Source organism: Sminthopsis crassicaudata, chromosome 2 (genome assembly GCF_048593235.1).
Source record: "Sminthopsis crassicaudata isolate SCR6 chromosome 2, ASM4859323v1, whole genome shotgun sequence".
Taxonomy (NCBI): Eukaryota; Metazoa; Chordata; class Mammalia; order Dasyuromorphia; family Dasyuridae; genus Sminthopsis; species Sminthopsis crassicaudata.
In genome coordinates this window covers 356,570,276-356,714,454 of record NC_133618.1, presented here as the reverse complement: position 1 = coordinate 356,714,454, position 144,179 = coordinate 356,570,276, and the positions used below count along the sequence as shown (strand labels likewise).

At 36.1% G+C, this 144,179-nt stretch overlaps 1 protein-coding gene across 3 annotated transcripts; it reads left to right on the top strand.

The window, feature by feature from the left end:
- Positions 1-71,384: 71,384 nt before the first annotated feature.
- Positions 71,385-141,959, top strand: TGFBI (transforming growth factor beta induced). Of its 3 annotated transcripts, XM_074290868.1 has the most exons (17): positions 71,385-71,904; positions 79,244-79,342; positions 102,475-102,539; positions 104,322-104,482; positions 105,023-105,187; positions 106,255-106,401; positions 112,244-112,385; positions 114,823-115,035; positions 115,252-115,389; positions 116,260-116,405; positions 124,324-124,460; positions 125,508-125,638; positions 130,707-130,831; positions 132,932-133,034; positions 137,943-138,016; positions 140,462-140,486; positions 141,357-141,959. In XM_074290868.1, exons 1-17 carry the CDS (start codon positions 71,765-71,767, stop codon positions 141,362-141,364), a joined length of 2,019 nt encoding a protein of 672 aa, XP_074146969.1. In that variant the 5' UTR covers positions 71,385-71,764; the 3' UTR covers positions 141,365-141,959. The 3 variants fall into 3 exon arrangements, with proteins under 3 accessions (XP_074146969.1, XP_074146971.1, XP_074146970.1); XM_074290870.1 differs by lacking the exon at positions 137,943-138,016; XM_074290869.1 differs by lacking the exon at positions 140,462-140,486 and having other exon boundaries at positions 137,943-138,039.
- The last annotated feature ends 2,220 nt before the right edge of the window (positions 141,960-144,179 follow it).

Sequence of the window (144,179 nt, the reverse complement as noted above, 5' to 3'; positions counted from 1 at the left end):
TTTCCTCTATCACCCTTAAGTATATACAATCAACATTTGTAGTGTGCTAGTGCTCACAATAAAAATTTAACAATTCTTTCTCCCTCTCCCTCTCCTCCCTCTCTCCCTTCCTCCCTCTCTCCTTTCCTTTCTTCCTCCCTCCTTATCTCCCTCCCTCCCTTCTTCCCTCTCCCTCTCTCCTTTCTTTTCTCCTTTTCTTCCTCCTTCCTTTCTTCTCTCCCTTCCTCTCTCTCCTTCCCTCCTTTCTTTCTTCTCTCCCTGCTTTTCCTCCATCCTTTTCCTCCCTCCCTCCTCCTCCCTCTCTTCCTTCTTCTTTCCCTCTCCTTTCTTTCCCCCCTCTCTCTCCCTCCTTCCCTCTTACTCTTTTTTCTTTCTGATCTTCACTAAGTGAATATGAAATGCAGAGCTGAAAATGGATAAAAAATGAGGTCATTGATGACCTCGGTTTGAGCTGTTTCATTAAAATGGTGTGAATAAAAGCTAAATTGCAAAGGGCTGTTGTTGTTCTTAAAAAGGACCACCTCTTCAGGCATGATTTTTGCAAGTGAATTAGATTTAAGTGAGGGAAGGCAAAGTCACCAAGCTTACTTTCTCCTTTGGGGCCATCTGAATCCAGTGGACATATAGAAACCAGGACAATGAGAGATGGCCCTGTATGCAGTGGGAGACCTGGGTTTTTTTAAACTAAGGTCTTTAACAAGTTTGACTGAGGTAACACTCAATCAGTGATTAAGACTAGGTAAAAAATGAGGCAGAAAACGGTCTTTTTTATCTAGTCAAAAACAACAACTATTACCAAAAAAAACCCTCTCTTGTCTACATTATTTATCTTGATCCACAGTCAAGACTCTGAGGATCCTTGAAGTTCTTTTTTAAAAAATTTATTTATTTCACTAAATACAAAATAAGAAAAAAAAAAAAAAGAATAGAAAACAAATCCAGAAGAGGAAAGTAAAAAAAAATAAAACAAACAGAACAGTGCTATGTCCCTAGAAGAACATTATGGAGGATTAAAAATATATAAAAATAAATTTCCATTTCAAGAAAGTATATATAGTGATAGAAGACATTATATTCACTAGTGTCCATCTTTGCTTGCTTTAAGTTGTTCTTTTGCTCTATGCTGTGCACTTTTAAATTTTATTCTTTTTTTCCCTTCCATTCCTCTTACCTCCCCCAAGTAGGCTACAGTTAAGCACAGATATATTTATGTAGATATATATATATATATATGTACATACACACATATGTATACACACAGAGACACCCCTACCCCTTTCTATACACACATATACACATATACACACACCTGTATTTATACAATATGTAAACATACATCTAACACAATATTAATATGGGTGACATAGAATGTAGATAAGTTTTTGATAAGTTTGACTTTAAGATCAATGATTACTAGCCCTACTTTTTTTCCTAATAAATTTTACTCCTTATCCTTGTTGTATCAATCGCCTTTCCTAACTCTGCTAACTCTTCTACTTTAATTTTTTTCCTTAACTTGTCTTGCTGTCACAACTTAACCTCCCCCCATCCATGGATCCCTCCCTTGTCTTCTTCCACCCTTTGCTTCCCCCTCTCTCCATCCCTCCCTTTATTTCTTCATAAATTTTGAAGAGTGCTATAATCTTCATGGTATATATATATATATATATATATATATATATATATATATATATATATATATATATATATATATATATATAGTGTTGCCTATTTAACCTTTTCCATATGTAAAAAAGGTTTCAGAATTATGAGCCCTCTTCCCCCCTCCTCTGTACCTTATTTGTATAACATAATTACTATTTTTACCTTTTCCTACACAGTTTTTCTTTTTAGAATCAGATCATGGGAGCAGCTAGGTGGCACAGTGGATAGAGCACCAGCCCTGAATTCAGGAGGACCCAAGTTCAAATCTGGTCTCAGACACTTAACACTTCCTAGCTGTGAGATCCTGGGCAAGTCATTTAACCCCAGCCTCAAAAAAAAAAAAAAAAAAAAAAAAGGATCAGACCATACTTAAACTCTGTCCCAATCTTTTTTTTTTTTTTTTTTTTTTGAGTTATCCAATTACTGATGCCAATCTTAAATAATATGGTATACATTTCCATGTAAAAAAAAAAAATTAACAATTTGTCCATGTGCCTTGAAATTAATCTTTGATATTGGCTTTTATGTGTAACATTTTATATTAAATTCAGTTTGGTTGAGTGTGAAGAACAAGTTAGCACCCTGGATACCTTAGAATCAGCCAGAGTCACGATAAGGAAAAGTCCTTGGTCTTTAAGAGTAGAAGGGAATTGGATGGACACAGAATCTCTACAACCTCCCTTCTCTTTGTCTACTGCCAAAAGTGACTCTGGCTTGTCTTACTCCACCCCCTAGTCCCTCCTACAATTCTCTCTATACACCAAATGATTTAGCCAGCACAGAATAGTGGGAAGGGCCATTTTCCAAGAATATTTTTATAGAGCATTGTCCAATAAGTAATTAGCCTGAAGTTCTCAGTTGTCCAAGTGCACCTACTTAAGAGTTTCAGCCCTTTACATCTCCCACTTTCTTTTCTTTTAGAACACAGGTGGTCACACCATCCCTGACTTCTCAGGAAGAGAGACAAAAAACACCAAAGGGAAGCGGGGAGTCAAGTCAGATATTGTTAGTGGGTTTTAGGCTGAAGGGTTTTAGGAGAAACAGGTACACACAAACCCATTAGCATGGAAGGTTGTAGCGAGCTATCGTCTCCAGAAGCTGCTGGATCGCTCTCTAAGAAGAGATCTGCTGTGTCTACTCAAATCTCTCAGACAGATTCTTCTTCCTGTAACGAACCGTTGTCTCCAGGCAGTTGCTGTTAACTCTTGTCCAAAGAAGTGACTTCCCTTCCTGCAGAGAGCCCCGTCAAGCCTGATGCAATTCAGAGTCTTCTTTTTATCTCTGGGAGTCCTCTCTTTTATTCTCCCAGAGAATGGGTGTGGGATAATGCAAGGGCTTCTGGGAAGAACCACCTCAGCCAATGAGCCTGCTCCTTCCATCAAGTCAACCTGAGTTCTCACCTTGTAATTGTCCAACCTGAATTCTCACCTCGTCACTATCCAGACAACCCGAGTTCTCACTTAGTAATCCTAACATCTCCCCCTTTCTTTTGATTTAGAACATAGGACAGTCATGACCTTGAAACATAAATCCATCAATATGGGAAGTATTACAGATAATTACATAAATGACCTTGAAACATAAATCCATCAATATGGGAAGTATTACAGATAATTACATAAATTACATAAGCACATAGTAACATAGTAACGTAACACATGCTAGAAGTATATAACATAATCATAAGTTGAAAATTTATAAATGTCCATAAGTCCATTGTCCATTAGTCTCATCTTGTGTGAGGAAGTCCAATGATTCCTGCTGGTTTTTAAAGTTCTTTAACAGTCTTCTTATTATCCATGCTCTTTCAGTGTCAGATGTTTCTTAGATCTTCTCCTTTATTTTGAGGTCTTTCTCTTTTTCTGTCTCTCTCTGATGGACAAGGTGAATATGACTCGTTGGCACCCATCTGATTCCTTTTCCTGCTGAAGAAATACAAGCAAACCCTCTCTCCCAGGCAGTTAACCTATCTAATTACCTTCTATTTACCACTTTCTAAATATCTTCTCATCATTTGGCAATTACATTGGAATTGTTTGCACTGGACACAGCCCTGTTGGTTTAAAAGGCCTGTATTCTCCCCAAGTGTAATCCATTTTTGCAATCTGATTGCCTTTTGGCTCACTTATCAGGTAATCCCTTTCTACCATGTGATTACTTTTCTGCTGGTTGATCAAATCAGAGTCCTGACCTTCTAAAGGCTCTTTAGGTGTAACATCAGCTGCCATCATGCCCCAAGTCTTTTTTGCCTGGGACCCTGGATCTGGGCCCCTCATCCTATTTCCCTGAATTAGTTTACACTCTGATGCCCAATGGAGTCCTCTGTTGCATTTTGGACATGGGGTTTTAGGTCTTCTCTCACCCTGTCTTCTCACTGTATCTCCATACCTACACTGAGCTCTTAGATGTCCATTTTTTCCACATTGAAAACATCGCCGAGTTTCTCTAGAAGTCCCTTGCCAGGAGGGACCCTGTCTTTCCACATTCATCATTGTCCGGGTGTAAAAAGCATTTGTTCCCACTGTAGCACAGCGTCTTATGATCTCCTCTAAAGGAGCATCTTTGTCTAATCCCCATATAATTCTTTTGCAAATCTTGTTGGCATTTTCCTTATCCAGATGTCTGGTCATTATTTCTGTAGCTGAATTTTCTCCAATAGTTCTTTTGACAGCAGTTTGCAAACGTCCCACAAAATCTGCAAAAGATTCATTGGGACCTTGCTGTATTTTAGTGAAAGCCTCTCCACGATCTTTCTGTCCAGGAAGGACACCCCAAGCTTTTATTGCAGCCTTAGCAATTTGTTCATATATTGTCATGGTATAATCAGTCTGTTCTGAATTCTCTCCATACCGACCTTCACCAGCCAAGTGCTCAAAAGTGAATTGTGTGTTAACTCCTATTTCCAAATTGCATCTGACTTGAATTTTACATAATTCATGAAATTCCGCAAGCCATAATAAATTTTCTCCAGGTTCCAGACATGTCCTTGCTATGGATTTCCAATCATTCGGGGTTAGGACTTCATAAGACAAACCATCTAGTAACATTTTGACATAAGCTGATGTAGCCCCATAAAGGGTACAACCTTTTTTCAAATCCTTAATTTTATTCAAATCTAAAGGTGCATATCTTCTCCTTTTTTTACCTACAGAGTCAATCTCTTCAATCACAGGATATGCATGTATAAAATCACTTATATCCTGTCCTTCTCTCTTAGCTTTAACCAATGCTTTTTCTAATCTTGTCATAGGCTTAGGCTTCTTCACAGGCAATTCTGTTTGTGTTTCTGCCTCTTCCCCTCTTTCTTCCTCCATCTCTGAAGGTGGGGTTGATGTGGGCCTGTCAATAATCTGTTCTCTAGGCAGGGTTGAAGCTTCTTCAAGAGAATCATACCATAATTCCTCATTTAAATCCTCTTGCTCTAGGGAAAGATCTTGATCTTTCCTTTTTTCCTCACACTTCCTCCTCTGTTCATTTTTAGAACTTTTCCTTCTCCTACAACTTGCTTGATAGTTTAAGGCTAATTGAACTATGTTGTAGATATAAAATACTTCTGCAGAAATTGAACGAGGCCCATTTTTTGCTTGAAATTCTTTCATTTCATATCCCACTACCTTCCATTTATCTACATCTATCTTTTCTTCCTCTAAGAACCAAGGGGATGTGCGTCTTAATGCAGCCAAGAGTTTAGCAATCTGTACCCAGGTTACAAGTAAACTCTGCTCCTCAATTATGTTGATTATACTCTCTATAGTACCACTCCTGAATGGGGGTGGAGCTGAGGTTGCTTCTGGGGCTGGGGATGAGTCGGCTGAGGTCCAGGGATTGAATATAGCTAACATCTGCCCCATTTCAGCTATAAGAGATTCCTGGTTTAGCCCTTAACAAGTTAAGTTCCTTATTTATCTATTAGCACGCTCACTTAATCTTTAACAAAGTTTCCTCGTTACTCACGGTTCTGGGTCAGAGAGACTGAGATCTAGATCGGAAGCTTTTCCTCTGGAATCAGGACCGTGTCTGTCCCTGTTCGGGCGCCAAAATGCAAAGGTCTGGTCTAGCTCTTCTTGTCAGGATAAGCAAATGTCCTTGCCCCACGTGTGGACGCCAATTGTAGCGAGCTATCGTCTCCAGAAGCTGCTGGATCGCTCTCTGGGAAGAGATCTGCTGTGTCTACTCAAATCTCTCAGACAGATTCTTCTTCCTGTAACGAACCGTTGTCTCCAGGCAGTTGCTGTTAACTCTTGTCCAAAGAAGTGACTTCCCTTCCTGCAGAGAGCCCCGTCAAGCCTGATGCAATTCAGAGTCTTCTTTTTATCTCTGGGAGTCCTCTCTTTTATTCTCCCAGAGAATGGGCGTGGGATAATGCAAGGGCTTCTGGGAAGAACCACCTCAGCCAATGAGCCTGCTCCTTCCATCAAGTCAACCTGAGTTCTCACCTTGTAATTGTCCAACCTGAATTCTCACCTCGTCACTATCCAGACAACCCGAGTTCTCACTTAGTAATCCTAACAGAAGGTATTACACAAGCACATAGAAATAACACACAGGCTATTAGTGATGACTTTCCCCACAGCTGGTGCAGGCTCAATGTGGTGTAACAAACATGAATTGTACATGCAAGTAGTGATATAACAGACAATATGAATCAATATGATATTGTAAAAGATTTCCAGAAGTCCTAGAAGGAGGGTATGTAAGTAACAATCACACATATGTCTCCTTCAGCAGACAAAACCAATAGTCCAAAACCAATCTATTGTCCATTACTTCACATGTCAGGGAATCCAATGATCCCCACAAGTTTTTGAAGTCCTGCAACAGTCTTTTTATGTGTTAGGGAATCCAATGATTCTTGCAGATTTAGAAGTCGTGCAACAGTCTCATCATGTCTCAGAGAATCAAATGATTCCTGAGGGTTTTGAAGTCCAACAAATGCCATAACATCCATGCTCTTTCAGTGGTGGGCACAATCAGCAACGGAACCACCCGATGTTTCTTGGGTCTTCTCCTTTGTTTCAAGGGTCTGCTTTGTCTCTCTCCAATGGACAAGACAAATATGGCTCATTGGCACCCATCTGATTCCTTCTCCATCTGTGGAGATAAAAGTAAACTCTCTCCCCCAAGCAGTTAACCTATCTGGTCCCTTCCATTCATCACTTTCTGGATCTCTCCACGTCACCTGGCGATTATCAAAAAACAGTGGAGCATGCTCGCACTGGACGCTATTATAAAACTTGTCTGCCAGAACCAATGCATCTTTGTCAAAAATCAAAAAGTTAATAGTATAAAGAGCTAGATTTAGAAGTTCTCTAAGGTTACCTGTGGCTCCCCCTTTATTTTGCTTTTGGAGGAGGGTGTTGATGTCTCTGTTTCTCCTCCCTACTATTGCCTGTCCTTGAGGAATTGAAAGGTATGGCAGTTATGTATAAAATCTGATACTGTGCACAAAAGTGTGCAAAATGTTTTGAAGTATATGCAGGTCCATTATCTGTTTTTATTTCTTGTGGCACACCCATAATTGCAAATGCTTGGATAAAGAATTCAATGATCACTTAGGCTCTCTCTATTGCTGCTGGTATTGCAAGAGTAAATCCTGAAAAAATATCTACATGACATGGATAAAAGATAGACGACCAAAAGATTTATAATGAGTCACATCCATTTGCCAAACTTCAATGGGTCTCAAACCATGAGGATTCTTCCCTGGAGGGAGCATAGGAGCATGGAAAGGAAGGCAAGCTGTACAAGCTTTTACTATACTCCCAGCTTCCTCTATTGTTATTCCAAATTGTAAACGTAAAGCTCTACCAGCCTGATGATATTTAAAATAAAATTCTTGGGCTTTCTGAAATAAAGGAGTATTGGCCAACATGGTTAGAAGGCTATCTGCCTTTGAATTACCATAAAAAATAGAACCTGGAAGTCCACTATGAGAGTGAACATGCAAAATATAAATCTTACCTGGATGCTTTCTCACTTGCTCCTGAAGTTCCTTAAAGAGTTGATATATATTAGAGGCTACAAATTTTATTTGGGCTGTGACAATTCTTTTACCACACCTACTGAACAGGCCAAATCAGATATTATATTTACATCTCCTGGATAATAAGTAAGAGCTAGAATGATTGAATACAATTCATTCTGCTGAGTGGACTGAAAAGGGGTTCTGTTATATAGTTATATAGTTAAGTCACAAGAGTATATAGTGCAAATATTATATTTGGATGCATCTGTAAAGATAGTTAGTCCTTTAAGAGGAACCTTAGAAACCTTTTCTTCAAGAATCCATCACCAGTTATGTAATAATCTGGTTATATTTAATGGAGATCCATGAATAAAATTTGGAGCCATGGCTAATACAATTTGCCACTCTGGGATGGTTTCACAACATACATTAATTTGTGCATTAGTATAAAAGGTGTATATCTTGTCAGGTCTTATCCCAGATAGTTGTACTGCTCACTTAATGGCCTTTAATAAATTTCTAGCCACAAGCACTGGATAAGGAGTAGGACTTTGTTGTAGTTATGTTGGAAGGTTCACCCACTCTATCACACTGTCTCCTTAATGAAGGACTACTGTGGGTGCCTCTTGGGTAGCAAACACTGATATTTCCAAGGGTGTTTGAGTGACTCTTTCAACCACATTGGATAAAGATTCTTGAGCTTCTTTTGTAAACTGATGTGGTAAGTTTAAAGCACTGTCTCCCCTTAAAATGTTATAAAATTGTTGCAATTGATAAGTAGTTAAGCCTAACACTGGACCCATATATTGGGTAGTTCCTATCAATTTCTGAAAGTCATTTAAGGTGTTTAGCTTCTCTGTTGTTAAGGCCCTGGGTCCTGGGGCTGGGCCCCTCATCCTGTTTCCTTGAATCAGTCTACATTCTGATGCCCAATGGAAGCCTCAGTTGCATTTTGGACATAAGGTACTGGGTCTTGTTCTCCCACCCTGTTTTCTACTCTGTCTCTATGCCAACATTGAGCTTTCAGATTGTGCTTTACCACATTGAAAGCATTGATGAGTCTCTCTGGAAGTCCTTGTCTTCCCATGTTCGGATCTTGGGAAGTCTGCATCATAGCTTGGCTATAAAAGGTATTTGTGTCCACTGTGGCACAGCATGTTATAGTCTCCTCTAAAGGACCTTAGGGTATACTTTATATCCTAAATATTGTCTTTGAATTTTTTCAGGAGCTTTGTGCAATTTGTAATCCTTTAGTATGTTTATGGTCTTTTGTATACATGCTTTTAACATTTGTTCTTCAGGTGCAAATCCCAATATATCATCCATGTTATGCAATAACATTACTTTTGGAAATGTTTTTCTTACTGGAGTAAGAGTAGCAGCAACATGCATTTGACACATTATCGGGCTGTTTTTCATTCCCTGTGGCAAAACTGTCCATTCATATCTTTTATTTTTAATAGTTTTTATTTACTAGATATATGCATAGGTAATTTTACAACATTGACAATTGCCAAAACTTTTGTTCTAATTTTTCCCCTCCTTCCCTGTATTATGATTTTAAAGAAAAGTTCGGATTCGCTCCTATAAATGATGCTCTCAAGCTCAGTTAAAAAGTAAAAGTAAAAAGTTCTAATCAAACAAGACAAGATACAGACAATTTAGATTTACACAACAAAACAAATAGAAATAAGAACAATTAACAACATGACAATTATAGCAGATAGAGGAAGATAATACATCACCAATTCAAGGGAACCTCAAAAACTCAAATGGCTGGGAGCCCCGTTTCAGCCTCAATCAACTTGAATTGTGTAAAGATTTTCCCGGGCGGAGCGTCCTCACCACGGGTGAGATTCAACTATGGCATAGAACATGACCCTTTTATATGTTTTTTTTAGACAAAGAAGACCCTCAGCCAAGAAGTTTGGCATGTATACATGCGCTGAGTATGTGACAATTCTGTATGTTGACTCATTCCATATTGTCTATACCTTGACGTTTTTCCTTATCAATTGTATATGCTCGGGGAGGAAGCCACCCAGCCCTAAGCATAGACATTCCCAGGGATGGCTAGTTCCTGATACCTATTGTCAAGGACATATAGAGTTCATGGAATGGTCAAATTCCCATAATTTAGAAGCTCAGGCCTGTTAGATTTGAGTGAGCTTATAATTCTAATATGAAATTTAAATTTCTAATTCATTCCCCCCCACCCTGAGATGGCAGGTTGACCAATACATGTTAAATATGTTAGAGTATAAATTAAATACAATATATGAATACATGTCCAAACAGTTGTTTGGCTGTACAAAAAAAATCAGACTTTGAAATAGTGTACAATTAGCCTGTGAAGGAAATCCAAAATGCAGGCAGACAAAATTAGAAGGATTGGGAATTCTATATAGTAATTCATAATCATTTCCTAGAGTTCTTTTGCTGAGTGTAGCTGGTTCAGTTAATTACTGCTCTATTGGAACTAATTTGGTTCATCTCATTATTGAAAATGGCCACATCCATCAGAATTGATCATCATATAGTATTGTTGTTGAAGTACATAATGATCTTCTGGTCCTACTCATTTCACTCAGCATCAGTTCATGTAAGTCTCTCCAGGCCTTTCTGAAATCAGCCTGTTGGTCATTTCTTACAGAACAATAATATTCCTTAATATTCATATACCACAATTTATTCAGCCATTCTCCAATTGATGGGCATCCACATAGTTTCCAGTTTCTGGCCACCAAAAAGAGGGCTGCCCCAAACATTCTTGCACATACAGGTCCCTTTCTCTTCTTTAAGATCTCTTTGGGATATAAGCCCAGTAGCAACACTGCTGGGTCAAAGGGTATGCACAGTTTGATAACTTTTTGAGCATAGTTCCAAATTGCTCTCCAGAATGGCTGGATGTATTCACAATTCCACCAACAATGTATCAATGTCCCTGTTTTCCCACATCCCCTCCAACATTCTGCATTACCTTTCCTTGTCATTCTAGCCAATCTGACAGGGGTGTAGTGGTATCTCAAAGTTGTCTTAATTTGCATTTCTCTGATTAATAATGACTTGGAGCATCTTTTCATATGACTAGAAATGGTTTCAATTTCTTCATCTGAGAATTGTCTGTTCATATACTTTGACCATTTATCAATTGGAGATTGTCTTGATTTTTTATAGAGTCAATTCTCTACATATTTTGGAAATGAGGCCTTTATCTGAACCTTTGACTATAAAAATGTTTTCCCAGTTTGTGTTTCCCTTCTAATCTTATCTGAATTAGTTTTGTTTGTATAAAAACTTTTCAATTTGATATAATCAAAGTTTTCTACTTTGTGATCAATAATGATCTCTAGTTCTTCTTTGGAAGTAAATTCTTTCCTCTTCCACAGGTCTGAGAAGTAAACTATCCTATGTTCCTCTAATTTATTTATAATCTTATTCTTTATTCCTAGGTCATGAACCTATTTTGCTCTGACCTTGGTGTACGGTGTTAAGTGTGGGTCAATGCCTAGTTTCTGCCACATTAATTTCCAATTTTCCCAGCAATTTTTGTCAAACATTAAATTCTTATCCCAAAGGCTGGGGTCCTTGGGTTTGTCAAACACTAGGTTATTAGAGTTATTGATTATTTTGTATTTTGGACCTAACCTATTCCACTGATCAACTAGTCTATTTCTTAGCCAATAGCAAATGGTTTTGATAACCACTGCTTTATAATATAATTTTAGTACAGCTGGGCCACCTTCATTTGATTTTTTTTTCATTAATTCCCTTGAAATTTTTGACCTTTTGTTTTTCTCTATGAACTTTGTTGTTATTTTTTCTAGGTCATTAAAATAGTTTTTTGAGAGTCTGATTCATATAGAGCTAAATAAATAGATTAGTTTAGGTAGTATTGTCATCTTTATTATATTTGCTTGCCCTATCCAAGGGTATTTAATATTTTTCCAATTGATTAGATCAGACTTAATTTGTGTGGAAAGTGTTTTATAGCTTTGCTCATGTAGTTTCTGATTTTCCCTTGGCAGATAGATTCCTAAATATTTTATGCTATCAGTATTTACTTTAAATGGAATTTCTCTTTGTAACTCTAACTCTTGGATTTTGTTAGTGATATATAAGAATGCTGATGATTTATGTGAGTTTAATTTGTATCCTGCAACTTTGCTAAAGGAGTAGATTATTTCTAATAGCTTTTTAGTTGAATCTTCGGGGTTCTCTAAGTATACCATCATATTATTAGCAAAGAGTGAGAATTTGGTTTCCTCATTACCTACTCTAATTCCTTTAATCTTTCTCCACTCTTATTGCCAAAGCTAGCATTTCTAATACAATATTCAATAGTAATAGTGATAGTGGACAACCTTGTTTCACCCCTGATCTTAATAGGAATGGTTGCAATCTTTCCCCATTACATATGATACTTATTGATGGTTTAAAATAGATGTTACTGATTATTTTAAGGAAAAGTCCATTTATTCCTATACTCTCAAGTGTTTTTTAATAGAAATGGATGTTGGATTCTATCAAATGCTTTTTCTCTATCTATTGAGATGATCATATGATTTTTGTTAATTTGGTTATTAATATGGCCAATCATAGTGATTCTGATATACTGATATACTGATAGGATATATTGATCCTAATATTGAATCAGCCCTGCATTCCTGGGTAAAATCTACTTGATCATGATGAATATTATCCTGGGGATGATTTTTTTTAGTCTTTTTGCAATATCTTATTTAAGATTTTAGCATCAATATTCATTAGGGAGATTGGTCTATAGTTTTCTTTCTCCATTTTCAACCTACCTGGTTTGGGTATCAGTACCATGTCTATCTCAAAAAAGGAATTTGGTTGGACTCCTTCATTCCCTATTTTTTCAAATAGTTTATATAACATTGGAGCTAAATGTTCTTTGAATGTTTGGTAGAATTCACCTGTAAATCCCTCTGGTCCTGGAGATTTTTTCTTAGGGAGTTGATTAATAGCTTCTTCTATTTCTTTTTCTGAAATGGGATTATTTAAGCAATTTACTTCCTCCTCTGTTAATCTGGGAAGCCTATATTTTTTGGAGGTAGTCATCCATTTCACTTAGGCTATCAAATTTATTGGCATAAAGTTGGGCAAAGTAACTCCTTATCCTTTCTCTCATTTCCTCTTCATTGGTAGAAAGTTCCCCCTTTTCATTTTTTAAGACTAAGAATTTGATTTTCCTTTCTCCTTTTTCTAATCAGATTTACCAAAGGTTTGTCTATTTTATTGGTTTTTTTCACAAAACCAAGTCTTAGTTTTATTTATTAATTCAATAGTAGTTTTACTTTCAATATCATTAATTTCTCTTTTTAATTTTAGAATTTCAAGTTTAGTATTTGATTGGGAGCTTTTAATTTGGTCTTTTTCTGGCTTTTTAAATTGCAAACCCTATTCATTGATCTTCTCTTTCTCTATTTTCTTCAAGTAAGCCTCTAAAGATATAAAATTTTCCCGTATTACCGCTTTAGCTGCATCCCATAAATTTTGGTATGATATCTCATCATTGTCATTATCTTGAGTGAAATTATTAATTGTGTCTATAATTTGCTGTTTCACCCAATCATTCTTTAAGATGAGATTATTTAGTTTCCAATTACTTTTTGATCTATTTACCCCTAACTTTTTGTTGAATGTAGTTTTTATTACATCGTGATATGAAAAGAAAGCTTAATTTACTATTTCTGCCTTCCTGCATTTACTTTTGAGATCTTTATGTCCTAATTTTTGTATAGGTTCTATAACTGCTGAGAAGAAAGTATACGCCTTTCTGTCACCATTCAGTTTTCTCCAAAGAAATATCATACCTAATTTTCCTAATTTCCTAATCTAATGATTTACCTTTTTAATTTCTTTCTTGTTTGTTTTGTGGTTTGATTTGTCTAAATCTGAGAGTGCAAGATTGAGATCTCCCACTATTATAGTTTTGTTGTCTATTTCTTCTTTCAACTCTCTTAACTTCTCCTTTAGGAAGTTTGAAGCTATACCACTTGGTGCATATATTTAGTACTGATCATTGATTGATTATATATTGATTTAGTATTGATGTAGGCTCTTTTTTTCATGATAATTTTCGGGAAGTCCAATAATCCTCAGATTATCTCTCCTAGATCTATTTTTCAGGTCTGTCATTTTGGCAAATAGATAATTGACATTTTTCTCCAGATTTTCATTTTTTTGGTTTTGCTTGACTGATTCTTGGTGTCTCAATGAATCATTCATTTCTATTCAGTTCTGATTTTTAATGAGTTATTTTCTTCATTAGCTTTTTAAAAACTCTTTTTGTATGTGTCCAATTGAGTTTTTAAATGAGCTGTTTTGCTCTATGGAATTTTTTTTTCCATTTCACTAAATTTGTTTTTTAGTGAGTTTTCTTTTTCCAATTCACAAATCCTACTTTCTTGGGAATTCTTTATCTTTTCCAATTCATAGATCCTACTTTCCTGTGATTTCTTTACCTTTTCCAATTCCCTAATTCTGTTTCCCTGCACTTCCTGTGAATTCTTTACCTTTTCCAATTCACATTTCAGGAAGTTGTTTACCTTTTCTAATTCACATTTCACAACATTGTAATTCTCTTGAATAGCTTCTTTTTCCTTTCCCCAATTTTCTTCTAATTCTCTTTTTAGACTTTTAATAGTCTCTCCTAGGAGAGTGTTATTTGTAGTATTATCTGGAGGCTGTCTGCTATTAGCCCCCTCAGGTTTGGAAACCAGCTCTTTTTCTGCATAGAAACTGTCTATTTTTTCTTCATTTTTTTTACTTTTTTTTTTTTTTTTTAAAGCCTTCAGTGCAAGGAAGTTACCAGCTTCCTCTGCAGAGCAAGGATGGGTATATGAACAGTATCTGTCCTCTCAATGGGCTGTAAGGAATGGCCGAGCTGCAGGAGGGCTCTGGGAAGAGCTCCACAGGGTGAGTAGGCCTGGGTATCAGGGGCCAGGCTGTATAAGTGCTCTGCAAAGAGCCCCGCTGTGAAGATTAGTGACTGCCTTGGGGCTAGATGTTAAGGAGCAGAGATATCACTGGCTCTCCACAAATGCCCATTTTGAGTAATAGCAGTTGCTCTATTCCTCACTGCACTGGAAGTGTCTCTGCCTGGGGAGCGCGGCCAAGCTGGGGAAATTCCACTACCCCAGGCCGAGCCCCTCACTGTGCAGATGAGAGGTTGCCCCAGGCTGTGCCCCTGCTGTGTGACTGCCCCCCACCACGAGCCCCTAGCTGTAGAATGCCGGGAAGAGCTGTGTTATGGTCTGTGCTGAGTCACTTCTGGTCCTGGGTGATTGCAGCCAGATCCTCTCAGGCTCTGGCGTCCCTCAGAGTACCCACTACCCCAGGCTCCAACTTCTCTGCTGGTCCACTACTCCACCACCAAGCAAAGCAGTCAGGCTATGGCAAAGAGCTCTATGTAAATCCTCCAACCACAGAGACCGCCCCTGCTCCCGATTCTATCCCTGCTCTGCACTGGTCTACTCCCACTACCTCAGGTCAAACCTTTTCTGGCAATATTCCAGATTCTCTTCTGATGGTAAATTGTTGTACTTCCAAACTTTGTAGGTTTTACCAGTCAAGTACTGTTTTTGAGGCTGAATTAAATAGTTGGTAGAAAGGGAATGAGAGAGAGCTTAAAAAGTTCCATTTGGCTTCTCTGCCATCTTGGCTCCGCCCCATTCATATTTTTTATAAGGCTCAGCTAAGTTAACGCTGGGCACTGAAAATGCCAATCTTTTCATATTCTCATTATCTAGATGGATAGAATCAAAACAATCCTTAATGTCTATAACCCAAAGAGGCCATTCTCTAAGCAACTGAGTAGGAGATGGAAGTACAGGCTGAAGAGTTTCCATAGTTTCCATCTGTTTATTTACCTTTCTTAAATCAGTCAACATCCTCCATTTTCCAGATTTCTTTCTTATAACAAATTCCAAGGACTTAGAGAAGGTTGTAAGTATCCTTGGTCAAGTTGCTCCTGTACTATATTTAATAAGGCCTGAATTTTATCACTACCTAAGGGCCACTGTTCTATCCACACTGGTGTATCAGTTTTCCATTGGATAGGAACAAGTGAAAGTGTTGGCAGGCCTTCAACAGCAGCCCTGCCTAAAAAACCGAAGTACTCATTTTTAACCCTAATTGTTGTAAAATGTCTCTTCCCTACAGATTGATGGGGATTTTTTCAACTACAAATGGAGTAAAAACTACTGTTTCACCTTTAAATATCCATCTCAAAGGGGTAGCACTAACTTCAGCTGCTATTGATCCTCCTATGCCAGACATGTAGGTGTCTGCCTTAATCTTTGGCCAATGACTGGGCCAATTTGCACCTCTAATGACTATACGATCTGCACCTGTGTCTACCAATCTTTCTAATGGTATGTCATTTATATAGATAGTGAGCATAGGTCCATTAGCTGTTACAGCTGCTGTCCAGTATATTCCTGGATTTTGTTGCTTGGAGTCAGAATCTGGGCAACTATCACCAGATTGCTTATTAGGAGTCTGTATCAGTAAACCTGATGCTATTACTTCTCCTGATTAATAAGTCACATATCATCTACCTATATTAATGACTGGGATATTATTTACACATTCCCTATTTTCCCACTTCAGTGTATGAATCAACACTATTTTGTAAGTACTCTCAGTAGGTGAAATGATCAAGCCTACTGTGCCTTGCCTACTGAGGCAAGGGATCCATAGGCTGAAAAGGAACAGATTTCACCTCTCCAGGGGGTATCTCAGTTGTCCCAGCTGCATACAACTCTATCCTCCCCAATTGTAGTCCTTTTCTCCCATCATGTTGCTTCCTGGCTGATTGATTGTGTAATCCCTTTTTCCCATCAGATGGCTTCCTGGATGATTGGTCATGTCTGGATACTGAACTTCTAGACACTCTCTAGGTCAGTGGTCCTCAAACTTTTTAAATAGGGGACCAGTTCACTGTCCCTCAGACTGTTGTAGGGCCAGACTATAGTAAAAACAAAAACTCACACTCTGTCTCCACCCCTCAGCCCATTTGCCATAACCAGTGGGCCGCATAAATGTCCTCAGTGGGCCGCATCTGGCCCACAGGACGTAGTTTGAGAACCTCTGCTCTAAGTGCCATCATGGCATTGGTTGCCATCATGCCCCAAGTATTTTTTGCCTTAGGCCCTGGGGCTGGGCCCCTCATCCCTTTTCCCTGAATCAGTCTACATTCTGATACCCAATGGAAGCCTCGGTTGCATTTTGGACAAGGGATTTTGGGTCTTGTTCTCCCACCATGTTTTCTCACTCTGTCTCTATGCCAACATTGAGCTTTCAGATTGAGCTTTACCATATTGAAAGCATTGATGAGTCTCTCTGGAAGTCCCTTGCCAAAAGGGACCCTGTCTTCCCATGTTCGGATCTTGGGAAGTCTGCATCATAGCCTTGCTGTAAAAGGTATTTGTGCCCACTGTGGCATAGTGTCTTATGATCTCCTCTAAAGGAGCATCCTTGTGTAGTCCTAGTATAATTCTTCTGCAAACCTCATTAACATTTTCCTTATCAAGTTGCCTTATCATAATTTCTGTTACTGCATTTTCACCATTAGTTCATATAACAGCTGTCTGCAAGCATCCCACATAATCAGCAAAGGGTTCATTTGGCCCTTGTGCTATTTTTGTGAAGGCCTCTCCCTTGTTGTTTTTACCAGGGAGAAAAGCCCATGCTTTGATAGCAGCAGCAGCAATTTGCCCATATGCTGCTATGGGGTAACTAATCCATACTGAAATATCTGTATAAGAACCTACACCTGTTAATTGGTGATAGGTGATTGGAGTATTAACTCCACTATGACTATTTTGTTGAGTTTGTATCCTACAGAGCTCACTATATTCAGAAAGCCACAATAAGTTTTGTCCAAGTTCTAAGCATGTCCTTGGTAAAGATTTCCAGTCCTAGGGGTTAAGATTTCATAAACCAAATTCTATAATAACATCTTAATATAAGCTAATGTAGCCCCAAAAAGAGAGCAAGCCTTTTTCAGATCTTTGAGGATTTCTATATCAAAAGGATTGTATCTTCTACTTTCTTGACCTGAAGAGTTAAACTGTTGAATCACAGGATACATTGCTATTTTCAAATAAGCTATATTCTGCCCTTTTTCTGTGGCTTTAAGTAGTGCCTTTTGCAATCTTATGACTATAAGAGGGGGTGATTGTTGGGGAAGAAGTGCTGTTGGTATCACTGCCTCTCCCACTACTCCTCCTCCCTTCATCCCAAAGGTGGAGTTGATGGGGGGGCATGTCAATAATCTGTTCCAGTTTAGGAGGGTTGAAGCTGCCTTGTGAGAGAGAGAATCACCACACCCTTGAACCTCATTTAACTCCTCATGCCCTCTGGTGATATTGCCATTTTAATCTGTTCTTTGTCTTCCTCTTTTTCCTCACACTTCCTCATCTGGCTGTTCTTAAAACTTTTCTTTTTTCTATAACTTGCAGGATTCTTTAAGGCCAATTGTATTATGTTTTATATATATATATATATATATATATATATATATATATATATATATATATATATATATATATATATATATAAATAATGTTTCCTTGGAAATTGAATGAGGATCTTTATCATTATAGTATTCACATAGTTGATTTCCTACAAGTTTCCAATTAATCTGGCCCTACATCTTCTTCCTTTAAGAACCAAGGGGACGTGTGTTCTAATGTACCCAAGAACCTAGTGATCTGCTCCCAAGTTACAAATAAGCCTTGTCCCTTTGTAGCATGCCCTCCTGGCAGTTACTATTACTAGTCTGTCCTAGGCCCAACAGAGTACCTTTCACCACTGACCTTTGCAGTGTTGACTCTATCCGGCTCGCTTCCTCTGAGGCTTCAAAGGTCTTTGGCCATGATTTCTTGAATCTATAGTTTAATAACCGGTAGTGCACTCAAGAACAGCCACATGTAATCTTAAAAGCCTTTATTATACCTACTCACATAATGCCCTGACTTGATGCCCTGACTTGTTAACTTCTTACCTCTCATGGCTCCATCAGCTTGGCTTAACTACCCCAGGTTAGGGAGCCAGGTTAAAGAGCGCCAGGTTAAAAAGAGTGACTGCTATCTGCAGTGGGCTTATATAGGACCTGTGAGGTCACACACACAGCCAATCAGCAAGAGAGTCACCCATTACGAAGCTATCTCAATGTGGCCAGGATCCCACCCACTGGGCAGTCCTAATATCCACAGAGAATACTTCCGGGCCTCAATCTACCGTTGCGCTGTGGCGCCGCCCATTTAAAGGGCCCTTACAATTCCCTTCTCTTGTTTTGCGGGAACCTCATCCTTACATCCCTTGATCCATTTAAGTATGCTTTCTATAGAATCCCATCAGGGTGAGGTTTGGGGTGGAGCTGGAGATGAGGGAGAATCTTTTCCTAATATCTGCTCCATTTCAGCTAGAAAAGGTTACTAGTTTAGCCCTTAACAAAGTAAGTTCCCTGTTTGTCTATTAAAATACTCACCCTACATACCCTTTGATCTAGGAGTGTTACTACTGGGCTTATATTCCAAAGGTATTTTAAAGAAGAGAAAGGGACCTGTATGTGCAAGAATGTTTGTGGCAGCCCTCTTTGTAGTGTCCAGAAACTTGAAAGTGAATAGATGGCCATCAATTGGAGAATGGCTAAATAAATTGTGGTATATGAATATTATGGAATATTATTGTTCTATAAGAAATGACCAGCAGGATGATTTCAGAAAGGCCTGAAGAGACTTACATGAACTGATGCTGAGTGAAATGAGCAGGAGCAGGAGATCATTGTATACATCAACAACAATACTGTATGATGATCAATTCTGATGGACGTGGCCATCTTCAACAACGAGATGAACCAAATAAATTCCAATAAAGTAGTAATGAACTGAACCAGCTACACCCAGCGAAAGAACTCTGAGAAATGACTATGAACCATGACATAGAATTCCCAATCCCTCTATTTTTGCCTGCCTGCATTTTTTATTTCCTTCACAGGTTAATTGTACAATATTTCAAAGTCCAATCCTTTTTGTACAACAAAATAACTATTTGGACATACATATATTGTATTTAACTTATACTTTAACATATTTAACATGTATTGGTCAACCTGCCACCTAGGGGAAGGGATAGAAGGAAGGAGGGGAAAAGTTGGAACAAAAAGTTTTGCAATTGTCAATGCTGAAAAATTTCCCATACATATAACTTGTAAATAAAAAGGTATAATAAAAAAAAACCTCACCCTATTTCCTGGTCATCAGGGACTTCTTAAGTGAAATTAGGGTCCTTGGTCCACATGTTGGACACTAAATGTGAACACTGAGTTAGCATCCTAGATACCTTAGAATCAGTCAGAGTCAGGATAAGCAAAATTCCTTAGTCTTTATTCTTGGTCTTTAGGGGTAGAAGAGAATTGGATGGACGCAGAATCTCCATGACCTTCCTTCTCTTCATCTATCATCACCAAAAGTGACTTTGGCTTGTCTTACTACACCCCCTAGTCCCTCCTATAATTCTCTGGTACACCAAATGATTGAGCCAGCACAGAATAGTGGGAAGGACCATTTTCCAAGCATATTCTAACAGAATATTGTCCAATAAGTAATTATCCTTAAATGCTCGGTTGTCCAAGTGAACCTACTCAGAGTTTCAGCCCTTTACAATTGAGAGAAAGTCCTGAAAATCTACAAGATTATTTAATGTCCATTTTTTTTCACATCATGGATAATTTTGCAAGATATATTTTTGGCTACAGGTTACTTCTTTTGATTACTGGTACATATGATTCCAGGACCTGTGGTCTTTTATTGTGGCTGCTGATAAGTCCTGTACAATTTCATATTTGGATTTTTTTTTTCTTGTTTCTTGCAAAATTTTTTCTTTGATCTGGGCTTTTCAAAATTTGGCAATAATATTCCTATGTGTTTTCCACAAAGAATGTCTTTGACATGATGACTGATTGATTTTTTAATTTATTTCTATTTTCTTCTCTTGTTCTATAACTCCAGAACAATTTTTCTTGGATTATTTCTTATTATCAATGTATTGCCAACCTTTGGTGTTTTTAATAGATGATTTGCCCTTAGACAATGTGGAATTGATTTCAACAGACTCAGTCTTAAGTCTCCTCAAACCATTAAATCATAAGGAATATCTCTGTACCTTTTAAGGAAAAACTATTCTAATCTAAAATTAATGAAAAGAAAAACTAAACTGCTATAATGAAAGATTACAATATTGTTTCTACCATAGAGGTGTTATCATTTGATTCATTTGGTTCAATGTTCTTGGTTTATGGGAAACTAAGGCCCAGGGAAGTCAAGTGATTTACTACCTCTTAAGAAACAAATTAAAAACCTATTTTTTTTTTTTTTTAACTTTAGAGTGCAGAGGATTTCACTGTAAGAGTAGACTTTTGGAGGCTTCAACCTCAGAGAGACTTGAAAGGTCAAGGGACTGTAGGTCGCAGTGTAGATGAAGACTAGAGTTATGTAAGGGAAGGCAGAGGAAGAGGAGAAAAGGCAATAGATTTTGGTCAGAGAAGAGGATTTCATAGTTCTTTTTAGAGTACATTCCTGGGTGATGCTAAGATTAAGAGTATAATCATCTTTGTGTGTAGCTGAGGGTGGAGGAATAGCACATGAGAAATGAGTAAATTGAAGAAGTGAGTGATTGGGGTGTTTGAGGTAGATTCACTATATTATGTTGAAACCTCCTAGTTTGAGGGTAAGAGTTGGGCAGGACAGAAAAATTTCAGTCATTTAGGAAATGGGAGGACATTCTAAGGAGGAAGAACGATGTGAGCTTTGGTTCACTGGGACAGTATGTACTTACTATGAACTATTCTGAGGAAGCTAACTTGAGGAAGTAAAAGATTTGTGCTGGGTGGTGATAGGAATAAAATTTAGTGAATATGTAGGGAACAGATTGATTCAAGTCTGAATGCTAAGCAAGCACAATTCCACCTTGACATGATCTATCTGAAGATCCTATTATACAAAATAGATTGCAGAGATTTGAGGAGAACTAGAAGTTGGACAAAAAAGTCAAATGGGAATTGTAAAATGAAAAGCAAAAAAATTAATAGAGAGAATAGAGAAAAGAGTCAGATGATGAAATTTTTTAAAAATTAGAACTGATATTGCTTAGTGAGTTAATGTGGAAAGTAGAACCATAAATAAAATAGGACAACAGGACTTCAAAATTTTAAATAATTATTTCAAAGTTTGTGAAATTAATTATTTATTACATTTATATTTTCATAGCATTTTCATTCATTCAAGCCGCTTACCAAATTAACAAGATTAATTGGGTAAACAAGGAAGTTACCAGATGGAAAAAGTTTCCAAATATTGATGGCCACTTTATAGATAAGCTTCTTCTTGTCTGATCCTTGCACTGATTCTTCCAACATTAGGATCATACTGTGCAAGTATTTCCAGTCAAAGGTGCTAATACCTGGAGTCACTGTCTTGACATTAGGTTTAGTCTCATACTTTCTACAACCATGTAATCTAGGTCCAGGTTTTCTCTACTCCTCTATAGTAGATTTGAGGATATGTCTAGTATTGTTTTACCTCATTGTTATTTTGTGCTACTTGCCCCCTTGGCAAAATTTGCTAACTATGACTAATAGGAGTTAAGAGAGATGGGAAGAATGCAATGATGATTCAAAGATTATGAGCCTGAATGACTAAGAGGAGCATCCTGTTTCTCAGAAGTTTATTTCAACTGAACAAAATTTGGACAACTCAAATACTTCAAAATTTTGTTAGAAAACAACCTATAGTCACACGCATTTCACATTTGCAAAAATCACATCTGTCTGTGTCAGCTTCTGTAGGTACAAATGTGTATTCAATATAATTGAGAGTGGAATACAAACTTTCCTTTAAAAAAATAAAACATTTAGCATCTGATTTGAGTGACTCATATTTTAAAAATTTAGGACATAGCTTCATTTTGACTATAAATTTTAATCCTGTTCGTTTTCAAGTTTAGACAAGAAGACTAAATCATAAGTAAATAAGTAATGATGACTCCAGGTAGTTAGAGACAATTCTTTTTTCAAGCCCTTGAAGGGTGGATCCTAAACAGTAGTGTAGCATTATTTGCTAGAAGTTTTAGCAAAATGAAGAAAGGAAAAGTTGATGAATCCTGGCTTTATTTTTCTCTCCTAAATTTGTTATTCACTATTCTTTGAAGCTGTCTAGATATATGAATCATTTATTGGAAATTTTGAAGAGCAGCATAGATACTAGTCTGTCTGGATTGATCTTAGACAGCCCTGCCCAAAGGCAGGGAGTATGGAATGGTTGATCTTTAAATACCCCAAGAATTCAAATGTACTATTTTCACTTATGTCAGGGTAGCTATGGTATGCCCCCTCAAATATAATGCACTATCAATGCCTCTTCCACTCTTACTCATATGCAGCTAAAGGGAGCTAGAGGAAATCACATTTTCCTGAACGAATGCACTATAATTTATGTAATCCATTTTCTACTTAACCTTCACCGTAGCAAGGCAAATTTATTCCCTATCCTCCTCTACACAGAAATTATTCCTAATATTCTCATTTCCTAAAGTCACTCATAAGTTCTCCTCTCCACAAACTCTCATTTGTCTTGAATCTTATTTTGCTGAGAAAATTGAAGCCATGTACCAAAACTTCATTCTTTTCATCTCAAATAGAGCCTTATCCTCCCTATTCATGTCTCTTTCCCCCAATCTCTGAAAGTAAGATCTCTTCTCTTTATCAAGGCCAATATACAGCCCATATTGCTTTTGTTCCATTCCTGTCCTCTCAAGCAAATTATCTCCCTATATATTAATCACTTTCTTTCTTTACATGGTAGAAGATGATCAACTGAATGAAGGCAGCTCTAATATTTTTCATATAATTGCTATAATATCTTCCAACCCAGAAATGCACATAAAATAAGCCAGAAGTACACAGGCAATAGGAAAGAAGATTATAAGCAAAGGCAGAACTAACACACAAAAAAATTATTTGCTTCCTAGCATGACCAGAGTTGAGCCAGAGACCAAGACTTCCATAAAGTCTTACACTATATTTGTAGAAATCACCAAAAAAAAGTTGCCCAGAGCTATTAAAACCAAAGGGAAAATGAAGTAGAAAGGGCAAAAAGAAGTAGAAAGAATCTACCAATCATCTCCTGAAAGGAACCCTAGATAGAAAAGTCTGAGGCATGTTATAGCCCAAATCCAGAGCCTCTGCATCAAATAAAAGGCTACTGGCATCTAGAAAAAGAAATTAAAACACACACACACACACACACACACACACACACACACACACACACACACACACACACACAAGATCCAGCAGTTTTTTATTGTAAATGAAGAGCTATCTTATAATAAACTGGTCCAAAAGTAAAAAAATAGAGACTTACATCAAGAGTAATTTTCACTGGAAAATTTAGGAAAATTCCACAAGGATTTAAAAAAAAAAAAAAAAAAAAAAAAAAAAAAAAAAAAAAAAGCAGACCTTTGATGAAATGAGGAATTTTCACTGTTTGTGATGGAATGACCAGAGCTGATTAGATAATATGAAATACAAACACAAGAGTCAAGAGAAACCTAGAAAAGTAAATATATTAGAATGTAACAATATTTGTTTCTATTATATTTTTATTTGTTCTAGTAAATATTTTTCAATTATATTTTTAATCTGGAAAATAGAAAGTATTTCTGCACTTTGTTTCACACTTCTTTATTAGAGTAATGGAAGACTCTATTGTATGAGGATGTAATGTCAACATGTTAATAGGAGAAGAAAGTGTTCTTTCAGAGCTTTGATGGCTTCAAAACTATTGGGATCGTTAAATCAGAAAAAAAGGTGAATTTAAAAAAGGTTAGGTTTTGTACTAAGAATTTGAGGAAGGGAAGGAAGAGTGGGAAAAGGACAAAGACATTAGTGGGAAAAAAAGAGGAAAGGGAATAGAATTTGCTATTTCTCATTATTGGGGTTGTGAGAAGAAGAATATATACAGATGGAAGAAGGAATGGGAACAATAGAAATAAAATGGGCTTTGCTCTTACCTAAAATACATAAAGAAAGGTTGAATACACACACACACACACACACACACACACACACACACACACACATACACACTTTAAATATACATAAATATAAAAACTCAATAGGGATCAACTAGTATAGAATGGGACAGTTGAGGAAGATTAATACCAGGGAGGGAATGCTTGCCAGCAAAATAAATTTCATTATTCTGAAGAAGAGTTTAAAAGGGAGAAAGGAAAGAAAGGAACTAGACTCCAAAGGGCTACCCTCCAGATAAAGAATCAGCTATGATATATGAATACAATCAAATTTTATTAGGCTATAAGAAATGATGAAAAAGGATTTCAGAGATTTTAAGCCTTGTGAATAGCAGCATAACTTGAATAAGTATGAAACAAATGGGACTTGCTATGATTTATTGTTTGATGCACTGATTTTTTTAGAATAAGATTGTTTTGTTTCCAAATATATTTTGGTCTATTTATCCATGGCTCTATATTATACATAATTTTTATTGCCTCATTATCTGAAAAAGATGAATTTACTATTTTGCCTTTCTGCATTTGATTGAAGATTTTATGCCCAAATATATTGTCAATTTTTGTGTAGATGCCTTGTACCACTGAAAAAAAGTTATATCGTTTTTTTATCCCCATTCAATTTTCTCTAAAAGTCAATCATACCTAGCTTTTCTAAAATTCTATTCATCTCCTTAACTTCTTTCTTGTTTATTTTATAGTTAGATTTATTTAGTTCTGATAGAGGGAAGTTGAGATCTCCCATTAGTATAGCTTTGGTGTCTATTTCTTCTTGCAACTCATTTAACTTCTTCTCTAAGAATTTGAATGCTATGCTATTTGGGCCATATATGTTTAGTGTTCATTATTTATGGTATCCTTTAGCAAGATATAGTTTTCTTTCTTATCTTTTTAAATTAGATCTATTTTTGTTTTTGCTTGATCTAAGATCAGAATCATTATCTTTGATTTTTTTTTTTTAACTTCAGCTGAAGCATAATATATTCTACTTCAGATTTCAATCTTTACTTTTATGTATCTTTCTGCTTCAGATGTGTCTCTTGTAAACAATATATTGTAGGATTCTGGCTTTTAATCCACTCTGCTATTCACTTCTGTTTTATGGAAGAGTTCATCCCATTCACATTCACAGTTAAAATTACTAACTCTGTATTTCCTGCTATCCTATTCTTCCCAGATTGTACTTTTCTTTCTCCTTTAACCCTTTTTCTTTCTCAACAGTGTTTAGCTTCAGACTACCATATCCCTCAATTTGCCCTCCTTTTCTTCATGCCCCTTCTTCTTATTCCCTTTATCCTTCTACTTTTTCTCTCCTTCCTATTAGTTTCCATCTTTTCCTTTTCCCTTTCCCCTTCTACTTTCCTACAGACTGAAACAAATTACTCTATCAAATTAAATGGCTCCTTCTTTGAGCCAAATATAATGAGAGTAAGGTTCTAACAATGTTCATTCTCCACCCTTTATTCTCTCAACTGCAATATTCCTGTTTTTTCATGTGAGATAATCTATGCCATTTTACCTCCCCTTTCTTCTCCCAGTATAATCCCTTTTCCATCTCTATTTTCTTTTTGATATCATCACATTAAAGTCAATTTATTTCTATATCCTCTACATAGGCCTTTTAACTGCCTTGACAAAGATATAGTTCTCAAAAGCTACATATATCATCTTAAGTAGCGATATAAATATTTTAACTTTTAAAAAACAGGGTTTTTTCTTCTTCTCTGTTTACCTTTTTATGCTTGAATCCTGTATTTGCAGATCAAATTTTCTGTTCAACTCTGGTCTTTTCATCAGAAATGATTGAAAATCTCCTATTTCATTAAAGGTCCATTATTTCCCCTGAAAACTGCCTGAAAAGCTGAAAATACTCAGCTTAATTTTGTTGAGTAGTTGATTCTTGATTGTAGTCCAAGCTTGCCAAGGCCCTTCACCCAGACATCTACAAACCATTTTAAGATTAGATAAAAGTCTTGGCATGTCCCCCTTTTTTCTGGAATGTCATATTCCAGGCCCTCCAATCTTTTAATTTCTAGGTAATACTGATTGTGGTTCTTCGATATCTGAATTGTTTCTTTCTGATTACTTGCAGTGGTTTCTTCTTGATCTGATAATTTACATACAACATTCTTTGGAGTTTTCATTTTGGAGTCTTTTAAGTGGGTGTTTTCCTTGATGATGAAAGGTGTCCAGACTTTTTTTTTATCATGGCTTCCAGGTAGTCCAATAATTCTTAGATTATCTCTCTTAGACATATTTTGCAAGTTAGTTGTTTTTTTCAGTGAGATATATTAGATTTTCTTCTATTTTTTTACTTTTTAAAATTTTGTTTGACTCATTCTTGGGGTCTCATTGAGTCATTCACTTTCATTTGTCCAATTCTAACTTTTAGTGAATTATTTACTTTGGTTAGCTTTTTTACTTCCTTTTGCATTTGGCCAATTGTACTTTTTTATTTAACTTTTTAGCTTTTTATTTTCAAAATATATGCATAGATAGTTTTCAACATTCATCCTTGCAAAACTTTATGTTCCAAATTTTTTTTTCTCCCTGCCTCCCCCCACTCTCTCCCTTAGACAGCAAGTAATCCAATATATTTTAAACATGTGTAATTCTATGCATATTTTCACAACTATCATGCTGCACAAGAAAAATCAGATCATAAAGGAAAAAATAATAAAGAAAACAAAAAGGAAGTGAACAACACAAAAATGAAAATACTGTATTGATACACATTCCATCCCCACCGTCCTCTTTTTGGATACAGATGGCTCTTTCCATCACAAGTCTCTTGGAATTTAGCCAATTGTACTTTTTAAGGAGTTGTTTTGTTCAGTCAGCTTCTATATTTCTTTTTCCAAGCTGTTGGCTTTTCCCCAAAAAACGTTCTTAATTCTCCTGCATAGCTCTTATTTTTCCCCATTTTTCTTCAGTTTCTCTTTTAAGATTGTTAAGACTGTTCAAAGAGTCTTTTGAGCTAGAGATCAGTTTTTATTTTTTGAAGCTTCACCTATAAGAATTTTGCCTTTTCTATCCTCTTGTAAGTTTGTGTTCTGATCTCCCTGTATCCATTGTAGCTTTCTATAAGCAGAGCTCTTTTTATTTTTGATCATTTTAAAAACTTGAGCTTAAAACACAGGGAGATTGTCCCAAGCTTCTTTTGCAGGGGGCTAAAGGCTTCTCACTGACTGTGCTGGAGTTGATGCTGCTGGTGCTGCAGACTTTTCCACTGTGCTGGACTTTGTGAAATCTTACCTGTTATGTTGAGGTTTGGGGGCTCACAATTTGCCTTCTGTAGTTGCATTGGAGATCTCACAGCTGGTCTGCTGATCCACTGAACTTTTGAACCAGGACAGAGTAGCAAGTGCTGCTGTATTTTGGCTAAGATCCTCCCTCTAGATTCTTCAAGCTGGGTCTCCCCATGTTGCGTCTCCCTATGCTATGTCTTCACTGAATTCTGTTCCCCTCTGAATAATTGAGACACTTTTCCTGAAGTCCTTCCAAGATATCTTAAGCTGGAAAATTATTACAATCTAAATGTTTGTGGGTTAATTCATTCCAAAATCCATTGATCTAGCGTTGATTCCAAGGGAAGCTGGGAAGAGTTCAGTCAATGCCCTATCTTCTTTCTACCATCTTAACTCTGCTCCCCTTCCTTTTGCCCCCCCCCCCCATCCAACACAAATGGAACTTTGACAGATATTGAGAAAGATATATTTAGGAAGGAGATCTGTAATGTTCTTTTTTGGGTTTTCTGGAGATCTTGGGGAACAACCTTCTTTTCAGTCAAGCAATCACCATAAGAATAGCCAGGTGTTAAAATCCAAAAGTTTTTATTGTCTCCTTCACCTAGTTCTCAGCTAGCTTTCTCGTGGTCTTCAGACAGGACTTGGTTTCAGTTGAGAAGCTGAGGCAAGCCTGCCACCACTGTGCTGATGAAGATGGAAATGAATCTCTCCCCTTGGCTCTGAGAGTTTGAGCTTCTACCTCCAGTCCTTTGTCTTCTCTAGCTCTGAATCTAGCTGAGGACCCCAGCTTATACGCTCTACACTGAGTATAAACCAAACATTATATCACTAGGAAACCATTATTTGTTGTAAGTTTAAATCAATTATATTGAACTTGGAGAACTATTAAGCACCATTCTAAACTAGATAACCATTGTCTCATCAATTCCACTGACTTAACATCTTCTAAGAATCCTTGTTTCAGAGTTCTGGCCCATAACAGAGATATTTTCAGGAGCTCTTTCAACACATTATAAATAGTTTCATAAGACTGCCCCCATATTCAGTTTACAGGGGTAGGTAGGAGTTGTTTTTGTTTGTTGAGGTTTGTTCTTGGTTTTTGAAGAGAAGCAATGACAAAACAGGGTGATATCTTGATTTGTTGTATACATTGAATTTTAGTGAGACAGAATTGCAGGAAGTTGTCAGCCTTACTTTTTCTTCCAGTGTCAGGACAATTGGTGATAGCCTGAGATCCAGCAGATGAACTCATTACTTCTATATCTGATCAAGCTGATTAAGATGTTTCTTAAATTCCTTTCATGGCCTTCACAACAAATTGCTGTCATCTACTCATTCTACTGAGGGAAGTATTCACAAGCTTAGGGGTAGACATCCCCCAAATAGCCACTGGGTTTACGACTTGTTAGTTACTCTCAATGTGGTTTAGTACATCTGTGGAGGCAGTTGACTGCAGTGTAACTACTGCACATGCTACAGCTACTTAGAGTCACAGGTGAGTTGATTGCCAGGACACCAAAAGTAGATGATAAATAAAGTAAGTGGTTGGGACTCACTCTCTGATAATGGCATAATAAGGAAAACTAGGAAAAGCTTTAAAGACATACAGAAAAGCAAAAAGGTCATAATCACAGAATTTGAGCATTAGAAAAGATCTTATTTCAGTTGTGTCTAACTCTTTGTGACCCTATTTGGGCTTTTCTTGGCCCAGATACTGAAGCATTTTTGCATTTCCTTCTCCAACACATTTTCGACATAAGGAACTGAGATAAAGAGGTTCAAAAGACTTGTCAAAAGACCTTTTCAAGGTCTAGTGTCTGAGACTGGATTTGAACTCAGCTTTTCTTGAATTTAGGGCCCATATCACTTATTTTTAAAAAGAATCCTGGAGCAATGAGGTGGCACAGTGGATAGAGCACCAGCCTTGAAGTCAGGAGGACCTGAATTCAAATCTGGCCTCAGATACTTCCATTGTTGAGCTGGGTTTGCCTCCTTGTGCCACCAATTTAGCAGATCTCATCATTCAACTTTTCTCAGTCCTCTTAGTGCTTTGCACTGCTGATGTCTGATGTAATCTCACTGCTGCCTACTTGAAACTTTCTCAGTCTCCTTGCTTCATCAAATCATATCAGAAGTAAATATTTAGGGGAATAAATGCTTTTTTTTTTTTGGTCTTTTGGTTGACTGTTATTTTAATATATATATTTTTTTATTATTCACTGAAATTTCTACCATAAGAGTTTACTAAGAGAAAGAAAGATATGGGCTGGAAAAATCAGGTGACTCACTTTATTTACTTCCTGAAGTATTCTAATTCTCTACTTACATAGGGATTAAAATTTATTTGCTCCTCTGAAAGCATTCACTTTCAATCACTTTTTTTTCAGTCTTCCATCTGCCTACACCTTATGTATCTGAGTTGTGTCAACTCATCTAAAGCTAATGGGATCTTTTATTTAAAATGGTCAGTCAACCAGCATTCTCCTGTCTTGTTGAGAATTTGCAATGCTTTCATAAATGTTTAAGTTCTGCTCCACTAGCACCAATAGCTTGAAAAACTGCTTTTTATCCTTCAATTTGAGAAAATTATCCCAAGTCACAAAAATATATTGCATTTATTCACTCATCACATAAAATATGCCTGGTTGGGGAAAAGCACAAAATGGTGTGTAATAAGAGCCTTACAACAAAGCATGAAACAGAGTTGGAAATCTATGCAGGAAAGTTCTTCTAAATTCTGGAATATTTTTAATAGGTTAAAAAGATTTTTTTTCCCAGTTTTTCTATGACTGAAATGTCATGTATATTGAGAGCTACAAAGAAATTTATTTCAATTTCTAAGTGTTCTTGATGAGAACTAGAAAAGGGGTACCTAAATGGAATTAATTGCAGTCTAGTGGCAGGTTCGGGGTACAGGGAGTCAAATAGAGCTCCCCTGCAACTCCTTTGGATTTGGCACAAGGATACAGAGTTAGGATACAGAGTTAAATGAGGTCTAGTAGAGGCATGAGTCCCCTGTAAAGGAATTTAAAGACCCAAAAAAACAGATTGATAAAAGAGACTTATTATGGGGTTTGGAAGTAAAGTTTAGTTAGTAAAGTTGAGGATAGAGATAAGGGGCACTGGAACCACAGTTCTAGTGGGCAGAAATCCTTGATATGACTGGAGTATGGATGCCATGTTTAGGATGTCTGCAAAGAGTGGACTCCAGTTTGGCTCTTTTTATAATAGGGGCTTTGGACAATCTGAAAGGGTTTGTGGGTAGAATCCCAGGTTAGTTCAGTCTTGAGTTTCAGTCAGGGTTAGAATTTGAATAGAATTCAATGGGTTTGGGGATTGAGCCAGATAAGGATGAAACTGTGCTTGGGGTGGAGTCCCTTCCCTGAGGCAGAATCCAAGGAGGTTTTAAGAATTTTGGGGTTTCCTCATCATTCCCCCCTCAAAGCAGTTAACACTTAAATTCATTTAAGAAAAAAAGACTTGGGGCAGTGTCCCTTATTGAGGCAGGGTTGAAGATTTTCTCCATGGATCTTGGAGTAGCAGAGTCCTCTCTTCAGTCCTCCTCAAGCAGTCACTTCCAGATGCATGTGGGAAAAGGGGGCTATGATCTCCTCTTAACTGCTTCGAGCTGACAAGGGTCGTAGAGATTTGGGGTTTCATGCCAGGAGGTGAGGCGTGAGGTGTGGGGGATGGCAGCAGGGCATCTAAGCGGTGTCTCAGTCAGTCGTCCCCAGTCAGTTGTCCCATGTTCTCCAGGCTGAAGGGAAGCTGAAAATCCAAAGTTTGAAGCCTAGAGAAAACAGATCTCAGGAGCAGATTAAAAGTGGAGTGTCATCCAGGGTGGAGATGGTGACATTTGGGAATGGGGAAATGCATCAAGTCCTCTCTTATAGAATGCTGATGGCCCATCTAACTATTAAAGGGGAATAGGAGAAAATGCTGAGAACAAAAGATTATAGTCCATAGTCCAGGAAAGCTAATTTCTCCCTGGGTAGAGATTAAAGGATGTAGACTCAGAAGTCAGGGGAGGCAGCAGGCCTTGATATAGATTTAATAAACTACTGCTCTTTTGTGATGCAGGGTCTGGGGATGGGTATATCCCTGCTTGTGAGATAAGAAATCAGTTTAAGCTCTTGGAAATCTTTTAACTAGGCTGCTTTTCTTTAAAATAATAGGGGGTTGGTTCCTCAGTCTTAGAAGAATAAGCAAAGATTCTAAATCTTCCCTCCTAGTTTCCCCACTCTTTATGGGGAGGGGTGGAAGGAGTCAGAAGCGGTGCACATTATCAGCTCTGTGCACTCATCTTAGCAGCCCCTGAGGTATTCGGACTGTCCTGGGATAAAAAGGGAAACAGGGCCAGCCCTCAAATTCCTACCAGGGAGTAGGATGCCAGGGGGCCAGTGCAGCCCCTGTGGTGTTCACTGTGGTGGTGAGAAAGCAGTTCCTCCTGCTCAAATTCAGGACAGAGACTGGGGTCTCCTCCGACAGTTTCCTACAGGCCTAAGTCTGGGAGAGATTTGTATTAAAAGAAAAGCACAACTGAATGGAAGAAACATTGGGTCCTCTCTTTGCTTTGAAAGAGGCTAGCCTTGCTGGGTGTGTTTCACTAGCCACCTTTTGTCTGAGGGAAGAAGTGTTAAAATACAAAGGTAGCTCCTTTCAAGGTGGGTGGAGGGAGATCAGCTAATCTATTCAATATTCAAATTGTGAGGTGGAGGTGTTTTTTCTAGCTAAGTGTGTCTCTGCATTAAGCTATGGTTAATAGGCCCCAAACACCCCAATTCTATAGCTTTTCGTTCTTTTTGGGCATCCCCAAACTTTAATTTTTGCCAAGTTCACAGGAGTTTTTTCATGACATCTCAATGGAAAAATACTCTGCTAAATTTAGTAGCTTTAAACAGTGTCCAATCAGGTCCCGGGAAATTTGAGATATTCACCTCTCTATAGAAAGCATGGGGTTTTTGAAAAAGAAAAACAAAACTGTTAGGATTACTAAGTGAGAACTGAGGTTGTCTGGATAGTTACAAGGTGAGAACTCAGGTTGACTTGATAGAGGGGGCAAGCTCATTGGCTGGGGTGGTTCTTCCCAGAAGCCCTTGCATTATCCCACGCCCATTCTCTGGGAGAATAAAAGAGAGGACAGCACTGGGCGCAGAGAGCAGATCCACCCATGAAGGGTTAATTGAGGGAGGAGATGGGAGGTGCTCCTGTTGCTCAGAATTGTACTTAACTTCATTGTTATCTGATTCATCCTTTTCACCTAGTTTAGTTGACACCTCCCCATTTTGCTCCTTCATCTCTTCCTTTAGAATAACATTTTTTAAAGCCATTTGGATTAAATTGTAGGTATGAATTGTATCTTTGGAAACTGAGTTTGGTCTGGAACCAAAGGGCAAAATGTCACAAAGGCAATTGTAGTGTTCACCTAATTGCTCTCCTACTAATTTCCACTCATCTGGATCCAATTCTTTTTCCAGAGAAAAAGAAGGACATATAACCTTCACAGTTCTTAAAAGTTCAGTAATCTCCTCTAAAATTATAATCAATCCTTGGCTTTTCATAACCTTGATGATGCTCTCCAAACATTTTCCTTGAACAGAAGGTGTTTGCCCCATTTCACTATAAGAGATTCCTGGTTTAGCCCTTAATAAGTTAAGTTCCTTATTTATCTATTAGTATGCTCACTTAATCTTTAACAAAGTTTCCTCGTTACTCACGGTTCTGGGTCAGAGAGACTGAGATCTAGATCGGAAGCTTTTCCACTGGAATCAGGACCGTGTCTGTCCCTGTTCGGGCACCAAATTGCGAAGGTCTGGTCTAGCTCCTCTTGTCAGGATAAGCAAAAGTCCTTGCCCCACGTGTGGACGCCAATTGTAACGAGCTGTCGTCTCCAGAAGCTGCTGGATCGCTCTCTGGGAAGAGATCTGCTGTGTCTACTCAAATCTCTCAGACAGATTCTTCTTCCTGTAACGAACCGTTGTCTCCAGGCAGTTGCTGTTAACTCTTGTCCAAAGAAGTGACTTCCCTTCCTGCAGAGAGCCCCGTCAAGCCTGATGCAATTCAGAGTCTTTCTTCTTGAATCCTGGCTCTGAATCTCCTCCAGCTCTTATCCTTCTCCAGGCCGATCTGCTCTCTGCGCCCAGTGCTGTCTCTTTTTATCCTCCCAGAGAATGGGCGTGGGATAATGCAAGGGCTTCTGGGAAGAACCACCCCAGCCAATGAGCTTGCCCCCTCTATCAAGTCAACCTGAGTTCTCACCTTGTAACTATCCAGACAACCTCAGTTCTCACTTAGTAATCCTAACACAAAACCTCAGAAAGACTGAAATAGACTGGGGCAGGAGCAGTTAGACTATTGAGAGCTGGAGTGAATCTCCAGAGAGAGATGACATAATTGGGGGAGGTGCTTCAGACTTGGGAGAGGGATCTTGATAAGACAGTATCTGACATTCCGATAGCTTGGGATAGGAGAAGCATTCTGATATTCTAAACATAAGTTCTTTTACACTTATCAAGTATTCTGATAAGGAGGCCAGGGAGATTTTGCAGAACTGAGAAGCAGGGAAACTGAGGCAGGGCTGAGTCAGGATAATTAGGGAAACTGAGCCAGGACAATAAGCTAAATAAACCAGACTAAAACTATAAAAATGCAAAGACTTATGGCAGGGACCAGTTTCTCCCTGATAACCCCAGAGTTATTAGCATCAAACAGCATTCCTCATTTAGGGAGACACACAGGCCTCCCTGTTCAAGTACTCTACAGTTGGGGAGCATCTCAGCCAGATGGACAGTCTGAGGTCTATGGTCATTTGTGCATTAAACTCAGCCTGTAGTGAGTAGCAGTGCTCAAGGCAGTCCTGCTGCCCCAGGAGGGGCACCCCATGTCTGTCAGGGGCTCCAAAAGAGGGAAAAAGTGGGGCCTGGAGTTACCTCCACCTGTCCCCTCTCTCTGGAACAGGAGCTGCTAGTAGGAGACAGATTTCTGAGTAAATTATGCAGTTAAACCAAGACAAGCAATCCCAAACTATCCTGATATCAAAATGCTGAAATAGTGATTAAGGAACTGGAGTAACAAGAGTGGAGAAACAGATCAGAGAGACTGCCAGTCCCAGGACAAGTGTCCGATTTCTGATTGTTTCTAAAGAATAATCCCAAAAACTGAATAAGGATTTCAAAGTTAAAACATAACCCAGCAAATCATAGTCCAGTAAATTTTAAGCAAAGAGTAAAATAATTTCCAATTCAATCTGAACTAATGAAATAGGGGTAGGGGAGAAGTGCCTAAGAAAAATACTTCAATTTCCCATTTTCCTGATCAGTTTCAATTAGTTTCCTTCCTCCCTTTTTTACAGAAAAGAAATTATCATATAAATCAAAATTCATATACATAACAGACTAGTAAATTTCCTAAAATCCCTCAAGCATACAGCAATAGTTAAAATTTCCCCATACAGCAATATTTAAACAGTTTTAACAAATCCCAGTTTTAACAAGTCTTAAAAATAGATCAATTAACTTAAAGGCAGGCCTCTCTCTTGAAGTCTTTGCCAAAACCAAGTCTCTGAGGCTGAAGGCTAGAACCCACTAGTGGGTATGGGGGAATTCCATGTGGCCCCTTTCTCCCCACTCCATTTCCCAAGAGACAGAAGGGAAGGGAAGGCAGCTAACCTTCACCCCAGGCAAACTAGGTGCTAGCAAAGAGCAGTGGGTAAATTGAAGACAAAAGATCCTACCCCACCCAACCTTTAGTGAGTTGGTTGTGGGGGTGTTAGAGCTTTTAGAAAAGTCAGACCCTAATTGGAAATACATGACTCCTGAAAAATTTTTTGGGGGGGGTGCATGGGGAGAGAGAGAGATTGGGATTCTATTCGGAGTTCAGGTGTTGAGATTGACCTATTTTTCTCAAGCCCACTGTTTGTCTCTGCATTAAGAGACAGCTTAAAGGAGAATATATTCATATTCTATAGGCCCTGGGCTCCTTGAGCTGCAATGCCAGAGAAACTGAGGCAAGATAGAGATCAGTTTAGGGAAACTGAGGCAGTAAAAGAGAACTGTGGCACAACAGAGCAAGGGAGAATTTGTCAGGGACCAAGTATAGAACAGAGAACAAGTCTAGAGAGAGCTTGAAAAAGACAATAGGAAAGACAGATTTCTTTCCTAAAGGTGTTCACTGAATTGAAGTTAAGGAGTTTTGAAAATAGGTACCACCTTTCCCAGCTTCTCATTTCCTGCTGCAGTTCAAGGAATGAGAAGAGAAAGAAAGAAGCCATCTTTACTCTCTTAACAATTTAATTTGTCTTGATTCGGAATTTTATTCCCCAGCCATCATTCCAAAGGTCTTTCTTGGAGTTGCAACCTGGCCAGGGTTGGAGCTTAGAAAAGAAATCTTCACTTGTTGGCAAGGGGCATAGAATGGCAGTCCAGAAAAATAGAGAATGTACTAAGAGCAAAAGATTCTGGGAGAGAGACAGCTAGGCTATTTTTCTCTCCAGAAGCAGTTAAAGAAAAGTTTCAGTAAGTGCCCTGAGGCTAGGGAAAAAAGTGAAGCAGTTTGAAATTCCCTGTCTGCGTAGACAGCCTCATGATTTTGATACTGCTACAGTTAAAAGCTGTGACAGGAGGCTCTGTTCTAATGCAGGATGACCAAATCAGGGAAACTGAGTCCCGTTTTAAAATGTATGGGATAAGCTTGCTCTCTGAGAGGGCTGAAAGTTGCGGTAAAAGATCTGGGAGAGGTGTGGCCTGTTTGTCCAGAGTGCGAGCAAAGTACCATTTTAAGAGTTGATGTGAAACTTTTCCAGAGATTTTGAGAGGATTGAGTCCCCAATCTCCCCACTGTACAGTACCCCAAGAAGGGGACAGGATGGGAGCATTTACATGGCAGGTTGCCAAGCCACATGGGAGAGGTCTGGTGTAATGTGTCCCAAAAAGCGAGAGCTTCTCTGTTGATTTCAGGTGGGAACTTGAGGGTAGGATAGCTCCTCCAAGCCCCCAAATCTTGCTAGGAGAGCAAGACCTGAAGAAAAAACCACTTACCCCAGGGAGTAGCAGCTGGGTAGAGACATATCTCCAAGCTCACCCCAATCCTGTGACCTTTCCGCTTGTGGCTACAGCCTGAACATTACAGACTCAAGTGTTTAACAGTGGAGTGGGAGAAGGGCTCAAACACAGATTCTCTTAAGTTTCTCCGGTTATCTCCCCAGAACAGATCAAAAAGAGTGCTGGCCTGGGACCCCCCCCTCCGGGGGGTCCCCAGAATGGCCATGTGTCTCCTTGGTGGGGGGTATGAAAAAGAGACACTTTCTCATGTCTCGAGGTTCCCACAGGAGAGCAGTTTTCTGGTGAGCGAAAAAGGGATTAGAAATACTAATGAAGGTCTTTTATCTTCTGGAGGGAGTTTTTTCAAAGCAGGCATCTGCTAAGAAAGGATTTTTAGAAAGGATTTTAGAGTCAGAAGTGTGTCTAGATTGTGGACAGGTAAAAGCTTTTACTTTTAAAGAAAAAAAGTCTTTTACTTCATTCAGAGTTCCGGATTTCCTGGTCCTGCTATCCCTAAAAATAGAGTGTGACAAAAGGAGTACTTTTTGCCTGAAATGCAAGTAGTCTCCATGGGAGAATATTACCCGCAGCCCAGACCTGGTCTGGGTGCCCACTGTGTTTAGAGATAGAGTGAGATGAAAGAAGGAAAGCAGATATCCTTCCCGGAAGAATACTGCACGAACAGCTCAAAACCCAGATTGGTTCTGAGAGCCCTGAAAAGATTAAGATTCCGTTTGGTAGCCAAATTATGTCTAGTTTTCGAGGATTTTCGTCAGAGAACCAAATGATGAGAACTAGATAAGGGGTACCTAAATGGAATTAGGGTTAATTGAGGTCTAGTGGCAGATTTGGTACAGGGAGTCAAATAGAGCTCCCCTGCAACCCTTTTGGATTTGGTGTGAGGATACAGAGTTAAATGAGGTCTAGTAAAGGAATTTACAGACCCAAAAACTTAGATTGATAAGAGAGATTTATTATGACGTTTGGAAGTAAAGTTTAGTTATTAAAGTTGAGAGTAAAGATAAGGGGCACCAGAACCACAGTTCCAGTGGGCAGAAATCTTTGACATGGCTGGCGTAAAGATGCTATGTTTGGGACCTCTACAAAGAGTGGACTCCAGTTTGGCTCTTTTTATAATAGGGGCTTTGGACAATCTGAAGGGGCTCCTGGGTGAGTCCCAGGTTGGCTTCAGGCTTGAGTTTCAGTCAGGGTTAGAATTTGAATAGAATTCAATGGGTTTTGGGATTGGGTCAGATAAGGATGAAACTGTGCTTGGGATGGAGTCCCTTCCCTGTGGCAGAGTCCAAGGAGGTTTTAAGAGTTTGGGGGTTTCCTCATCATTCTCATTTCAGAAAAATCAGTGTATATTGAAAATGCATATTGCTGACTTTGAAATAACAAAAACATTTAAGGCTATATAACAATAAAATTTGGTAGGGTTAATTGCTTTTGCTATAATTTCAGTAGAGAAAGAAATTAGACGGTCAATTGCTCTTGAACAATAGGAGCCATGGATTTCAAATAGTGTTACTAGGGACAATCTTCCTGTAAGATTTTACCCTAGAATCCTACTGGGATTTCCAATCCTGGTAGAGAAGTTTGAATCCTCAAAAGCAAAACTAGTAGTATGCATGTTGTAGAAGGATCTTTAAAATCTGAAAAAGATTCAAGCAGGGGTCTAGTAATGGACAGTCTGTTATCCAAGAATCTATTTATCCAAGAAGTTCATCACCAGGTTGGACACATAGTGATGACTCCTTTGGCAATCATCAGTTTCCAAAACCTGACACAGTGGAAGAAGAAGATCTGGGTTCAAATTCAAACTCAAATACTTAGCACTATATGAAATTGGGCAAGCCATTTAATTTCCTAGGCATCTAATTTATTCATCTGCAAATAAAGGACAAGAAAACCTCTCAGGTCTTCTAACTCTAGTTCTATGTTCTTATGTTATGCTTTGTCCTTCATTCAGAAAGTGGACCATGACATCAGGGAGATGATGCCATGATTTGCAAGTGAATTGGATTTAACTGAGAACTGGCTATGAAAAGACACCAGCTTCACTTTCTCCTCAATAGCCATCTGAATCCAGTGGCCAGATATAGACCAAAATGGTTAGAGATGTCTTTGGATCCAGTAGGTCTTTTTAAACTAAGGTCTTCAACAGGTTTCAGTGTGACTGATGATGAGTGCACCCATTAAGTAAACATGGATAAGTAAGAAATGACTAAGTGACAGAAGGATATGTTTATTTGGGGTGGAAAGAGTAGCTGCAGCAAAATTATAGACACTTGTAATATTGATGAGTAAAGGTGAATTATTTAATTTGGGATTAATCATTTGATTAATACCAAAAAGCATAGAATGCCTCAGAAGCAAACTTAATAGATAGTATTCCCTGGGGAATTTGAAAGACAAAAAGCCAATGTTCTATAACTTATAAAGTAAGGGATCTCAGAAGTTATATTATTATTATTATTACTAATAAAATTATTGTTATTATGATTATGGTTTCCAAATATACAATGTTTTAAGGTTTACAAAATTTTAAAAATATATATGTTATCTCATTTGATCTTCACAACAAATTTGTGAGGTGGATTATTATTATCCCTAGTTTACAGATCAGAAAACTCAATGATTTATCCAGAGCCACATAGCTACTAACTGGATTTTCGATTCAGGTTTTCTTAATTCCCAATCCAACACTATCCACTGCAAAGCTTAACTGTTCCATCTAATGATGAGATAAATTATTATTTTCTATTATATTAATAACCAATTATTAAATTAAGCCTTTTTTTTTTTTTTTTTGCTGAGGCAGTTGGGGTTAAGTGACTTGCCCAGGGTCACACAGCTAGAAAGTGTTAAGTGTCTGAGGTCACATTTGAATTCAGGATCTCCTGACTTCAGGTCTGGGGCTCTATCCACTGTGTCACCTAGCTGCCCTAAGAACATTTTTGATAGATGAGATTGTCCCAATCCTGTAGGTACGTGTTCTGTAATCTTGAGCAGGACCCCACCCAACAAGAAGACTTTATAATCAAATTCTAATCTAGGTGAATTCTTGCCCTTAAGAAATAAACTCCTATACTTGGAAGCCTCCATTAGAATTTAGAGTCACCAGTTTACGAAGAAGAAAGCCAGTTAGAATAGTTTACGCAGAGATGGATTGTATTGTCCAAATTAATAGAGGCAACTGAGTTTTATGATCAAGTCACAGTTCTCAACAGAAGGAACTGAAGACTTTTAGCCCATCTCTTTGTTAATAGGCCCAATCCCTCAGTAAATGGTTATCAGTCAGGGTTTTTTTTTTTCACCTGTCAGAGGTACTTCCCCTTTTCTAAAAGTATTTAAGTATTCAGGGATCTTCATGATGTTTGTCTTTGATTACCAAGAAAGTTCACTGACAATAAATTTATTAATTATTTACTAGTCAAATTAACAAATTGATTATTCATTATCCAGAAACTCTATCTCTGGGGTTTTTCTCTGACCACATTCCTTCATTTTACAAATAAAAAAATTGAGGTACAGAGAGATCAAATGAATTGTCAAAGGTTATATAGGTCATAAGCATCAAAGTGAGATATGAATCCAATCCAATAACTGTAGAGACAATTTTTTTTTTCGCTGTCCCCAATGACATTAATGATGTCATTAATTTGAGGATAACTGTTGCCAAACCTGAATTAACAAGACTAGCAATTTTGCAAAATATGATCTCTACTGGGGTAAGGAGTTGCAACTGGGGTTCCATATAATAGTAAGTGCTAGGGAAACAAAAAGGGGACTGGACATGGGGTTTTTATAAAGTATTTGGGCAGTAGATCTGCAGGTGCATGAGGGTTGGGACAGTCTATGGTTTCATAAGTCAAGTTATTTTGTATAATTGCTGAAAATACATAGAGAAAACTTGGGAATCTCAAAGGGGAGAGTATAGAATATTTACAAAATAGCCAGATGATGAGAGTGACAATGTCTGACCAGTTTCTGAGTGGCTAAGAATGGGGACCAGGTCACCTTTAGTCAGTTGCATTTGAGACTGTCAATGTGCAGATCTCAAATTTGTTCTAGTAACATTTGACTGACCCACATTATTTATGTTGCAAATTATATAATGAAATTTTAGTGTTGGAGACAAGAAATGAGAGTAATAAATGAAAGTCATAACCAGTTTTCCAGTTTAGCTAGAACTCAGAGTGTGTGAAGAGGAATATTTAATAAACCTGGGAAGGTAGGCTAGAACCATTTGGTGAAAGATTTTAAATGAAAAGTTGAGGAGTTTGCATTTTATCTTATAGGTGATAGGGAGCAATGAAAGATACATGGTCAGACATTCTTTTAATAAAATTTGGCAGTTTTATAGAGGATGGATTTGAGAGCAATGCTTGGAAACTAGGATATCAATTAATATATTTTTGCATTAGATCAGATGAGAAGTGATCATGACTTATACTACACTGATACTTAACATAATCTCATTAAAAATGAACCAACTGAATTACATGGAGCCCAGATAAAGGTCAAGAAAGCAATGATGATAGAGAAAAAGAGAAGGTAAAATTTGAGTCTTTATTTGGTTTTAGATGATAATATCAGGGAGGATTGGGCTACCTAACCTGGATCTCTGACTTGTTTTTTGCAGGAAGGATTTTATAGAGGTTTTGGAGAAAAGGCAAAAACTAAATAGAGTATGGGATTGAAAGAATGGAAAAACTAGTTTCAAATACTTCTTCAGACACTTTGTTAACTCTATTATCCTGGGAAAATTATTCTCAGTTTCAGCTTTTTTCTTCATTTGCAAAATGAGGAAAACAATAGGCCCTAAATCCTAGTACTTATAAGGATCAAACTGAATAATATATATGAAACATTTTGAAAGTCTTAATAACACTATAAATACCAGTTATTATTTTTTACTGGAAATGGTTCTTACATATTTGTTTATTGGAATAAAGATGGTAGTATCAGGCACTGAATACTGGAGTGAAGTCCTGTTCTTTCTTTATAGTCTTTGACCCTCTGGCCCAATACTTGTATTTTGTGAAAATATACTAATAAAGGATTTTCACAATGTGAGGGGGGGAAGGAGAAGAATTCCAAATTCAATTGCTAGTGCAATTCACTCCATTAAAAGCTAATTTATCATCTACTAGAACTGCAGCCAAGGTTTGGATGCTAAATTTCTACTGACTTGTTCAAATCAGTGCAGAGATTGGATTGTGTTTTCTTATCAAACTTAGTGGTCATGTTTCTGATGGTGAAAGTATTGATTCAATTGGATTTTACATTGTTTTTTTGTTTACTCAAAGTTTAAGACTATTGGGGGAGGGAAACACTAGAATTTCTTTATTACCATTTCTGTAACAGCAGGCTGATATAAATTGAGAAGTAAAATACTTTTATTTTAATGATTATCATAGTGCCCACAATGAATTTACTCTTCAGCTCTTTCTCATAGAATCTTTGCCTTTTGTCAAGGTTCAATGCAAGTGTCCCCTCTGACCACTCACCAATTATTGATGCTTTCTCTCCCCTCAAATTGTATTGGATTTATTTATCTGTGTAAATATTTTATCAATCTAGTAGGATGTAAGTAGAACTTGCTAGTAAATGTTTTTAACAGTCTAATGTCTTTTTAAAATAAAGATGTATGCAAGATGCACATTTAAGTGTAATCTGCATTGCTAGCATTTTCTATATCATTTTATTAAGTCTAAATAATCTAAGAAATCAAATACCAATTAGTAGTTTTTGTTGATTTCTAAGGTCTAAATGCACATACCAAAAATTCAACAATCAGCTAACATGAACTTCTCAGAGATGGTTAAAGCACAGTCCAGGCTATAAGTTTGTTGAGGGTGGGGACAGCTTTTTCCCTTCTTTCTGTATCCTCAATACCTGTACTTGTTGGGAAAAAAGGGGATGTTATTTATTGAAGAGATGAATTTCAAGTGCAAGATGAGGGCAGAATGAGTTGGAAATGTTATTTTTTAAAAATTTGGAGCCATATGCCATATAGGCGTTATAAATCTAATTTTTGTCATGGGTCTCTTTGGCAGTCTGGGGAAGCTTATGGATTCCTCAGAATAACATTTTTAAATGTCTAATATAAAATACACAGGATTTTAAAAAAGAAAGCAATTATATTACAATATAGTTATCAAATTATTTTTTTTAAGTTCATGGACTCCAGATTAAGAATCTTAGCATTCAGTCAATTCTTAATCCAATCAATATAGGATGTTTTAAAATTTTTTACCTTGTACATGTATAACCTATATGAGATTGCTTGATGTCTTGGGGAGAGGGAAGATAAGAGAGGGAAAAATATGAAACTCAAAATCTTACAAAAATGAATGTTGAAAACTATCTTGTAATTAGAAAAATAAAATATTATTGAGGAAAAAAATAAAATGTAAAAAAAACTTATCAGTTATGGCTTGGCACAGTGGAGAGTTGGGAGGCAGGAGTGGGTCTTTTCCCATTGTAGGTCTTCAAGGAATGGTTGGATGACCACTTGCTAGTGTTTTGTACAGAGTATTCTTTTTCAGGTATGGATTTGGTTAGATGATCCCTGAAGTTACTTTCAACTCTGAGGTTATGGGATTCTAAGTAAATCTAGCTTCTTTTTCCAGGAAAAAATAGCTCTCTAGACCATCTAGGGAGGGGAAAGAAATCATGTAAATGATGATAGCAAAACTTCAATGACTGTTTTCTAACATATTGATCATATATAATTGCTTGTCAAGTCTTGCTTATTCTACTTCCACAACACTCTTATATCTGTCCTCTTCTCTTCCACTGAATAAAAGTTTTCATCATCTCTTGCCTAAACAATGGCAATAGTTTTTCACTTGGTCTCCATGTGGTCAGTCTCTTTCTTCACCAGTATTTCTTCTATATAGTACCAAATTGGTATTCTAAAACATATTCCTACCATGAAATTCTCCTGGTTTCCAACTCTGTTCAGGATCATTCAAAGCATTGCCCAACTTCCCAAATACCATCCATCTCGGCAGCTCTCCTCATGTAGTATCTACTTAACTGTCCATGTGCACTGGCTGATCAAGATGATAATGGACTGAGTGTATCTGAGCAAGAAGAATTCTTTGTTCACTCAATTTTTCCCATGTAAACAAAGTTAATTAAGCTTCTGTTGAGTGACCATGAATCTAGTTTAGGAGACTGCTATGTTCTTGGGCTTGATGCAATCAGCACAAATGGAAGCATCTGGAAGACTTCACCATATAAGGAAATCAACTTAGTCCCTTTGCTGGACATCCTCCATGTCAGCAGAAAAAAAATTTTGCCTTCTTGCCTTGCCTGATAATAATAATCAGAGAAATAAATGTTTTCATTAGATTGAATTCAAAATCTATGCAACTTCCTCAGCTATTTTTAATATTTATACTTTGCAAGGCACAGAGTAGGAAACAAAAAAAAAATAAAGGCAATATAATGTAGTAATCCATTTTGGCAAAAAATACAGAGTTCATAGAGGCAGGCAGTATAAAATAAAGCTAGAAAGGTGGGATGAAGTGATGTTTTGAAAGCCAGGCAAGAGTTTGCCTTTATCTTATAAGCACAGGAAGCTACAACAAACCTGTTGAGGTGTGGGGAGACATAATACAATCAGATTTGTGAATCAGAGAAAATATTTTGACAAAAACATGAAGGATAAATTGGGAAATTATAAGGCTATTGTCATAGAAAAGAAGATTAAATCAATATGATAGTAATAGAATTTTAATGGAAAGAAGAAATCTAAAAAGCTATCTCAGACATGTTTTTAATATAGCTTTTCTGTGACCTCTGATTCTACATATGTACATTTCAATACTTTGGATGACAAAATTGGGATTCTAAACAAAGATCTTGGTGTTTGGATGGACTAAATTAACAGGATGAAATTCAATAAGGGAAAAAGCAAATATCTATCCTTTGTTAATATATATCCACTAACCACAAAAACAATGCCATACAAGGAACAGATATCAGAGGACTGATCTAACAATAGTAAAATGTGGAAAAAAACTTAAGGGTTTTAGTAAACTAACTGGCACTTCACAGCCTTTTTCTTACCAGGTTTTCTTACTTATCTCCTCAATCCTTTTCAGATTCATCTTGCCCTTAAAGCAAAGTGGATTTAGTGCTGGACCTAGGGTAACTGTTTAGACACTTATTAATTTTTTAACCCTGGGCAAGTCATATAACTGATGTCTTTCTCAGTTTCCTTAACTACAAAATGGGTACTAATAATCTCAATTAAAGGCTTGTTGTGAAGATTTAATCATATTTATGAAGTACTTCTTACAGTGCCTGACATATAGGAGGTGTTTAGAAATAAATTTCCTTTTCTGCCTAAATGTCAACATAACTATATTTAGCCATATTTTCTTTACTTTATCCCCTCTCTTGGTGATTTTATGTATTCTCATGGTTTCAATTATTTCCGTACAAATGACTCCTAACTCCACATATCAAGTCCCCATTATCTCCCATCTTTCCAGCTGTTTTCTGGTCCTATTTGTATTTTTTTTCTACCAGCCCCTTAAACAAAGTCTCAATTAGAATTTATCTTTCCATTCCTCAGTGCTACCCATTTCTGTCCCCTGTGTGGGCTGTAGACAGCAGGAGAATAAAGTACACTGAGAACCATAGTGAAAACAAAAACAAAAACAAAAAAAATAGAATTTATCTTTCCTTCTTAGTCTGACTATTCTGCAAATTCCACTTACTATAGTAATCCTGAGACACACAAATGCAAAAATCTAGTCATTTTTTGACTCTCCCCTTTATCCCATCCCTCAAGTACTTTAGAATCTACCTCTTCAATCTACCAAATTCATTCTCTTCTTTTGAATTTATGTTTCCATTCTTATTTTCCCCTAAGTAAGACCTTGCTAGTTGGTTTTCTTGTCTCCAGTCTCATTCCTTTTCTGGTTCCTTCTTTAAGACCAGCATATAAGCATTTATTAAGTACCTTTTATGGGCCATCCACTGTATTAAATGCTGGGAATAAAAAGGCAAAGAACAGTCCCTTTTCTGAAGGACCTTATGGTCTAATAGAAGAGGCAAAAGGCAAACAAGATAAATACAGATAAAATTGGAGCTAATCAATAGAAAGATGTCATTAAGATTAAGGGAGATTGGGATCAACTTCTTGGAGTAGGTAGGATTTTAACTGAGATTTAAAGGAAGTCAGAAAATCTAGGAGGCTAAGAATTCCAGGCATGGAGGCTTAACAGTGAAAGTGCACAAAGTTGTTCCAGGGACAAGGAAGAGTAAGGGTGGGAGTTAGGATTAAAGTATAAAATATAAGAAGCCTGAGAAGATAAGGAGTCAGATTATGCATGGACTTTAAAAGACCAACAGAAGATTTTATATTTAAATCTTAGGTGGGAAGCTAATAGAATTTATCAAATTTGAGGAATTATGACTTAGTCAGATTTGAGCTTTAGGAAGATCATTTTGACAGCTGAGTGGAGGATGGACTGAAGAGATACTTTCCGAAGAGTAGAGAAGCTATTGCAATAATCCAAGTTGTGAGGTACTAAGGGCCTACACTAGAGTAGTAGCAGTGTTAGCAGAGAAAAGAGGACCTTTATGAAAGAACATTACAAAGGCAGAATCAACAGGATTTGGCAATTGATCAGAAATGGAGGCTGAGAGAAAAGGATTTGAAGATAACATCTAGAATAGATTGTGAGTGAGTAGGGGATTGGATATAGTGACAGGAAAATGAAGAAGAGAGAGGAGAAAGATGTAAGAGATCTATAGAACATCCAGTTTGAAATGTACAATGGGCTGACCAGAGATCAAGAGATAAAGTAGGGCTGCATAAATAGATCTAAGAACCATCTGCATAGAGATGATAAGTGAATCCATGAGAGCTGATGAAATCACCAAGTATATTTGCCAAAAAAAAAAAAAAAAATTTTCCACGTGTTCATATAACTGCCAAAATTGTCTTTCTAATAAACAAATTTTACAATGCCACTCCCTCGTCCCTTGTGCTTATGAGATGAAATACAAACTTTCTTTCCTTGAATTTAAGGACATCTTAAGCCTGGCTTCAAATTATCTTTTCAGATATTTCATTTTATTCTCTATCATTACCATAATTCATATTCATAGAGTACCTTAAGTTTTACAAAGTACTTTAATTTGTTATCTCAAGTACTCTTCATCTCAGCTAAACTGTTCTCTGACCTCATCTTGCATTGTCTTGCCATCATGCAGACAAGTCATTTGCCATGCCTAAAATGCATTCACTCTTTGTCTCTTGACTGTTGGAATGTTTCTTTTCATCTATGGTCCACCTCAGCTGCCATGCCCATGAAAATTTTTCTGAAAGTAATTTCTTTTCTCAATCCCAGAGCCTTTTTTTAGTCTCTTTTTCTGGTTTATGGCAGCCTGCTTTGTATTACACTCATTTTAATATCTGTCTTTCCCTCTAGTAGATCAAAAATACCTTTCAGTGACTCTTGTTTTTCATTTCTATATTCCCAGCATGGGGCTCTGCCTATATATAGTAGAGGTATAAGAAACACACATACACACATTTGTTGAATTGAATTAATGGAATTCTGTAACTGAAATGGACCCATACAAATCACTACATTTGTCTTTCTGGCTTTGGACAGTATTTTCATCAGTTATGTTATACAAATAATTGATCAATCCCTTCAATTTATTTCATAGAATGAGAAAACTGAGACCAAGATAGACCAAGTCACAATTCCTCAAATTTGATAAAAAGGGTAAAATGTAAAGTAACTACTTTTTATAGAGTTTTGCAAGAATCAAATGAAATGTTAAATGGTATATAACTGTTAGCTATAATTATTATAATATGACAAGCCTTTCCAAGGTATACTCCTAACTCCCTAAATTTTCTCTACTTTGTCATAAGAAACCTCTTTAATCAGGAAACTCACTCTACCCCTACATTTCATTCACTGGAATTACCTGCATCCTGGCAGCTTGATTAGCTAGGTTCTCCCTAAGCCTCCACTTTAAGGAGATTGCCCAGGCTAAACATTTCCATTCTTCTCCTGGCTGCACTGCTGACTCCGGATTTTCTCTCTTTTCCAATTAAAATATAATTTTACATTTGACTCCTTGAAGCCAAATACTTTCCTTTTACTTAAAAAAAATTTTTTCAAGCATATAACATGACACACCATAAGTACTTAATAAATACTTGTTGATTAGTCTTGCTGCAGTTCATTCATAATCATCTATTATTTTAATTCTTTGAAAATTGTAGCATTCCCTGAGTTGCAAGTATATAGATCACCATAAGAATATTGATTTTAAAATGATGGATTTTTGTTTCAGGGAGAAACTTGAGGTCATTAAAATTCCTGCACATTTCCCCACAGATAATCTAGCAGTTTCTTCTCCTTCAGTTCATTTTTGAATCTTGTTCATTGTTCATCTTTATTAGAGATGTCAAACATAGTTCACAGACTCAATGTCCCAGAGCACTCCTCGGTGCATTCCAACCAGATTAAACTCTAATTGGGAAATAATTAACAAAATGATTAAATAAATAAATAACAACAAAATAATGATAATATTACATTTTAAAACTAGATTTGCAACCCACATGGATTTTTATATGTAGATTTATGGTCCTATTTTTATACCACTGATTTACAATCTGAATATTTGAGTAACAATAATTTAAAAATGCCTTACAAACCCTAAAATGCTTTGTAAATGCCAGTTGCTATTATAGTTGTTGTTATGTACTGATGGATCAGTTCTGTAGACTGAGAACTGAAGACCATTTTCCATGTGTCTTTGTTTCCTAGGTTAACATTGCCAATTGTCACTCTCTAATGGGCATACTAGTAATAAGTCTTCCATATTTACCTATGTTCATCCTCAAAAAGCAAATAATATCAATTGCTGCTGCTAAAATCTGAAAATATTTTCCTCCAATCTTTCAAAAATCTCTCCTTCTGGGAAGCCTTTAATAAGATATCCTAGCTTCTAATTATTCTACTAATCTGCCTACAATTAGTGCTAATAATACTAAACAACTATTTTTAATTGTATGCTTCTTTGTATATTTATTATTAACTATAATAGCTATTATACTATTATTAACTATATTGTTAATAATTCTTATTAATATATCAACAAATATATTATTAATTGTACTATTATTATACTACTATACTACACTAAAAGCTATTAACTATAATAGCTCATATTTACATAAGTCTTTAAGGTCTTACAAAGCACTTTGTTTCCATTAATCCTGTGAGACAGTGAAAGCAGAATAGAAGCCGTGTGGCAAGATAGAAAACATTCTGACTAGAGTTAAGTGATCTGAGTTCACATCTTACTTCTGATTTTCTTTCTTGTGTGATCTTCAAATTTACTTAACCTTTCTTGGTTCCTCATGTATACATCTATAAAGCAAGATGGTAAAATGAAGGGCTGGAATATATGGCCTCTGAGGTCCCATTTACTTCTAAGATCTTATAAAATCATGTGATTTATCCATAATCATTCAACTAATAGATATTTCCATCTTTGTATGTTGTATCTCCATTTTGTTTTAGTTAATGTCTGATCTGTACTGTTAGGTTCCCTGACAAAAAGAACCAAATATCTTCCCCCTTTTAAGAGTAATTTATTCAACTATAGTCAGCATAATATGATGGAAAGAATCTAAGAATCAGAATCAGAAAACTTGGATTATTGTATCTTGACTGTGAGGCTAACTGTGTGACTATGGTCAATTAACTTTGCTTTTCTAAGACTCCATTTCCTCATCTGACAAATGGAATCATAGCGTCATAGCTTTAGAATTAGAAGAGAATGTAAATTCTAGCTGCTTGCAGGATTTTCTCCTTTGTGTGGTAATTCTGCTTCCCTTTCCTTTCCCCATTTTTCTTCAAACTCCCTTAACTTTTTAATAGTCTCTTCTAGGAGAGAGTTATGTGATGGGGGGCAGGAATTGTTCCCCTTTAGGTTGTTATCTGCTGTCTCTCTGCTGTTAACTTCCTCGGGGTTGGATACCCGCTCTTTCTCTGTGTAGTAGGAATCTATGGTTTCTTTGGCTTTTTTGCTCATATTTAAAAAATCTTTTGGGGTCTGTCCCTGGGGTAGGAAATTATTTATTTACTTCTTTACCAGCTTCCTCCCAGACTGGATGGATGCAGCGGCTCCTGCGCCTGAGCTAAGATAGAGCTCTGGGAGAGAGTTCCCCACCCCCTCCCTGGGAGTGCCTCAGAGGTGACTAGCACTGCTGTGCCCCGAGGGGCACAGTTTTAGTGGCTTCCCTGAGGTTGAGACTGACCAGTAAAGGCAGCACAAAGCCCAGCCTATGCGTCCCGGTGGGGCGTGGATGTCTGCAGCAGGTGACGTGAGAAGCCCCTGTGCTCAAACTGGAAGTGTCTGCCAGAAACCGCGGTCCCTAGTTCAAAGGTTCCGCTTCTCTGGGACTTCCTGGAGCTGAGTTTCACTCCCTCCAGCTAAACTAGGCAGTGTGTGTTGCCTTGGGCCGTATCCGCCCACTTGTCAATCTCTTTAACTATTCTCAGGTGGGAGCTGAGGCCACACCCCCTGGTGCCAAGATCTGCTGAGTCACCTCCAGGATTCCGGGGAAAATCTAATCTGAGTTTTTAAAGTATTTTAGCTTTCTCTTCTGAACTGCTAAATAATTAGCAGAGAAGAGCTAATAGCCTGTGCCAGATTCCTTTATCTCAGTGGCTTCTCTGATCCCAGAGCCCTTCCCAGTGCGATCGGCAGAGTATGCTAGCACCCAGCCGTCTGTGCTGGCCTCTCTTCTTCCTCCCCTGGGGACTGACCTTTTCTGTTGAAACTCCAGATTCTCTTCAGCTGGTAAGTCGTGCTTCCAGTCCTTGTGGTATCTATCAATCCAGGGCTTATTTTGAGGCTTAATTTATCTAATTGGTTGTGAGGGAGTGAGGACGTTCACAGAGTAGTGTGTTTCTTCTCCGCCATCTTGGCTCCGCCCCCGAGAATGTAAATTCAAAATAGCAATACGCTTTATTATCTTTCATAGTCAAATATCGTTGACTTCATCATCATATATTAATGATCAAATCAATTATTATAATTGCTTCTATATGAGCTAGTACTGTAATGCTTAATGAATTGAGTTGAATTTATTTTCTCATAGAGTTTTTTAAAGTACTTCTCACAAAGTTAAAAGTGAGTTTTTATTATTGTTATTCATATAGAAATTTGTCTAGTTGGTGGTATTGGCTTGGCTAAGGAATGAGTTCTTGACCAATGATCAACCATGTGTCATCATTACTTATTAGATTGTTTTAAACCAAAACTCATCTTCATATTTTACATAAAGTATCATCTAAATGAAGAAAGCCCTGTCTCACTGTTTAAGATTATTGCAATAATCAAGAGGAGCAGCAGTTCTCTCTGGGAATATTTTGTACCTAAGTCACTATGTCCTACTATAGCTGCCTTGCTTATTTCTGGTGGGTGAGCACTCAAGAGGAGCACTGGCTTCCTCCCAGGTTACTTGAAGAAAATCCCAATTGTACACAAACAAAAACAGGTTATTCTAATAGAAAACAGTAGCTGACCTCATCCAAGAGGGAGTCACTTGTCATTAAGTCGTGTCAGTAGTTGACACTGCCAATCCAAACATCTGGAATCACTTGCACAGAAAGTCATGAAGTGTGAAACCTTTCGATATGACAATCCTTCTTTCTATTCCTTGATTTATCAATCTATTTGTCCTGCATTGCCAATATTGCTCCCTAGGGTAGGTTGCAAAAACAAATATTAAAAATGAGACATGACTTTATCACAACACAGTAGTAGGTCAAGGTTTTATTAATGGAGCCTGTGATGATTTTTTAAAAATAAACAAGTTTTTGAACCTTCATTTTTAAAACTTTAATCACCAACCAAAAGATTTTTTTTCTTTTCCTTATGTTTTGCTTTTAGTACACACCCATCAATACAGCATATTTTGTCGATAGGATACTGATAGTGTTTTCAATAATTCCATTCATATGCAGAGGCTTAAAGTATGCTTACATAACAAAATACTATAAGCAAAAGAATGCAAACTATTATTTTGGGAGGTAATGGGACAAAATAAAGAAATAAGCCTTAAGTCTGAATTTGGGATGCCTAAGTATGAGGGCTGGCTTGCACATTCTGAACCTCAGTTTCTCCACTAGCCAGGTGAGAATAACAACACTTGCACTACCTGCCATTAGATATTATTGTGAAGATTAAATGAGATAATGGAGATAAAGCATTTTGTTGAAAGTGTAACACGAGTCAGCTGTTAATTTAGTATCATCCTTGTAGTTGTTAAAGAGTGTTTAATCTGGGCAGCTTAATCAATTTGATAAAACCAAAGGGATTAAACTTTAGGGATAAATATCAGTTATTGAATTTGTTGGCCTGCATTGTCACCTTGAAGTATATGCCCCTAGAAGGTGAGCTGCAGATTTTATTTGAATGTTTCAGACATGTAAAGTACAATGATAAAATATTCACCATTTCACAAACAACCTTCTGGGAAAACTGGAAAACAATAAGATACAAACTAAGAATAGAGCAACATCTTACACCATACATCATACTACCATAAGGTCAAAATGGGTGTATGATTTAGACATAAAGGGTAATACTATAAGCAAATGAGAAGAGAAAGAAATAGTCTACCTATCAGATATATGGGAAAGGAAGACCAAACAAGAGATAGAGAACATTATGAAATGTGAAATGCATGATTTTGATTACATTAAATTAAAAAGTTGTTGTACAAACAAGTACAACCAAAATTAGAAGAAAATCAGAAAGTTGGAAATAATCTTTACATCAAGTTTCTCTGATAAAGGCCTCTTTTGTAAAATGTATAGAGAATGGAGTAAAATTATAAGAAGATAATTCATTCTCCAAATGATAAATGGTCAAAGGTTATGAACAGGAAGTATTCAAGCTAAGAAATCAAAGCTATCTATAAATATATGAAAAAGTGCTCTAAATCACTTTTGATTAGAGAAATACAGTTTATAACAACTCTGAAGTACCGCCTCAGATTAGCACTATCAGATTAGCTAATATGACAAAAAAAAAAGAAAAATAATGAATGTTGGCAAGGATGTGGGAAAACTGGGACACTAATGCACTGTTGGTAAAATTGTGAACTGATCCAACCATTCTAGAGAGAACTTCAGAACTGTGCCCAAAGGGCAAGTATGCTGCATACTCTTTGATCCAGTAATACTGTGCGAGGTCTGCATCCCAAAGAAATCACCAAAACTAAAAAAGGACTTACATGTGTGAAAAATATTTAAGGCAGACCTTTTCATGGTAACAAAATATTGGGAATTGAAAGGATAGCCATCAACTGCGGAATGGCTAAAAATATTCTCGTACATTAATGTAATTAATACATTACCATTATGTAATTTAAAAAAATTATAAACAAACAGATTTCAGTAAAACCAGGAAAAACTTATTATGAAATGATGAAAAATGAAATGAACAGAACCAAGGAAACATTATATACAGTATCAGCACCATTGTGTGATAATGAATTAACTATGAATGACAGCTCTTTTCAACAACAAATGATCCAAATACAAAGGACTCAAAAAAGAAAACGTTAACCACTTTCAGATAACTGAGAATCTGAATGCAGATTGAAGTATTTACTTTATTTTTTTTGAATATTTTTCCTTTTGACCTGTTTCTTCTTTTACAGCTCTGACTAATATGGAAATATGTTTCACATGACAACACAGATATATCAAATTGCCTAACAGCTTAGAAAGAGGGAAGGGAAGAAAAAGAAAAATTTGAAACTCAAAATTTTGTAAAAACAAATGTTAAAAATTGCCTTGATGTGTATTTGGGGGGAAAATAAAATACTATTAAAGAATTTGAAAGAAAACTTTAAATAAAAATGTTTTTAAAATTGGAAAAATGTGATTATTCAAATATGAATTATGATAATCTTATTTTTTGTTTGTTTTGTCTTTGAATCCAGCTATTTAACTTGTTGGGTTAGATTAGATTAGATGGATGATTCTGAGGGAGGGAGGAAATCATTGGTTCAGAACGAACCTCAAAACCTAAAAAGGTTTTTAGAAAGAATTTTATTGTCAGTTTGACAGAATAGAGAGTTGGGGCAGGGGGAAGATATGGATCTCTCAGATATGGAGTTCAGTAAGACCATAAGGATAAGTACCCGGGTAGCCAACATGTAAACAGTTAAGCAGTTTCCCAAAAAAAGACAGCTGCAAGATAAGGTTATTAGATAGGTATAAATAGTCAATAGAATGTGGTTGAAGCCAAAAGATAAGCCATTGGGGAACCCCAAAACATGAGCAGACTCAAATATTTGGGTGGATCTAAGTATTTCTTGTAGTGGTATCTGGCTTTCCTGGAATACCTCTATGGTCAGCCTGACTTCTATAGTAAACTTTACATTAGATGATTTCTAATCACAAAAAACTAGATCCAAATAATATTAAAAGCTACCATAAATCATCAGCATCTTTATATATTACCAACAAAGTCCAATAAAAAGAGATACAAAGAGAAATTAAAATAACTGTGGATAATATAAACTATTTGGGAGTCTATCTGTCAAGGCAAAGTCAGAAACTATATGAACACAACTACAAAACACTTTTCACACAAATAAAGTCAGATCTAATCAGTTGGAAAAATATCATGTGCTCATGGGTAGGTGTAATGGGCCAGAACTCTGGAGAAATATACTTGAGACAAGGATTCTTACAAGGTGTTAACTCAATGGAATTTATAAGACAATGGTTATCTTGTTTAATATGGTTATTAATTGTTCTCTAGTTCAGTATGATTGATTTAATCTTACAACAAATAATGGTTCCCTAGTAATATAATAATTAGCTTATATCCAGTATGATGAATTGATTTAATTGTAATAGAGTATATAAGTTGGGAACAAACTCAGTCACAGAAAAAAGACTTGACCAGCCTTGTGGTGGCTCTCCTGCTTTCATCACTTCTCCACTAAGATCAAGGACTCAAACTGGTCCCACGAATCCTCTAAAAAGCTACTCTGGACACTATATTTTAATCCACCCTGGTGTGGGGGCTCTAAAAAACAATGGTACGTTTTGTTACCCCAACTTGGAGGCTCTAGAAAGCAAGACATTACATTGAAATGTGCAAACTGCTGACTGGCTAATTGGCTGAGACTACTGATTCACTCTAACTGTCTGAAGGAGTTAATAAAGACTTTGGACTTTATCCCTGACTATTCTCATGGTGATTATTCTGTTGAAACCAAGGCTGGTCCCGAGACCTCCAGAAAACTAACCAGAACATTAAAGGTAGGCTGAGTGAATATAATAAAAATGACAATACTAACTAAATCAATCTACTTATTTAGTGACATACCAATCAAACTCCCAAGAAATTATTTTACAGATCTAGAAAAAACAATAACAAAGTGCATCTGGAAGAACAAAAGGTCAAAAATTTCAAGGGAATTGATGGAAAAATTGCCAATGAAGGTGGCCTAGTTGTGACAGACCTAAAACTATATTATAAAACACCAGTCATCAAAACCATTTAAGACTGGCTAAGAAATAGAGTAGTTGATCAATGGAAGAGATTAGGTTCACAGGACAAAATAGTCAATGACTATAGCAATCTAGTGTCTGACAAACCCATCTCTTTTGGGATGTCACTATTTGACAAAAACTGCTGGGAAAATTGGAAACCAGTATGACAGAAACTAGGCATTGACTCACAACTAACATCATATAACTAAGATGAGGTTGAAATGGGTTCCTGATTCAGACATAAAGAGTGATATTATAAGTAAATTAGAAGAACATATCTCTCAGATCTATGGAAAGAGGAATTTATGACCAAAGAAGAACTGGAGCTCATTATTGAACACAAAATAAATAATTTTGATTATATTAAGTTAAAAAGGTTTTGTACAAACAAAACAAATGCAGACAAGATTAGAAGGGAAGTAATAAACATTCAAGGGTTCTGATAAAGGTCTCATTTCTAAAATATATAGAGAATTGATTCAAATTTATAAAAATTCAAGCCATTCTCCAATTGATAAATGGTCAAAAGATATGAACAGACAATTTTCAGATGATGAAACTGAAACTATTTCTAGTCATATGAAAAGGTGCTCTAAATAACTTTTGATAAGAGAAATGCAAATTAAAACAACTCTGAGGTAGCATTACACACCTCTCAGATTGGCTAAGATGACAGAAAACGATAATGATGAATGTTGGAGGGGATGTGGGAAAATTGGGACACTGATACATTGCTGGTGGAATTGTGAACAGATCCAACCATTCTGGAGAGCAATTTGGAACTATGCTCAAAGAATTATCAAAGTGTGCATACCTTTTGATCTAGCAATACTTCTCCTAGGCTTATATCCCAAAAAGATCTTAAAGGAGGAAAAGGGACCCACGTATGCAAGAATGTTTGTGGCCTCTCTTTTTGTAGTGGCAAGAAAGTGGAAACTGAGTGGATGCCAGCAGTTGGAGAATGGCTAAATAAGTTATGGTATATGAATGTTATGGAATATTATTGTTCTATAAAAAACGATCAGTAGGATGATTTCAGAGAGACCTGAAGAGACTTACATGAACTAAGTGAAATGAGCAGAACCAGGAGATCATTGTACACAGCACAACAAAACTATATGATGATCAATTCTAATGGACCTGGCTCTTTTCATCTATGGGATGATTGATGCCAATTCCAATAATCTTGTGATGATGAGAGCCATCTACACCCAGAGAGAGGATTATGGGAACTGAGTGTGGTTCACTACATGTCATTTTCACTTCTTTTGTTATTTGCTTGAATTTTATTTTCTTTCTCATTTTTTTTCCTTTTTGATCAGATTTATTTTGTGTAGCAAGATAATTGCATAAATATGTATGCCTATATTCTATTTACATATATTTTTATGATGTTTAACATATATTGGATTACATGCCATCTGGGGAGGAAGTGAGGGGAAGAATGGGAAACACAAGGTTTTGCAAGAGTCAGTGATGAAAAATTATCTTGCATTTGTTTTGAAAATAAAAAGCTTCAATTAAAAATTAAATATATAATGTATACTAAAATAATAGTATGTGAAACTTCATATGTAGTACAGTTCCTAGCAAGGCACTTTCTCACTTTTTAAAAACAAAATTATAAAGTGGTCTACTAAACAGAGTGAATGCTTAGCATAAGCTAACCTATTCTCCAGGGGTAAAGAACTTGGAAAACAGATGATGTGCAGTGCTAGTTTCAGGTTTGGATTGTGGATATAGGTTTCATGCCAGAATCTTTCAATATATCTAGATAATTAAAAATAAATACCTCAGACTTAGTTTCGATGTGCTTCAGCAAAACAAAAACAAAAGAGCAATAACAAGAACCTTCCAAAAATCAAAGGTATTATCTCATTCCTTGAGCAAAGATGACAATGAACTATTTGAAACAGTAGAACAGTAAAAAAAAAGTAGAAATGGTCTCTTGGCAGCTAAGCGTCAATTTCTCTGAACTTTGTTGGAGATAAACTAATGCAAGCTAAACCAATTTAAGACCATCCAAATATTTCATGGATATGCAGAATATTAGCATTAAAAGAAATTGTAGTGCCCGCCTACTTCAATCTATCTTTAGAAAAGAATTGTAATTACAACATATCTTTGGTCATCCAGACTCCAACATGGGGGAAAAAGGTACCTCCCCAATAGCCTATCCCTCTTTTGAAACTTTGTGAAAGAGATAGATAAATGAGCAGTTGAAACCTTTATTGAAAAAGGCTCCATTTGGCTCAAGAAATTTTGGGATTTATCACATCTTTATAGAAATAGTGGCTTACCAAAAAAAGAAAAAAAGGAAGAAGAAGAAAAAGATGTAAATAAAAGAAACTGTGGCTTACATAATGGTCATAGCAATTGTTGAGAATAGTAAAAAATTCTGATTTTATGTATTTGGTTGTAGGTAAAATACCCATAATGAAGAATTCATTCAATTCTATGCAAGATTTAAAATATACACATACAACATGATTTGGGACTAAGTAGTGTCTTGTGTGCTTTTTTATCTGATTTATGAATTCATATTTGGAAAAAATTTTGACAATAAGGCAAGGCAAAAAGCAATCATTTATTAAGTGCTTACTATACACCACACACTGTGAAAGGCTGAGAATAAGAAAAACAGTACCTGTCCTCAAAGAATTTACATTTACATTTTAATGAGAGAAAACCTTATACAAAAGAGAGAACAAAGGGAAAACAGATGAGAGTAAGAAGCAGAGCCAATACAGAAATGAAGTGTGAAGATAGATCCCAAAACGGAGGTCCTTGGAAGAATTCACCAATAGAAGCTATTGATCATTTATATTTTTTCTTTTCTGAGCACCATCTTAGGCCAAGTAAAGTAAATCTTTATGAAAACAAGTTATCTAATACTTTTAACATGTTTAACATGTATGAGACTGTCTGCCATCTAGGGGAGGGGGTAGAGAGAGGAAGGGAAAAGTTGGAACAGAAGTGATTGCAAGGGACAATGTTGAAAAATTACCCATATATATGTTCTCTCAATGAAAAGCTATAATAAAAAAAAATTTAAAAAAGAAAACAAGTTATCTAAAGAAACTACACAAATAGCTTTTCAAAAAAAATTAATATTCTACATCCTTTGATAGATGTGGTAAAGAAAGAAGGAAACAAATCTATATTAAATGCCTACTACTATTTTGTGTGTGACTAAGATGAATAAAAACAGAATGAAAGCATAGAAAGGAAGAACTATATCATTTTTATAAGTGATGACATTCTGTTTTAATTAAAAATTTTGCTGTTTGTTTTATGGCTCTTCAGTCAGTCAATAAACATTCATTAATTACCTATTATATGCCAGGCAAAAAGAAACAAAACATAGGCTCTGCCTTCAAGGAACCTGTTTAATGACCATCATTATCATCCAACCATTGGATCTCCATTGTCTTTTAGAAAAGAGATTTATTGAGAAAGTATCTCCAGAAAAATAATAGATACTAAATAATCCTCAGAATCCTTTCTCCCTAAATACACAGAGTTATAGGATAAAATGGGCTCAAATAATGGTAATAAGATATACGTGGAGAGAATACATGTGGCCAAGAAGTGCTTCCTGATTTCTAATCCCAGAGGTTCTCTTACTTTACAGAGTCCTTGAGAGTTTCTCCTTAGGTATAGCTTTCTGTTAGGTTCAATGGATCAGTATCTTTCTAGAATACATGGTCAATATTTTTCTATGAGATGTCATGAACCCTGAAACTTGGCATCAGGAAGGAAAAGAAGCAAAAAAATATATCTTCTCAGTTCAAGCTCAACAATTCATGACTTATTGGTCCTGCTAGTTCTTTAGCCAACCAAATGGCCTTATGACCCATAAAATACCAATCCCTCAGTCATTGATGACCAGAAGTAAACTCATTATGCATCCTCTTATTGGATTAGAATTAGGCCGACAATATTCACTTATGCTCTAAGTACTGAATCTAGACAGGAAGCTCTGCTTCAAGGACTGCCTTCTCGGGCATTAGGTGGTCTCCCATTATATCTTTATTTTCCACACATTGTCTTCCCCATTAGAACTTAAGACTTTGAAGAAAGGGACTATTTTCATTTTTGAATTGCATCCCAGAATAGATAAGTCTATTGAGTAATTGATTCCTCATTGGCTTATTTTGAAAATATGTATTTGTAGATTTAATATTGTGCTGTGTTTTCCTCCAGTGAGGCATCCTGATGATATGAATCCCAGAAATTTTTACTGAGTAAAATATTGACAAAGGATTTTCTCAAAGGAAAGGAAGGTAAAGACACGCAATTCTCCAATAAGTTCTTGACTAGAAGGCACCACATGTTTTGCATTGATAGTAGGTTGCCAAGGATTGTTAAGTACTTCTACCTGATCTATGAAAAATGGTTCATATGCTATATGCAGAAGAACAAGTGCCAGCTCTCCCATTTTGGGATTCTAAGTATGCAGGAGCTTACCTCTGTGGTTTGAGGAAGAAAACAGACATTTTTTTTTTTTTTCCTCTTGGCATTCATCCCATTCTCTTATTTCTCCAACAGAATTCATAGAAGAGAAGTTTAATGTAACAGAGTGGTGGTGGTGGGGGGGAGGAAAGTCTTTCAAAAATAAAAAGAAAGCATACATTAAATGATGCTTGCTTTGTGCCAGGCACTGGGAATACAAATGCAAACAAAAAGAAAGATTGACCTTGCCTTCAAGGAGCTGACAATCTAACAGGTGGGACAAAATTACGAAAAACCTTGGAATATAACAAGGGAGTTTGGTGACATGTTTTAGGTAAGATTAGATAAGATTAAGCTCTAGGAGGGCTTAAATGTGAGACAGATGGAAGGCAGATTTTATTGCTATTATAATGAGTTAGATATAAGTTGATGAGTGCTTGGACTAAGAAAGTAATGGTGAGAATGGAAAAGAAAATGGAAAAAACTCTATTATTGTAATGCAGGGAAAAACTGAGGCAAGATAGAGATTAGAGAGTTATAATATTTTATTTGAAAGGGAGAAATTTACTAGGACCAAATGGATCCATGGTTTGGTCTCAGGGCTGAATGAGACTCTTCTCTTTTTCTTGTCTCCAAGAATGCAGCAGCCAATGTGAGTTCTCAATGACATATATACATGTGGCTCAGCTACAGGAGTAGGCAGAGGCAAGGGCAGAGCCAGAGTACTGAGAAAGAGAATAGGACTATCATCAATCAGTTCTAACAGGGTCAGGGGAGGCATTCTGATTAGTAGGGAAGGGTTGGGTCATGATGTCTTTGAAAGTCTTTCTCCTTATCTGGATCATCACTATTAAAAGGGAGGGGTGATTTTGCAGGATTTACCAGAACAATTAGGAACTGAGGCAGAACATTTCAGGGAAACCAAAGTAGGACAACTTAGGGAAATTGAATCGGGAGAATTAGGGAAACCAAGTCAGGACAATAAAAGAGAAATGTGGCACTGCACTATTCCACCCAAAATTTAGAGGTTAAATATAATTTCAAACAGTGAACCCAATGGTAAAGTACCTACAAACATAAGTCCTGTGTGTTCTTCTATCAGTATGATTACCTAGGTTAAATCAATGTGAATATTTTTTGTAAAAATCAATTTCCTGGAAAATAAAATTTTTTTCTATTTAATGAACAATCCTTGGCAAGTCCTGAGTGATTAAGCAAGGCAAAATCTTATTTGGAAAAATTTTATTGCACAGTTGTAAAAACAAAATGCCATCCAAAAAGTGAAGAATAGAAAAGCTCCTATTTTTGGAGTGGATTTTGAATTCTAATTGCTAGGATATAGCAACCTATTGTTCAGCCATAGGCTTTTTCTAAATTCCCACTGTCTAGAAGCATACAGATCTTTCTACAGTGCTGAAAAGAAGGAAATGACTCCAAATGAACCCAGTTTCCTTTTATTGTTTTAAAGGTAGACTACAATTATAGATAAATATAACTGGATTAGTCATAACATCCATAAAGGGATAAGTGAAATGATGCAATAAGATAAAAGTTCCTTGGAATCCAAGGGCTATTTCTGGTATCTGCCTTTATTGCCCTAGGGCCTAGCACAATGACTTGCAAATTTGAAGGTGTGTGGAGCAAGGGAAAAGGAACTAAACCTAGGATTCAATAATATAGGGCCCTCCCAATGAGAAAATTCTCTCTACCAATGTAGAGAACCAGAGCCTTGGGCACTGAGAGGATGGCTGATTTTCCTGGGATCACATAGACAAAGTATGTCAGAGGGTAGACTGGAACCTGAGTTTTTGTGACTGTAGTAGTTTCTCTACCGATTATGCCATGATGCTTTTTAATAAATTATTGTAATCTTGTGAGGTAATTGAGTTTAGGTGATTTGTTTAGGGTCACATATCTAGTAAATGTAGGAGGCCATATTTGAACTCAAGTCCTTCTGATTCCAAGGCTTCTGTTCTATCCACTGTGCCACCTAGCTGGCCCCTATAGTGCTCAATAAATTATATTTAAAATGAATGGAACACAGGTATAGTCTGGAAAATAGTTTCAGACAGGTCATTGTGGCATTCAATGAGAGCTAAGACTGATTATCAGTCAAATATTTATAAGGGAACTTTGTTTCAGGACATATATAAATATATATATATATATATATATATATATATATACCAGTAAATAGAATCCTTGTTTCATTGCACTGAGATTATTTGTTATTTAAATTGATTTTTGTAAAATTTAAAATTATACTATAATATTGGCAAGTTGAAGGAGTGGAAAGAGTATTGGTTTTTTGCTTGAATCTGAATTCAAATATTATTCCTGGTAATTATTCTGCCAGAGTTGGATTAAATGATGTCTATGGTCCCTTTCACCTCTACTGAATATTCTTAAATCAGAGTACATGGTAGAATGGATTGGGGGAATGCCTACATATTATTGAAGTAAATTAATTGAATTCACAGATCTATTCAATATGAAAGATTGCCACAGTTTTCTACTATCCTACAGACATGTTTGTACTTTAAAGCCAAATGAACAAAAGGCAGGAAGCCCTCTGGAAATAATTATGATCATGTCAACTGTCTTAACTGATGCTAAGATGTAATTTTGAATTCAAGTGTCTTCCTTTTGCTTGCATATGCTTGATAAAAAGAGTCCTGTCTGGTTGGACTGAAGAAGAGACAAGAAGGCTGGATATTCTCTTGCCTCTTTTCCTATACACATATCTTGGGCAATTTTTTTTTTCTTAGCTAAAATGGGATCAAAATTTATGATTTCCCTTTGATGAAAATTGCATGGAGCAGTTAATGATTCATAGTACCCACTAATCAGGATCCCTTTAATATAGAAATATTTTCCTCAGTCAAACAACTCACAGGAATTGTTCTCTGCACTGTGTGAAAGTCACCTTTTGGTATGAAACTCCTGAAGAAATCTTACATTTAGAGCTTCAAACAATTTTCTCTTTCTTCTCCTTAGCATGAAAGGGGTGGGGGGGGGGGGGAGGAAGCTTTCCAAATAAAAATTCCTTAATGTGAAAAAGTGGCTCAGGGGTCATCTCTGGGGATAGATTAATTCCCTGATCTTCCTGCAGCTATCACTCCTAGCCGTTGTAATTTAGAATGAAAATAACATAAAGAGTCCATTCATAAGAAGAATTATTTATTTTAGAATATTTCTGCAATAGAAGGATTGGAAATTGGGAGTTTGGGGAAGGGAGAGTCATAGTTGGGGGCATTGGTGCATTTCTTCTAAATATGAACCATATAATTTTCCTGTTGAACTAATGGAAAAACTGAAGTCAGAGAGAAGTATCAAGTCACATGGAGACTATTGCAAAGTTGGCATATGTATATGCCAACTTTGCAATAGCTTAAATTTACTATATATATATATAGTGAATTTTGACTCTGAAGACTTGAATTTCAAATCTGACTTTAAAATCAAACATTTTTAGATAATCATTCACATCACTTCTTCCCATATAGCTCCTCCTCCATCATCCTTAGAAATAAATATCATTTTCTTGTCTTCCCTTACCACATGGATCCCAGAGACTGCTTTGGATGGAAATCCTAAAATGGGATCCTCAAGCAAAGGGTAATAACATCTGTAGGAGATGACACTTGAAGAGATATCTATTTTAATTAAAGAGCAACTAGTTATTTAACTTTTCTCTCTCCTTGCACTAAAAAAAGTAGAATAATGGAAACTGTGCTTGATTTAGGGTAAGAAAAAACACAGACTTTCAGATTCTGCCTTTGTCACTCTAGTTTTCTCTCTCAATAAACATGGCAAGTCATTGCACCTCTTTTAGCTATATGATGTCTTTTATACAAAGAGAGAAATAAAACCCATAGTACCTGCTTCAACCAGCATGCCCATGTTTTCTAGACAAGATCAAAAGAACATGAAGAAGCAGGAATCAAGATGGTCGAATAAGTAGTAAAAACCCTGAAAGAAATTCTAGAACAGCATAATCAGCAAAAATGATAGTATGACTCCAAATATAACTAATTCAAATTATACAGCTATTCCTATCTCTTTATGGAACTGGGCTCTTGTTTTCTAGACATTCATGAGTTCTCTTGCCTACATGACCAATCAAAAACCCTACCTTGATAAAAGTAACTGATTCATAGTACTAGGAACCATCATAGATACTTATTAAATGCCCAATGATTGATTGAATAATCATTTTGCCAAATCTTCCCTTCACTTTATAGAGAATTATAGATTAGACCTAACAAAGAAAATATCTTGTTCCATACTTTCATTTTGTTATGCAGAGAAGGTGGAAATCTCCTGGTTCTATATTCCTACCTTTTTTGGTCTTAGGAAAGAAATTTATCTTTTCCCCTTGGAATTCAGATTCCTTATCTATAAAAAGAGGGACTGGATTCGATGATCTCTAAGATCCCTTTCAGCTTTCATCTAAAATCTTATGAAATATAAGCAAAGTAAAATAAAGAATTCAACCTTTACAAAAATAAGAGAAAAACAATAAGGAAAATGATTTTCTAAAATGGTACCTTTTTTTTCCCCTTGAAAGGGAGATCAATCTAAGAGCTCAAAACTGGAAATGTAATCCAATACAAATAGTACACTCCCACAAGAATTAAATTTTGGCAAAAGTCAATTTATGTGTCCCTGGCAGCTGAAGCCAGCTGTGTTAAAAGTAATTGGCACTGCTAACTGAAGAGCTAGAGAAGTCACTTCTGTCCTGTTCACTCACATGACTAGGATGACTTCTTTGTCTTTCATAGCAGCTATCCTGGGTATCAGTAGGACCAACATAACCTTTCAAATTTAATGCTCTCCAGACAAAAAGACTTTGTGCTTGTCTGTCAAGATCTATGCTAGTTTATTTTGAGGAGCACTCCTCACAGAGGATTTTGGGGAAAAGCAGCAGGTTCCTTGCCATGCTGGTGATATGAATTCAAAACCTATTTCTGATATGTATCTGATAATGAGCAAGTCATTTAACCATTCTGAACCTCAGTTTCCTTATCTATAAGATGAGAGGACAGAACTAGTTTTCTTCAAACATAGTCCTGGGATCCTAGGTGAGTGAAGTTTCATAGCTAGCAAATAGTTATTCCTACTTCAGTTTCTATCATGCAATTACAATTGTATTCTGTATAGAGCCAGTGGTGCAGGAAGATTACAATTGAGCCAAAAAAACCATATTCAGGTTAAGAATCTGCCACAGCTGTGACCGACCTCAGACACTTCACTGCACTCCAATGAGTCTCAGTTTCCTTATTCAAGGAAGGATTAGCAAGTGACACTGGGAACAATGCACATGATGGTATACCAAGAGGAGTGTAAATGAGCTATCATCTGTGGTGACTTGCAAGAAATGATATAAAAGACATCATCTGAGAAATATAGGAGACAAAGATAGTACTTGCGATTTTTTTGATATAGGGAACTCTGGAATTTTCTCTACTATGAAGGTGGGCATCTTCTTTGCTTTAATTTAGCCTTAAAAAATTATGTAAAGCACTGAGAAGTTAATGATTTGCCTAGGGTCCCACAGCCAGTAGGTGTCAGCTATTTTCAAGAAATGTATTATTGGTAAGAGGAGTAAGCCTGAGTGCTCAAATATTGCAATGCTGCTTTGTTGACTATTGAAAAGAAAGATATCTCCTATGTTTAGAAGACCCCTTCGGAGATTTTAGAGAAGGAAAAAGACAGGCTTTTCATTACACAGGAGTCATTGCACTGCAATCTGCTACCTGACTAGTTTCAATTAGTTAGAGAATAAGATACCCCTCCCAAGTTAAATTGCATTACCTCAAATCAGTGGAATATCAAATTCTTCTCAATGCTTTCCTTTATAGATGGCAGAAACTGGACTTTTTAAGTCTCACTCCATTCCTCCCATCCTTGCTTGCTTTGGTGCCTCTTGTGAGTTTATGTTCTATCTCTAACCCTCCACCAGATTACAAGCTCCTTGAGAGAAGAGATGGTCTTCTATTTTATTAAAAATATTCCAAGCAATTTACATTGTGCCTGACACATATTAGGCATTTAGTAAACGTTTATTGCATTGGATTGGTTGTGATTTTCACTTTTAAAAGAGAAAAGTCACATTGATAAAATCCATTGAGTCACAACCACTCTAAGCCTATTTCTTTACCAGTAAAAATGATGATCAGAGAAGAGTTGGTAATGTTTAAAAACCTTCTTTGAGTATCTATCTAAAACTATTAGCAAGTAATCCCACCAAAATCAGGGATAAAGTAAGGATACCCATTTTCACTATTATTCAATATTATGCTAGAAATGCTAGGTATAGAAATAAGAAAAGTAAATAGATGGAATTAGATTAGGCAATGAACAAACAAAAGTATTTTTTGCAGATGATATGTTGTTATATGGGGAAAATCCTAGAGAATCAAGTAGGTGAAACAATTTACAATTTCAACAAATTTGAAAAATATAAAATAAACTCATAAATGATGAACATTTCTACATATTATCCAAAAAAAAAAAAAAAAACTTTAACAAGAGTTAAAGAAATTCCATTTAAAATTACTGTAAATAATATAAAATATTTAGGAATATAGTTTGTCTTCCAAGACAAACCCAGGAACTATTTAGGAATGCCATTACATATAACTTCACACAAATAATAAAATAAAAATATATACTTAAATATTATGAGTTTCATAAGTAAATTGGGTCAATATAACAAAAATGAAAATTCTACTAAATTAATTTACTTAATGCCATACCAATCAATCTACCAAAACGTATTTTATAGAGCTGGAAAAAAATAATAACAAAATTCATCTGAAAGAACTAAAGATCAAGAATATTAAGAGAATTAATGAGAAGAAATGTGATTTAGCATGTTTAACCTATGTTGGATTTATTACTGTCTGGGGAAGGAGGACACTGGGAAAGAAGGAAGAAAATTTTGCAACACAAGATTTTGCAATGGTGAATGCTGAAAACTATCTTTGCATGTATTTTGAAAAATAAAAAACTATTATTATTTTTTAAAGCTGGCTAAATTGTACCAAATTTCAAACTGTATTACAAAACAGTATCATTAAAGCAATCTGGCATCAACTAAGAAATAAAGTGGGGGATCAGTGAAATAAATTAGATACATAATGCACAGTAGTAAATGACCAGAGTAATCTAGTGTTTGACAAATCCAAAGATCAAGCTCTTAGGATAAGAACTCACTATCAACAAAAACTGCTAGGAAAAGTAGAAAGAAGTTTGGTAGAAACTAAGTATAGAATAACATTTCATGTCATATACTGAGATAAGGTCCAAATGAATATATGATTTAGATATAAAGGGTCATACTATAAGCAAATTAGGAGAACTTGGAACCATTTATATGTTAGATCTATTGATAACAAAGAATTTATGACCAAAAACAACATTTAAAATGGATAATTTTGATCGCATTAAATTAAAATGCACAAATGAAACCAAAGAAGCCAGGATTGAAGGAAAACAGAAAAATAGTATTGGTGGGGATTTTACAGCAAGTTTCTATGATTATATAGAGAACTATATTAACTAATTAACAATTGTTAATTGGTTAAAGAATATGAACAGGCTGTTTTCAGATAAAGATATCAAAGCTATCAGTAGTTGTTAGGATTCTTACAAGGAAGTCACTGGAATGGATATAATTATCTAATTTAGCAGGGTACTTAACAATTCTCTAGTTCAGAGTTCACACCTTTAAAGGAGTTCACTCATTGGTCCTTTAAGGAGCTCCCACAAGCCCAGGGAGTACCCACAAACCCATTCTCTGGGAGGATATAGAGAGTCAGGATTCAGTGGGGGCAGTCAGTCTGGACTGAGTAAGGAGAGGACTTCCCAGGAGAACTTTGGGGAAGGTTGAGGAGATTCAGAGAGCCAGGATTTCAGTAGGGAGATTCTCAAGTCCAGCAGATTCACCAGTCTAAAGGAAAAGCCTGCTCATGGACTTCCGGGAGATTCACATCTAGGATTGAATTCTGGGAAACCCACAATCCCACTCTCTCAGAGGAGGAGTCTGATTCATTCCCACGTTTACCTTCATACTGGCTGAGGCTTTAGATTCAGAGGGAGCTAGAGACTGAAGCTGGCTGGAGACACTCTGACAAGAGCTCATGGGGGAACCAAGAAGAGAGATAGGCCTCGACTAAAGCCAACCAGGCCCCAGGAAAAGAGACAAGACTTTGAAGGACACAATAGAGGAGCTGGACTTTAACTCCTGGATGCATTTGGGGATTATTGAACTGGAATTAAAGCCAAGGCTGTCTCCAGAAGTTCCCCAAGGGATCTGCTCCCAGAGAACAACTACAATTTAGAGACAACAGAACATAGCAGGTTTCAATCTATGTGGATTAAAGAAATTCAAATTAAAAGAACTCTAATATACCACTATAAATCTATCATATTCACTAACATGACAGAAAAAGGGAAAATAATATTTATTAGAGGAAATTTGGGAAAATTAGCACATTAATATAGAGTTGTGAATTCATTTAACCATTCTGGAGAACAATTTGGAACTATGCTCAAAAGGCTATAGAATTGTTTATCCAGCAATACTACTACTAGATCTGTGTCCCAAAAATATCAAAAACTTGAAAAGGACCTTTATTACAAAAATATTTATAATAGCTCTTTTTGTGGTGGCAAAGAATTGGAAATTTAGAGAATGCTGAACAGTTGAGGAATGGCTGAACAAGTTGTGATACATGATTTGATGAAGTATAACAAGCAGAATGATTTCTAAAAAATCTGGAAAGGCATTTGTAACACAAAGTGAGGTGAGCAGAACCAGAAGAACATTGTACATAATTGACAATATTATGCAATAATTAACTGTGAATGACTATTCTCAGCAATATGATGATCCAAGACAATTCTGAAAGACTCATGATGAAAAGATGCCAGAGAAAGTATTGATAGATTCTGAATACAGATCAAAGCATGCTTCTTTTTAATTTTCTTTATTTTTCTGGGTTTTGGGGTTTTTTTGCTCTGTGTTTTCCTTTACATCATGACTAATATGTATGACTATGTGTTGCATGACTTCACATGTATATAACCTATATCAAATTTCTTGCTGTTTCAGAGAGAGGGGAGGAAGGAGAGAGAGAGGATTGGATCTCAAAATTCTAAAAAAAAAAAAAAAAAAAAAAAGAATATTTAAAAAGTGTCCATGTAATTGGGAAAAAAATAAATTTAAAGTAAAAATAATAACCACAATAAAAAAAAAACAAACAACCTTATTCTGAAAGGTGAGAAATACAGGCGTGACACACTCTGAATTTAATTTGTTTTATTAATATGTTCGCCCTTACTTTTTAAAGTCTAGACAATCAACAAAACAATAAATCAAGTCTTGATGTTTAGCATTTTCAAAATGCTCCAACAAATGCACTCTCAGAGCCAGCTGGAGGAAGCTCCAGCACAGTCCTGATGGGAATAATGACTCTTGCACTACCTATAACACAGAAATTGTAAGGAAATTGCTTTACAAACCTTAAAACAATTATATAAATATGAGCTGATATTATTATTCTCAATTTCAGTATATAGACCTAGAAAATAGAATTTTAGTCATTGGATATTCTATGTTACATCTTTAATATCCCAACCCCATTTATATTCTTTATGTCTTCACTCTTACTCCTAGATTTGTGGCTGAGAAAATTACTATCCAGATAGGGGAAGCAAATAAGTCCAACAACTCAAGAAATAATTGCTTGAACCACAATTATCCTATTCTGCACCTTGACTTAAAGGTGACCAAGATGACAGCACTCTATAAGGAAAAGTATAACAAAGAACTATGAAGCCTGGTATGTTTTAGCTAGACAGAAAAGCTTAGAAAAAGTGCTCATCTGTGCACTGGGTCTGTCATATTGAGGCACAATCTAGCTAAGATTTTTAAGGTTTTTTCATAGGAGAGTTGGTAGTCAAGTGATTTTTTTCATGGCCATAGGAACTCATAAATGAAGGAATTATGATTTGTATCAATGGAAAATATAACCATACTTAAAAATCAAAGTTCTTTTGTTGTGTATAAGGACAGAGCATGGAGGTATGGAATGGGGAATAGATTTGGAGTTAGACCTGGGTTCTAATCCTGACTCTGCCAGGATTAGACTGACTCACCTGAGTGACCTTGGGCTTCTTTGGATCTCAGTTTCATGATGTGTAAAAACTGGGGGGTTGGACTATTTGGCCTAAGCATTGAAGAAAATACAAAAATTCTGGTTGGAGGAAAATGGAACAACCATACTAATTGCCCAATGTAGCCCCAACAGGGCAACTGTTAACACTTCCCCTCAAGGTCATATTAGACTTTTCTTCTCAATCAATCACTATCCATCTGTTGGACTAGGCACTTTGCTAAGTGCTGTTCCAAAACTGTTATCATGACATTCATTTTAAAAGGGTCAAAGAATGTCAGAGAATTCATTGACATCAACTAGTTCAAACTTTTTATTACAATTTTACTATTTTCAGTATATCACTAAGAAAAATCTTTAAATTTTTCCAAATTTTGCCATACTATTCACCCTTATCCACCATGAACTCTTTCTTAATTGCTTCCATGTTAATTGCCCTCCTACTTCCCCCTTGAGAAATACTCAGAATATTTATGTTTTGTGCCCTGTGACTCTAAGAAAGAGCATAGTGTTCTTGACAATTCTTTAAGATTATAAATTGCAGAGAAAATTCCAACCTTTATTGTTAGAGAATTTCCTCATACAAAATCCCCTCTGTGGATCAAACCAGAGAACCAGTCCCCATCTCTTGCCTTCATAGACTGTCATTTAATTATTCCCTGCCTTGTATTGGTCATTAAGGGTTTCCATTCTTTACCAGTTGTAGCTCTCCAGCCAGAAGGCAAGCTCAGAGAGAACACGGACAATATCTTATTTATCTCTATAATCCCCCCCCCCCAAAAAAAAAAAAAGCCTTTCCAAAGTCTGTTTGGTGCTCAACAACTCCTGATAGAGTGCTTGATTTTAATTGGGCGAGATGATTTCAGAGTGCTTCCTAAGCTTACTTAATGGGTGACAAGAATGGGCTGACCTTTTTGGGAAATGTGGGAAAGGTTGTTTGCCACTTTTCACTTTTTTGTTCTTAGATTCCTATAATCTCTAGCTCTATTCAGAATCTATCCTTATTTGTCTCTCAAGATTTTATGATTGAATCAAAACATCTGTATATGGTGGGGAAAGGGAGTTGCCTTAGAAAGGCAAGCAAAGGAAGGGTAAAATAACACTGCAGAAGGCTCAGGGTTATCCCCAAGTGTGTGATAGGGATGGAAGAGGAAGGGGGTGCTGATTCAGTCGCCTCTGGCTGCTCCATACACTCCCCATTGCTTTGCATTTCATTGCTCAGGCGCTGAGGCTTCTCCGCCCCCTTCCAGCCAGCCTCTCCCTCTCCTGCTCCCTTGCTCTTATTTAACCTGGCTCCCTAGTTGGTGGATCTCTCACTTCCACTTAGGAGTCCGACAGTGTGTGTTGTGTGTGTGTGTCTGTGTGTGTGTGTGTGTGTGTGTGTGTGTGTATGTGCATGCTTGTGCGCGCGCGTGTGCGTGTGTGTATGTGTGTGTGAGTACGGAGCTATAGCTCCGCAGCTTCATTCCCTTCCTGTCCCAAGACCATGAAGTCTTTTGTGTGGCGGCTGCCCCTGGCTTTGGGTCTGGCTCTGGCCCTGACCCTGGGAGAAACCCTTGCAGGGCCAGTCAAGTCTCCCTACCAGCTTGTACTCCAACACAGCCGGCTCCGAGGCAGGCAGCACGGGTAAGCCTGGGACAGCAAAAAAAAAAAAAAAAAAAAAAAAAAGAGGGGGCTAGAAAGAGGAGGGAGAGGGGGACCCAGGAGTTTCAGAAAGCAAACTACTGAAAATTTGTATTTTTCAGGCAATTCACTGCCTCCTTGTCTTCTACTTTTTTTTTTCTTCTGATGGACACGTTTTGAGAGATAAATGAAAAATTACTGCAACCAAACTATATCTACCTTTTTTAAATTTCCAGCCTCCCTCCGACTAAAGAAAACAAAGTTTCTGTCTCAGATCATGTGCTCCAGAGCCCTGCCCCCAAAACTGGCTACCCGTTGTTTTTAGGAGTTTGCAGCTTGGGACATTTTCCTGGGATAGTTGGACAGCCTAAAGGGACAAGTATGGAAATTGGTTGGGGCAAAGGCTTGGGGTCAGTTTACAACATTGCCAGAACTTGAGAATGTCAGGCTTAAATAAATGGTCTAATCCTGAGCTTGGTGGCAAGACCAGAGCTCTCTGGGATAAGGATAGTGGGTAATCAATCACTACTTTTCCTCTTTGGTTGCTGGAGGGGGATTGTGCTTAACCTGTAAGTAGGCTTAACCCTTTAGAGCAAGAAAGGAAGTCAATTCAACAAATCCTCAAGTTCAGTTTATGAGCCAAGCTATCTTCCAGACTCTGAAGCCTGGAGGACAAAGTTTGTATTAGGTGAGTTCGAGGCAGCTTGATACAATGAAATAAATATTGATTCTAGAGAGGGGACATGCATTCATAACCTACATCTGATACTTCACTACTTGTTACCTTTAGAAAGTCAGCCATGTTTCAGTTGCTCCATCTGCAAAAACAAGACAGAAGAAAGACAGGATGGCAATGTAGAAAGAGTAGTTAAAAATCAGAAGACTTGGAGTCAAATGTCTCTCTCTCTCTCTACAATCTTGGGGAAATAATTTAATTCTTATAGCAGAGTTTCCTCAACTATAAAATGAAGGGGTTGGACAGATGACTTTTAAGGTCCTTTTCATCTCTAAAATAATGATTCTATATCTCAAACTAAAAACTTAGATAAGATAAGCTCCTTCATGAAGCTTAAATTAAAAGGAGGAATAAGACATAAATGTTGATAATACAATAATGCATGATAAGTACATTAGGGAAATGCAAATCATATTGAAGTGGGAGGTGCCACTAATTCACCAAGTGACCTTTGTCAGTTCTTTTATTTTCTCTGTGAAAGAGTTTCTTATGTGTAAAAAATCAGGGGAGATGACAAGGCTTTTAATGTTTCTTTTGACTCAGCTATTTAGATACTTAGTCCTCAGTCTATCTCCCAACCTCCATTCTTAGCTTCATTTCAGTCTTTCTAGGCAGAAATATAATTTTCCTCCTTGTTAAAATTTTTAGAAGCTTAAGTTTTTATGTTAAAAAATACTTTAGAAAGAATTTCTAGAGGAAAAAGGAGAAACTGAAATGTTGATAAAGTCATAAAGATGATTTAAGAAATTCTAGTAGTGTTTCCTGATAGATGTATCAAGACAGTGAATTCCATATTCTGTAGCAATAATATTCCATAGCAATACCTCAATTTCATTTAGTAGTTTTCCTCTTCCAAATATATAGAATTTCATGCATATATTATCATACCACTCCTCCTGTCATTCTCCCCCCTCCTAAAACAAAGGTAGGAGACCAGCTCTTTTTTTCTCTGTCAAAGATGCAGATGCTAAGAAATTCTGTGGCTTGCTCAAAGCCCACTCAGGAATTGGTAGAGCCAAGATTTGAGCTAAGATTTTCAAGCCCCTGACTCAGTTGGACTTTTGGAGTATTGTCTTTGTGCATAATCATTTAGGGCACTTAAAAAATGATGACCAATTGTCATTCATGACAGAGTAAGAGGTTAGAGTATAGTAAAAGATACTACAGAGATGGGAATTTCACACTTTCTATCACACTTTCCATAAATGAAGAAATACTGGGTAGGCCTGGGTAAGTGATTCCTGGACTTGTCTCTCAAACCAATGAACATCTGTGGCCAGTGTTAAGACATGTAAAAATAACTTTGGTGATAGATGAGATTTAGGCCAGACAGACAGACTTCAAAAAAGATGTAATGGGGAATTCAGATGATGGTTTTTGGCAGTGGGGAAACGTATCTGTAATTTATAAACTCTTAGAGAGACTTTAGATCTCCCACTCCCCTAAAATACTCTCTCCTCTACTTTTCAATTTCACTCCAAAGAGCTTGGGGGTGAAAAGAGCAGACTATAGTAGTAACCCAGTGGATAGAACATCAAACCCCAATTCAGAAAGATCTGAATTCAAATTTGACCTCAGACACTTACTAGCTATGTGATGCTGGACAACTTAAGTGACTTATCTTTGTTTAGCTCTGTTTAACCTTTGTTTATCTCAGATTCTACAACGTAAAATGTAGCACTAGGATTAATGTGAGGATCAAATGAAATAATATTTATATAAAAAGCACTTAGCCCAGTGCCCAACACATAGTAGATACTAATGCTTATTCCCCTCCCAACCCCAATCCTCCAAAGTGATCTTGAGTCAACATTGGGAAGGGAAATGGAGTAGAAGAGAGAGTACTTCTGTACTGGTCACCTCTCCTCCTCAGGGAAGCAGTAAGAAAAGAGCTTTCCTCCCTCATGACTTCAGCATCTTATGTTGTTCTTCCACTGCTTTGGAAGAAGCTCTTTGGTTGACTGGGTCTATGTTTGCACTTGAATGCCATATCCTTGTGACCATCCTTCAGCCTTATGACCAAAGAACTGCCTCTGGCCTGACCAGTGTCATGAGAACACAAATCATAGCTTCAATCTGAGGAGAGAAAGATATCTGAGCTGGTTAAAGAAATGCAGATACCTGTAGCAGTTTCATCTTTCACTAATGACTAAATTAAACATTAATTGAATGAAGGAATGGATGAAGTTATTTTTGAATTTGAGGTAAGGGAGGAAACAGATAAAGTAGGAAATCAGTCAACTTCTTTGTAAGAGAAGCTGAAACCATCATCCAGGAGATCTGCCTAAAAATGAATGGATGAACCATTCTGATGAACCTCCTGTGTTATTAGTACACTTGGAATAGACTAATGTGCTAACTTTTCATGAAAGTTCAGGCTGCTTCTGTTTGCTTGCTGATAAGTTGGAAGGCATATTTTTTCTCCTCTGTCTCTTTGCCTCTGTCTACACTTGTTTGTCTGCCAAATTCCCTTTGTCTTTCTTCTTTTTATATTCCCTCTCCATCTTTTCTGGAATGAGTTGTATGACATTTAAACCATTGGCTTGGAGGCGCTTTTTTCCATCTCAGGACCTTGGTTTTTTTAAGGACCTGATGAACTGAGTTCCCTGGGACTTCATATTGCAATTCCCCCCCACCCCACCTTGCCTTGTTGCCTGATGATAATCTGAAGTGCTGTCTATTGTGCACTACTCCCCTTCCTTCCCAACACACCCAGAGATATATTACACTGATTTAGACACTGGGCTTTTCCAGCTGGCATGGAAATTTAGGAGATAGAACCTTAGAGAAGGGGGATCACTTGCTCTGGAGTCAGAAAATCTGAATTTACATCTCAGCTCTGTCACTTATCTTCTATATACTCGAACTGAGGTCTTAGACTTCAGTCTCTTCAGCTCTATGATTAGTGATTGAGACTAATAGTCTCTGAGGTTCCTTCTATCTCTATATCAGTGAATACAGAGCTGGACATGGAGGACCTGAACTCAAATCTAGCCCCATACACATACTAACTAGTAATATGACCCTGGGCAAATCATTTAACCTTTGTTTCCTCAGCTGTAAAATGGGGATAATAATTGCATCTAATTTTCAAATTGTTATGAAGATCAAATGAGATAATATGTATAAAATGTTTAGCAGTATCTAGCACATAGTTGATTTTATATAAATGCAAACTACTAGGACTATTCACACCACCACTGCCACACTATTACCTCTACTTCTATTGCTACTATAACCTCTAATATCATCAATACTGCCATCCACCCTATTACCACATACTACAACCACAAATACTGTAGCCACCACCACAACCATAATCACTACCTCTACTATTGCCACTACCACCATTACTTACTATACTATTCTATTGCTACTACCACCACTGCTGCACTCCTGCTACTATTACTACTACTAATTTTTTTTTTTTTTACTTTTTTCTAAAATAAAACAAAACAAAAAACTTGCCTTACAGAATTCAGTTTTCCTTCATATTCTCAAGAAGAGGATTTGACAACCTTTTCAACTAGAATAATGTGTTCATTTTGATACAGATGCTATAAAATGTAAATAATCTAGAATTACATGATCCATATTATACCTTTATTAAGAAAGTGGGAATGCCCAGTCGTAATGAAGTGTGGAAGTAGATGGTTTCATTTGCTTGGTTTTTAATCTGGTGCCAAGTTTTTCTGTCAACATTCCTTTTGCTTCCCTCCTCTTTCCCCCTCCATATAAAACAATGCATACACAAATTGAAAGACAAATGGAATATTACAGAATGATTATCATCAAGCTTCTGTCTATATTATTGGTCATGCATCTGAAACAAGTATATAGTGTCTGCCCTTGAACAAGGAGATATAGTGCCTACACTGTTTTAGGGACCAAGTTTGTAACTTTATCAAAGTTCTTAGCTTGTTACATGTGTGACCCTAAGTAAGTCACTTAACTCTCAATCTGGACAGCCCTATAAGTGGTATAAATGAAAGACATGATGCCGACATACTTTGAGAAAAGGAAGTTTTTTTCATTTAGGAGTTCCCTCTGAGCAACTTACCTGCAACTAAGAAGATATGACATTTACATTGATAAATAAATACAATATAATTTGAGGAACAGAACATTAAGAACTGGGGGGATCAGCCCTTGGCTCCTTGGGGAGGTATTGCTTCATTTGCTTCTCTATATGTAGATTAATGATTCCAAGCTTTGAAAGAAGATAAGTACTCTGATGCAGTTCTGGTGAGGGAGGTAGAGGACAGTACAGAGGCAGGAGATAATATATATAGTCTGCATGATGGATCAACTAGGAAGTCAGTTTAGCTAACTTACATCATATGTAATGTAAAATAAGTCAAGGAAGGTAGGTGGGAGCCAAATTTTGGAGGGCTTCCTAATACCAACTGAAAAGTTTTTATTTTATCCTAAAGGATTTAGGAGGCCACTGAAGGTGAAAATAAATTTGCAATATAGCAAGGTGGATAGATTGGTGTTAATAATGATTATTGATTCCTTTGTGGTTAATAGTTTCAAATTCGACCTCTGAAATTCAAGTGTCTTGTTTTTAATTTTGAACTCAGAAAGTCTTCATTTGTTTTTTTCTGCTTTCTTCTAAATTGTGACCCAGTCAAGTTGAACTGCCCACTGAGGTTCAGTCAGAAGTCCTATTGACATGAGTCTGCCTGGTGCTCCAGATGTTCATATGGAAACATTGATATAACTTAGGTCAAGTTCAGAAAAATAGAGGGTTGAGACTTTAAATTCTAAAAAAAGCAAAACAAATAAAAAAAAAAGCAAAAAAAAAAAAAAAAAACCAAGGCTATCCTCCTTTGGAGTTGTGAAAGACTCTTTCTTAAGAAATCTCAGACCACTTTAAGAATAGTTTTCCCATAACTATGAAAAATACAGTGAGTCTAATTTTCTTAACAAATGTCTTGTTATCTGTATGTTGTTGCTCAGCATGTCCTACTCTTCTCCGCTCCATAGACTATAATACACCAATGAAATTTTCCATGAAATTTTCTTGGCAAAGATACTGATGTGGTTTGCCATTTCTTTCATTTGGATGCACTCTCCTTCAAATTCAACAAGAAATATTTCTGTAACAAGTACTACTATATGCTACCCTTACTGTAACATTTATGGCTGAATTCAGAGATCCTCTAGTTCATACTTTCCATCCTTGATTTTACCAGTGAGCAAAGTGAGGCTCAGAAGGAAGTGTTTAACCAAGTATATAATAAAATTACCACAGTTGAGTTGAAATTTAGTTCTAATGCATCTTCCTCTGAATTCACCACTCTTTCTATCATGTCTGGATGCCTCAATGTTGGGCTTTGTGAGGGAACATAAAAGCCAGATGTCTCTTTTGTGCCAGATCACTGGTGAGAAAGTGTAACCTGTAAACATGAAATAGTTTTTCTGTGTGCCTTACATGAAGGTAGAATCCATGATTTTGTCCCCATCAACACCACTCTGAGCTTCCAGGCTAACTATGCTCTCATGTTAGGTATCTTTGGAAGTGGTTTTCACTTCTCTAGGACATTAGAGTGTTTTAACACATTGCTGTTTCAAAGTGATAATAATAATTCACATTTTTCTAATGTGTCATAGATTTTAAAAAAAGTAGAACTTAGAAGCCATTTCTTTTTTATAGAGGAAATACTTGAGACAGAATTCAATGACTTGACCACTCTAAATTAAGCACTCTTTTCCATTGTATCACGCTGTCTCTGGGTTTATTGCTTTCTTTGGGATAGTTAGATGTCAAAGTGGACACTTCTTGGAGTCAGGAGAACCTGAATTCAAATCTCAAAACTTCCAACACTTAACACTTACTAGTTGCGTGACCCTAGTCAAGTCATCTAATCACAATTATCCAGCCAAAAACAATAGTAACCAAGTTATTTTCTCATAGTAACTATATGTACTACATTGTACAAGTGTGATGATTGCCAAAAAAAGGACACATGGTGTGATGGGAAGGGTATTAAAATTGATCTAAGACCTTCTAGTTCTACTTCTGATAATGACTAATAGGGTGACCAAGGGAAAGCCATTTTACAGTCTTAATTTTCTTATCTCTAAAATAAATATAATTTTATCCATTGTACTTTACAGACTAGGGGGGTGGTTTTTTTCTTTTTTTGGGGGGGAGGGTTAAGTCAAAACAAAACTATGTCTGCAACTGACTATTAGAAGTTATTAGCCACTTAGAGACTAATCAATTTGCTATTGGTCCCAAAAATAGGATATAATTCTAAAACTGCTCCTCTATCTCCTGTGCCTCTCCACTGGATTGTTATAAGGATCAAATGATACAATGTACAGTTCTTCATAAGGCATAAACACTATTTAAACATCAGTTATGATTTTATTTAGTGTCTTCCCATTGGTGATCCAGTTAGTAAATATTGAGTCAGAATTTAGATTCTCTGAATTGTCAATGTAAGGCTCAACAATCCACAGCACTTGAATGACCCAGAAATTGTAGAGATGGTGTTCAACTCAGGAGCAGCTCAGACCCCAAAGGATTCTAGCTTAGTTGATGTTAATGGTTCAGCTGCTTAATATCTTTTTGATTGTGTTTGGTTTTCATTTCAGCCCCAATGTCTGTGCTGTGCAGAAGCTCATTGGAACCAACAAGAAGTACTTCACGAATTGTAAACAGTGGTACCAGAGGAAGATCTGTGGAAAATCCACGTAAGTCTTGGAGTGGCACCCCCAAAGAATCACAACTAAGACTGCCTTGCATGTGCGTGTGTGTGTGTGTGTGTGTGTGTGTGTGTGTGTGTACTCTGTGAGTAGAAATGGATTTAGACTCAAGCACTCTGAAATATTCTTATGCAAAAAAAAAAAATAGAAAAGAAAAAAATCTAGAAACGTGTACAAATGTGTTGAGAAGTGTATGCTTTTAGAATGTCACTTTATTAAGTTACAGAACAAATGGGCCATTTTTGATTTACCTTTCATACACACACATACTTTCCGTTTTTACTATCAACAGGAGTATAATAGATTTTTTAGGGCTGATTTAGAGCTTAGGGAAAGACATGAAACCTTTTGTGCGACATTTTCCTAATTCTTAGTCAATGACATATGTGTTTGCTATATATAATGTGATGCTAGATAAAAAGATCAGTTAATAAACACACTTGGAACTTCTCTGAGTGTGGAGCCTTGAAATGGGATTGTGCCAAATGTGAAGCGAATGGATGACATGCTGGAGAACCTGAACAGAGAGTTTTGATTTTTTATGACTTATAATGCTAATTTTGGAGTCAGAGGACCTGGGTTTGAGTCCTGGCTCGGCCACTGACAATGGGTGTATCCCTGGCACATCAGTTAATTTTTCTTGGCTTCAGTTTTCTGTGATATAAAATGGGATAACAACGAGATCAAGGATCTGGTCTTGTGAACTTTTTTAAAAAATATTTTGATGACCTTATCTGAGTATAATTGGTATTTTTGCAATGTTATTTCATTTATTTTATAAAGTTTAAAAACACTCTTCTGAGAAGGGGGGCCATAGGTTTGATCACACTCTTAAACAGGTGACTGAGAAAAAAAAAAGTTTAAGAACCCCTGTATAGTGTCCTTCTGGAGGTCCCTGTTTGGGTACCAAAATGTAGGTGTTGGGATTAGCTTTCTGAGGATCTCAGGACTAGCCTTGATCTCAGTGGAAGAGTGAAGGAGGCATGAGAGCCACCAGGTGGTCAAAGTTGGAGTCTCTCATTTCTAGTCCTCTCAGTTCTTAAATACCTCAGTATGATTACATTATTACAGCACACTAAGTATGTTTGAACTAGAGAACTATTCATTATCTCATCAATAACCCTAAGTTTGTGCTAACTATAAGCATCCTGCTTTAAGTATTCCTTGCTTCAGGTAGAACACAGGTGGTCATACCCTCCCTGACTTCTCAGGAAAGGAGGTCAGAATACCAAAAGGAAATGGGGAGCCAAACCAGATATTGTCAGCAGGCTTTTTCTGGGCTGAAGGATCTTATACTTTACCCAGAGTTTCCCTCTACATCCCTGGAATAGATTATCTTTAATCTTTAAATTCTTCCTAGCTCTAAGTCTAATGTAGGTTATATGAGTTAAGTAGGTTTACAATGAGAGGATATAGAATCATATAGCTACTCAAGATGCATGCTTAATGATTTGGTTAGCATGGGTGTAGGCAGCATCAATCACCACTGCCCAGCGCTGCATGAAAACAGAGTAGCCTGCATGTTGTAACAGAAATGTTCAGAATTCCAGTGAAACAGATCTGTTTGGGAGCCAAAAGTAAAAAGGCATGTTTATCTCTGATCACAGAAACGGACAATCTGGTTTTTAAGCTTGTTTACCTGCCTCATCTGGGCAGAAATAGTGTTCTCTAAATGCCATTACTTTAAGATCTACAAATTGTTTTCCAGATTCTAGAAATTTTCAATTTTATTGCTTTTAACATCATTTTTGTGAAATTTCCTCCAACATAATGGCTAACTGATAGATGACATGTGTTTCCTTTATTCTTAAATTCAAATACTCTCCCATTTGTTATGCTAGTTTTAACTATGCTAAGTGACTTGGGTACTATTAGCCCAGATCAAATCAGAATTCTGAGTTCATAGGATTTAAAACTAAAGGATAAGTTAATAATCATCTAGGCCAATGGTATCAAATTCAAGTAGAAACAGGGACACTAAACCATCCATAAGGATCCCATATTGACTTAGAAAACCACATATATAGTTTTCTACTATATTTGCATTTATTTTGTTAAATATTTCTTAATTATATTTTAATTTAATTTGGGCACTTAAGAATGTTACAGGCTGCACATATTTGACACCACAGATCTAATCTAACCTTCCCCAAAGAGGTTAAGTAATTTGGCTAGGAACACACAAGCACTCTTTCTTTCTTTCTTTTTTTTTTTTTTTAATTTATTTAATTAATTTTTACAAAAATTTTATGCATAGGTAATTTTTCAGCATTGACAATTGCAAAACCTTTTGTTCCAATTTTTCCCCTTCTTCCCCCCATCCTTTTTCCCCGATGGCAGGTTGACCAATACATGTTAAATATGTTAAAGTATAAATTAAATACAATATATGTATACATGTTCAAATAGTTATTTTGCTGTACAAAAAGAATCAGATTTTGAAATAGTGTACAATTAGCCTGTGAAGGAAATCCAAAATGCAAGTGGATAAAAATAGAGGAATTGGGAATTCTGTGTAGTGGTTTGTAGTCAACTCCCAGAGTTCTTTTGCTCTATTGGAATTGATTTGGTTCATCTCATTGTTGGAGAGAGCCCATCCATCAGAATTGATCATCATATAGTATTGTTGTTGAAATGTATAATGATCTCCTGGTCCTGACAAGCACTCTTTGTTAAGGGCATAGGACTATAGATATATTTGTTTGCATGTTCTGTCCCCCATTAGATTATAAACTCCTTGAGGGCAGGGATTGTCTTTTGCTTCTTTTCACTATCTCCAGTGCTTAGCCTGGTCCCTGGCACATAATAGGTATCTATTAAATATTTATTGATTGCTTGATCTAGAATTAGAAGGAATCTTTAAGACTATTGAGTCAACTCATGGCCACAAGTCAACACAACTATTATGTGTCAGGCAATGGGATACATTGCCTGATGTCAGCACTAGGGATACAAAGAAAGGTAAAAACAATTCCTGGAGTTCACAATGGGTTCACAATCTAATGAGAGGTACAATGTGCAAATAGCTATGTACAAATAAGATATGTGAAGAATAGATTGAAGATTATCTCAGATAGAAGACATGATCATTAAGGGGGAATGGTAGCAAGAAGAATGAAGGCAGAGATGAGGAGGGAGATAATATTAGGAATAAAGGACAGTCAATAAAAATACATAAAGTAAGAAAATAGAATGTTGTGTTTGTGGAATAGCAAGAAGGCCAACCTTGTCAAGTTCAACTTCCTCATTTTATAGGTAAGGAAACTGAGGCCAGTAGAGGTAAAGTGATTTGCCTAAAGTCATATAAATATTGAGATTCTCACTTCTTGGAACTCATGTGCTCTGTCTCCACAGTTCATGCTCTCTTCATTATATAATATTAGCTTTGTTGTATCATAAAATTCTTATCTAGTATTAACCCTAAGTCCAATTCAGGGGAATGATTTTAAGGAAAGGACAGCCAGGTAGTGTAGTGGAAAAACACCAGACCTGTAGTCAGGAACACCTGAGATCAAAATCCAGCCTCAGGCTGTAGGAAGTGCTACTGGGCAAGACACTTAACCCTATTTGCTTCCATTTTCTCATCTGTAAAATGAGCTGGAGAAAGAAATGGCAAAACTACTCCATTACCTTTGCCAAGAAAATTTCAAATGGAATCATGAAGAGTCGTACATGACTGAACAGCAACAAGCAACTTTCCAAGTTTCCAACATTTCAAGTGAATAGAATTGGCATTTGGTGTGCTGAGTCAAGGCCTATTCTTGAAACCAAAAGTTAGATGTGCTATGGATACTTAACTTTGTTGCTCTGTTCATGTAAAATAATAATTATTTTACTGGTATGAAAATTAAGATTCTGTAGATTTGATGTTATCCAGACATGAAGTAAGTTGACCAAAAACCAGACCCAAACTCTTGTCACAGGTGCTAGGAACTTTGCTGAGCATGGGGAATACAAAGAAAGTAAAACTAAGAGCATTTCCATTGAACTTGTAGTAGTTCTTTGATTCATTGTATAAATTATTGAGAAAGTTGGAAAAGATCCCCAAAAAAGGAGGAAAGGTTTTTAATGAAAAGAAGGGGTTAATTCAGAAGGAAAGGCCTGGGAAAATAACATTGGTGAGAGCCAACTAAGGAGAAACATTATCCAACCTGTTCTTATTTTGATCTTTGCACTATTCCAGGTGATGTGAGAAAAGACAGGAAAAGAAGAAGACATGAAACATATCCTAAGGGTGATTTTTTTCAGTATTAAATTCAGTAAAATCTAGTGGTGATAGCTGTAATATGTATAAGTGCTTTGGAGGCTTAGGAAGGAGAGAGGTGTTAACTGTAGTTTTCAGGGAAGATTTCATAGAAGAAATAGAATTAGAACTTGGATGGGGAAGAAGGGAAAGAACATTCCAGATCAAAGGAGCAAGGAACCTAGCTTGGCATGTTTGGGATATTAAGGAGACTGTTCTCTAAAGAGGAACATGGAAGACTGGACAACTAAGAGATAGCCAAATTGTGGATAGCTTTGAAGTGAGGGAAAAGTTTTACTTGAGAACCTAAACCAAGAGAAATGAAGAGAAGGAAAACTCAATGCTATCATTGTTGTTATTTGTCAATGTAATTTATGTACATTATAGGTAAAAGGGCAGATGGAAGCATTGGTCAATGGAAATCTTTGGTCTTAATTTATTCTATTTTTCCCTGACTTCCAGGGTCACAAATGAAAAAGGACTGGCTATTCTCAGTATCTGTATCATCCACTGCCTTGCCAAAAGTCTTTTTTTCTTCAGAAGGAACTTTTTTTTCAGTTCCAATAACACAGTCTTTGATGCTCTTTGTCAAATACAACATGTGGATTTTATTATAGCAAATGATTACAAATGATCCTCTATTCAGTGACGTGAGCATATTTTATTACTTTGGAAAATTCACTTCAGATCCCATTTCAGATCTTAAAGACTCAACAGGGGTGACACAGACACTGATCTTACAAAAGGGGAGCTTGGGGGCCATTTTTTCCTGTCATAGAAACATGCAGCCCACGCAGTGCTTTGAGACTCAAATCTGATTAGTAACTCTAACATTTTTGCATTCAGCAACTCAACCAATATTACAGGAAATTGTGGTCAACAGACCTCACCGCCTGTATGACAGGCTGTCTTTGTGCAAGGCTCTCCCTGAAAAAAGGCTTGCTTATTTAGTGTGCAGCTTTGACCCTGACATCATGGAATTGGAATGATTTGTAACCAAGGCACAGACATCATAAATGTAGTATGGTTTAGACCAGTTCAGGTGTTAAGTAAAAAAAAAGAAAAACCATGTCTGTTTCATAAGTCCTAACATTGTTTAATAAGTTGGATATTTATTGAAGGGACAAAAGTCAAAATCTGCCAGAACTGGGAGATAGTACTAAAACTGTCAGACTGTCACCAGAGACTCTAGTAGAAATTAGTACTTTTGCCCAAGGACTATAACATCACCACTTCTAAAGTCCTTAGTCAAAAAATTGGAAATTGACCTCTTACTGATTATAGCTGGTATGAAGCAATCTTTCTAGTCTCAGAATCAGAACTTGCTGGAATGGCAGAACTTTGTCACAGGCACCAGTGGCTTAGAGGAAGGAATGTTCTTCACCTTCACCTCAGCAAAGCACAATCCCTCTCCTGTCGTATCCCTAGGTTGCTATCCTTCTGGATTCTAAGGCTATCACACCCTTTTCTCATTCTATCTTGAAATGCACACATTGTCCCGTGTAGGACAGCTGAGATAAGCTTTGGGATAGCAGCAAAGATAGCATATCCAGTCACTATTCTAGCTTCAGTTGGACAACCAGATCCTGATCCTCCTAGATCCATTCTAATCCTCTAGATCCATTCATTTCATCCTCTTTTCCCACTGTGCCTTCTGAAACTTTTCTTTATTGTCAATGACCTCCTCTTCATCTTACATCTCTTCTAGCATTTGTTTCCTTGTATTGAGGCAGCTGCAAGGCACAATTTTGGAATCTGAGCTAGGGAATTGAGTTTAAATTCTTGCTCAAATATATGACTCTAGGAAAGCCACATAGGGACAAGTAGGTGGTAGTAGATAGAATACCAGACCTGGAGTCAAAAAGACCTGAGTTCAAATCCAGCTATAATCACTTGCTAGCAGTGTAACTTGAGTAAGTCACTTTAACCCCATAGCCTGGGGGGGAAAAATATGCTCCCAGGGTTGTTGTGAGGATCAAATAAGAAGTGCTTTGTCTATTTAAAGCGCTTTGTATACTTTAAAGCACTATTTCTTTTTTGGAATATTTTTTCCCCAATTATATGTAAAAATGATTTTTTAACATTTAAAAAAATTTTAATTCCAAATTTTCTCCTTTTCCCCTCTCTGAGATGATGAGCAATTTGATGTGGGTTAAACATGTGTCATCATGAAAAATATATTTCTATATTAGTCATGTTGTGGAAGAAAACACAGGAAAAAATATTAAAAAGTGAAAAATAGCATGCTTAGATCTAAATTCAGACTCCATTAATTCTTTCTTTGGAGGAGTAATTCTGTCCTCTGGAGAAGGATACCATTTTTAATCCTGATCTTTTGGAATTGTCTTGGATTATTGTAAACACTATCTTTACATGCATTAGTTTTTATTATAAAGTGTTTTACAAATTTTAAAGTACAATTTTTATATATATTAACTATTATTTTGTTCTGATGCTCACTGAAATCCAGCTTTCTCTATAACCATCAGTTATACTGAAGACCTCATATTTCTTGGTATCTTCCTTATTAAGTTTGACTACTTTTTCTCTCAAAGCTCCTGATGAACAAGTATAAGTGTAGGGAGATGAGTGGGAATATTCCTTGCTCTTCACTGTCTCTTTCATAACATGCTTCATAAGGGAGATAACCAATTGTCTTATTCAAGCAGAAGGGCATTCAGTAACATGGGGCATAAGCAAGTCTTCAAATGGCCCAAAGAAATAAATCATATCTTCCAGATGCTGAGAAAAGTCATTCAGAGCATATTAGTTACAGAACCATAGGTCTATACTCGTAGTACCATGTGAAGAATACCCAAATATTACAGAACTCAAATCACTTCCAGAATTCATCTGAATCCATGTGCTTCACTTTATAGTACTGGGCAAATTAATTCTGTGGTTCCAGTCCTTGGTGAAGAGAAAAATTTTTATTAGTGATAAAAGGGTTAAAAATTGTGTTACTTTCCTAAGGCTAGGGACCCTGAAGAATAGCTAAAGATAAAAATAATCAGCAATTTAGAAAAGGAATTGTTTATGTCTAGATAATTAGTCTGGGTTTTCTTTAAGATTCTATTTGGAAATTGTGAAAGAGAATATGTTTGCTCAGATCATTCTCTTTCCCTTTTCCCTTTCCTTCATGGAATTCAGTTTATCTCCAAGCATTGATAGTGATCAATGACTGGCACATGAAATAGTGGTGTTTTTTTTTTTTTTTTTTTTTTTTCTTCTTTTCATTTAACTTTATGGGAACTTAATTTGTGAAAGGAAATATATTTCTTTCTTCATCTGATTAAAGATGTAAAGTGAGATGGGAAGAAAAGTTAAAAACATTCTCTGTTCTTATATTTGTATCTTTTGACCCATCCTAATTATGTATTTAACTTCCCTCTAACATGCAAGTAGCATTTTATCTCTGAGCTAGACTTTTACAATTAGCAATAATAATATTGTAGGACCTAGAAAGGGATGAGGAAGCATAGTAATACTCAAATACATAGCCAAATATGGAGAGCTTTTTATAAGCAAGCTGACCATGTAATGATAGACAAGGCAAATAATTTTTTAAATTTCATTTTTAAAATGAAATTTATTTTTCCAATTACATGTAAAGATGATTTTCAACATTCATTTTTGTAGCTTTTTATTTTTCCAATTTTTTTCAACATTTACCATTGCAAAATCTTGTATTCCAAATTTTTCTCCTTCTCTTCTCTCCATCCTCTTCCTCCCATAGACACCAAGCAATACAATATAGGTTAAGCAAATAATTCTTATAAACATATTTCCATATTGGTCCATATTCCACAAGAAAAATCAAATCAAAGGGGAAAAGGAAAAAACTGATAAAGAAAATAAAAAACAAGCAAACAACAACAAAAAGTTGAAAATACTTTGCAATATTCATTTTTGTAAGATTTTGAGTTGCAAAATTTTCTCCTCCCTCCCTTTACTTCTCCTCTTCCCAAGAGAGCAACCAATCTGATTTGTTATATGTGTACAGTCATTTAAAACATATTTCCATATTAGTCATGTTGTAAAAGAAAAATAAAAAAAAAAAAGGGAAAAAATCATAAGGAAAAAAAGCAAACAAACAAACAAACAAAAGGTAAAAATATTATGCTTCAAGCCACATTTAGTCTTCATAGTTCTTTCTCTGGATCCAGATGGAATTTTCTATCCTAAGTCTTTTGGAATTGCTATGGAATTGAGAAAGTTGGCAGAATCCATTGTCACCAGATTGTTGAGAAGAACAAAGTTCATCAAAATGTAACCTTTCTGTTACTATACAATATTCTTCTGGTTCTGTTCACTTCACTCAATATCACTTCACATGAGTCTTTCCAAGCTTTTTTGAAATCAGTCTGTTCATCATTTCTTATAGAACAATAATATTTCATTACATTCATATAACATAATTTACACAGCCATTCTCCAATTGATGGGCATCCACTCAATTGCCAATTCTTTGCCACCACACAGAAAGAGCTGCTACGAATTTTGCAAATCTAGGTCTTTCCCCCTCTTTTATTATCTCTTTGGGATACATAGACATAGTTACACTACTGGATCAAAAGATATGCACAGTTTTATATAGCCCTTTGGGCATATTTCCAAATTGCTCTCCAGAATGGTTAGATTATTTCACAACTTCATCAACAATACATTAGTGTTCTAGTTTTCCCACATCACTCCAACAATTATCATTTCCTGTCATTTTAGCCATCTGGAAAGTTGTGAAGTCATCTCCAGTCTTATAGAGGAGAAAAATCAGGAGAAAAAACCAGCATTTGGGAAGGGATCAAGGTAGTTCAGAGAGAAAAAATTCTTTTCAATTAATTTTTTCCCTTTTGACCTTTTTTTTCTTTTCCCCACAATTGTGACTAAAGTGGAAATATGTTTTGCATGATAGCATGTGTATAATCTACATCAAATTAATTGCCTACCATTTTTTGGAAGAGGGGAAGGGGGTGGAAGGGCTGTAGAAAAAATTTAAACTGACATAATTAAAGGAAAAGTAAAATGTTATTTAAAAAAAACAAAAACCTGGTGGCTCTCTTCAATATTCAGATGATTCAAACCAGTTCCACTTGTGCAGTGATGAAAAGAGCTATCTACACCCAGAGAGAGAACTGTGGAAACAGAGTGTGGAACACAACATAGCATTCTCACTGTCTCTCTTGTTATTTACTTGCATTGTGTTTTCTTTCTCAGTTTTTCTTTTTTTTTCCTTCTTGATCTGATTTTTGTTCTGTAACAAGATAATTGTATTAATATGTATACATATCCAGCTTTCTGGAGGGCCTTGGGACCAGCCTTGGTCTCAGCAGATTAACCATGAGAATAATCAGGAATAAAGTCCAAAGACCAACTGTCTCCTGAAGTCTCCCAGTCTGAATCAGTCTACTCCACAGTCTCAGTCTGGCTCACAGTCTCCACCAGCAGTCCAATAGTCTGACTATCTGACCCAGTCAGTCTCTTCCAGCAGTCTGCCAGACTCCCACATAGTGCAGGAGGCAGGAGAGCCACTATGAGGATGGTTAAAGATAGAATGTCTATCTTCCAATCCTTCTTAGCCTTTATATACCTTATTGTAATTACATCATTACAGCATACTGATTATGTGTGAACTAGAGAACCATTACATTACCATACTAAGTACTAAGTATATTTGTGAACTTGAGAACCATTATCTCATCAATTCCACTGATTTAACATCTTGTTTCAAGTATACTTCCCCAGAGTTCCAGCCCTCTACATACATATTGGATCTAACATGTATTCCTTTCTTTTCTTTTCTTTTTTTTTTTTAAATAACTTTAAAATAACTTTAAAATAACAGATATTCTGGGGTAATTTTTTACAACATTATCACTTGCACTCACTTCTATTCCGAATTTTCCCTTCCTTCCCTCCACCCCCTCCCCTAGATGGCAAGCAATCTTATACATGTTAATTATGATATAACATGTATTTCAACATATTTAACATGTATTGGATTACCTGACAGCTAGGAGAGGGGGTGGAGGGAAGGAGGGGAAAATTTGCAACAAAAAGTTACGCAAGGGTCAATGTTGGAAAAATTACCCATGCATATGTTTTGGAAACAAAAGGCGTCAATTAAAAAAAAATGTTCTGGTAGATGTTATGATTTTTTTTGGGTATTCTTTATTAGATAATTGGATGACTAACCAATAAGGCATCACTATTACAGCACATCCATCATTCTATCTGCTTCCAACAATACCATTGGACCCATAAGACCTCCTTGGGGAAGAACTCTATAATGATGGCAGCAATGTGGGGAAAGACAATAAGTTTTACATTATAGTAAGCAATGAGCTATAATGGAATTGACTTTTGTGACTGCACATGCCAGTACCTACTCTTCTGTAATTAGAATATTACTGCTGGGAATCAAACTACTGTGTACTTTCTGCTGCCACTGGATCCAGCTACTTGTTGTCATTAGGTACACAAATATAGACTCCAGGTAAAGAACTGAGGATGGGTAGTTGTTAGTTGTTGTCTATTGACATTTTCAAAAAAGCATTCAAAGCCTAATTCACCTAATTGTGATACTTTAAAACCAGGAGAAATCTTTTTTAGGAATCTTCCCCTAGGCAGTAGGGTGATATAGACATTCAATACCAGCAAAGACTGAGTACAACTAGTTCTGAATTTGTTCTTTTCCAAAGAAGGGAAAATCTCTTTCATCATCCTCAAAAAACTGAGTCCCTGAAGGCAAAGTGAGTTCTGAAGAGATCCTCTTTTTGTCTTTCTAATACATCTCTACAGCTGCCAAAGGTTTTCCTAAAGTTATTTCCTAAATAATAATAGCTAGTATTTATATAGCATGCGTATATTATCAATTTTGATCTGATCTAGTATTTATATAGCATGCATATATTATCAAATTTGATCTGATCTTTGTAACGACTCTGCAAATTAGATGTTATTGTTCTTATTTTATGTATGAGGAAATTGAATCCCAGGCTAACATGACTAATACATGTCTGAGACCAATTTCACTAGAGGAATTCCTGACTCCAAGTCAAATACCTTAACCAGCACATTACCGGGGTCATTTCCCTGCTTAAGAATGACATTTCTAGCCTTATTTCATGTAACTTTTCTTCATATATTCCAAGTCCCGCCAAATTAGGCTGCTTGTTGTTTCTTACACTTGGCATTCCTTTGTCCAAGTTATCTTGCATGCCTGGAATATATTTTTTTTAACCTTTTAGCTTCCTTTTTTTAGTATCCTTTGTTTCTGATCAGCATATGTGTGACTTCCTTCAGAGAATCTTTGTTGATTTCCTTAGATATCAACTCATGCATATACTTATTCATTTACACATTGTATTCTTCTAATAGAATATGACCTTGAAAATGGATGCCACTCTTCATTTTGTCTTTGAATTTCAAGTAACTATTATGTTGCCTTTTATATAATGGACAATTAAGAAATGTTTGGTGGATTTGGATTTGGATTTGAAAAATAGAATTAGATTAGTAGCATGGTGTGAACATTGAATTTGATTTAAAACCTTTCAAAGTAGGTCGAGATCTCTTGTTATCTCTTTTAAAAAAAAGTTTTTTTGATATGATTTCTTTTTTTATGTTGTAAATATTTATAGACTATCTCTACTCTGTGAGCCATTTCTTGTAACTATGTAAAACAATTAAGCAAATTAGCAATATAATTACTTCATTTGAAAGTACATATCTGGAGTATTTTCTCATGACTTTGTAGTGTTCTTTTTAATTAATAGAAATATATTTTCTCTTGTATCCCATTTAAACATGAAAAAATTTTCTTGTAATAAGTATGCATAGTCAAGTAAAACAAATTGCTTCAGTGACATGCAAAAATACATATTTCATTTTTCATTCTAAATTGAACAATTCTCTGACAAGAGGTAGATATGTTTCATCATCAGTCCTTTAGAATCAGGGATTTTTATCGTATTGATCATAGTTCTAGAGCTTTCAGAGTTTTTTTTGTCTTTATAATGTTTTTATTATATATTCTCCTTCCTCTACATAATTTGTTCTTCATCAGTTTACAAAAGTCTAATTCAACATGGCTTGTTTTTATATCAATGTTATGCCATAATTTTTTTTTTTTGTTCTGCTAATTCATTCTGTGTCAATCTATATGAGTCTTCTCACATGTTTTTTGAAATTATGTTTCCTCATTTCTTATAGCACAATGTTATCTCATCCCAATTCACATTACACAACTCATTCAGCCATTTTTCAATTGATGGACATTCCTTTAGTTATCAATTTTTTTCACAATTAAAAGAGAACTATAAGTATTTTTGTACATATAGGACTTTTCCCTATTTCTTTACTCATTTTTGGGATATATACATGAAGCAGGGATATAAATGGGTCATTCATTGTTTAGGATTTTTTTTTTTTTTGTATAATTACAAATTGCTTTCCACAAAGGTTATACCCATTTAAAAGTCTATCAAGAGTGTGTCAATATGCCCAATTGCCTTTAGCTTCTGCAAAATTTTCTTTTTTTTTCTTATCTTTCACAATCTGATGAATGTGAGGTAGAATCTCAGAACTGTTTTACTTTGCATTTCTCTAATTCACAGTGATTTAATACATTTTCCCATACAATTAAAGATAGCCGGGGTTGCTTTATGTTTAGTTATTTAGTATTAAATATTAAGATTAGTATTAAGATATTTATCATACATAATTTTACTATGTTTTATTATATATTTAATAATTATTATATAATAGTAATTATATTATATTCTGTTATATATATAATATGTATTATATATATTAATTATATAATAATTTCAACATTCTTTGATATAATACTGTTTTCCCATTCATCCTTACTCTTTTTCAGTAGGTAACAAATAGATTCTGTTAATACCTTGCTTTCTAGTTTTAAAAGACCTAGGAAATTTTCTTTTAAGATTTCTCAAAATATGATGTTTATGTTCTTTGTTTTTCATAGTATACAGATAGGCCAATGGTTCTTAAATTTTTTTTCCTGTATCTGTTTTTCACATTACCTGCCTTTGCAATGAAATGTCTAACACACAAACACATACATACACACACACACACACACACACACACATACGCAATTATTAAAACTTCAGGTTTTTTAAACTTTTTTTTTTTTTAATATTTCTTTTTGCTTTGTGAAGTCATTTGCTTTTCTTTGTTCCACTTTAATTTTCAGGGAATTTGTTAGTTGGGCAAGGCTTTGTGCATTTTGTGTCAAGATAATTCCCTTTCTAATTCTTTCTTTGCATAGTTCTCATTTCTTTTCCATTTTTCTCCTAGCACCCTTCATTTTCCTAATAAAATATTTCAAAATATTTTAAATTTTTAAAATTAATTTTATAGTCATAACTTTTTTTGACAGTACATATGCATAGGTATTTTTTTACATTATCCCTTGCACTCCCTTCTGTTCCAAATTTTCCCCTCCTTCCCTCCACCCCCTCCCCTAGATAGCAGGCATTCCCATACATGTTAAATATGTTATAGGATATCCTAGATACAATATATGTGTGCAGAACAAAATTTTTTTGTTGCATAGGAAGAATTAGACTCAGGAGGTAAAAATAACCTGGGAAGAAAAACAAAAATGCAAACTGTTTACACTCATTTCCCAGTGTTCCTTCTCTGGCTGTAGCTGATTCTGTCCATCATTGATCAATTGGATCTGAATTAGATATTCTCTTTGTTGAAGATATCCACTTCCATCAGAATACATCCTCATACAGTATTGTTGTTGAAGTGTATAGTGATCTTCTGGTTCTGCTCATTTCACTCAGCATCAGTTGATGTAAGTCTCTCCAAGCCTTTCTGTATTCATCCTGATGGTCATTTCTTACAGCACAATAATATTCTATAACATTCATATACCATAATTTACCCAACCATTCTCCAATTGATGGGCATCCATTCATTTTCCAGTTTCCAGCCAGTACAAAAAGGGTTGCTACAAAAATTTTGGCACATACAGGTCCCTTTCCCTTCTTTAGTATTTCCTTGGGATATAAGCCCAGTAGTAGCACTGCTGAATCAAAGGCTATGCACAGCTTGATAACTTTTTGGGCATAATTCCAGATTGTTCTCCAGAATGGTTGGATTCTTTCACAACTCCACCAACAATGCATCAATGTCCCAGTTTTCCCACATCCCCTCCAACATTCATCATTATTTTTTCCTGTCATCTTAGCCAATCTGACAGGTGTGTAGTGGTATCTCAGAGTTGTCTTAATTTGCATTTCTCTGATCAATAGTGATTTGGGTCACTCTTTCATATGAGTGGAAATAGTTTCAATTTCATCATCTGAAAATTGTCTGTTCATATCCTTTGACCATTTATCAATTGGAGAATGGCTTGATTTCTTATGAATAAGTCAATTCTCTGTATATTTTGGAGATGAGGCCTTTATCAGAACCTTTAACTATAAAAATGTTTTCCCAGGTAACTTCCCTTCTAATTTTGTTTGCATTAGTTTTGTTTGTACAAAAGCTTTTTAATTTGATGTAATCAAAATCTTCTATTTAGTGATCAATAATTATCTCTAGTTCTCATTTGCTCACAAATTCCTTCCTCCTCCACATGTCTGAGAAGTAAACTATCCTATGTTCACCTAATTTATTTATGACCTCGTTCTTTAGACCTAAATCATGGACCCATTTTGATCTTATCTTGATATATGGTGAAAAGTGTGGGTCCATGCCTAATTTCTGCATTACTAATTTACCGTTTTCCCAGCAGTTTTTTTCAAATAATGAATTCTTTGGGTTTGTCAAACACTAGATTGCTATAGTTATTCACTATTTTGTCCTGTGAACCTAACCTCTTCCACTGATCAACTAGTCTATTTCTTAGCCAATACCAAATGGTTTTGGTGATTGCTGCTTTATAATATACTTTTAGATCAGGTACAGCTTGGCCATCTTCATTTGATTTTTTTTTTTTTTTTCATTAATTCCCTTGAAATTCTCTACCTTTTGTTCTTCCATATGAATTTTGTTGTTATTTTTTCTAGGTCATTAAAATAGTTTCTTGGGAGTCTGCACTAAATAAATAGATTAGTTTAGGGAGTATTGTCATTTTTATTATATTTGCTTGTCCTATCCAAGAGCACTTATTATTTTTCCAATTATTAAATCTTACTTTATTTTTGTGGCAATGGTTTTGTAATTTTGCTCATATGATTCCTGACTTTCCTTTAGAAGATAGATTCCCAAATATTTTATACTATGGACTGTTACTTTGAATGGAATTTCTCTTTTTATCTCTTGCTGTTGGATTGTGTTGGTAATGTATAAAAATGCTGAGGATTTATGTGGATTTATTTCGTATCCTGCAACTTTGCTAAAGTTATGAATTATTTCTAATAGCTTTTTAGCAGAATCTTTGGAGTTCTCTAAGTATACCATCATATCATCTGCAAAGAGTGACAGTTTGGTTTCCTCATTACCTACTCTAATTCCTTTAATCTCTTTCTGGACTCTTATTGCTGAGGCTAGCGTTTCTAATACAATATTGAATAGTAATGGTGATAGTGGGCAACTTTGTTTCACTCCTGATCTTACTGAGAAAGGTTCCAGTTTATCGCCATTACATATGATGTTTACTGACGGTTTTAAATATATGCTCGTTATTATTTTAAGGAAAAGTCCATTTATTCCTATACTCTCAAGTGTTTTTAGTAGGAATGGATGTTGGATTTTGTCAAATGCTTTTTCTGCATCTATTGAGATGATCATATGGTTTTTGTTAATTTAGTTATTGATATAGTCGATTATGCTAATAGTTTTCCTAATATTGAACCAGCCCGGCATTCTTCTTGGTCATAGTATGTTATCCTGGGGATGATTTTCTGTAGTCTTTTTGCTATTATTTAAGATTTTAGCATCAATATTCATTAGGGAGATTGGTCTATAATTTTCTTTCTCTGTTTTCAACCTACCTGGTTTAGTACCATGTCTGTATTATAAAAGGAATTTGGTAGGAATCCTTCAATCTCTATTTTTTCAAATAGTTTATGTAGCATTGGAGTTAATTGTTCTTTAAAGGTTTGGTAGAATTCACATGTAAATCCATCTGGTCCTGGGGATTTTTTCTTAGGAAAAATTGGTTAATAGCTTGTTCTATTTCTTTTTCTGAAATGGGACTTTTTAGACTATTTACTCCTTCCTCTGTTAATCTGGGCAAGCTATATTTTTGAAGGTATTCTTCCATTTCCCTTAGGTTATCGAATTTATTGGCATAAAGTTGGGGAGTTATTTTAACTCCTAATTATTGTTCTAATTTCCTCTTCATTAGTGGCAAGTTCTCCCTTTTCATTTTTAAGATTAACAATTTGATTTTCCTCTTTCTTTTTTTAAATCAGATTTACTAAGGGTTTGTCTATTTTGTTGTTTTTTTCATAGAACCAACTCTTAGTTTTATTAATTAATTCAATAGTTTTTTTTTTGACTTTCAATTTTATTAATCTCTCCTTTTATTTTTAGAATTTCAAGTTTCGTGTTTGTCTGGGGATTTTTAATTTGTTCCTTTTCTAGCCTTTTTAGTTGTAAGCCCAATTCATTGACATTCTCTTTCTCTATTTTATGCAAATAGGCCTCTAGAGATATAAAATTTCCCCTTATTACTGCTTTGGCTGTATCCCACACATTTTGGTATGATGTCTCATTATTGTCATTTTCTTGGGTGAAGTTATTAATTATGTCTATGATTTTCTTTTTTACTCAATCATGCTTTAGTATGAGATTATTTAGTTTGCAATTATTTTTTGGTCTATTTTCCCTTAGCTTTTTATTGAATGTAATTTTCATTGCATCGTGGTCTGAAAAGGATGCATTTACTATTTCTGCCTTACTGCATTTGATTTTGAGGTTTTTATGTCCCAATATATGGTCAATTTTTGTATAGGTTCCATGAATTGCTGAGAAGAAAGTGTACTCCTTTCTGTCTCCATTTAGTTTTCTCCAAAGATCTATCATATCATCTCTGACTTCTTTCTTATTTATTTTTGTGGTTTGATTTATCTAGTTCTGAGAATGCAAGGCTGAGATCTCCCACTATTAGAGTTTTGCTATCTATTTCTTCTTGCAGCTCTCTTAATTTCTCTTTTAAGAATTTAGATGCTGCACCACTTGATGTGTATATGTTTAATATTGATACAGCTTCATTATCTATGCTACCCTTTAGCAAGATATAGTGTCCTTTCTTATCTCTTTTAATTAGATCATTTTTTGCTTTTGCTTGATCTGAGATGAGGATGGCTACCCCTGCTTTTTTTGGCTTCACCTGAAGCATAGTAGATTCTGCTCCAACCTTTTACCTTTATTCTATATATATCACCCTGTTTCAGGTGTGTTTCCTGTAAACAATATATTGTAGGATTCTGGCTTTTAATCCATTCTGCTAACTGCTTCCTCTTTCTTTATGGGGGAGTTTACCCCATTCACATTTATGGTTCAAATGACCAATTCTGTATTGCTTGCCATCCTGTTAACCCCTGCTTATGCTTTTCTCCTTTCCTTCTCCTTTACCCCCTCCCCAGTATTAAAGTTGTGAGCACCACTTCCTTCTCACAGCCCTCCCTTTTTAGTATCCCTCCCCCACCTTACAATTCCTCCCCCTGTTTTGCCCCTTTTCCTCACAATTTCTGTATTCCCTTCTACTTAGCTTACTCCTTCCCTTTTCACTTTCCCCCTCCCACTTTTCAGTGAAGTAGGAGGAGTTTCACCATAAATCGAATATGTCTATATTTTTCTCTTTAAGCCAATTCTGATGAACAACACTATGTTCATCCCCCTCTATTCTTTCTCTCATATAATAGATTACCTTTGCCTATTTGTGAGATGTAGTACCACCACTTTACCTTTTTTCTGTTACAATTTCCTTTCCACCTCTAGTTTCTAGAACAAAGTATACATATGTTCTTTATATATCTTTATGGCAGAAATATAGTTCTCAAGATTTCTTTTTACTGTTTTAGAAATCTCTTGAGTTCTGTATTTGGAGATCAAACTTTTTGTTTAGATCCGGTTTTTTCATCAAGAATAGATGGATTTCTTTTATTTTGTTGAATGTCCATCTTCTTCCCTGGAAAAAGATGCTCATTTTTGCTGGGTAAGTTATTCTTGGCTGCATACTAAGTTCCTTAGCCATTCAGAATATCATATTCCAGGCCCTTCGATCCTTTAATGTGGATGCTGCTAGATTCTGGGTAATCCTTATTGTGGCTCCTCCATATTTGAATTGATTTTTTTCTAGAAGCTTGCAATGTTTTTTCCTTCGTCTGATAGTTCTTGAACTTGGCCACTATATTTCTTGGTGTTTTGGTTTTAGGGTCCCTTTCAGTAGGTGATTGATGAATTCTTTCAATGTCTATTTTACCCTGTGTTTCTAAAACATTTGGGCAGTTCTCTTTGATAATTTCCTGGAAGATAGTATCCAGGCTCTTCTTTTCATCAAAATTTTCAGGGAGTCCAGTTATTCTCAGATTGTCTCTCCTGGATCTATTTTCTTTTTTTTCTTTCTTTTTTTTTTTTATTAATTTTATAATTATAATTTTTTTGGCAGTATATATGCATGAGTAATTTTTTAAAATAACATTATCCCTTGTATTCATTTTTCCAAATTTTCCCCTCCTTCCCTCTATTCCCTCCCCTAGGTGACAGGCAATCCAATCCCATACATTTTACATGTATTACAGTATAACCTAGATACAATATATGTGTGTAAATCCAATTTTCTTGTTGCACGGTAAGTATTGGATTCTGAAGGTATAAGTAACCTGGGTAGATAGACAGTAGTGCTAACAGTTTACATTCACTTCCCAGTGTTCCTTCTCTGGATGTAGTTGTTTCTGTCCATCATTGATCAACTGGAAGTGAGTTGGATCTTCATTATGTTGAAGATATCCACTTCCATCAGAATATATCTTCATACAGTATTGTTGTTGAAGTATATAGTGATCTTCTGGTTCTGCTCATTTCACTGATGTTCATGTTCATGTAAGTCTCTCCAAACCTTTCTGAATTCATTCTAGGATCTATTTTCCAGGTCTGTTGTCTACCCAAGAAGGTACTTGACGTTTTTTTTTCCATTGTTTCATTTTTTTGGTTTTGATTGACTGATTCTTGGTGTCTCTTTGAGTCATTCACTTTTATTTGTTCGATTCTGATTTTCAATGATGTATTTTCTTCACTCTTTTTAAATATCTTTTTGTAATTGTCCAATTGAGTTTTTAAGTGAGTTGTTTTGGAATTTTTTTCCGTTTCGCCAATTTCATTTATTAGAGAGCTGTTTTCTTTTTCTAACTCACTAATTCTGTTTTCCTTAGAGTTGTTTACCTTTTCCCACTCACTAATTTTTTTTTCAAGTATTTGATTTCTTTATTCACTCTGTCTTTAAATGCGTGGGATGACTTATCTAGACTCTCTTGCCAAGCTTCCCTTTCCTTTTCCCATTTCTCTTCCAGTTCTCTTGTGAGAGCCTTTTTGATTTCTTATATGAGGAGCAGATCATATTCCCCTTTGGGGATTCCTCTGGAAACAGTCTGTTTTTAGTCTCCTCAGGGTTTAAAGTCTGCTCTCTATCCAAAGAGCTATCAGTGGTTAGAGTCCTTTTAAATTTTTTTGTTCATTTTATCAGAGCAGAATCAAAGAAAACAAATTAACAAGAAAAACAAATGCAGTCTGCTTTTTTTTGGGGGGGAGAGCTGGATGGTATTACTGGGCTTCCTCTATAGACTGGGAGACAGCAGCAAGGCACTAGCAATGGCTGCACTGAGTCTGTGCTCTGAGGCTCTAAGAACACACTGAGTCACTCCGGGTGGGGATGGGGGTGGCCAGGTCCCAAGAGACACTAACTTTTCTGGGTTTTAGTCTTTACCTCTTGTGTTTACAGCTTCTCTGCTGATCCTGGCTTGCTCCCAAGACAGAATATCCACACTGTGGTAAAGGTCGCTCTGCAGAAACAGCGGAGATTGTACCCCTCCCCACTCCGGTCTTCCCAGTGTGAGCTATCTGCCTTGCTCTCGCTGCTTGCCCTCAGTCTGCGCCCAATCTGTTTGTCCTGCCCTCTCTTCCCCCTCCCCCAGCAAAAACAGACCTTTTCTGGTGAATTTCAAGGAGGTCTTCTGTTGGTAATTATTTATGGGTTTTTTTTTTTTTTTTTTTTCTGGTCAAGCATTAACTCCGAGGCTTGTCATGAAGTAAATTCTGAGAGAAAACATGGTGCTTAAGCAGCTGTGCCTCCTCTTTGCTATCTTGGCTGGAAGTCTTAAAGTATTTTTAAAGCTTTGCTTTATTTCTTCCAGGAATTTTAATTGAATTTGTGTCTAAGCTATGTTCTTTTTGAGGTCTTATTTATAGATATTTTCAAATTATTTTCTTCCCTCTAGGTTTATGTCTTGAACATTCTTGTCACCATAATAACTTATTATTATGGGATTTTGTTTGTTTGTTTCCTCAATCTTCTAGCCTACTTCTTGTCTTGATGTTATAACTAGATTCTGTGCTTTCTGGAAAAAAAAAAGATTTGAGCTTATCCTGTTGCTATTTTCTTAGAAATATATTGAGTGTTGTATTGTTTCAGGATCTCAAGGACACCTCAGATTGGAAATTTGCAAGTTTCTAGGATTTCCAAAATGATCTGAATGTGAATTTTATAAGTTCTAGGGTTTGGAGTCTGAGCAACAGTAGATAAAAAGCTACTGAAATTGTTGCTGGAATCCACCACTATGAATCAGCTAGAAAGCTGATTCATAATGATAGAACTGCAGGCTCCTTTTTTTTTTTTTTTTTCCCTAGGATTTCTGCCTTTGTTATTCTAGTGTAGGATTCAGATTAGGCTAAAAATTGGAACTGAGAACTATTCTTCCCCCTCCCTCACCTCCTTTACTCTTTTTCCCGACCTGAGCCACATTGCTACTGCTTGCTTTTAAACTTTCTTCTCTCTCAATGTACTTTATAGGGCAAGAAACAGTTTCTTACCCTGATATGCGTGGTACCTGTTTATATCTGCCTTAGTTCCCCAAAATGGATAATATCAAAGTTTTCAGTTGACTCCTGTTTCCACGATGGGGCCTTGGATTGTTCTGAGGGTACCCTGATAGGAGTCTGGGGATATTCCAGTATGAATTTGGGACTTCTTCCTACCCTAGCATATAGTGTCTTCCTATGTTAGCTACCTAGTGGCACACTTCCAGTCAGACTTTGCCTCTAATGTGTGCAGACTTCTTTGCTTCCTTGTGCTGATGTAGGCTAGGAAAAAAAATCACTATGAGTTTTTCTTTATTTCACCATCAGGATTCAGATAGTCCTTTTTTATAAATCTGTCTGGAGAAGTCTTCTGGAAGGAAGCTCTCTGTACTTCTGACTATACCACCATCTTGTCTCTGCACTCCTTTTCTGCCTTATTTTCAATTTTCCCTTCCTGTATGTATTCTTCCATTTCCCAGTATTCTCTTTTTTTTTGACCAAAGAAAGTAACTATTTCATCCTCTGAGAGGAATGGGGCAACTGAGTTATAAATATTCAAGCACTTTCATAGGACAAAGCTAAAAGAAGCTCAGTAGAAAGAAAACTATGAATTGACATGAATGGGTTAACGACACAGTGGTGCATTTGATGCCCATGTATGTGATGAACTCTAACAATTCTGCTCTGCTCAACACTGGTTAAAGATCTCTTCATATATTTTCCAGCCCTGATTTCTTAAAATTTTAACTCTCAAATTTGGCACTTTGGAAAAAAAGACTGATCAATGATTAGGTCAAGATACTTCAACGACTCTCTATTGTCTTTAAAATAAATTCAAACTCCCTAACCTGGCATTTCCGATTCTCTATGATTGGGTCCCAATGCATTGAAAGATCTAGGCTTGAATAACTGACTTTGTAATTTACTAGCTATATGACTTTATGAAATCTCTGGAGAGTTGACTCTTCTATAAAATGAAGTAACTTGGATTAGCATCCTTCTAGCTCAAATTTAAGATCTTCTGATCCTACTCTTTTGGCTTTATCTACCACTATTACCCTTTGTCCCCTCTGCTTCCACCAAACTGGACAATTTATCATATCCTGAATCTCTGGGTCTTGAGTTTTTGTTTGTGCTGTTCTTTATGCTTGGAATAGTTCCCATCTACTTGTCAAAGTGCAATTCATGTTAAATATTATCTGTGCCATAAAGTCTTCCTTGATCTTCATTTCTTTCCCCTAGTTAGACATCTTCTGTATTCACAATGCTCTATATTTTCCTCTGTCTTAAAATATTACATGTTACTTTGTATCACAATTATTTATGTCCATTCCTTATCCACTCTTACCAAAATGTCATCTGTTTGAAGGGCAGGCACCAGGTCTTATCAGGTTTGCTTAAATATCTAGCACATAGAAAAGGAAGCATACTGGACTTATAATCAGGAAGAAACTTATTATTAGCTGTGAGATCAGCAAGTTAATTAACTTATTGGAGCCGTACTTTCCTCATCTTCAATGTGGGATTGACTGTAATCACACTTATTTCACAGGGATGTTGGGGGATTCAAATGAGGTCACATATAAATATAGTGCTATACCCTTGTGAGTTATCATTATAGCATACGTTTTTAAACAAATAATCATTGAACAAATGAGAGAATGAATAGCAAGCATTTGGTAAATATTTATTAAATTGAGTTGAATTAACTTCTGAAGAAATATCAAAACATGTTTTCTTATTTTGTTGATTTTTTTTTTTACCTAAATATGGATGACCTTTGGGGGAATTGTGATAAAAAGTGAGAGCATTTGAAAAGGTTTTTGAAAAATCTAACATAAAGCACTATTTTTCTTTCTCATTTTAGAGTTATCAGCTATGAATGTTGTCCTGGCTATGAGAAGGTCCCTGGAGAAAAAGGCTGCCCTGCTGGTAAACCAGTCCCTAAATTATTAACAAAGCAGGATGGGGAACTAAAAGGGATCAGCATAGAGGAAGATAGTAAAAAGAGAGAAACTATAAAGTTCCATGACACACTCAGATTATGTTGGATGGAATTCTGAAGTATTAATATTTTTCTGACATTTCTAAGAGAGCCACTGGTGGGGTCAGAGTAAAATAGTCTAATAGAATCTAAAACAACCAAATTCTCATCTTTCTTCCAATATTGTTGTTCCTGATATCAGGGAAATGGATTGGCTTTTTCCTTAATAAGTCTAGTGAATAGAGCTCTAATTTTGAAAATGTTCTTGAATAAGTTTAGGTGAGATGAGCACACTGACTCTTCTTGATTGTTGAAAGGGACTGGGAGCAATTCCAAACTATTCATAGCAGTAGTGTCTGCTTAATGGACCATCTCATTTCTGATTTGGATGGGAATACATGGTAGAAAATCCCTTGAAGAAAATAAATGAAATTGAGGGTACCTATAAGGATCCCACTAATGTGCCTTTTTATTTCTACTTTAGAAGGCATAATCAAAGACAGTCTATATCTGCCAAATTATCTTTGTGATGAGAAACATTTCACATTAGAACCACATTAGAAATAGCTTTTGATTTGGAGATCTAGCTTAGAGATAACATAAAAATAACATAAAATAAAAATTACAAGTCCTTTACTTAGTATCTCTTCTATTTAAGCATCTTCCCTGTTCCCACATTAATTATTGTATTAATCTTGAATAAATTTCCTTTCCTTTGAAATATTTTTCACCTTCTCCAGAAATTCTATAAAAATCTGAAATCCTGAAAAACATGCAATAACAATTAGTACCATGACCATAGAAAAGGTGAGCAAATGTGATTCATAAATAGGTCATATTGTTAATAGCTTAGGTGAAAGTAGAAAGTAGGTAAAAGAAAGGGAGCAAGGAGACTAACCTTGAGCAGATCATTTCACCAGAGCTTAGTTTTGCCGTCTATTAAAAATGCACATAGTTTAGCATAGTATCTGATACATGGATCCATGTCCTTTGGAGAGAAAGCCTATCATAATTATGGAATGCAAAAAAAAATTATAGATTGCATCTAAAGAGATAAAATATAATTCAATTCAAATGAGGATTCTGAAGTTAATTTATTCAAATTATTCTCTAGTAGAGACCCTTGATTTAATGGTCACCTCCATAAGAATGATAAGGTTTGTAATTCACACATTGTTTTTGAAGGGTATGTAATAGATGCTTCTAAGTTCATCAAAGTGTTTCCAGCAGTCTTAGCTACATAGTTAATTTGCCATTGGTTATAAAGAAAAGATTTAGATAGCCCTTTTCTAAATTAACACATTCTGAAATAAATAGTTAAGTTCAAATTAGTAAGGCTTTCTTATATTTTATTATCCTCTTCTATCTCAGGATTTTTGGTGAAATAATTGAAATTATTTTAATACACAAAGAACCTCCAAGGAATAAGTTAAGCACTTGTGTTTTGGAGGAAATTTTGCCCACACATCAATTTTAATACATCAAATATTAAATTGCCTTCGTCAGAGAAGACTAATGCTGTTAAATTCAAATAGAAAGGGATTCCTACAGGGAACATATTGACTTTGGAAACCACAAATTAAGATTACTTTATTTGTATTTTTATTTATTTTGTTAAACATTTCCCAGTTACAATTTTATCTGGTTTGTAAGTTTTGTGAGTTAAGTTTTACACCTGTGATGTAGATAACCAATGTCTTTTTTTGAAACACACTCCTTGATTTTTACAGCGCTGCCTCTCTCAAACATTTATGAAACCTTGGGTGTTGTTGGATCGACTACCACTCAACTCTACACTGACAGGACTGAGAAACTGAGACCTGAAATGGAAGGCCCAGGAAGTTTCACAATCTTTGCTCCCAGCAATGAGGCCTGGGCTGCTCTGTCTGCTGTAAGAGAATGATGATTTACTTCTGGAGTATTCTTGCTTCTTTTGTCAGACATGTTTCTGTAAGGGTCAATGTATAATGAATGAGAAGTGAAATTGTGTCACAGATAGATTCCACAGATAAACAAGTTAACACATGCTACATCAGGAAAATTTCTTCTTTTTACTTTATTGAACCCTGCTAAAACACAAGTTTAAATATTTTCTTTTGGAGGGTATGTAATAGATACTTCTTCCTCAGACTAGATCAGGACTTCTTAAGCTTTTTTACTCAATCCCTTTTTACTTGAGAAATTTTATACAAATAAAACAGTTGTTGATAATAAATCATAATTTTTGGACCCCCCCCCCCACATTAAATTACATGACTCCATATGGAGTTGGAACTCAAGTTTAAGAAACTTTGGACTAGATAATCCATTTAGAAATGTAGATTATACCTAAAAATTATGGTCAGTCTCAGCTCATATCAGACTCTAGACAAGGGCTATCTTCACATGGCTACAAACTCTTTTCCTTCTTCCCTTACTTTCTTTATTTCAGGAAGTTCTGGATTCCTTGGTCAGCAATGTCAACATTGAACTACTCAATGCACTTAGATACCACATGGTTGATAGACGAGTCTTGACTGAGGAGCTAAAACATGGGACAACACTCATTTCTATGTACCAGAACTCAGATATCCACATCCATCATTATCCTAATGGGGTAAGTATATTTTTTGGTCAGAATTGTGACTTCATCAGTATGTCAGACTCCCTATATAGCAATTCTTTCCACTGGTATAGATCAAGAACTTGTATGTAGCTTTCAGTCTTAGACATTTTCCTAGGGAATAGAAAAGTTAAATCATTTGCTTATAGTCACACATCTAGTATGTTTTCATAGGCAGATTTTTGAATCCAGGTTTTCCTGACTTTAAGGTTAACTCGTTATTCACCAACTCTTTATCTATTATATCTACTAATTCTATCTTTTGGTTTTCAGAGTAGGAACATTATTTATATGCTATTGCTTTTTATAGTAAAGATCCACTGGCTTCAGTGGGAACTTGTTTGCTGAGTAGTTAAGTCTCCTATATGAGGGGTTGTGTGGTATAGTGGACAGAAACAGCTAGCCTCAGAGCTGGGAAAACCAGGTAAGAAGATAGGATTCAAATCCTATCCCTCATGCATAATGGTTTAGATAACTTTCCAACTCTAAGATGCAGAGAATATGCCAACTCCTCTTAATAGAGGAAGTTGTTTACTAGGAGTTCATTCTATCAAAGAAATCATAGGTCCTGTGTTTATTATTAGCTTTCTCATTAGGAGTACATTATGCCACTCAAATCACAGGTCTAGTCAAAATTTTTAAAATAAATAAATTAATGAATGAACGAATAAATAAATAATTAAATGAATTAGTAGACAGGCAGACAGACAAATAAATAAATTAACCATAGAAAATAATCATCACTGTTTGACCAGGCAAAATTTTTAGAAAATTAGTTGTTTTAGTTTGGGGTTATAGAAGAATTAAAAAAAAAAAAAAAAGATTAAGTATGGTCCACAGAAGTTCTTACCCCACTGAAGTGATCCACAGAATGGAGCATTTGAGTACATTGATAGCATTATGTTCCATCTGGAATTCAGTTGGAAAGATGAAACTCATTAGAAAATCCTACTAATGCAGGATCGTTAGTAGTATGAGAAAATGAAACTCTGGTTTATTTTATGTAAGGCTATTGTTTTCACTCTTTCCCAACTCCTGTTCTCTATTTCTTATTCTTGCAGATTGTTACTGTCAATTGTGCTCGACTGCTGAAAGCAGACCACCATGCTACCAATGGTGTAGTTCATCTCATAGACAAGGTCATTTCTACCACTACCAATAGCATCCAACAGATCATAGAGCTTGAAGATACATTTGAAACCCTTAGGGTGAGTACATTACTTGGAAATATGCTACTTGTTCTCATAGCCTATGGCTAACTTTAAAAATGCAATATTTGAGTGATCAGAAAAAAAATCCTAATTTCCTGAAAGACTTGAAATAAACTTCTTTGAAACATATATTACAAAGATAATTAATTATAATATCATTTGAAGTTTACATATTTTTTAAAAATACCATTTATTTCAATGAGTTCACTCCTAAATCTTTCCTTAGTTGAAGAATTTTCTAATCTTATTGGCTTTACTAGCAGAAATAGAGGGATTTTCTTGGATACTAGAAAATAGCTCACTTGTTATTATTAGTATAAACTAGGTCACATCTGGACTTCTGATTGAAACACGCAACATATGGGGGGGGATCTTGTTCAGTTGTCTAGAGTCTGTCCAGGCCCTTAAAAAATGAAATACTGGACTGACTTTGATTGAAGGAGTTTACATCTTTTTTCTTACTTGTCATTTGGGCATTATAAATATAGTTACATAATTCTACATTGTATAATAATTATAGTAATTCACATTTATATGGTAAGATTTACAAAGCATTTTCTTTCCAATAACACCTTGAGATAAGTAGTTCAAAAATTATTATCCTTATTTTACAAATAAGTGGTGAAGTTCAGGATTTGAACCCAGGATATCTGACATGCTCTTTGTGTTCATTACACCATACTGTCTTTTATTTCACTATTTATTTTTAAATACTAGGCTAACTATTATCCACCACTGTTGAAATACAGGAAAACTTTAGTTCTAGTCAGGAGTTAAGGAGAATTGATTGGGGTTTTGTTCTAGGGTGTTGAAATTTAGAGGGTACTGATTATTCTTGTAGGTCTTCCACCATATGAAAACTACTGAGATTAACACATATTTAGCAAAAAATGATTAGCTAAAATAATTTTCTCCCAAGTAACCATGTTCCAGCTAAGCCTCTTCCCAGTCTTAACACTCCTTACATAAAGCCTCCCCAGTGTCACTTGCCTCATGTGTAAAAACAACTGGTTATATATGTCTTTTGAGATAGAAATCTTTCATAGATACTGGCTTTTTCAGTTCATTGGACCAGAACAAGTGGTATGTCAGGAATTGACTTCTGGAACCTTTGGGTCCAATGCACTGAGCCATGCTCCTTTTTCATCATAATCTATATTACTGGTGATAGCAAAGACTGAGATTTGGCTGTCAGGGATTTAGTTACTAGCTTAGATTCTGTCTCCCTATGTGACTATTGGAAAGCGATTTCCTCACTGGAAAATGTCTTTCTATGTGGGTAGTAATGGTTGTTCTCCAAACCATTTGTGTAAATGAACAAAAAGAAATGAAACTGGGGGCGGAGCCAAGATGGCTGAGAAGATGCACGTGAATTTCTAAATTCCCTCTTACCCTCAATACCAACTATTTAACTCAGCCTCAAAAATAGCACTGAACTGGTAAAACCCACAAAGATTAGAAGCACAACTTACCAACTGAAGAGAATCTGGAATTTCGTCAGAAGACATCGGTCCTGAGGGGTTGAGAAAAAGACTGGCACAGACAGGGTTAGACTTAAGGCTAGCATATTGTGCTAAATGAGCTGGGGAGGCCGCTGGGGTTAGAAAAGCTACTGAGACAGAGGAATCTGGCATAGGCTGATAGCTCTATTTTGCTTGTAAAACAGCAGATCAGCAGAGAAATCAAAACCACTTAAAAAAAAAAAAAAAAAAAAAAACAACACCAGAACCTATAACTACCCCAAACCAGAAGTGACTCAACACAGATCACAGTAGAGCTGTGCAACCGCCTTATGCTGTCCGGGGCTTTTCCTTGGGGCAGTTAAGAAACTGGACAGCTGGGGACACAGCCCAGGGCAGTGTCTTATCCATACAGTGGGGGGCTCGGCCTGAGGCAGTGGAACTTCCACAGCAGCAAAACTCCCGCAGCAGCAATTGTGCTTCCCCAGGAAGAGACACTTCCAGTCTATGTGCTGGGGCTTTTCCCTGGTCATCTGCTAATATCCACAGCCCCATGAGGGGGCTTTGGCTTGGGGTTGTGACACTTTCACTGTTCAGCCTCTAGCCTCAGGGCAGTTGCTAGGCCATACACAGGGGGGTTCTTCACTGGGCACTCCCCGCAGCCCAGCCATGCTAACCACCTCTGAGTCACTTCTGGTGAGGGGGGAAAACTCTCTCCCAGAGCTCCCTCTTACCTTTGCAGCCCATTCACAAGACAGCTGCAATCCATCCTATCCCTGTTCTGTGAGGAAGCTGGTAAATTCCCTACCCTGAAGGCAGACCTCATAGGTTTTTAAAAAGGAGTAAAAAATTGAAGAGAACGATTGACAGCTTCTGTACAGAAAAAGATTGGGTTTCCAACCCTGAGGAGGCTAACAGCAGACAGTCTCCAGATAATACCCTAAAAGGGAATGATAACTGGCCCCCATCACATAACTCTCTCCTAGAAGAGACTATTAAAAAGTTAAGAGAGTTAGAAGAAAAATGGGGAAAGGAAAGAAAAGCTATAATAGAGAGTAACAACCTCCTGAAATTTGAATTGGAAAAGACAAAGAATTCACAGGATATACAGGGGAACAAAATTTGTGAATTGGAAAAGGTTAAAAAATCATAGGAAAGTTATGACCAAAGGAGAACTAGAGATCATTATTGATCACTAAATAGAAGATTTTGATTGCATCAAATTAAAAAGCTTTTGTTCAAACAAAACCAATGCAAACAAGATTAGAAGGGAAGTAATAAATTGGGAAAATATTTTTTTACAGTTAACAGATCTGGTAAAAGCCTAATTTCCAAAATATATAGAGAACTGATTGTAATTTATAAGAAATCAAACCATTCTCCAGTTGATAAATGGTCAAAGGATATGAAGAGACAAATTTTAGATAATGAAATTGAAATTATTTCCACTCATATGAAAGAGTGGAATCACTATTGGAATCACTAGTGGGATCACTAATCACCAAATCACTATTGATCAGAGAAATGCAAATTAAGACAACTCTGAGATACCACTACACACCTGTCAGATTGGCTAAGATGACAGGAAAAAATAATGATGAATGTTGGAGGGGATGTGGGAAAACTGGGACACTGATGCACTGTTGGTGGAGTTGTGAAAGAATCCAACCATTCTGGAGAGCAATCTGGAATTATGCCCAAAAAGTTATCAAACTGTGCATACCCTTTGATCCAGCAGTGTTACTACTGGGCTTATATCCCAAAGAAATACTAAAGAAGGGAAAGGGACCTGTATGTGCCAAAATGTTTGTGGCAGCTTTTTTTGTAGTGGCTAGAAACTGGACAATGAATGGATGTCCATCAATTGGAGAATGGTTGGGTAAATTATGGTATATGAATGTTATGGAATATTATTGTGCTGTAAGAAATGACCATCAGGATGAATACAGAAAGGCTTGGAGAGACTTACATCAACTGATGCTGAGTGAAATGAGCAGAACCAGGAGATCATTATACACTTCAGCAATGATACTGTATGAAGATGTATTCTGATTGAAGTGGATATTTTCAACATAGAGAAGATCTAATTCATATCCAGTTGATCAATGATGGACAGAATCAGCTACACCCAGAGAAGGAACACTGGGAATGGAGTGTAAACTGTTTGCACTATTGTCTTTCTACCCAGGTTATTCTTCGGAATCCAATTTTTATCATGCAACAAGAAATTTTTACACACATATATTGTATCTAGGATATACTGTAACACATTTAACATGTGTGGAATTGCCTGTCATCTAGGGGAGGGAGCAGAAAATTTGGAAAAGAATTGAATACAAGGGATAGTGTTGTAAAAAAGTTACCCATGCATATGTACTATCAAAAAAATTATAATGGGGCAGCTAGGTGGCACAGTGGATAGAGCACCAGCCTGAATTCAAGAGGACCCGAGTTCAAATCTGGTCTCAGACACTTAACACTTCCTAGCTGTGTGACCCTGGGCAAGTCACTTAACCCCAGCCTCAGGGAAAAAAAAAATTAATTATAAAATTAATAAAATAAAAAAAGAAATGAAACTGCTTTGTAAGCAATTTCATAATTCTTTGACAGGAAAACTCCCTAGCCACAATAGCCATGAGATCTCTCTCTTAGGAGATGAGGGAAATTATGGTGTCTGCTTCTCTGGAAACTTCCAAGGGTAAAGTGAAAGAAATTTGGATTTTGGTATGGATATAATAGTTTCATAGACTAGCTGAACTTTGGATAGGATCATGGATTTAAAGTCCAAAAAGATTTTAGGATGCATCTAATATAACCATTGCATGTTATAGATGAGTAACTGGGGCCCAGATAGATTAAGTAATACAAAGTATGGACCTAGCTTGGTCCTCTGAATATAAATCCAAACACCCTTTCCACTATGCCATGCTGAATGCTTCTTTTCACTGTTTAATTCTGTAGTCTTTCTGCCTCTTCATTTCCAAGGGGCTTCTCCTAAGGCATTATTTTACAATAATAGATCATAGGATTTGAGGCTCTTAATTCATTTTCATTTTCACATTTTCTTCCTTCCTCTACTTTTTCCCCCCATTCATTGAGAAAGCAAGAAATATGATACCTTTATACATATAAAGTCATGAAAAACATATTTCTGAATTTGCATTGCTCCAGGTTAAAAAAACAAACAAGAAAAATAAAGGAAATAAATCTGTTTTCATAGTTCAACAAATCAGTTATTAGAAGGGTATATCATTTTTTATCATGAATCCTTTCAATTTGTGGTATATTATTGTATTGATCAGAGTAGGTAAATTTTAAACACTGATTATATTTACAATATTGCTATTACTGTAACCTGGTTCTTCTTATGTCACTTTGCACCCATTCATATGTTTTCCCAGGTATTGTTCTGAAGTCATCTTCTTCATCGTTTCTTTTAACACAATAATATTACATCACAATTATATCTCATAATTTGTTCAGTTGCCCCCAAATAATGAACATCCCTTCAGTTTCTAATTATTTGCCACCATAAAAAGAGCCTTATAAATATTTTTGTGCTTATGGGTCCTATTGCTTGGATTCCTTTGGGGTATAGATATAGTAATGGTATTTCTGGATCAAAGGGTCTTATAGTTTTTTAAAATAGTTTTAACTACTATAAAAACTAATGGTTAGACTAGTTCATAGCTCCAACAGTCTCTCTTATTTTCCTACATCACCTCCAGAATTTGTTATTTTTCTTTTCTGTCATCTTAGACAATTAGATAAATGTGAAGTGATATCTTAGAGTTATTTTGACTTGCTACAACATAGAATTTAGAAATTAAAACTTGGATTATTTAACTTTTATCCAAGGTCAGATTTGCCCAAGAACAAACAAGTATTTAGATGATGGAGCAGGAATTTGAATTCAGACTTTCTGACATCAAATTCTTCCCTACATCACAATGCCTCTAGAAAATTAAAAAAAAAAAAAAAAAAAAAAAACAACCCACAAATACAGAAACACAAAAATGGAATATGTACAGAGACTAGTCTAATTATTTAGTGGTGGGGGTTCCTTTAAGTCTCTTAGTAGGCATAGATAACAGTTTACTTGCCTTTTGATTTGGGGTTTCATTAAAATTTTAAACAGATCAGTCTATGGACAACTGCATATAGTCTTTAATTTTTCTTCCTGAAAAAAGACTCATATAAAACACAGAAGAGCTGTTTTTCCACATAAGATACAGTAGAATACAAGCAACTTAAGGACAAATTCTTTAAGTCTTTATGGTTATAGTGTCTCCTTGATACCTTGTATGTAGGCACATAAAAAATATATTTTTATTTAAATTGAATTCCCTAAATGAGTATCTCATTCTCTTTCTTTTTAGGCTGCTGTGGCTGCATCAGGCCTTAACACTCTGCTAGAAGGTGATACTCAGCTTACTTTCTTAGCTCCAACCAATGAAGCATTTAAGAAGATCCCTCAAGAAACCCTGAACCGTATCCTGGGTGATCCTGAAGCACTGAAAGGTGAGTGGTCCTCTGGCCTGGTGCCAAAATTAGTGGCTGATTCTGAAGATAATATTTCAATAAAGTAGTTATTATTATCATCATCAGTATTATTATTGGTAGTAATAGTAATAATAATAATCTTATATTGAAGGTACTTATTGGTTGATAAAGGTGATACCTGGGCACAAATTCTGGCAAATCCTTTTAAGGTTCAAACTTTTGTTCTAGCACAAATGGAGCAAGCTGTTTCTGCCAACAATAGTCATACAGTTAATAAGCTCAGAAAAGGTTCATTAAAAATTTGCCCCTCTAAGTAATTATAGAGCATAGTACTCTCCACCCTAAGGTGCTCTATATGCTCTATAATTACTTAGGGGGGCAAGAGGGTTTCCCATCTGTGGAAATAATAACCCTTCCCATTAAGAACATGAATCTTCTGAAATTAAAAATGACTCACATTTGTATAGCATTTTATATATTTTATAAACATCTTATGTGATCCCATGTTAATCTTTGAGGGGTGTAGTATAACTAGACTTAAAAATGAATGCATAAAAGTTAGTAAATAAAATTTACTAGACTGAGTTGAAAAAGACTTCATAAACTTTAAAAAACAAGCTTTAAAAGTGAAATAGTAAATATCCAATCTTTAAGAGACAGTATGTGCCTGAAACCACTTGACATACCCCATATAGAGCTTATATCTAGGAATGATTTGCATTGTTGGAATTTGAACTCAGGAGCTGTGCCTCCAAATTCACTATTCTTTACACTTTATTTTACTTCCCTCTCCCTGCTCAAAAAAAGAAATCTATCCTTGAGCCAGAGGAGTTAAAGTATGTAAGTGATTATTTAGGAAGAAAAGTTTCAAATTTTAATGGTTTCAGTACATTTCCCCTAAGTTACCTTGAGCCATAAAATCTGCCAAGATTCAGATGGGTTTCCCCTATGCCCAGGAAGGGCTGAATGTCAGAATTGGCAACAAAGGCAGCAGAGACCTTATTAATTTCATTTCAACTCATTTGTTTCCCTCCTCAATCTTTCACATCCTTGCAAGGAAGGTGAAAGGGAACCCAAAAAACCTGATAATAGCCCCTGGCACCCACACAAACATAGACTATTAGAGCTACTTAGGACTTTAAAAATCATCTTGCATTATCCCCTCCTTTTACAGATGAAACTGTGGTCCAGAGAGGCATGTCATTTACCAATTTGGACAGACAACAAAGTAAATTATAGATTGTTTTATAACTTCAAGTGCAATGCTCTTTCCAATACACTTTAGTGCTTTCAACCCTATTCATATTCGGTGAGGACAAGGACTCAGCTTTAAAGCATTCAGACCTGCCCTGGAGAAAGGCAAATCAGCAACAAAGACATTAGATGCAGAGCCTGGGCAACCATAACCCATCCTGTATTAGGGCTGAGTTCTACTGTTTGCTATCAGATGCTATATTCAACAAATATTTATGTGTTGTATGGTCCCTGAAAATGAAAACACCAAATAGTAGAAAACTCTTCCCCTATTCCACTGAAGCAAGCAGTTTTTTTTTTTTCAAGAATCAAATGACTCCACAATGCATTACAATTTCCCCCGCTGATGACTATCGTGTTTCTATTCCCATATTTTGCTGTAAAAGGAAATTTGCAACTCCCTTAGAACACAAAGTTATGCTTTACATTTTGAAGGAGCCAAAACCAGTCAGGAATAATCAAGAAGCCCCAAAATCATTTGTTAAGCATTCATTATATGCCATATGCTGGGGATACAAAAAAGTAAACTCAGTTGTGACAAGATCTGATTCTACAGCTTCACTATTATTGGATTATCATAATGTAGCATGTTGGGGATAGAGGGGGAAGAGAAGGGGTTAGCATAAAATACTTAAGCAAACCATGACCAACACCTGTGGTTAGTCCTATATATCACAAAGATAGCATAAGGGGAGGAGACCTGGGACCAGACACTTCTGTTCCCTTGTGCCTCATGCTTTCCAACCTCTCTATTCATTTCTCCAATATTCTCATTCTTTTGACCTTTATCAGATGCAATCTCTTTTTACTAGGAAGCCAGCTAGTCTCCTTCCAAAACCAAATTATCCCTACATTGTCTTTTTCTTTCCTGATAGCATAATCATTAACTAGTTCTGATTTGGAAGTCATTTTACTCCCATTGATTTTAGTTTCCACATCTCCAAAATGAGAGGATTAAGAAAAATTCTTTCTTTAGGGTCTAAATCCTGTGAACTTCTGAGTCATAATCAACTCTTTATTTGTCCCTCGCAGTATGGATGTAGCAGTGTCCAATGCAAATTGAATTATCCCTCCACACTAAGGATGATAATTGCCTATGCTTATTCTCCATCTTCCAGCAGGTTGCCACCTAGCTCTCCCATAATATGAATGTGTGGTGATTTAATTTCTTATTTCAAGCTATATCCTGTTTATTCCCCAGACCTCTTAAACAACCATATCCTGAAATCCGCTATGTGTGCTGAAGCCATCATTGCAGGTCTGTCCATGGAGACTCTTGGTGGCAACACCCTCGATGTGGGTTGTAATGGTGACATGCTCACTATTGATGGGAAAGCCATTATTTCAAATAAGGACAACTTGGCAACCAATGGAGTGATCCATTATGTGGATGAACTGCTGATTCCAGACTCAGGTAAAGCTCAGTTATATCCATACACTCTGGAATTACCTTTTCCTAAGACATCATTATCTTAATTCTCTAAACCTTTTCTGTACTAGTAATGTTTATAGAATATTGTTGCTTTCCAATATGATATTTTTAGTAATGTATGACATGCCTTAGAGTGGATGAATGACAAATGAAAGTAGCACTTAAAATTTTCAAACCAACTTTTGTTTTCCTTTCTAGCTAAGACTCTATTTGAATTGGCTGCTGAGTCTGATGTTTCAACATCTGTTGACCTTTATAGACAAGCTGGCCTTGATTCTCATCTCTCTGGGACAGAACGCTTGACTCTTCTTGCCCCTCTGAATTCTGTATTCAAAGGTAAAGTTAACAAACAAAAAAGCATAGAAACTTACCTAAGAGTAAAGATCTTCTCTCCTTCTCATACCTAAACTCTAATTCTCCATTTGAAATAATAGATACAATATATATGAAGTGTTAGTCTCACTAAATGAGATGCATTTTATGCCACAGAAAGGGGGGGGGGCACAAATTCAGGGCAAACAAGATTTTTTGGTGTTTTAACTGGTAAAAAAACAAATGTGTGAGGAAGAAAGTGTGACTGAAGATCTTTTCCTCAAAATATAAAATCTGTGTCTTATAGTCAAGGATTATTTCTTTTATGCTTTTATTTATGAGATCAGTTGACAAATGTAATGGTAAGTTAGGGATGCAGTTACAACAAAGTGGATAGAAGGCTAGCTTTAGAGTAAAAAAGAGGTGGTTTACATCCTGCCTCTGACACATATTGGCATGGCTGACTCCATATAAGTCACTTAATCCCTCAATGTACCGACAACTATCCAAGAATATGCTACAGATGAGTTTCTGATCTACACTGAAGGAAATTTCCATTCGGGTGTTTCCCAAACCAAAAACATAACAGATCTGGACCAAGTCATTGGGAGAAGGAGACAAAGAATTTTCATCTTTAATTACTTTCCAAACTTTCTCTTCAAAACTTAACACCCCAACACCAGCCATTCTCTGGGTATCTTCTGAGAAAAATTCCAGAGTTTAGTGAAAGCTTAAATTTAAAGGGCTGTCTCTCCTGTACTGAAGAGGCAGATACTGTGTACTGAATTTTTAAATTTCAGGAGTTGCAGGTGCTTTTACTAGTTTCACTTTCTAAATCATTTTGTTAATTACAGAAAAATGTCTCACTCAACTTTAATAAATATTCTCTTACAGATGGTGTCCCTTATATAGATGCCAATATGAAGAATTTGCTTCTGAATCACATTGTTAAAGACCAGTTATCTTCTAAGTATCTGTACCATGGACAAACCCTGGACACTCTGGGTGGGAAGAAACTGAGAGTTTTTGTTTATCGTAATGTAAGTTCTGATCTTGTTATATCTATTTGTTGTAATTGTGCTCCTTCTTTGGATGAGTTCCATAGGCTGTCAGAATATCATCATATCTCTATTAGCAGAATGGGGGAAAAGTAGAGGTATTTTATATTTTTTAAAATGTTTCTGAAAGCTAAGTGGAAAAACATTCTTAGAGCAATAGGATCTTATTTTGTAAATATAAGATTATTTCTAGAAATCTTTGAAGACAAATGAGACATATTATCTGCCTAAGAAAAGAGCTAGGCTGCTATAAGGCAAGGAAACAGAACAGACATCCATCCACTGTCAATGAATATTGCATTTACAATTATTTTCTCAAAACCATGTTTTGTTTATTTAGCAATCTTTATTTGGAGTTCAGCACCTTTAATAGAAAACCCCATGGATCTATATTAGGCCCTTGCCTGGTCAATATTGTTGACTTGAATGAAGTTTGTTAAAGTTTTGGATTTCAGGAAGGTGAACAAAATAAGTAACAATGGCAAATGGCAAAAATGGGATCATAAAAGAATCTTCTAACTGCAATAATGAGCTGATCTAATGATTAGAATTAAATAGAGATATATGTGAAGTCCTATACTTAGGCTCAAAAATCAACTGTATGAAGTGAGAGAAGTGTTGTTAGGATTACTAGGTGAGAACTCAGGTTGTCTGGATAGTGACAAGGTGAGAATTCAGGTTGGACAATTACAAGGTGAGAACTCAGGTTGACTTGATAGAAGGAGCAAGCTCATTGGCTGAAGTGGTTCTTCCCAGAAGCCCTTGCATTATCCCACGCCCATTCTCTGGGAGGATAAAAGAGAGGACACCCAGAGACAGAAGAAGACTCTGAATTACATCTTGCTTGACGCAGCTCTCTGCAGGAAGGGAAGTCGGCTCTCTGCAGGAAGGGAAGTCACTTCTCTGGACAAGAGTTAACAGCAACTACCTGGAGACAACGGTTCACTACAGGAAGAAGAATCTGTCTAAGAGATTTGAGAAGACACAGCAGATCTCTTCCCAGAGAGTGATCCGGCAGCTTCTAGAGACGACAGCTCGCTACAATTGGCGTCCACACGTGGGGCAAGGACTTTTGCTTATCCTGACAAGAGGAGCTAGACCAGACCTTCGCAATTTGGTGCCGAACAGGGACAGACATGGTCCTGATTCCAGTGGAAAAGCTTCCAATCTAGATCTCAGTCTCTCTGACCCAGAACCGTGAGTAACGAGGAAACTTTGTTAAAGATTAAGTGAGCGTGCTAATAGATAAATAAGGAACTTAACTTGTTAAGGGCTAAACCAGGAATCTCTTATAGCTGAAATGGGGCAGATGATAGCTATATTCAATCCCTGGACCTCAGCCGACTCAACCCCAGCCCCAGAAGCAACCTCAGCTCCACCCCCATTCAGGAGTGGTACTATAGAGAGTATAATCAAGATAATTGAGGAGCAGAGTTTACTTGTAACCTGGGTACAGATTGCTAAACTCTTGGCTGCATTAAGACGCACATCCCCTTGGTTCTTAGAGGAAGAAAAGATAGATGTAGATAAATGGAAGGTAGTGGGATATGAAATGAAAGAATTTCAAGCAAAAAATGGGCCTCGTTCAATTTCTGCAGAAGTATTTTATATCTACAACATAGTTCAATTAGCCTTAAACTATCAAGCAAGTTGTAGGAGAAGGAAAAGTTCTAAAAATGAACAGAGGAGGAAGTGTGAGGAAAAAAGGAAAGATCAAGATCTTTCCCTAGAGCAAGAGGATTTAAATGAGGAATTATGGTATGATTCTCTTGAAGAAGCTTCAACCCTGCCTAGAGAACAGATTATTGACAGGCCCACATCAACCCCACCTTCAGAGATGGAGGAAGAAAGAGGGGAAGAGGCAGAAACACAAACAGAATTGCCTGTGAAGCAGCCTAAGCCTATGACAAGATTAGAAAAAGCATTGGTTAAAGCTAAGAGAGAAGGACAGGATATAAGTGATTTTATACATGCATATCCTGTGATTGAAGAGATTGACTCTGTAGGTAAAAAAAGGAGAAGATATGCACCTTTAGATTTGAATAAAATTAAGGATTTGAAAAAAGGTTGTACCCTTTATGGGGCTACATCAGCTTATGTCAAAATGTTACTAGATGGTTTGTCTTATGAAGTCCTAACCCCGAATGATTGGAAATCCATAGCAAGGACATGTCTGGAACCTGGAGAAAATTTATTATGGCTTGCGGAATTTCATGAATTATGTAAAATTCAAGTCAGATGCAATTTGGAAATAGGAGTTAACACACAATTCACTTTTGAGCACTTAGCTGATGAAGGTCAGTATGGAAAGAATTCGGAACAGATTAATTATACCATGACAATATATGAACAAATTGCTAAGGCTGCAATAAAAGCTTGGGGTGTCCTTCCTGGACAGAAAGATCGTGGAGAGGCTTTCACTAAAATACAGCAAGGTCCCAATGAACCTTTTGCAGATTTTGTGGGACGTTTGCAAACTGCTGTCAAAAGAACTATTGGAGAAAATGCAGCTACAGAAATAATGACCAGACATCTGGCTAAGGAAAATGCCAACGAGATTTGCAAAAGAATTATATGGGGATTAGACAAAGATGCTCCTTTAGAGGAGATCATAAGATGCTGTGCTACAGTGGGAACAAATGCTTTTTACACCCGGACAATGATGAATGTGGAAAGACAGGGTCCCTCCTGGCAAGGGCCTTCTAGAGAAACTCGGCGATGTTTTCAATGTGGAAAAATTGGACATCTAAGAGCTCAGTGTAGATATGGAGATACAGTGAGAAGACAGGGTGAGAGAAGACCTAAAACTCCATGTCCAAAATGTCACAAGGGCCTCCACTGGGCCTCCGAATGTAGATTGACCCAGGGAAATGACAGGTGGGGCCCAGCTTCAGCCCCCCAAGTGGGGCATGATGGCAGCCGAGGTTACATCCAGAGAATTTTAAGACATGATCAATCAGCCAAAGGCAATCAGATGGAAGAAAGGGATTGAAATTAGGAAAAATAGAGTTGTGTGCAGTAGAGACTACTCCCTGGAGAAGTGAAATCTGTTCCTGTTGAGCCTATGGATCCTTTGCCTCCAGGCACAGTAGGCTTGACCATTTCACCTTCTGAGAGTGCCTACAAAACAGTGTCCATCCATACACTGATGTGGGAGACTGGAGAACGTGTATCTAATATCCCAGTCACTAACACAGGCAGACAACGTGTGATTTATCAACCAGGAGAAGTAGTAGCATCAGGCTTATTGTTACGTACCCCTAATAAGCAACCTCGTGATAGTCGCCTAGATTTTGACTCCAATGAACAAAATCCAGGAATATATTGGACAGCAGCTGTGACAGCTGACCGACCTATGCTTACTATTTATATAAACGGAATACCATTTGAAGGATTGGTAGACATGGACGCAGATCGTACAGTTATTAGAGGTGCCAATTGGCCCGGTCACTGGCCAAAGATTAAAGCAGACACCTATATGTCTGGGGTGGGAGGATCAATAGCAGCAGAAGTTAGTGCTAGGCCTTTGAGATGGGTATTTGAAAGAGAAACAGGAGCTTTTACTCCTTTTGTGGTTGAAAAAATCCCCATCAATCTGTGGGGAAGAGACATTTTACAGCAGATAGGATTACAAATAAGCACTTTGGCTTTTTAGGCAGGGCTGCTGTTGAAGGCCTACCTGCACTTTCACCAGTTCCTATTCAGTGGAAGAGGGATTCACCAGTGTGGGTAGAACAGTGGCCCTTAAGAAGTGATAAAATTCAGGCCTTATTAGACATAGTGCAAGAACAACTTGACCAAGGACACTTGCGGCCTTCTCTAAGTCCTTGGAATTCCCCAGTATTTGTGGTGAAAAAGAAATCTGGAAAATGGAGGATGATAACTGATCTAAGAAGAGTAAATGAATAGATGGAAACTATGGGAACTCTTCAGCCTGGACTTCCATCTCCTACTCAGTTGCCAAGAGAATGGCCTCTATGGGTTATAGACATTAAGGATTGTTTCTATTCTATTCCTCTAGATAAGGAGGATATGAAAAGATTTGCTTTTTCAGTGCCTAGTGTTAATTTGGCCGAGCCTTATCAAAGATGTGAATGGACAGTTTTGCCACAGGGAAATGAAAAACAGCCCTACTATGTGCCAAATGTATGTTGCAGCTGCTCTTGCTCCAGTAAGAAAAGCCTTTCCAAAAGTAATATTGTTACATTATATGGATGATATTTTGGGATGTGCACCTGAGGAACAAATGTTAGAAGCATGTCTACAAAAGACCATGGAAACATTAAAGTACTACAAACTGCATATAGCTACAGAAAAAATTCAAAGACATGCTCCTTGTCAATATTTAGGATATGAAGTATATCCTAAGACACTCACAGTACAAAAGCTTTCTTTAAGAACAGAGAAGTTGAACACCTTAAATGACTTTCAAAAATTAATAGGAGATATCCAATGAATGTGTCCAGTGTTAGGCTTAACTACCAATCAACTACAACCTCTATATGACATTTTAAGGGGAGACAGTGCTTTAAATTCACCACGCAAGCTTACAAAAGAAGCACAAGAGGTTTTGAGAGAAGTTGAACTGGCTTTATCCAATGTGGTTGAAAGAGTCACTCAAAAACCCTTGGAAATATCAGTTTTTGCTACAAAAGAGGCACCCACAGCAGTCCTTCATCAAGGAGACAGAGTGATTGAGTGGGTGAACCTCCCAGCACAACCAGAACAAAGCCTTACACCTTACCCAGTACTTGTGGCTAGGATTTTATTAAAGGCTATTAAGAGAGTAACACAATTATCTGGAATAAGTCCTGAAAAAATATACACATTCTATACTAACGCACAAATTAATGTATGCTGTGAGACCATCCCAGAATGGCAAATTTTATTGGCCACTGCTCCAAATTTTGCACATGGATCTCCATTAAAGATTACCCGGCTACTACATAATTGGCGATGGATTTTTGAAGAAAAGGTTTCTAAGGTTCCTCTTAAAGGACCAACAATCTTTACAGACGCCTCCAAAGAAAATATTTGTGCTGTATACTCTCATGATTTAACCATAAAGAGAGTAGTCAGGACTCCTTTTCAGTCCACTCAACAGAATGAATTATTTGCTATCATGCTAGCTCTTACTTATTACCCAGGAGACGTAAATATAATTACTGATTCAGCCTATTCAGTAGGTGTAGTACAAAGAATTGCCACAGCCCAAATAAAATTTGCAGCCTCCAATATTTATCAGCTCTTTAAGGAACTTCAAGAGCAAGTGAGAAAACATCCAGGCAAGATTTATATCTTGCATGTCCACTCACATAGTGGACTTCCAGGTCCCATTTTTGATGGAAATTCAAAGGCAGATAGCCTTCTAACCATGTTAGCCAGTAGTCCTTTATTTCAGGAAGCACAAGAATCTCATTCTAAATATCATCAGGCTGCTCGAGCTTTACGTTTACAATTTGGAATCACAAGAGAGGAAGCTAGGAGCATAGTAAAAAGCTGTACAGCTTGTCTTCCTTTCCATGCTCCTACACTCCCTCCAGGGAAGAATCCTCGTGGTTTGAGACCCAATGAAATCTGGCAAATGGATGTGACCCATTATAAATCTTTTGGTCGTCTATCTTTTATTCATGTCGTGGTAGACACCTTTTCAGGATTCACATTTGCAATGGCAGCAGCAAAAGAGACAGCCCGAGTGGTCACTGAATTCCTTATACAAGCTTTTGCAATTATGGGTGTGCCACAAGCAATAAAAACAGACAATGGACCTGCATATACGTCCAAACATTTTACAAGTGTCAAGTCAGATTTTCATGGATTGTAGATTCCATATGAGTCAATAGCATGACATGGCATCCAAAAAAGATAACCTCAACTTGTTTTGATCTGCACCGATGATTTTAATGGTGGTGTGAATTTGAGTTGTGAAAAATCCTTCCATGGGTGTAGCTCAGCAAGTTATTAGTAACATATAGTCTTAGAGAATTACTTAAGAAACTGAAAAGTTAAATCACTGGCCCATGGTCACAGAAGCAGTATACGACAGAAGCAATATTTGAAGCCAGATTTTCCTGATTCCAAGGCTAGCTCTCTTATAAACTACAGCATACAACTGTACATTATAATCTTAGACTGGATTAATTGAAGCATTATATAAGAACAAGGGAGTTGGTAGCTCTGCTGTATTCTGTCCTTATTAGATCTCCATCATCATCACATCATAGGAAGAAGCCTGACAAACTAGAGTGTGATCAGAAGAACAAAAATGATGCCGTATAACGATCATTTGAAGGAATTGTAGACAGCATTTGGGTGGAGTGAGAGTGGGAATGGCACTAGAAAAATAAAAGTTTTATGAGTTAGATTAGATGATTGATGAAGTCCATTTTAACTTTCAAATTCTTTGATTCTGTAATTCTGTGAAGTATGGGAAAGTTTATGGAAGGTCAATGGAAGAATAATTGATACCAGAGGGAAGAACAAGTAATAGTGGTGAAAGAGACATACATTGATTTCTACTCCATAGAAGAAAAGCTTATAATACATAAAATTGTTCCAAAGTAAAATGGGCTATTTTGGAAGGCAATAATTTTCCCATACATAGTGAGACTCTAAGTAGAGATTGAGTGAACATTTATAGACTATTTTATAGAAAAAAAGCCTGTTTAGACACAGGTTGGACAAAATATCTGAGGTTCTAGTTAACTTTGAGATTCGATTATCCCATATATCACATATCTATTTTCTTGTATATTTTATTACTATATATGATCAAGGCTAATTTTGAGAAACCAAGCACATTATCAGGCAACTCATAAAAAGAACATTTGCTTCAATAAATATAATTTTGATGTGCAATAAATATAATTTTCATGTGCTAACTATTTCTAAGGAATATAAATGGAGTCAGAAAGACAAGTTTGAAGCTTGCCTCAGAAATTTACTATCTGTACAGTGGACAATCTCTCTGTGCCCCAGTTTCCTTCCTTTATATAAATAAAAGTATGCACATCACAGAACCATTGTTAAGATTTAATTAGTTACCTATCTTTAAAAATATATAAAAATATAAAATATATTTTGGAAACCTTGAAGTTATCACATAAATATAGCTATTATTTAAAAGTGGGTTATAGTCAAACTAGTAGATTGAGAACAAAAATGTCCTAAGTGAGTTCAGTATATAAATCTGATAGCTAATGGACATTAGATACTTCTGGTATCTCTTCTTTTTTAATGTTATTTATTCTAGACTGTTCAAATTTTTTTCATAGTTTCTTTGACTTCAACAACAATTTAATAAATATATATTAAAAACTGTCCTATGTACCAAGGTTACTGATCAATGATCACAATATGGTATATACAAATTAAAGGTTAGAACATTAGAAGAGCAAAAGGGAGCCCCAAGAGAAGTTCTATAAGAAATTTTAAGGAAGAAATTTCACTACCAGTGAAGAAGGTGAGGAAGAAAAACTAAGTAAAGCTTCATAATTAGGATGAGATCACGGAGTGGGAATAGTTTAATTTGTCAAATGTGTGAAGAGGAGGAATATGAAATAAAAGTAAAGCTAGGTGGGAATTAAATTGCTGCAGACCTCAAATGCCAAGCTAATAAGTTTATATTACATTTATATTTATATGTTTATATAAATATATAACATATTTATATTATATATTATATTTATATCATATTATATTTGTATTATATCCTATATGAAACACATTAAAGTTATTTAAACAGAAGATTTAGATACTTATTTTTTATAATTTTTCCTTACAAGTGTTTGTTTCCTCCCCATTGTGTTTCAATTTGATGTTACAGATGAAAGTTAAAGATTCCTAGAAGGATGAGATAAATAGCTTTCCTCCTTCCTTCTCTTCATTATTACTTTCACAGAGCCTCTGTATTGAGAACAGCTGCATTGCAGCTCATGACAAGAGGGGAAGATTTGGCACTTTGTTTACTGTGGACCAGATGTTGACACCACCAATAGGGACCATCATGGATGCTCTTAAAGTTGACAATCGTTTCAGGTAACAGCCATGCTACTTTTTTTCTTCCCAGAGATGTCTTTTGCAATTAGCATCATAAATTACAATTGTCTTCAGTTTTCTTGGTCTCAATTTCCCTTCTTCTCTTCTTCCTTTCCTTCTTCCATCCCTTCATCATAAGTGTTTCTGTCAAGTGTAGCCTATTGTGAACTTTCCTAAGGGGAATGTGGAAAAGGATGGATTAAATGAATTAAATTGAGATATCTAAAAATATCTTTCTAAGTCTAAAAAAAAGCCTAAAAATTCTTTCTAAAAATAATCCCTGAATGCCTAGGAAAAAAAAAAAAACAACTTCATTTGCAATGATAAAATGCAAAGAAAATGCTACTCTTTACTGTTTAATATCTAGTAAAGTGGAGATGTCTATTTTTTTCAATATTTTGCTCTTTCTTCTTCTTCTCCCTTTCTACCTTGAAGTAGACCTAGAAATCTAATGCAAATAAAGTTCCTTCCTATTCCTTTCTTTGAAGGTCCCATCATTTCCATCTAATTATCTTTCTACATTTGTTTTTATTTCTAACTTTCCTGTTACTTCATTATTTGATGCATTTGCTTCCCCTCACTTGTGTTCCCCATGACTAAATACAGCTGCCTGCAAGATTAAGTCAAACCTAATAAAATTCTGAGCATAGCAGAAACTCTGCACATACTAAATGCTCCAATTCCTGAGCTGCTTCCTTAGCGTGCCTCTTCCTTTTCCACCTCCTCACTGTCAACCTCTTAGGGTTCAGTTGTTTGATTGATTCGTGGCATTGGAGGCAAGATGATTCACTGGAAAGAAAAGAGGCCAAGGAGAGAGAGAGAAGGCCACAGGAGGGAAAAAACCAAATTCAAACCAGATTTTGCTGTTCTTTTTGAGCCCTCACAAAAATCTTAGCAGGGAGGATTTAACATTAAGGGTTAAACTGAGGATTATGAATCTCAGTCACCCATATTCCATTTCTCTCCCCCATTCTCAGTGGAAAATTGAGAACTGATGTTCCCCCCTCCAATTCACCAACAATAGGTATTGTCTTTGTCTTTCCCCAGCACACTGGTGGCTGCCATTCAAACTGCAGGTCTGACAGAAACTCTCAACAGAGAAGGTACCTACACCATTTTTGCCCCAACAAATGAAGCTTTCCAGGCTCTACCACCAGAGGAACTGAATAAATTCATGGGTATGTGCTTTACATTGCCACACATGCAATAAGGAGGTCTGAGGAGATGTTTAATAAATATTTGTTTCTTTCCTCAACTGTGGATACCATGAGAACAACAACAACAATAACAAAAACTTAAAAGACCTTCACAACCAAAAAAAAACATCAAATTATGTTCATTTAGCAGTTAGATTAAGTGAGGTCTTCATTAGAAGATGAGTGGGAGGGGAGGCTAGGTGGCGCAGTGGATAGAGCACAAGCCCTGAAGTCAGGAGGACCTGAGTTCAAATGTGGCCTCAGACACTAACTCTTCCTAGCTGTGTGAGCCTGGGCAAGTCACTTAGTTCCAATTGCCTCAGCAAAAAAAAAAAAAAAAAAAAAAATGATGAGTGGGAGAGCCACTCTATGATTTTTATTTAGATTCTTTCCCTTCTTTGTTGTTTTGCTTTGACATGATTTCTCTCTGGTGAACTTATGGGGAACTCTCAGTATGGAAACTTCCTCTACAATACAAGTCAACCACTCTTCAGTATAAGCCTGAGGCATTGAGAAGATAAGGGCTGAGCTTTGGTCTTGAAGCTGGTATGTGTCAAAGATGCTGCCTGAACCCAGCTCTTCTTTATTCCCAACTCATTCTACATCCACTGAACCATGAATATCTCTCTCTCTCTCTCTCTCTCTCTCTCTCTCTCTCTCTCTCTCTCTCTCTCTCTCTCTCTCTCTCTCTCCTGTCTCTCTCTCTCTCTCTCTCTCTCTCTCTCTCTCTCTCTCTCTCACTCTCTCTTTTTTTTTTTTTTTAAGTTTTGGGAGGTAGGTTGGAGAGCGACAACAGTTTGGCCTAGTTTGGAGATTTCACAGGTGATAGGGAGATTTTTTGTATCTGAGATATTGATAAGTAATTTATTCATAGGGCAGACTTAAAGTTCTCTCTACCTTATTCTGAAGTCTATGATATCCACTACATCATACTACCTTGGCCCACTTCTTAGTTATTAATTAATACTTATAAATTTAGAATCAAAGATCTTTTTCCAGGCATTTCTACCACAACTCATCCCAGGTTTGTGAGAATTACTCTCTTTTTCTTAATAGCATGAATGTTTAGAAATTATATCCTACAAACTCTGGAATTCACCCTCTATAATTATTTATTTGACCATTTTATGAAAAGGAAAGCAGAAAATTTAGTTTGTTGTCCCTTAAGTGGCTGAACTTGAATTTCTCTCTAACTTCGTTCTCCCCCCTCTCCAAACCAACAGACAGATGTCTTCATGGATAAATTAATCATTCTCCAGTAAGCCTCCTAATTTCATATTCCTAAAGAAGAATACCCTCTAAAGAAGAAACACCAGCTGTTTCCAACTTCACAAAGAAATAGATATTTCTTAGTGTAGATAGGGGTTTGGGGATGTCTATTCATGATAGTATATATCAGGGAAGAGGAAAAGAAAATGAATCTACTTTTTTTTCTTATATTGTAAAAGCTGTGTAATATATTCCCAATCCATTCACAAAGCTAAACCTAAATCAGTCATAATACTCCTACATCTCCAAGAAAAACCTATCTTATTTTTATAATTGTCTATGCTATTTTAATGTCTATGTAGAATATCATTATATTTTCCATTAAAAAGAAGGGACCTCAGAGATCAAGTAACCCAAATCTTTCATTCTACTGATGAGAAAACTAAGGTATAGAAAAGCTTTCCCTAAATCTTCCTATGTTTATACTTCCCTAAGATCACACAGGTAATATATAGAAAAGCTAGGATTTGAACCCAGAAGGCAACACTGTCAGAGAACCCCCTCTAAAATATCACTTAATGGGGCAGCTAGATGATGTAGTGGATAGAGCCCTGGCACTGGAATCAGGAGGACTTGAGTTCAAATCCCACTGCAGATAATTAGCTAGCTGTGTGACCCTGGGCAAGTTATTTAGCCCCAATTGCCTTAGGGGAAAAAACAATGAAAAAATAATTACATCTGTGTACCCTTGTGTAAATCATTAGAACTAAGTTCCCTTAGCCTGAAAGACTAGAACTAAAGGGGCAGTTGAAATCTTTCCTGGCTCTGAATCTATAAACCTATATTATAAGTGGGTATTAATTCTATTTGAAACATTTAAACCCCTCAATCCAATGTTCTTGCTACTTTCTTCCACTGCCCCCAGTGAGTTCCTGGGTATATGGTCAGGGAAAATACACAAATACCCAATATGAAGCTCTGTCATGTGACAACCACGTTAGCACCCTGGATACCTTAGAATCAGCCAGAGTCAGGATAAGCAAAAGCCTTTATTCTTGGTCTTTAGCGGTAGCAGTGAAGGGGATGGACATATAGGATCTCCGAGACCTCACCTCGTCTCCCCCTCAGAGTCAGTTTGGCTAGTCTCACTGCACCTCCTAATCCCTCCACAATTTTCTGTATACACCAAATGATTGGACCAACACAGGATAGTGGGAAGGGCCATTTTCCAAGCATATTCTTATAGAGCATTGTCCAATCAGTAATTAGCCTCAAGTGCTTGATTGTCCTACCTCAGTGCATTGGCCCAAGAGTTTCCGTCCTTTACATTGTCCAAAGATTTTAAACTCTTCAGTTTTTCTTGTATCTGTCTTTGGCCATCTACAGTTATGTTATTTCCTTAGGGGAACCCCAATCCATTCATTTGTGTATGCAGTATATTGCCCATTGGTCCTTAAAGATTCTAATGCTTAAAAGTAATATAGATTTTCCAGAAACTGAATGAATTCCTCACAAATGCTAAAGGAAAGAAAAATTAATTTCTCTGATAAAAGGTATCATAAAAGTTCAAATGAGGTATAAATAACCATTGGAGAAATGCAACCATTTGGTTGATAATATATCAGACTCATTTGAGATTAGGAGGTATGTAGTAACAAAATAAATAAATAAATAACTTGATTTGGGGAGCATCTGTACAGCCTTATTTATATAAGCTGAAACAATGGTATGCTTAACTAGCTGGTCAAAACACTGATGTAGTTCAAAAGGAATTCTGGATTGTAATAAATAGGAGGCACAATAGGGGATAATACCCAACTCCCCACAAACCCTATCATAGCCCCACAGTCTTCCTAGATAATAGCTATTTATTCTTTTAAATTCATCCATCAAGAAACCAGAATGATGGAGAGAAAATGCTTTTGAGTATAGAAAGTATAAATATATCACTACTGTGTATATCTAGTGGTAGACACTTTTTTGATGAAGCATCCCAGATGAGGAAGCTGGAAAAGTCCCTGACTTTTGAAGCAAATATTTAGTTCCCAGAAATATGAGTCATATTTGTGGAGTGTGTATGATTTAACTCATTCCCTGCTCCTGAAAAGTAGTGAGCTTTAGGACTAAGTTAGAGCATGGTTTAGGCTCAACTTAGAGCCCAGTTTCACACATTTCATATATACTTATCCCCAATTTGTCATCAGACAAATCCATCTGTTTGTCATCCTAAGACAATATAGTATTTTTAGGAAAAATATGAGATAGTTAATCTTAAGTTCAAGTACTAAGAGACACACTACTTTGTTATATCCATAATATTAAGCACTAAGCTAGACACTAGTGCTTTTAGGATCAAGTAAAATAAGAAAAATGAACCACTTTGTGGTTATAAAGCACAGTACAAATGTTTCCTACTGCTATCATTATTAAGAGAGGCAAGAAGGTATAGTGGAGAGAATGGTAGATTTGGAGTCAAAAATTGGGTCATTGACAGTGAATTAGATCATTAGTTTTCTGACAGTGTACAAGATATTTAATCTCTTTGCACTTTAGTTTCCTCATCTCGAAAATGGGAGTAATAATATTGAAAGTACCTACCTTATAAAATGGTTGTTTGTGAAGTATAAAAGAGATAATGCATATAAAATGCTTTTGCAAAGTTGGAGGCACTGTCAATATCAAGAATTATTATTATAAATAACAATTATTCCATTCTCCAAATGTAAAACTGAGATACAGAAGTAAAACAAGTTCTCTAACTTTATATTATAACTAAGTTATAGACTTAGAAATAGCATGAAAGCCTATAACTGAGGTAGGTAACTCTTGCCAATTTGGATTTATGATGGAAGAGAAGTTTTATCATGAACCCTTTCTAGGGTACTTGGTAAGATTGGCATTTTAGGGAAATTCACCCTGTTTCATCTGGGATGCCAACTGATCTCTCTTTTGCTCTAATTTCTCTTATGCATTAATCTTCCTTGACTTTGTAGACATGAAGATAGTTAAATATGAGAGGCTATAAGAAATAGTGTATAGAAAGTAAGGGCAGCTAGATGGCACAGAAGTGAGGAAGACACATCTTCCTGAGTTCAACTCTGACCTCAGACAATTACTATCTTTGTGACCCTAAGCAAATCACACTGGGCAAGACCCTGTTTGCCTTAGTTTTGTCATCTACGACATGAGCTAGAGATGAAAATGGCAAACCACTTCAGAATCTTTGCCAAGAAAACCTAAAATGGCATATTGAATTAGTTGGACAAGACTGAAACAACTGAACAACAGACAATAATTTGGAGGGGGAAAAATTAGATTTAAAATCTTGCCTTTGAAATTTGCTAGTTGTATTACTTCAGGTAATTTCCTAGTACTTTCTATTAAATTGGAGATGGGTTAAAATTTATATTGGTGTTAGATGAATAAAAGGTAGAGCTCCCCAAATTTATAGATATAGATATCTATATAGACATAGATAGAGAAATTTTATATATATATATATATATATATATATATATATATATATATATATATATATATATGGTGTTTTGATAAATAGTTTATCATCCTTTTAGATAGCTGGTCCTTGTTTTTTGTTCTTTATTGAAAATCTATTTCTTTTAGTATTATTTGTCATAAATTGCAAATTCCCCACAGAATGGGGGCCATGCTATTGAATTTGTTTCATATGTCATTATATATAATTAATAGTTTTCTAAACACTTTTTCACCATCATCACAATAGCATATCCATCCATTTATCAATCCTTTTGATTAATGTCTTTTGTCCTCCTAAAAAACTCATGAATTAATTTTCTGCTCAAATTATTTTTCCTTTTAGGAAATGCTAGGGAACTTTCCAACATTCTAAAATACCATATTGGGGATGAGATCTTGGTGAGTGGAGCCATTGGGGCTCTGGTGAGATTAAAATCTCTACAAGGTAGTAAACTAGAAGTCAGCTCGGTAAGTGTCCCTTTATTTATTCTTTATTCATCCATGAATAATTTTTAATATACAGTCAATATAATATACAATGATACCCTCCCTGGATACCACATCACTGTTGAGCCCCAGATACCAAGAGGGCCCCTTCATGAAAGTGACAACATATGCAGAAATGTATATTGGGCTTTCTGGGAGTAAAAAATATTTAAAATAAAGACCCATAGTTTTCTTCAGTAGAAGCAGCCTGGCATTATGATTAAAAAAAAAAAAAGTAGACATCAAATAAGACATTAGATGTGAGGCATTTTGGCAAACTCAAAGCATTATACAAATGTTAATCACCACAGACTGATGCTACTATTGAATATTGCCACACTATTGTAAGTACTGGCAATACAAAGAAAAGGCAAAACAATAATCTCTATCCATAAGGAATTTGTATTATTAAAGGAGAGACCTACAAAATAAGAACAAGGTAATCTTTAGAAAGGTGGTGTGGTGTGGAAGTAAGGGTTGAAGCCAGGGTTTCTAAGTGATAGAAGTGAAGAGTAGTTGTATAATTGCATGATCTTTGATAAGTGTCCTTAGACTATGCCCAGATTCTGAAAGGGAGAGAGAAGGGACACTAAAACTAGTTTTAGTTTCTTATTTACCATTTTACTAGTTTTCTATGACTTCAGCATCTGCAGATTCCTAGTTGTTTTATAGCTTGTAATTGAAAAAGATGTTCCACACTTTTCTATATTAATGATGTCTGGACCATTTCTTTGTTCAGTAGGATATTTCAAAGTATTAGCAAGGAGAATGCAAGGGGATACATTAACATTTAACCTCTTTGAAATATGCCTTTTACACTACTCTTTTTTACTTACTTCATGAACCAGCTAGACAGCTCTTCATTATCCTTTACATGTGACACTCCATCTACCACCTTCATGTTTTTGTATTGCCTATCTACTATGCCTAGAAACGCATTCCTATTTCACCTTTTATCTTCTTTCAAAGCTCAATTCAAATGTCTGACCCTCTGAATTGCTAATAGCATCTTCACAATATATTTCCTCGCATTTATTTTCTCCATATTTATATTTGTATCTCCAGTGTCCAACCATGATTACTACCACATAATAAGCATTTCATAAATGATTTTTAATAGTTTTTATTTACCAAATATATGCATGGGTAATTTTACAACTTTGACAATTGCCAAACCTTTGTTGCAATTTTACCCCTCCTTCCCCACTCCAGATGGCAGGTTGACCAATGCATGTTAAATATGTTAAAGTATAAATTAAATACAATATATGTATACATGGGGGCATTTAGGTGGTGCAGTGGTGGAGCACCAGCCTTGAATTCAGGAGGACCTGAGTTCAAATCAAGTTTCAGACACTTAACACTTCCTAGCTGTGTGACCCTGGGCAAGTCACTTAACCACAGCCTCAGGAAAAAAATAAATAAATAAAAAAATAAATATATGTATATATGTCCAAACAGTTGTTTTGCTGTACAAAAAGAATCGGATTTTAAAATAGTGTACAATTAGCCTGTGAAGGAAATCCAAAATGCAGGTGGACAAAAATAAAGGCATTGGGAATTCTATGTAGCGTTTCATAATCATCTCCTAGAGTTCTTTTGCTGGGTGTAGCTGGTTCAGTTCATTACTGCTCTATTGGAACTGATTTAGTTCATCTCATTGTTGAAAATGGCCACATCCATCAGAATTGATCATCATATAACATTGTTGTTGAAGTATACAACGATCTCCTGGTCCTACTCATTTCACTCAGCATCAATTCATGTAAATTTCTCCAGGCCTTTCTGAAATCATCCTGTTGGTCATTTCTTACAGAACAATAATATTCCATAACATTCATATACCATAATTTACCCAACCATTCTCCAATTGATGGGCATCCAATAAATGATTTTTGTTTGATTGTTGGATGTTCAAGGAAAAAACATGTACAGGCAGTAAAGATTTTTGGATTCTCTTTGGATTCCAATTATCTATTCTCCTAATTCATTAATAATAATACTGGTCTGGACTATATTCAGGTAGAATCTCTATTATCTCTGCATCAAAAATGGTTTTTAAAAAAATATTTTTTCCCCTAGAAAAATTCTGTTGTTAATGTCAACAAAGAACCTGTTGCAGAAACTGATATCATGGCCACCAATGGGGTCATCTATGCTATCAAAAATGTTTTGCAAATTCCAGGTAAGTAGATCTTTTGTGAATTCCTTGAGCTGATTCTTCAGAGATTTATCTTGAATTGAATTGGGAGAGAAAGGAAGAGTATAGCATAGACAGAGGGTTGAGATGGTTGATTTGTCTAAAGGAAAAAACACTGGGTTTGAAGTTAAAGTAGGTGAACTCTTAACACTATGTTCTCTAGGTATTTTTCTTAATCTCTTAATTTTTCCAATCTCTCAAAGAAGAATGAGAGTAGCTATCTCATTTATAAGAACTTATCTTGTAAATTTTGAGTAAAAGATAGGGTAGTGCTGTAAGCTCTTTTTTAAAAAATTCAACATCAATATAGCCAAACTTCTTTAGCATTATTTATATATAAAATTAACTACAGCACATAAAGCATCACAATTTTTCTGTGATTTCTCCTAAGTATATAAAGATTCTTGGTCCATTCATCCTCATTCACTTTTCCTCTTACATAGTCACAATGGATACTCTATTCTGCTGCAGAGAACCATTCACTTTGTATTACTTCCATAGTAATTATTCTTAGCTCTTAAAAAGTTAAAAGTCCCAGTGTAAATCCCAGGAACTATTATTACTTTTTATTCTTATTTACCTACCCCATAGGTAGAAACAGCTCCTTCACTTGTTCACTCTCAGTACCCACAATAAAAGAAACAAAGGTCTCTCTTTTGGAGATGCCCATTAAAGACTCTTTCAGTGTTTCTAAACCAATTTCACTGTAATGTATAGACTTTATGTTGCCTGTGAAATTACACTGAAAACTCAGGCAGCTATCTCAAATGAAATGGAACAAAAGGACAAAGTAAATAGCTTTCTTAGGTATGGAGAAAACTCTTTAATTTGGATTTAAAGGAAAGTTTAATGATAGTTGCTAGAAAATAGGAATTGCAAATTATTTGTTAAAGAATTATAGTTTTATGCCTTTGAAATTTACTCTTTTCTCCTGAGGAAGAGAGGCTGCTGAACATCATGTAGCTTTTTGATGATTCAGTTTCATTATAAATATTTGTCCTCATCCTATAGTGTAACACATAGGATTTATCAAGATTTACTATTTTAGTTCTTTTTCTTCTTTCACTGGCAGCAATTCTTTCTCCTGCTACTAGTTATATATAACTTTAACAATACTCCTCTTGCCCTGATTCCCTTGTAATAAGCTGAAATTTGAGAAAAAAATAACTAAACTTGATAGAATGGTGTGTTAAATAAAAGAAAATAGGTTCTGAGTGTGTCAAGGTTTCTTCTGTGGGTAAGGCACATAACTTAATTGCTAGAACACTTTCCTAGGTGTTTAGAGAGTTTTTGAGTGATGGGTAATGGTATATGTATGTGTCAGATCTATGCCTTAAAAAAAATTATTTTGGCAATTGTGTATAAGGAAAGAAAGCAACAGCAAGCAGAGAAAGATATGAGAGATAAAGGAGAGGAAAGAGTCATGGTTGACTCTGGTTGCAAACCTGATTAGTTAGAATGGTGGTTCTCTTAATGAAAGAATGAAATTTGGAAGTGAGATAATTGGTTCTGTTTTAAAAAGAGTAAGTTAAATGTCCTAATGAGGTATCTAGGAGACATATCCAGCAGGAAGATGATGATGTATGACTGAAATTCTGAAGAGAGATGAAGGCTAGATAAGTAAATTTTGGAATCATCTGTATGTTAAGATTTATGGGAAATGGTAAAGATTTACGTATTGAGAAAAGAGAAGGACCAGGAGAGATTATTTATTTATTTATTTGTTTATTTATTTATTTATTTATTCGTTCATGCTTATGGTATGGGAGATGGTTGATGATTCAGCAAAGCAAATTGAGGATATGGTCAAATAAGCAGCAGAAAAAACCATAAAAGAGCAATACATGGGGGCAGCCAGGTGGCGCAGTGGATAGAGCACCAGCTCTGAATTCAGGAGGACCCGAGTTCAAATCTGGTGTCAGACACTTAACACTTCCTAGCTGTGTGACCCTGGGCAAGTCACTTAACCCCAGCCTCAGAAAAAAAAAAAAAAAAAAAAAGAGCAATACTATAAAAAGTCAATGGAAAATAAAATTTCCAGGAAGAGGATATGGTTAACTTTTTTAAAAAGTGCAGAGAGGTCAACCCAGATGAATTCTGACACAAGCTCATGGTGTGTAGCAGTTAAAATAGGTCAAAATAGATCATTAAGGGCCTATACTAAAGTGGTCTCAGTGTGAATGAAGAGAAAGGGCTCTGAGAAATGTTGGGAAGATAGAAAACAATATCTGGCAACAGCTTGGATACATGGGTTGAATGAGTTTAAGGAGTCAAATGGGTAGCAAGGACGATGGTGGAACCCTTATCAATAATAGGGAAAAGAGAAAGGATGGAAGTAAAAGATAATAAAACATGTTTTGGACATGATGAGTCTGAAATATCTTGGGATATACAGTAATAAATGGGCTAATAAGCAGTTAGTGATACTAGAGTGGAGGTCTGAAAAGAATTTTAAGTTAGATAAATAGGTGTGATAGTCACACCTAGTAAACAACTGAATCCATGGAAGCTAATGAGATCACCAAATAATCTAGTATAGAAAGAGAAGAAAAGAGGGCCTAGAATAGAACCTGTAGTAGTATATAAAGAGAAAAGAAAATGGATCCCCATTTTACAGTTGAAGAAACAGAGAGTTAAGTGAACTCCAAGTACCTGAGGCTGGATTTCAACTTAAGACTTTCTGACTCCAGTTTCAGTGCTCTATTCCACCCACCTGTCTAAGGTAGGAGGTGAACTGGAAAAGAACAGGGTCACAAAATCATAGTAGATAATATAGAGATAAAATTCAGTTGAAATTAGATAGTGCACTTTATTTCTGGTATAGTTGTATGGCATATCTATCAAGTGGTATTCAGTGTCCCATGAGAAGTTACTGCTCTAAGTAAATGAATATAAAACAGGGTTAAAACAAAAATTGTTTTAAAAAAATTGGATATGCCATATTTGTTCAGCCATTCCCCACATGATGGTCTTTGTTTCCAGTACTTTGCCACTATAAAAAGAGCTACTATCAATATTTTTGTAGGCCTAACCAAATATATGTACACCTTTTGGGCATAGCTCCAAATTATTTTCCAGAAGGACTAGATCAATTCATAGTCCTACCCATAATACATTAATGTGTTTGTTTTTTTGCAATACTTCCCAAATTTGTCATTTTCTTTTTTTTGTCAACTTTGCCACTGATTTGAATGAGATGAAAGCTCAGAGTTGCTTTAACTGGCAATTCTCTAATAGTAATTTGAAACATTTTGTATGGCCATTACTACTTTGGATTTCTTTCTTAGAAACATAATATGGCTATCCTTGCCATTTGGGAAATGGATCTTATTCTTGTAAATTTGAATTGCTTCCTTGAAGATTTTTTTCCCCTAGTTACTTGCTTCCCTTCTAATTTAGGCTACATTGGTTTGTTTGCTTTTTTTAAATTTATTTTTACCAATTAAGAAAAAACTTTTATTTCTTTATCCTATTTTACTACTTTCCCAGTGGGAAAAATTCCTTATAACAAATATAAAAATCAAGCCAAATAAATTTTTGCATTGACTGTCTAAACAATGTATAATTCATTTTGTATCCTGAATCTGCTCATATCAGAGAGGAAATGGGAAGCATGTTGTGGAATTTTGGTTGGTTGTAAGTTTTAAGTTATAAATAAGTTGTCTTTAAAATGTTCTTATTTTATAAATTGTTCTCTTGGTTCTGCTCACTTTACATTGATTGTTTGTCAGAAACCATCTGTCTTTACTACTTTACCTTTACTTTACTACCTATATATATTACTACTTACTTTACTACCTGTACTACTTATGTATATTATGCTTAATTGACTTTATATCAGTTCATGTGAGTTTTCCTATGTTCTAAATTTTAAAATTGTATAATGTTACATTATATTCAAGTTCAGAGCTCTTTTTATCCATGACAATCACCATTTAAAAACACAACTTTGAGATAGCAACGACGGGGTCTGAAATTTTCCCCTTTAATTCCTGACCCCCCCCTCCCTCTCCCAGACTCCAGAGTCTATGAGAGCATATCCTCCTGGCTGGGCCATTTCTAAGACAAATCACACCCATTGATAGCCAGATCTCCATTCAAATTCAGGTTGATAAAAGCCTTCAAAATAACTGCCCCCAGCCCCCTGCCAAGATCTTCTCATAAATTAGGTTTCCTTTTGCTCATTTCTTTGCAGAAGGTCCAAAGTAGTATGCTTTGCCTCTTTGGCATTCTCTTCTCAGTGCCAGCCTCCATTTCCCTAATAGCACTCTGCCACTAGGAAGTCAGTCTTTCTAGCAAAGCTGACTTCTCATCCAACAATAAACTTATATTTTTGCCACTTAAAACTCTTCAGGTTTGTGAATTCTTTCACGAAGGACCTGCTAACCAAAAGGGGATTTCCACAACTCACTATCACTAGAACCCCGTCAGCTAGATGACATAATGGTTAGAACATTTGTTGGATTTAGAATCAGGAAGGCACCTTCAAATCTTTCTTCAGCTTGCTAGCTGTGTGACCTTGTCTCTCAACCATATCTGTAAAATGGAGATAACACTTACGTCTTAGGGTTATTATGAGAATCAAATGAAATTATATGTGTAAAATGTTTTGCAAACTTTAAAGCACTGTATACATGTCAGCTATTACATTATTACAGTTGATTTGCTGATTTTGTTTTTAAAATATAAAAACAATCCGGTAGTTTGGACATTTAAGTTTGCTCTTGTTCTTCTATGAAGCTATTTCATTCTCACAAAATTGGAAGCCTTGCCCATAGAATATGCTTGAGAAATTCTTTATTTGGAGATTAGAACAATGAGTAAAGGTAATAAAAACCATCTATTGTTTGGTGTTTCCCTCTAATGTTTGCTGTTGTATCTAATTTCCTCTAGCCAATACTCCTAGGAATCTAAGACATGTGCCTTCAACCTCTGAGCTAAAAATCTTCAAGTCCCCACTACTAAGGGTAAGACATTAGTAAAGTAATTAGTAAAGAGTAAACCAATATGTAAAGTTTTATTTTCTCCAGGAACTGCCCATCGCTCTCTAGGAGGAGATCTGCTTGTCTCAACTCAATCTCTCTGCCAGATTCTTCTTCCTGTAGAGAGCTGCCAACTCTGACCTAGAGGAGAGACTCCTCTCCCTTGCTCAATGTTGCTTCCTTTATCCTCCCAGAGAATGAGCATGGAATAACTCAGGGGCTTCTGGGAAAAAATACTTCAACCAATGAACTTGCTCCTCCTAAACATGCAAACTCCTCCCCAGAAGTTCAAAGGGGTAAAACTCCCCCCAAAGGCTGGAACTAGAGAATTGTTAAGTACCGGCTTAGCACTTAGTAAGAACCTAACATCTCATTATCTCATTAGCACTTAGTAAGAACCTAACATCTCCTCAGGACCTGTTCTTCCATCTAAATAGCCTAAGTTCTTTTAGTCAGGTATTTCTGGCTATACTCAGAGGCTAGATTTCCTAATGCTTTCTTAGTTCTGCTAATCTCACAAAATCTCAGAGGTAAAATGGACTTCAATATCTAGCACAATCAATACTTTCTTGGATGCTCTTTTACAACATCTAAAAAAAGCAGCCATCTAATAACGTATCCCATTTCATTTTTTGATAAGTCTCCTTGTTAGAGAGTTTTTTCTTACATCTAGCCAATTTCTACCATTGCCCTCTAGGATTAAGTAGAACAAATCTATTTCCCACGTGAAAACTCTTCTAAAGCAAGCTATTATGCAACCCTTTAAGTCTTCTTTTCATTTTTAGTTTATTCTGTGTTTTCTGTGATCTGGTTTCAGGTCCCTTGCTATACTGCTCTCCCACTTATGGACTTTTTATGATTTATCTTTGTCCTTCCTAAACTATGTTGACTAGAATGAAATATAAATCCAGATGTGGTCCAGTGAAGGCTTTGCTTACTGATCAAATTGCCTCCCCTAATACAATTGAAATCCGATTAGGTTTTTGTTACACTGGAGACTACTTACAGCAGGCATTGTTTTTTTGTCTTTTACATCCCCAACACTTAGCACAGTGGCCAGCATACAGTAGGCACTTAATCAATACTTGTTAAATTGTTGTTTAACTATCCCTCAGTGATGATCTCTCAGTGATGCAATAGACCTCTACCAGTGGTGCTCCAACTTTTTAAATAGGGGGCCAGTTCACTGTCCCTCAGACTGTTGGAGGGTGGGACTATAGTAAAAACAAAAACTCACACTCTGTCTCCGTCCCTCAGCCCATTTGCCATAACCTGGCCACATAAACATCCTCAGTGGGCCACAGTTTGAGAACCCCTGCCTAGACATTTTTATTTTTTTTTTAATACAGGGACTGTTGTTTCTTCATGATTCCACTATTTTTTAAAATCCAAATTTACATTTTTCTCTATATTGGGACATCTTTCATCTTTGTAGTCTCAAATATTGATAACATTCATAATAGAAAGAACTTTATACAATATACAATGGAACAAATCCCATGAAAACAAACAAATTTTTAAGCCATAACCAACAGGAGAGGGGAATTTGGTACAAAAATAAAATTCTGTAACTTCAAAATAATTTGGACCATAATGCCAAAGCATTATGGCACTACATATTTAACAGATGAATTTATTGATTACTTTTAAGTGTCATATTCTGTCCATATTCCACTGCTACTAATTAATCATCTGTTGTTTTCTGGAGAGAAGACCCATTTTTGGAGTACCCTTGGAAAGGACTAATTCATAGTATAAAACATTTCCATCATTCAGAGCCAATTTGCCAAGTTTGTGAATTTTTCAGACTTATCTTTTTCCTTACTCAGGCAGCATGGCATAGTGAGAGAGTCTCTCAAAGCCAGAAACACCTGCTTTCCATTCTCTTCCTCCTCAACCTCAGTACATATTTGCTGTGTTACCCTGGATAAATCATTTGACCTCTCATGCTATGGGCAACTCGCTAAAACTACTGGTAGAGTAGAAAAGCTGGCCAACCAGCATTGTTAAAAGGATTTTCCTTATCTGGGAATTCCTTACAGCAATTGAAATTATAGGCCTAGACATTATCTTTATCCTTAAATCCAGGGAATATAGATAAGGATAACTGAAGAGATATCATTCCCAGTGATTCATTATTTTTGGTATACATTCTTGGCACATTACAAAAGAGGATAGAGGCAGACAAGAAACTAAAATAGTCTAGAAACTTTCTACATTTTCATCTCCCATGTTCTCTCTGCCCCACCATGAGTACAAAAAATCAAGTATCATTGTAATATAGTACTGTTGGAAGTACTGTTGGATGAAAGGGGTCACTGTTTAGATGAATAGTTAGATAAAGCTGAAAACTTAAAACCAGTGGGGTAAATAAATTCCAGTGCTATTGCGCCCAGAAAATGTAACAACTCACTTATCTTCTCCCCACAGATTGGCCAAGAACATATACAATTAGGTAAGACTTCACTTTTATCTATCACTTAGCAGTCTGGTTTTTGGGGAGTGTAGTAGGCATTTCCTGCACAAGACTAGCAATTAGGTCATTTGCAGATTAAAATTGGGGCAAATGTAGAAAGATCCACTTCTGAGGGTCAAAAAAAATCTTTTCTACAGAGACTAAAAGTCACTTCTGAAAGAAAAACAGATAACAATGCATTTATAATAAGGCATATAACTAAAAAAGAAGACTCAGGAAATTGTAAGCAAAGTTTTTCTTCAGCTTGCTAATTATCTTTTTCATTGAATGATAATAGTTGTATAAAAATATTTAGCAATTTTATTTCTGTTATTTATTTATTTATTTTTAGTAAGACAAAAATACTGGTCTCTTTGCTACCATCTTCCTGAAAATTGGAATTTAGGAAAAGGATTATGAATAAGAGCTACAAAAACTGAATGGCTGCTTAGTCATAGAGACTTCATGCAATCTTTTGGCTGTAAGAACAGTGCTTGTAATGGCAAATCTAGAGGAAAACAATAGAAAGTTTTTTGATTTTAGGAAAGGTAGACATGGGGAAATGTGAGTATTATCAGTCATCATGATGAGAGATGTTTATGGTTAAAAACATTTGTGAAACAATAGGTGATATTATTTCCTGTTACATAAGAAATAAAATATCTTTTACTGAGGCAAAAACACCCTGTCAGTCAGTGATTCCATATAGAGCCTACCTAGAACCTTGGTATGAACTGTAAAAATGGAGATTAAGGAAGCCACCTGAAAGGGAGCTCATTTATTGAGGATAGATATGGGAAAGGGAGTTTTTACCCTCTGTCCATTGAGCTGTAATTTTGTTTTTCATATATGTCCTTTCTTTGTCTCCAGACTACTAGAAGATACTGAAGAGGATGACGCTTAAGCCAAAGAATCTTTAGAAGAATGTGTCATGACAACTCCCAATCACAAACATTGGCTTGCAGAAGAAACCAATATCACACTTCATTATCCAGGGATTGCCTCTAAAACAGAGTGGCCTCAGAGTACCACTAATAGGGGGAGAATGTGGATAGTAGGGGACATATATTTCTTGGCCACAAGCACATTTACATAACAAGTCTTTAACGTCACTGTGTGATTCACATTTTGAAATGAAAATTCCAAAATACATAGACAGTCAAAAATAAAACAAGTGTTCTTTCTGAGAAGCATAGTAATTATTTGGGAAACCTTACCCAATATCAAAGCACTAGTAGCAACTACATTTTTTAATTGGTCTTCACCATCATTTCATTTAGAGTTCGTTATTCTTAATGCCTGTTTCAATTTGGAAAACAAGTTTAAGCTGTTCTTTGTTTATAAGGGTTTGAGCATTTCTATGTTATTATCCTCAGAATGTAAAGAAAGGGTGAGTCTGTAAAGTGTGTGGACATAAATTTCCCTGGAAGAAGTATAGTAATGACACAATTTGTAATAATAAAACAAAAGAAATTATAATTTGTTTATCTGTTCACTATGGTCTAGTTTTATGTTTTCATTTGAAATTTCACCTGTTCAAACTCCTAGGATGAAGACAATGTGGACATTAAAAGTAATCTAATAATTTAGATGATTGACCCACCACATTCAGTCTCTGGAAGGTCTACAAAAGAATGAGATACCTAATGAGATACATAAATAACATTTTCCTCAGAGTTCATACTCATACCCTGAACATCCCTAATTTTACCTTAAAAGTACATTAGAACTCTAAACTTCCCAGGAATCAAGCAACCTAGATTCTGTTGTAGGCAGTGCCACTCACTGTCCTTAAAGGTCATCAAGGTTAACTGTAACATGCTCTCCTAGCAGTTACTGTTACCAGTCTCTCCTCATTGCTAGGCCCTAGAGTACCTTTGGGCACTGACCTTTGCAATGTCAACTAAATCTACCAACTTGCCTCCTGTGAGGTCTTCAAAGGTCTCTGACCACGATTTCTTGAATTGTAGTTTAATAACCAATATCAAGCTCAAGAACAGCCACAGGTAAACTTAAAGCCTTTATTATACCTTTATTATACCTACTCACCATAATGCCCTGACTTGTTAACTCCCTAGTGAACACCTGGTCTGAAGACCCACATGCTCACTATCAAACTCCTTACCTCTCTCTCAGCTCAACCCACTCGGTTCAGCTACCCCAGGTTAAAGAGAGCGATGTGCTGACCGAAGTGGGCTTAAACCAATCTTTTCATCTCTTCATCTATAAGATGAAAACTATAAATAGTAATTGCAAGACGCATCATGATGACTACATAGAAGGTAAAAAAATATATGCTGAGGATAGAGCCAAGATGGCAAAAAGTAGACAGAACATTGCCTGAACTCTTTACAGCTTCGTTCAGAATCAAGCCTATGAATAGAATGTAACAATTTTCCAGCTTAAAATATTTTAGAAAGATTTCAACAAAAATCTGTCTCAAATGGACGGGGGGGAATAGGACTCAGTGAAAACACAGCACAGCATGGAGAGGTCCAGCATGGGAAATCTAGCAGGAGCCTCTTAATTAAAATTAATTAAAATTAAAATACAACAGCATTAGCTGTCCTGCTTCAGAAAGCCAGTAGAACAGCAAACCACCTGTGAGACATCCAACAAAACTACAGAATACAAATTGTGAACCCCTGAACCCCAGCATAAATAGGCAGAATTTGACCAGACCAGACCAGACCAACCCAGCGAGTGGGAAGGCCTGCTGTACCATCAGTGAGAAGTCTCTGTCTCTCTGCAAAAGAAGCTTGGGATAATCTCCCCTGTGCTCTGTGAGAATTTTTTAAATTTTTTAAAATGAGCAAAAAAGGAAAAAGAACTTATGGAGATGGGAAAGATCAGAATATAAACCTGGAAGAGGACAGCAAAGGCAAAATGTCTAGAGGTGAATGCTCAAAGGAAAATATAAATTAGTCTCCAATTCAAAAGGGTCTCTTGAAAGACTTAAAAAAGGAACTTAAAAGAAAGATAGGGAAAAATGAGGGAAGAAATGAGAGCTTTGCAGGACAGTTATGAAAGCTTGGAGGGAAAAGCCAACACCTTGAAAAAGGAAGCATAGAAATTGACAGAAGAAAACAACTCCTTAAAAGAAAATTGGTAAAATGGAAAAAGCACTTTGGAAAAAAAAAATAATGCCTTAAAAATTAGAATTGGGAAAATCAGGGGTGGGGGAAGAAATCCACTGACCAAAACAACACCTTTAAAAGTTCAATTGGCCAAAGGCAAAAGGAAGTTTAAAAAAAGATAACTGAAGAAAATAATTCGCTAAAATTAGAATTGGACAAATGGAAATGAATAACTCAAATGAGATACAAAAAAATCAGTAAAAAAAAACACTAATCTGGAAAATAGATCTAGAAGAGACAGTCTAAGAATTATTATAATAAATAAAAGCCAGTAAGAAAAAAAATCTGGACGCTATCTTTCAAGAAATCATCAAGAAAAACTGCTCTGATTTCCTAGAACCAGAGGATAAAGGAGTCATTAAAAGAATTCACCAATCACATCCCAAAAGAAACCCCAAAATGAAAATTCCAAGGAATATTGCAGCTAAATGCCAGAATTATCATATCAAGGAGAAAATACTGCAAGTAGCCAAAAAAACTATTCAGATATCAAGGAACCACATTCAGGATTACCCAAGACATGTCAGTTAAAGGAACAGAGGACCTAGAATATGAT

Bases quoted from the DNA above. Each gene is read 5' to 3' on its own strand.
- TGFBI (XM_074290868.1), top strand. From the start codon at position 71,765: ATGAAGTCTTTTGTGTGGCGGCTGCCCCTGGCTTTGGGTCTGGCTCTG. The intron at 112,386-114,822 runs GTGAGTGGTCCT...TTTATTCCCCAG, and splicing joins TGATCCTGAAGCACTGAAAG to ACCTCTTAAACAACCATATC. The intron at 133,035-137,942 runs GTAAGTAGATCT...AATTTCCTCTAG, and splicing joins AAATGTTTTGCAAATTCCAG to CCAATACTCCTAGGAATCTA.